At 37.4% G+C, this 133,842-nt stretch overlaps 5 protein-coding genes, 2 long non-coding RNA genes and 1 pseudogene across 8 annotated transcripts; 2 read left to right on the plus strand and 6 right to left on the minus strand.

The window, feature by feature from the left end:
- Nucleotides 1–24,223: 24,223 nt before the first annotated feature.
- Nucleotides 24,224–25,102, minus strand: LOC126721881 (uncharacterized). Its single transcript, XM_050424957.1, has one exon. The coding sequence runs from the start codon at nucleotides 25,100–25,102 to the stop codon at nucleotides 24,224–24,226; it is 879 nt and encodes a 292-aa protein (XP_050280914.1).
- Nucleotides 25,103–28,802: 3,700 nt separating this feature from the next.
- LOC126721771 (probable glutathione S-transferase) lies at nucleotides 28,803–37,520 on the minus strand. The gene is made up of 2 exons (XM_050424831.1): nucleotides 37,086–37,520; nucleotides 28,803–29,412 (listed from the first exon to the last, which is right to left on the minus strand). Exons 1-2 carry the CDS (start codon nucleotides 37,437–37,439, stop codon nucleotides 29,050–29,052), a joined length of 717 nt encoding a protein of 238 aa, XP_050280788.1. The 5' UTR covers nucleotides 37,440–37,520; the 3' UTR covers nucleotides 28,803–29,049.
- LOC126721774 (uncharacterized) lies at nucleotides 29,124–73,188 on the plus strand. 2 transcript variants are annotated; one of them, XR_007653911.1, is made up of 2 exons: nucleotides 29,124–29,265; nucleotides 73,081–73,188. It is a non-coding gene; the product is annotated as an uncharacterized LOC126721774 (long non-coding RNA). The 2 variants fall into 2 exon arrangements; XR_007653910.1 differs by lacking the exon at nucleotides 73,081–73,188 and adding an exon at nucleotides 53,399–53,506.
- On the minus strand, nucleotides 52,936–56,660 carry LOC126721772 (glutathione transferase GST 23-like). Its single transcript, XM_050424832.1, has 2 exons — nucleotides 56,106–56,660; nucleotides 52,936–53,545 (listed from the first exon to the last, which is right to left on the minus strand). Exons 1-2 carry the CDS (start codon nucleotides 56,457–56,459, stop codon nucleotides 53,183–53,185), a joined length of 717 nt encoding a protein of 238 aa, XP_050280789.1. The 5' UTR covers nucleotides 56,460–56,660; the 3' UTR covers nucleotides 52,936–53,182.
- Nucleotides 72,618–76,150, minus strand: LOC126721773 (glutathione transferase GST 23-like; annotated as a pseudogene).
- A 31,028-nt stretch (nucleotides 76,151–107,178) lies between these two features.
- Nucleotides 107,179–108,753, minus strand: LOC126721776 (F-box/kelch-repeat protein SKIP25-like). Its single transcript, XM_050424834.1, has one exon. The coding sequence runs from the start codon at nucleotides 108,680–108,682 to the stop codon at nucleotides 107,486–107,488; it is 1,197 nt and encodes a 398-aa protein (XP_050280791.1). The 5' UTR covers nucleotides 108,683–108,753; the 3' UTR covers nucleotides 107,179–107,485.
- A 7,543-nt stretch (nucleotides 108,754–116,296) lies between these two features.
- Nucleotides 116,297–120,480, plus strand: LOC126721780 (uncharacterized). The gene is made up of 4 exons (XM_050424838.1): nucleotides 116,297–116,612; nucleotides 116,696–116,822; nucleotides 116,943–117,015; nucleotides 119,958–120,480. Exons 1-4 carry the CDS (start codon nucleotides 116,585–116,587, stop codon nucleotides 120,225–120,227), a joined length of 498 nt encoding a protein of 165 aa, XP_050280795.1. The 5' UTR covers nucleotides 116,297–116,584; the 3' UTR covers nucleotides 120,228–120,480.
- An 892-nt stretch (nucleotides 120,481–121,372) lies between these two features.
- LOC126721781 (uncharacterized) lies at nucleotides 121,373–124,827 on the minus strand. Its single transcript, XR_007653915.1, has 3 exons — nucleotides 124,667–124,827; nucleotides 121,796–121,865; nucleotides 121,373–121,695 (listed from the first exon to the last, which is right to left on the minus strand). It is a non-coding gene; the product is annotated as an uncharacterized LOC126721781 (long non-coding RNA).
- Nucleotides 124,828–133,842: the final 9,015 nt, after the last annotated feature.

The raw sequence follows: 133,842 nt of genomic DNA on the forward strand, positions 1-133,842 counted from the left end.
AAGATATGACGACTTGCCTAAGAGAATTGCAACTCAATCATTTCCCACAGATGGCACCAAACTGATGAAGCAGGAATTTGCCTCGTCAGTATGATGGACGACTTGTAAAACCTATGTCACAAAAAGCACTTAATAAATACGGGCACTGGTTTGGGGCCTGCCAATGACCCTTCGATGCTTGTGTTAACTTATTCTCTCTTGAAAAAATGTAATTTCTATAGCAGTTGTGTGTTCATGTCCTTTTACCTATTTTTCCTGGCTTTATATAGCCTTGGGCTGAGTTAATACTAAGTAAACCATTATGTTGTAGCTAGGTAATCAATGCTTAATGATTGCAAATTAACTCCGACGTTTTCTGTTCATAACCGGTCCGTAATTCTGCATTATTGGATGATGGTAACGGTTTTGTGCTATTCATTGCTCAGTTATTGATTTCTACCTAGAGTTAATACACATACGCTCATCCATACCCTTACTCGTCACTATACTCTCACTCTGGGATCAACTACAAGCCAACTTGTGCCTTTCCCTAACACTATCATAGGGTGTGGAAGCTTTGATGCAAAAGGTTCCGGCATTGTTGGCCTTGGAGCAGGCGCGGTATCCCTTGTTCCCAACCCTTCTATTGAGGGAAAATTCTCCTACTGCTTTATTCCATTAACTTCCCAAGGGGGCGATACCATAAGCAAATTGAATTTCGGTAGTAATGCCAGGGTTTCATGTTCAAGAACTGTGTCTACTCTCTTATTGATCTCTGCAGGTACTGACTACTTCTACTACCTAAAACTTGAAGCAATAAGTGTTGGAAGCAAAAGAATCAACTCTAACAAATTCTTCTACGTCCGGAGACTCATCAAAGGGCAATATTATCATTGATTCAGGCACAACATTGACAATATTGCCATCAGAATTGTACCCCAATTTTGAATAAGCAGTAAAAGATGCAATTGATTTACCAACTACCGATGACTCGACTGGATTTCTAACTCTTTGCTTCCAGTCCTCATTAGATAATCTTAGTATTCCAAAAATCACAGTGCACTTTGACGGTGCAAATGTGGCTCTGAGTTCTAGCACCACCTTCGTCAGAGTAAATGAGAAAGTTGTGTGCTTGCCTTTCACTAACAAGACTCAATCTCCATTTTTGGTAACTTGGCCCAAGCCAACGTGTTGGTAGGCTATGACATTGTGAAGAAAACTGTGTCCTTCAAGCCAACGGATTGTACCAAGCTTTAAGATGGAAATTGAAATGCCTATATTTGGTTTTTTTTTTTTTTTTTTTTTCTCTTTATTATAATTTCATATGTTTTACATGTGTAAGAAGCATGGATTTGTGAATGAATTCACCATACATTAAAAGTTTATTTATCCCTTTTTCTTCGTCTCTTTAGTAGCAATTAGGTCTTTGTACCACAAAAATCATTATCAACTTCATGACATAAGATACACACAATAGTGAAATAAAAGAGAGAAAGAGAGCTACATCAACAACCAAAAAGAGAGAGAGAGAGAGAGAGAGAGAGAGAGAGAGAGAGAGAGAGAGAAAGAGAGAGAGAGAGAACATATATATCACGTATTGTTCACTTTGTGATGGGCAAGGATCGACCTATGTTCCACCCACATGAATTTGCTCAATCCCACATCAAGGAGAGACGCCTCCCACTCATGCCTTATAAGTGTAGTAGTGGTACACCCATCTTTAGGCCAAAGGCTTATAAGGCATGAGTGGGGGGCGTCTCTCCCCGATGTGGGATTGAGCAAATTCGTGTGGGTGGGATGTAGGTCGATCCTTACCCATCCCAAAGCAAACAATACCTGATTGGAGGCCAAGACGAAAGTCCTCCCACAAAAAGGCACCTTTTGGGGTTTAAGGGGAAACCCCTACCTTCCCCCTTCGTAGGTTCATGTGTGACCTGAAGGAATGCACTACCACAGCATGTGCTAGCAGTTTTTGAGACTTACTCTAGTACACATGTGTAGTAGTGGTACACTCTTCCTTAGGCCAAAGGCTTATAAAGCATGAGTGGGAGGCGTCTCTCCCCGATGTGGGATTGAGCAAATTCGTGTAAGTGGGACGTAAGTCAATCCTTACCCATCCCAAAGCGAATAATACTTGATTGGGGGCCGAAACGAAAGTCCTCCCACATAAATATATATATATATATATATATATCATCTTTGGAAATGGATTCTTCAAAAAAAACACTTGTCTTTCCAAGGGATGATTTTAAAAAGGTAACTCACTTATAACCCTATTTATATGCATGGGATAAATAAACATATTTTATATAATATATTTATATTTAAAAATATAAAATAGCTACTTATAAAATAAATATAAGTTTAATTTAAACAAATGAAAAAACGTTATTTAAATTGTTGTCCATTAAACTCTCAAATTAGTTTCTCCAACCATTATTTGTGTAATGATATAAGAAAAAAATATATATTAGCAGCATATGTTATTAATTTTCTGTTGTGCTAGAATTTAGTTAACGTTGATATAGATTTGGCCTAGATAGGAATGAAACCTAAGTTAAAGTCTAAGTCCAACATAAATGTAAATTCCATTTCTGTTATTTTATTTTTAAATTTTCTCAAATTCCCATTGCAATCACAACCACGTCATTACATTCTCAAAGTCAAACCAAAATTTGATACAAAAATTACGTCAATACATTTTCATTTTTTCTTTTTACTTTTCAGCTTTTACACTAATAAGTAATAACTCATTGGATACAAAAATTAAAAAATCTATATGAGACATGTGGTGTAAAATTAGACTTCAATTAAGAATCCAATTGAATTATATATATATATATATATATATAGAGAGAGAGAGAGAGAGAGATGGTAGCTCATGTAATGCATGAGAAAGTTTAACATATTAATATTATGACTTCAAATCACCCAAAAAAAAAAATATTATATGATTTTTTTTGTCTTCTATATTTTTTTTTATGATTATGAAATTTGATAATTATATATGTTACTTTTTAACAGAAATTTTTTGTGCATATGAACTATATATTCTAGTATTTTTAGACATTTATTATGATTTTTTTTCTTTTCATAAATGGAAAAATATATTCTAATATTTTTTTTTTTTTGAAAAAAATGATGTGCCAAAATTCTAATGAATGGTTTAAATATAGAAGAAAATGTAAATTAAAGATTAAAATAATGATGCGTAATATTGTAAGGCCTTAAAAACTTATGTGTTACAATATTATGAGATCAATAAAAATTGGACCAATTTGATTTTATAAATACTAAGCATTTATTATATATATATATATATATATATATTGTGGGCACCGGCCCAGAATAATAGGTTGGCTGGGCCCTAGGCCCATTCGAGGACCAGTCTGTCCGAGGAAACGTCGTGGCCCAAAATCCTTATTCAGGCCCACTGGGGCAAAGAGAACACGTCCGAGGAGTAATTCCTCCTCGGACGTTCCAAAATCCAGGTCGAAGGTGCGTCCCAGCTACTGTAGTCCTCCCTCCAAGCACGTAAAAAGAAAGGAAACCCAAAATATCTCAGCAAAGGCTGCCACCACCACATTAAATGCACCACAACTACTCTCCTGGCCGCATTAATGAAGAGAAGACTCTTGAACAGTGCTACCTTGGTCACTGCAACTCACAAAGAACTGATAAGGGTGTCTGATGGGACAGGTGCTCAAGTAGGGGTTTGGATGATCAACAAGTGTAAAGCCCAGATGATAGAAGAGGGTCTATATAATATGTAAAAGTCCCCCAAGAGAGGGGGATGGGAGATGGAGAGAAAGAGAGGAGAGAACACTGTAGAGAACTTTCATTTGCAAGAATCTGTGCCCATTAGTCAAGTTTGAGACCTGATCATTTGAGAAGGATCTCTCTTCACTGCTTCCTCGTTTTATTCTTGTCTCTGTACCCCCTGAGCCCATGCAACAAACCGTTCAAGTTAACTGAAACCAAGTTCTTTAGCCCACACTTTACAAAAAATTCATTGTGTGAGACCTTTTGGGCCAAGGCCTGACCAACAAGGATCGGTTCTACTAAAACCGTGTCTCTACAATTGGCGCCGTCTGTGGGGAGAACTAAAATATCAGTAAGCACAACGGTCAAGCATGGCAGAACTAGGTCCACACCAGGAAAATCCTCACCAGGCTAACCCTCAACAAACAGAACCCATTGAGTCCTAGCGGCAAAATAATCCTGCCAACCCAGGCAGTAGAAGAAATCGTGAGGGAAGCGTACATACTACCCAGACGAGCCACAGTCATACCCAGATAGGTAGTCACGTATCCCAAAGGCGAAACAGTCATCAGGCCATGCAGCGAGAGATAGATGACCTGAAAAGGAAGTTGCGACGTGCGCAGTGAAAGCGATCTCCCTCCAGCTGAGATGCGTCCTCTAACGAGGAGGATGTGAGTTATCGACGGAGATCGAGAACGCCCCCAAGTGAAACATTTTCTTGCGAGAAGGAGTCTCACCCTGTACGAAAGTATGAGAGCCCATCCAGCAGGGGTTTGGGAAATGATGCTATGAATAGGGCACTAGACCAGATTTCAAAATCACCCTTCATGTACAGAATTGAAGGGGCTAAGTTGCCTCGTCGCTTTAATCAACCAACGTTCGCCATCTACAACAGCCGAACAGACCCGGTGGAGCACATGAATCAGTTTAACCAAAAAATGGCTATCTACTCGCAAAATGAAGCCCTAATGTGCAAAGTCTTCCCATCCAGCTTGGGACCAATGGCAATGAGATGGTTCAACTGCCTGAAGACAAACTCCATAGGCTCATATAAGCAGCTCACTCAGGCTTTCTGCTCTCGCTTTATTACAAATAGCAGAGTCCCTCGACCCCTAAGTTCGTTGTTGTCCTTATCCATGCACGAGGGAGAGACCCTGAAGGCGTATTCGGATAGATATTGGGAGATGTATAACGAGTTGGATGAGAATCATGATGATGTCGCTATCAGCACATTCAAAAGCGGTCTCCCCACCGAGCATGGCTTAAGGAAATCTCTCACTGGTAAACCAGTTGCCAACGTTCATCAGTTGATGGATAGGATTGACAAGTACAAAAGGGTGGAAAAAGATCAGCTACAAGGAAAGGGAAAGGAGAAGATCATTCCCCCCAAAGTGAATGATTTCAGGTCGGAACGATATAACCATAACCAGCCGAGGAGAGATTTTTCGAGACAGGCTGGACAAAGTAACACGCAAACGGTGAATGCCGTGTTCAGAGAGCCATTACAACAAGTGCTGGAGAAAGTGAGGAACGAACCCTTCTTCAGATGGCCGGGAAAGATGGCTGGAGACCCTTCAAAACGTAACCAGAACCTGTACTGCCACTATCATCAGGACCATGGACATACTACTGAGGATTGCAGGAATCTATGGAATCACCTAGATCAGTTAGTCCGAAAAGGAAAGTTACGTCACCTTTTACACCCCTCAAGTGGTCATCCGGGCCAGGCAATGCAAGAGCCTCGAAAAGATGTATCCTTAAGACCCCCTACAGGAACGATTCATGTCATCCTCGCCGCTCCAGGAAGAACCGGGTCATTTCCTTCCAGGGTGCTATCCGTGGCTCGGCTCTCTGCCGAGGACGGGGGAAGAGAATTTAAAAGGCCTAAAAAGGGAAGCTCGTTAATATTAGGATTCTCGGACGAGGATAAGAGGGGAACTATCCAACCTCACGACAATGCCTTAGTGGTTACGCTGAGAATCGGAGGCTTCAATGTGAGAAGGGTGCTGGTAGACCTAGGTAGCGCAGTAGAGGTAATGTACCCTGACCTATACAAGGGGCTGAACCTGAGGTCGGAGGATTTGACGGCTTATGACTCTCCCCTTATCAGCTTCAAAGGGATGATTGTTTCGCCAAAAGGGCAGATCAGACTACCCATATAGACTGGGTCAGAGGTGGTGGAGGTGAACTTTATTGTGGTCGATGCCTACTCGCCCTACACAGCGATAGTAGCCAGGCCATGGATCCATGCCCTAGAAGCTGTATCCTCCACACTCCACCAAAAGGTAAAATACCCATCCATAGGCCAAGTAGAAGAGATCCGTGGAGATCAGGTCATGGCCAGGTAGTGCATGGTGGCCGCCATCTCACGTAGGTCCCATGTAGAGTCCTCGGCCTCTGAGAACTTATAGTAACCACCACCTCGGCAGGGCAAGTCAATGAGTCAGCCGAGGAGATAAGGTGTGAAGGTTTAGAGAAGTTTATAGTTGACAATGACCCGGAGAGATTTTTCCAGGTCGGCTTCGAGTTGCCTCCTCAAGAAAAAGAGGAACTAGTCGGATTTCTGAGAAGAAATGTCGATGTGTTTGCATGGGACGCTTACAACGCCCCAGGGGTTGACCCTAGCCTTATTTGTCACCACTTGAATGTTAACCCATCTTCCATTCCAAAGAAACAACCACCCCGACGTCCCTCAAAGGAACATGCCAGTGCCGTTAGAGATAAAGTGACAAAACTGAAAAAGGCAGGGGCTATTAAAGAGGTCTTTTACCCCGAATGGCTGGCAAATACGGTGGTGGTAAGAAAGAAAACGGGGAAGTGGCGAGTCTGCGTCGACTTCACAGACTTGAACAAGGCCTGCCCGAAAGACCCTTTCCCGTTACCTCGAATAGACCGACTGGTAGATGCGACTGTAGGCCACCCTCGAATGAGCTTCCTGGATGCCTTCCAGGGCTATCATCAGATACCTTTGCCATTGAGAAATCACTAAGCCTCGGGTTCTCGGCTACGAACAACGAGGCCGAGTACGAAGCCTTACTTCAAGGGATGACGATGGTTCAAAAATTGGGCGGAAGGGTAGTGGAAGCGTTCTCGGACTCCAAATTGGTCATTGGCCAAATGATGGGTAAGTTAGAAGCTAGAGATGCTAGAATGCAAGAGTATCTCGGACGAGTCAAACGCCTGCAGTCGGGTTTTGAATCCTTCAATCTGAAACACGTTTCCAGAAGTGGGAACAACCATGCAGATTCGCTAGCCACTCTTGCCACATCCTCGACACATGATCTACCGTGAATAATCCTTGTCGAGGATTTAGTCCAAGCAAGTTCAATTAGAAGAAACCCAGCTCAGGTCCATCAGGTTAGAAAGAGTCCCTGCTGGATGGATCCTATAATGAACTTCCTCAAAGACGATACACTACCAGAGGGAAAACTGGAAGCCGAGAAGATACGAAGGAATGCTCCTCGGTTTTGGTTGTCGGAAGACCACAAGCTATACCGGCGTTCCTATTCTGGGCCGTACCTATTGTGTATACACCCAGAGGGGTTTGAGTCCCTGCTTAAGGAGCTAAATGAGGGAATTTGTGGGAGTCACACAAGAGGAAGACCGCTGGCGCACAGGGCACCCGCCTAGGGATACTGGTGGCCGAATATGCAGAGAGATGCCCAAGAATATATGAAGAAGTGTGATCAATGCCAGAGATTCGCCCCAAATATCCACCAACCTGGAGGAATCCTTAACCCCCTCTCCAGCCCTTGGCCGTTTGCTCAATGGGGTCTTGATATCGTCGGTCCCTTCCCTAAAGCAGCAGGGAATAAGCGATACATAATAGTCGACACCGACTATTTCACCAAGTGGGTAGAGGCTGAACCTTTGGCCAACATCAGGGACGTGGATGCCAAGAAATTCATTTGGAAAAACATTATTACGCACTTCGGAACTCCTCACACCCTCATCTCGGACAACGGTCTTCAATTTGATAGTAAGAACTTCAGGGAATACTGCAACGAGTTTGGCATCACCAACAGATATTCCATTCCTGCCTACCCCCAAGGAAATGGGCAAGCCGAGGCCGTGAACAAAATCATAGTAAGTGGTCTGAAAAAGAGATTGGATGATGCAAAGGGGAGATGGGTGGAAGAGCTCCCGCATGTTTTATGGACCTATCGAACAACGCCGCGACGGTCGACGGGCGAAACTCTCTTTTCAATGACTTATGGGGCCGAAGCTGTACTCCCAATCAAGAACAGCTTCCCTACATTGAGGTCTAGCACTTTTACCCTAGAAAACAATGAAGAGTTACTAGGAAGAAGTCTAGATTTAGCTGAGGAAAGAAGGGAAAAAGCGATGATCCATATGGCCTACTATCAGCAGAAGCTAAAGCGGGGATATGACGCCAATGTAAAGCTGCGACCTCTAAGTCCTAGCAACCTCGTAATGAGGAAAATTCTCGACAGCGCTAAGAACCCTTCCTGGGGCAAGCTGGGACCCAACTGGGAGGGACCACATCGCATCACATCCATGGTCGGAGTAGGTGCCTATTACCTAGAAGACTTAGATGAAAAAACTGTACCTCGCCCGTGGAATGTAAATAATCTAAGAAGATATTATTATTAATGAAAGCAGCTCAGCCTATGTTTTGTTCCATTATCATCGCATTGGTCCATTTCCATCTCTACAAGTTTTAAACAGAACCCAAGTCCTGCATGGCTCCTCGGACCACAGGCTTAGGGGAAATTAATAACTTATGGCATCTGTCCAAGTTTTAAACAGAACCTAAGTCCTGCATGGCTCCTCGAACCACAGGCTTAGGGGAAATTAATAACTTATGACATCTACCCAAGTTTTAAACAGAACCTAAGTCCTGTATGGCTCCTCGGACCACAGGCCTAGGGGAAATTAATAACTTATGGCATCTCTCCAAGTTTTAAACAGAACCTAAGTCCTACATGGCTCCTCGGACCACAGGCTTAGGGGAAATTAATAACTTATGGCCTCCAAGTTTTAAACTAAACTTAAGTCCTGCATGGCTCCTCGGACCACAAGCTTAGGGGAAATTAATAACTTATGGATCTCTCCAAGTTTTAAACAGAACCTAAGTCCTACATGGCTTCTCAGACCACAGGCTTAGGGGAAATTAATAACTTATGACATCTCTCTAAGTTTTAAATAGAACCTAAGTCCTGCATGGCTCCTCGGACCACAGGCCTAGGGGAAATTAATAACTTATGGCATCTCTCCAAGTTTTAAACAGAACCTAAGTCCTGCATGGCTCCTCGGACCACAGGCTTAGGGGAAATTAATAACTTATGGCCTCTATCCAAGTTTTAAACAGAATCTAAGTCCTGCATGGCTCCTTGGACCACAGGCTTAGGGGAAATTAATAACTTATGGCATCTCTCCAAGTTTTAAACAGAACCTAAGTCCTGCATGGCTCCTCGAACCATAGGCTTAGGGGAAATTAGTAACTTATGACATCTCTCCAAGTTTTAAACAGAACTTAAATCCTGCATGGCTTCTCAGACCACAGGCTTAGGGGAAATTAGTAACTTATGACATCTACCCAAGTTTTAAACAGAACCTAAGTCCTGCATGGCTCCTCGGACCATAGGCTTAAGGGAAATTAATAACTTAGGGCATCTACCCAAGTTTTAAACAGAACCTAAGTCCTGCTGGTTCTTCGAACCACAGACTTAGGGGAAATTATTAACTTGAGGCACCTCTGCAAGTTTTAGACGGAAACTAATGACTTACAACTCTCGTGCGATTCCAAGAGGAACAATATTAGTAAACATCAGAAGAGAAAGGAAAGAAGAACATTTTATATTAATAAGCCAGGGTCAATACAAAGAGAGGTCTTTACAAAAGAACAAAAATAAGATAACTCTCATTCAAAAAAAAAAAAGTACAATAATTAAAAACCTAAAATCTAAGCGTCAGCAGGAGGATTCTCTTTCTGCTCTGGCTGAGGAGGAGGAACCTCGCAGATGGACTCCTTGGCAGGGCCCTTGGCTTTATCAAGCACAGGGATGGCATCAGGAACAGTCATGGCCTGCTTAGAAGCTTCAGGAGCGTCATCAGGATTCTCTCGGATCTCTGGCGGAAAGAAGACCTTCCTGGGCAACCTCAGCGCCGAGTCTGTAGGAATTCCTGCAGCATCAAGGGCATGAGCTCATGAGATGCTGCAATACTCCCTGCAAACCTCCGGAATCTCCTCAGAGAGCCTAGCTTCAGTCTCCTCAGCCCCAAGCTGATAAGATGCCTTCTTCTCAGCCTCGGCTGCTTCACGAGCTAGCTGAACCTCTTTTTTAGCCCGCCGGACCTCCTCATCAGCTTTTTGTAGCGCGGCCTTGAGATCCAGCACTGTTTGTTTTTCAGTGGCTAGGCTGGTCTCGGTCACGTACAATTGTTGGCGCTGGTCCTCCGCTTGGGTTTCAGCGTTCTATAAGCCGGCCTCAGCACTCCGGCACTTCTTCTCCACCTCTTTGAACTTCTCCGCAAGCTCAAAGTTCTCTTGCTTGAGGGACCCCACGGTTTTCTCCACCTCTGTCCGAGATTGGGCCTCAGCTTCAGCTAAGCTGCGGTTGCTGCAATAGAACTCCTCAGCCACAAACACCTACTGAGTGATCTGCCAACAAAACAAAAATTGTCTTAGAATGCAACAGTGTCTAATGATTTAACGAAAGGGTAGAAGGGTGACTTACCATTACAAGGTCCCTCTTAAGGGATAGAAAGAGCTCGAGCTGAGAGAACCACCTGTAGGCCTCCATATCCCGAAGGAGGAGTACTGGCTGCTCCAAAGCCTCAGCTATGTACCCTGCTTGGCCCCTGTTGTACTCTCGAACCGATGCAGTGTAAGGAATAGCAACCCCATCCAGCTCCAGCTTCGGGCCCTAAGTACGCGGTTGAGCACGCACCTCAGCTTGGTTCTCCTCCTCTCGGCTCTCCACGAAGGAGGCCCTTTTATTCTTTTGCCCCCGGGTGGTTTTTTGCTGCTTGCCCTGGCGGGGCACCACCTCGCCTTCCTCAAGGATTTTAGCCGGCCTTTTCTTTTTTAGGTCCGGGTTAACCTTGAGGCCCAGGTCAGAAGGAACCTGAGGAGCAACTGGAGGAAGGTCCTAGGTCTACGACTGAGTAGGCACCTTCAAAGATTGACCTTTCCCTTGGGAGGACATCAACTCTCGTAAGGTTTTTCCTTTCCCAACCATATTGTCTACCTCCTCGTCTGAAGAGTCGTCCGAGCAGGCTATAATAATCGGAGCGCCGACCACGAAGTTTCGATCCTGCTCTCCTTCAGGGTCCGAGAGCTCAATCAAGAGGGCTTTGTGAACCTCCTCTTCAAAATAGAACTCGTCTATCTCCTCCTCAAGAGAAAGACGAGATGATTCGGTCTCTCCTTCAACTGGCGCAGTAACTTCAAGGTTGTCTGGTAGAGGCAATTGCGCGGCTGGTGGAGGATCCCGAACACCAGGTAACACGATTGGCTTGAGATCTTCTCGGGCCAGAAACTTGGGCTTGGATACGTCAATCCTAGCCAACCTTGGACTACCAGCTCTTATGGCGTGGCCAATGGCTTGGAAGGAACGGGTTAGTGGTTGGTAGCCCAAAACCAAATGACACGCGTAGCTGCCCGTCCTCGGCAACGTAGATTTCTGACCTTAGAAGATAGTTCAAGGCCTGAACGTTCACGTGGCTTAGCTTGGGAGCAACCAGAGCTCTATCTGCAATACAACCGAGAAGGGAATTAAAGTTAAACCATAAAATTTATGACTTAAGCAAAAAAGAGAGTGAATCCGAAGAGCTAAACCCTCTCCCTAAAGGATTGGCCCTAAAGGTGCCACACCTGGAATTCCTGCCCGAGTTGGACAATGAAAACCATCGCTCCATTCTCCTGAGGCAATGAGGAAGTCATCCTTCATAGTCTTATTGGATATGGGGAGGCAGGAGATTTGCCTAACCACCTCGGATCGAGATTTAAGGTAATACCCTCCTTTCTCGACGTAGTGGCACTCATACATGTGAACCACATCATGCCAGGTCAGGCCTAGACCCATTCGCTCGTTCAAGACATCTATGCAGCCTAATACCCTGAACATGTTTGGAGCGCACTGGTGTGGTGTCAACCTATGGTGGAACAAGTAGTCCCGGGTAATCCTACGCATGGGAAGTGTCATTCCTCCTTGTATAAAGGCAATCATAGGAATGACCACTTCACCCACGTCTCTATCTAACAATACTCCTTCTGGGGGACAGTACCACAGAACCACCCCCTGTGGGATGTGGTATTTTACCCTAAAGGCCTCCATAGCAGCCAGGGTGTCTACTAGGTCTTTGAATCTACCCATCTAAGCTGAACTGGAGGGACGGAAATAAAAACCGAGGAGAAAAGTAAAATCCGAGGAGAAATTCGAAACAACGAAACGAAGGGAACTTACGGGTATCTTCACAAACGACCAGTGAGATGCTTGAAAATCTCTGCTAGGAAGGACGCTTCGTGGAAACGATTATGGAAATTTGAAGAACGGAAGTGCTCGTAGATTTCTGGGCACTGGAGTTCTCTGGAGTTCTCTGGACTTCTGATATGCAGGTAAAAAAAGAAAAGATGAGCCTCTCTAGAGCTTTATATAGCAAGAGAGAGAGAGAGAGAGAGAGAGAGAGAACCACTCCCGCTCAAAAATTCGAGGAAAAATGCTGGCTGTCAGATTCACGCCTCGCCGTTGGATGAAGGGGACATAAAGCTACCTGGAGTAAATGGCTGCGCCTCATAAATTGTAGCGCGTTAAAAGTAACTGCCCGCACGCACGAACCAAGATCTCATTAGTTCCATCCTTTGTAAATGTCAAAACCCCACTTTTCTCCTCGGAAGGAGATCAAAAACCGGAGTTTTGAGGGGCTATTGTGGGGACCGGCCCAGAATAATAGGTTGGCTGGGCCCTAGGCCCGTCCGAGGACCAGTCTGTCCGAGGAGACGTCGTAGCCCAGAATCCTTATTCAGGCCCACTAGGGCAAAGAGAACACGTCCGAGGAGTAATTCCTCCTCAGATGTTCCAAAATCCAGGTCGAAGGTGCGTCCCAGCTACTGTAGTCCTCCCTCCAAGCACGTAAAAAGAAAGGAAACCCAAAATATCTCAACAAAGGTTGTCACCACCACATTAAATGCACCACAGCTACTCTCCTGGCAGCATTAATGAAGAGAAGACCCCTAAACAGTGCTACCTTGGTCACTGCAACTCACAAAGAACTGATAAGGGTGTCTGATGGGACAGGTGCTCAAGTAGGGGTTTGGATGATCAACAAGTGTAAAGCCCAGATGATAGAAGAGGGTCTATATAATATGAAAAAGTCCCCCAAGAGAGGGGGACAGGAGACAGAGAGAAAGAGAGGAGAGAACACTGTAGAGAACTTTTATTTGCCTGAATCTGTGCCCATTAGTCAAGTTTGAAACCTGATCATTTGAGAAGGATCTCTCTTCACTGCTTCCTCCTTTCATTCCTGTCTCTGTACCCCCTGAGCCCATGCAACAAACCGTTCAAGCTAACTGAAACCAAGTTCTTTAGCCCACACTCTACAAAAAATTCATTGTGTGGGACCTTTTGGGCCAAGGCCTGACCAACAAGGATCGAGTCAACTAAAACCGTGTCCCTACATATATATATATATATATATATATATTTTTTTTTTTTTATATGAAATGATGTATTATGATATTTAAAGAAAATTATATGGGCCAAAATTCTAATAAATGGTTTAAATAGTTGAGATGTTCTAGCATTTGACATTTATTTTGATTGTGTTTTTGTTTATAATTTTTCATATTTCTCTCTCATTTTTATTTATTTTTTCTTTTATAGTTGAGATGTTGTAATTAGAGATTGTTTCAACCAACATATGAGTTTATTATAGAGGAAAGACTTTACAGAAATGCATAATATGCTTTAAATTGTTATATTAATAAAAATTAATAAAAAATTACACACATTTTATTTTATTAGTAAATAAAATATAAATAGTAATAATATACTAATTGAAGCCATATAACTTCACGAAAATTCTTGAGGAACATTAAAAGGCAAATATTTGCGTAGCCATAATAAATTACATTCCAATATAAAATTTTTTTTAAAAAAAACCAAATTGTCATAAAAAAAATATAACACAACTTCTTCTTTTTTCTATCTATTATCTAATTCCATAATTGGTGAACTTGTTATTTCATTTGATAATTGTTTAATTGTTAAAACAAATAAATAAATATTTAATAACTCATAATTTTTATTAAAAAATTACAAATTTTTTTTTAAATGCAGTAAGTTTTCATATCTATTATTTAAAAAAGTAATTAAAACAAAGTATAAGCAGCCAATTGACATTACAAAAATCATAACCCATTCATAACTTAGTTTTTTCTTAACCATTTTCGAACATGTAAAGACAATAAAATAATTTAATATAGGACTTCCCTTAAAAAAAAGTTTTAAAAAATCTAGTATAGACATTCTTTTAACCAACAATTCTTTAAAACTAGTGTTATGCATGTGTGATGCACGGCTTAATAGAAAAGTATATGTAAAGTAAACAATTTAATATACAAAATTTGATAATTCTTAAATAATAAATAGATAAAGTGTAAGTAATTATAATGGTTTATATAATGGATTTCATGGATTTAAAATTGCCTTTATGACTCATAAGCAAAATCTTAAATAAAATAATAAAAAAACACACACAGAAACGAAGAAGAGAAATACATACTTACAATAGTGTGGATAGTAGGTTTGATAAAGCATTCTACTATGGATTTCACAAATATCAAATTGCTTAATTAATAAGAAAAAACAAAACAAAACAAAAAGAGAGTTAGATTTCTAATCAACATAGAAATTATGAGAGAATGATAATTATTGATAATGGGGGACAGTACTAATTAGAATAATAAGTAGTGTTTCTACTTTCTATCAAAAATAAAAAACCAAAAAAAAGAAAGAAAAAAGAAAGAAGAAGCCGTAAAAAGAAGAAGAAGCAACCGTGGTAGGAATATATAAGAATACACTAAAAAAAATCTCTATATATATTAGAAATCCTAACTTAATTAGGATTCAAAAGTCTTCATCTAATAGATAATCTCCAAAAAAAAATTCATAATAATTTTATCTAATAGATAATCTCAAATAATAATAATAATCATAAAAAATTTTCAATTCACGTAAATGACACCTATAATCCTAACTTGATAATTTCAGAGGGAGCTAGTCGTGAATGTTTTTCTCCAATTGGTCTATCTCTATAGGAAAAAGACTTGATTATCAAAAAAAAAAAAAATCGGGTAATAAATTTATATTTTTTTATTATAAATAAATAAATGACTTTATGGGGTTACCAAGTAGACTTGGATGTGTATGTATATTCCAATGCATGCGTAACTTCCTCTATTCACGTAAAAAGGAAAAGAAAAAAAAAGTAACCATGTATGAAGAGTAAAAAATCACAATAAAGATTGGTTTTATCTCAATAATCAAATAGATATAGGTTATAACTCTCCAACTCATGCACATGTCTAACTCTTCCTAACTATGCACGTTGGTTTTTTATTTTTTTTATTTTTTTATTTTTTAATCTTATAACTTTAAAATTTGGTGAGATAGCATTAGCACGAAGATAAGACTAAAAAAATTATATCTACTTAAAAAAAAATATATATATATATATATATATAAATTTCTGCAATTTGGTGAAGCCACTTGGTATAATCAAGATTTCTAAACCCAAATTTTATTATATAGTTTATGATATGATATTATCCAAAATCTTATGCCATCAAATTAAATTTAGTGTATGATATTCCTCTCCCCTTCACCTATGAAGATATGTGCGTGCAGGGAAAAGTGTGCCTTTTTATTCAATCAATAAAATACCATATGTTAATATGTATCATTCTTCCTTCATAGCCACAAACTTTGATTTTTTCACACCAACGGTGATCCCATCTTTACTATGACTTGAAGGCTTTCTTGAACTCCAATTGGACTAATTCTTAGAAAAGAGATGAGTTCAAGTTATACCTGGTGTAACTTTTTAGAGTTACATTTTTTTTAAACTGTTGGATTTAAGTAGATTAATGGTTAAAAAAAGATCCTCATTATTACAAATATTCTTATTAGAATCTCATTAATTACTCTCATTTATTACATTCTAAACTTATCTCTAAATCCAAAAATATTTGACATTTAACTCTCTCTCTCTACGTTTCTCTCTCTCTCTCTCTCTGTCTATGTCTCCACCATTGCTTCTCCACCACTATTCCACTTCTACAGGTTGCCAATAGAACCAAAAAAAAAAAAAAACCATTCCCGTATAAGTCTCTTTCTAAAAGATAATTAAAGCTTTTAATAAAATATAACCAATAATAATTCCATATTAGCAGAAAGTAAAAATTTTTCTCAATGCATGTTTGTTTTTGCAAAAGGACCTTGCCCAATGTTGGTTTTGCTGTTTCTCTTCCAAGTCTATTAAGGACTATTCCAGACTTTCCAAGTTGGCGAGCACAATCTGCAGCAATAATAAATTCTTTCTCAACTCTTACAAACTCAAATCCTCACAAACATATGTACAAGTTAAATAGGCTAAAAGATTTTTAATTTTAGTGTGCACGCCAAAGACGGGTTTACTGGGTCAAACCGTGACTTGGGCTCACAACTTATTTGTATGGTGGGTCTGGGTATCCTACTTTGGGTTGTTCTAGGTTTAGGGACTCAATGGGACCACTATTCTCTCTTTTCCTACATTTTCTTTCTCTCAGGCTCTCTCTCTCTCTCTTTCTCCCTCTTTTCTCCTCTCAAAATTGCATCCCCTTTCCCTTTATTCGTTTCTCCTATTTATAACCCTTGTTAATGGGGTGATCATCATTATCTTCTCCTTAGTGCAAAGAGAGGTCCAATGTCGATAAACTTAAGTGGATTTTTAGGTACGAGTGACTTTGGAAACTTTCCCACTACAGCAAATGTGTTCGGCAGCAGAGTTTCCTAAGGTTCTGCCAAGCACTTAAATAGCGACGTGGCTGGTCATGTGTATAGAGTCCGGAAATGGCTTCCCGGGCAGCATGCTAGCGAGGCGTCTGTAGTCCGCTTTCCAAGTACCTGGACAACACCCAATTTAGACTAGTAGTTATTGTGAGTTTGGGTCGGGGCTTTTGTCTGTGGGAAGTTTGGATCCCCGGCCCATATCATTAGTTCATGGCCCAAGGCCCAAATGAACTTGGACGTTAGGTGCCGTACAATAGCCCCCCTTTGATTCGTCCTTGACTCCTGGGGATGAATCAAGAAGTCAAAGAGGTAGTGATTTGGCCGAGAAATCCAATTGGTGCATTTTGTGTAGTTCCAGCGGTCCATATATGCGCTTCTCAAAAGGCGCGTTACTTCAGACCTTCTGGTTCTACCGTCATTATTACATAGCGGTTCGCAAATCGAGGCGCGCATGTTGATTGCTCTGGGTATTTCTAAGGTTACTCCCTTTTACTTCATCATTGCTAATTAATGTTAATTATTGCTCAATAAGCAATGCTTTTCCTTAGCTATTATAAATAGTCCTTCATAATCCATTTTCTCACTTTTCATTCTCTGTTCTTCCGAAATTTCTCTTTGCCGAGCATTCTCCTACGTTCCAGTCCATTAACCTAGAATCCTCCTCTCCCTTAGAGCTAGAAGTAAGTCTTCGTCCCCTTTCCTTTGCTTTTATTTCCTTCCCTTGAGCTCTTTCTAATTTCTAGACTTAGGATGGGTTTTGCTTATCTTCTGAATGCTGGAGCACCCTTAGCCGCTTTTAGGCAAAAATTTAGCGTCCCTGATTATGTGGAGATGGTGTATTGCCATGAAAGTGAGATCGCCCTCCACAGAGGGGCAGGCATGGCCTTTTTCCCATTGATGTCAATCCTTGAGGGCGGGGTTAGGTTTCCCATAGACCCACTCTTACTTACCCTTAGATATTACCGATTGAGTCCCGACCAACTTCCCCCAAACTTTTACTGGGTAGTGAGTTGTGTGGGCAGGCTAAACCAAACATTTGGTTTGCAACTAGACCACTATGACATAAACCACATGTACAGCCTTTGTGGAAAGAAGAAATCAAATTACTACTTAAAGACTAGAGATACAAGGGTACGGTTGATTTCATGTTTGCCGGACTCTAATAGGAATTCCAACAGGGAATATATCCGGGTGCACGGCAATTGGTTTGCCGGTGACATCCCTCTCCCTTTGTCACGGCACGAAGTTGGTTCGTTCTAACCTTTAATTTTTATATCTCTTCCATTCGTCACTACTTTATTTACTCTAACTCTGACTCATTCTCTTTTGCTGCAGACGGTTTAGTGTTCACTTAGGATATAAGAATTGTTCATGTTCGGGACCTGAATTTTGTGCTAAGGTCCGAAATCTTTGTGCACTGGGACGGACAACTCCGTGCACCTCACCTCACCTCATTCTCGGCGTTGATTCGGTGTACTCCACTTGGCAACCTTTCAGCCAGGCCCTCATCATTGATAGTCTGCTCCTTTCTTTTATAGACGTTCGACACGCGAACTTCCTTCCTCCCAACTTCACTGTAGGCGAAGCCCGAGACCTCGGCTTGCGATACATCTGTTCAGATGAACTTGCACCTATAAGGGACGAATCAGCCGAAGCAGCCTCCAAATATCTCCAGGAATGCACTCACGAGGCCGTTCAACGTGAAGTTGTACCAGCCGAGCCCGAGAATCCAGTTCAAGTAGCCGCACAAGAAGCTGCAAAATCTAGTGACCCAGACACACTCCGTTCCCGAAGAAATGGTGACCAGAAGGACCCTGACTGTCAGCCGTTTCATTCCTGGGGCAAGCCAGGCCACTCAGCAGCAGCAGCCACCTCAAGGGCGCGTCCCGAGTCCTCCCACTCATCCTCCACCTCCTCCCCCTTCCAGGTGGCAACATAAGAGACAAAGGGTTACTGATCTATCCTTTACCGGCCCGGGAGAGGGTCAAGTCCAAAATTCCCACCAACCTTCTTGGGGCATCACTATTCGGGAATCCCTGGTCCAGGTGGGAATGAATGTGGCCTCATCCTTCAGACCGGCGCAGCTGTGGCAACCAACGTTCGAGCTAGATGGCACACCCTTCCCGGCTAGTGCAAGCATCCGGGCATGGGAGAAAGGTGAAGGGGGCCGTGTTGCTTAAAGCTTGGTCCACGGTCTCCTTTTACCCGAGGACATGAATGAGTTTGCTGATGGGACCGATGAGTCCATAGGGAGAAGACTCCAATGGCACACTACTGTGGTAAGCTTTCTTCCTTTGCACTCTTATTTTTTCTTTTGCGCACATTCTTATTTTTTTTTCCGTGTTCATTGTTCCTTCAAGTTACCGTGTGTGAATAATGTTGTCTTTAACAGGCTGCTCAGCTAGCCCATATCCTGAACGAGAGGGTGAAGGACCTTACCGAGGAGGTTGATCTGGAGAAAACTGGTAGGGAAGAGGTCGTAAAAATGGCTAAGGAGAAAACAAAAACTACTGAATTAGCCGAGAAGAGGGCAACCGCTGCGGAGAAATCCTGGGCCTCGGCAGAGAAGAGATCGGTGGAGCTGGTGACGCGGCAGAATGAGACGGAAGTGAAGCTAGCCGAAGCAGCAAGCCTAAACTCTATCCTGTCCGAAGAAGTTGCTGATTTATGGGCGGCCCTTGAAGCTTGTGAGAGTAAATGGTATGATGAAGGGTTCGCTGACGCAGAGAAGGGCGTGGAGTCGGTAGTGTTGCAAGCTCGACAACTATCCTTCCAAGAGGGCTAGATAGCTGCTCTACAGGCCTTAGGGGTGCCCGAGGACTCTCCTTTTAGGGACCCTAGCCAGATTCCCATTCCAGATTCTGCCACTGCCGCTGCCGCTCAGATCCTAGCCGGTCCAAACGATTAGGAGGAGACGGATAGTTTGAGGGAGCTAGTGGAGCAGATTGATGCCCACGCGGAGATGATCGAGACAGAAGCAACCAGCAACCCTCCTATTAACGGCCTTTTTGGTGAAGATGTTCATCCCCAGCCTCCTGTACCCGAGCACCACTCCTCCGAGATGACCTCCGAGACGTAACCTGTGGACCTTTCCTCTCGACTGCCGAACCAGTTCTACTTTACCTTTATTTTGCTTTTGTTTGACAGCTTTTTGTTTTAAGTTGGTTTGCCCATGTCACCGGGCTGTGGCAACAAAACGGTTATTTTCTGGTTTTTTTTTTTCTTTTTTCTTTTTTACTAAATAGCTATTTAATTTCTAGATTTGAACTTAATGTCACCGGGTTTTGGTGATGAAGTAATTGATTTAATATGCTTAGTTTTGATTTAGTTTTATTTGCTGATCAGTTTCCTCAATCGTTTTTGTGACTATGCATGTATATCTTAACCTTCTTGTGTATGCTTTAAAGTTTCCGAGCATGCATGTATCACTAATGTTTAGGGTTTGTTTCCAACTTGATATATAACATATTTTCGTAATACTTCTACCCTTAGAGAGTTTCAATTAAAGATTTCCCTCGTTCGGTGATAGGGATCGAACCGAGAAGTCAGATTATGCTCTTTGGAGATTCCACGTAAGGTCTCTACCTGCTCGGTGATAAGGATCGAACCGAGAAGCAGGCTTCTGTCCTTAGAATTCCACTTGCCCGGTGAAAGGGATCAAATCGAGAAGCAGGCTTCTGTCCTTAGAGAATTTTTACTAAGGTTTCCACCTGCTCGGTGATAGGGATCGAGCCGAGAAGCAAGCTTCTGTCCTTAGAAAATTTTTAGTAAGGTTTTCACCTGCTCAGTGATAGGGATCAAACTGAGAAGCAGGCTTCTATCCTTAGAGAATTTTTACTAAGGTTTCCACCTGCTCGGTGATAGGGATCGAACTGAGAAGCAGGCTTCTGTCCTTAGAGAATTTTTACTAAGGTTTCCACCTGCTCGATGATAGGGATCGAACTGAGAAGTAAGCTTCTGTCCTTAGAAAATTTTTTAACTGCTTGAATTCCTTTAGCTTCCCCCATGGCTATCAACCGAACATAGTGAATAAAAAGAATTGGCGTTAGAAGACGGGCCTACACGAACTGGTTACATTTTTATCACATGGGTTAGTACAACATACATTTTTCCATGCATGGACGGTCAATGATAAAACTTCTTAAGATTATAAGCATTCCAAGGTCGGGGCAATGGTATTTCGTTCATGTCTTCTAGATAATATGCTCCTACGCCCGCAATGGCTATAACTCTGTACGATCCTTCCCAAGTTTGGGCTAGCTTCCCGGCATTTGTATCTCGCATGCTCCCTACTGCTCTCCTCAGCACCAGGTCACTGGCGGTGAATTCTCTCACCTTTACATCTCGATTGTATCGCCGAGAAAGTTTTTGCTAATACTCTACCAGTCTTATAGTCCCTGTGTCCCGATATTTTTCAAGTAAATCTAGACGCTCTGTCAGCTGACCATCATTCTAGGGCCAGTTGAATCCTAAAATTCGCGCACTGCATAAATTAACCTCGGCTGGTATCACGACCTCCGCCCCGTATGTGAGAGAGAATGGGGTCTCTCTTGTGGATCTCCGAGGAGTTGTCCGGTATGCCCACAAAACATTGGGTAGTTCCTCGGCCCAGTTGCCCTTCGCACCTTCCAGTCTTTTCTTCAAGTCGTTCATGATTACCTTATTCACGGCCTCGGCCTGGCCGTTGCCTTGGGGATACGTTGGAGAAGAATACCTGTTCCTGATACCGAGGTTGCTGCAAAATTCGTGGAAAGCTCGGCTGTCAAATTGTAGCTCGTTGTCTGATATAAGGGAATCCAGGACCCCAAACCTAGTGATTATATTCTTCCATACAAATTTCCTCACATCTACGTCCTGGATATTGGCCAGAGCCTATGCCTCTACCCATTGCTCGGGGAAAAGGTCCGAGTATGTCCAGACCCCATTGCGCGAAGGGCCAAGGACTACCGATCGGGTTCAAATGCCCGACGGGCTGGTGTATCAGAGGGGCATGCTTCTGGCATTGCTCACACTTTCAAATGTATTCCGCGGTATCCTTCTGCATCTGGGGCCATCAAAATCCCTAGATCATTGCCCGATGTGCCAAATATCGTCCCCCTACATGGTTACCGCATATCCCCTCATGTAGCTCAGAAAGGAGTTCGCCTACTTTCTATGGGTGTAAGCACAAAAGATACAGTCCCCCAAATGACCTACAATAGAGCTTCTGGTCTTTGGACAACCAATATCGGGAGGCTACCTTGCGGATCTTGTTAGCCTCCTTCTCATTGTCCGGGATTCGATCATCGGCCAAGAAATCAACGATGGGATCCATCCAGCTCGGCGCAAGTGTTGTGACTATTATGACTTTGACCCTCGCAGCCCCCTCATCTCCCATCACCATAATGCTAGGCTCGGGGACGAGTTCCACTCTGATTAGTCAGGGAATGTCCTTGGCAATTAACGATGCCAGAGTGGCGAGAGAGTCAGCATGTTTGTTCTGTGCTCGAGACACCTAAATCACCTTCACTGTACAAAACTTACCAATGGCCTGATTCACCAATTCTAAGTACGCTTTCATCCGAGCATCTCGAGCCTCAAAACTTCCCTGCATCTGGTTGACTATGAGCCGTGAATCTGAATAAACCTCTACATTTTGGGCTTCTAACCTTGAGACTGCCCTCAATCTGGCAAGCAAAGCTTCATATTCTGGCCGTTGTTGGAGGCGTTAAACCCCAATCTGAACGAATGCTCCAAGAGAATACCCTCCGGGGTAATTATGACTATCCCGGCTCTAGCCCCTTTACCGTTGGAAGCCCCGTCCACATGTACCTTCCACGGGCGATGTTCCAACTGACAGACCATTTCCCCTTTAGGAGAGAATTCTGCCACAAAATCCGCTAATACTTGCCCTTTTACTGAACTTCTCGGCTTATACCTTACGTCAAATGCCCCGAGCCGTGTCCCCCATTTGGCTATTCGCCCCGTGAAATTAGATCTCTTCAATAATGACTGTAGGGGGTATTCGGTCAACAGATATACGGTATGAGCCTGAAAGTACTGAGACAATTTCCTAGTAGCATGTACTAGGGCCAGCACCAATTTCTCTAGAGGCAAATACCGAGTCTCGGCGTCGACTAGGGTCTTGCTGATATAATACACAGGTTGTTGGATTCCCCGATCTCTCAAAAGCACGGCACTTACAGCATGATCAGACACCGAGAGGTACATAAATAGCTCTTCTCTGGGCTCTAGTGCAGTCAGCATCGGCGCCCACATTAGGTACTCCTTGAGGTCGTGCAAAGCCTTTTCACTTTCATCATCCCACCGAAATCCCTTCCACTTCTTTAAAAGTTGATAAAATGGACGGCAGCGATCCGAAAATTTTGAGTTGAACCGATAAAGAGCAGCTAGCATCCCAGTCAACACCTGCACTTCTTTCGGATTACTCGGCGACCAAAGACGCTTCACGGCTTCTATCTGGTCAGGATTAACCTCTATCCCTCGGTTGGTGATTAAGTAACCCAAAAATTTGCTAGCCCCACTCCAAAGGCACACTTTTCCGCGTTAAGGTGTAATCTATGCTTCCGCAACACCTCAAACACCCCCTAAAGGTCCTCCACATGCCGAACTTCTTGTTTGCTCTTTACCACCAAGTCATCAATATATACTTCAACCGTATGCCCCATTTTATCCTAATACATCCTCGTCATCATCCGCTGGTATGTCGCTTCGGCATTCTTTAGCCCAAAGGGCATCATGGAGTAATGATAATTAGCATCAATGGATATGAACGATGTTTTCTCCTGGTCTTCAACGGCCAGGGCAATCTAATGGTACCCTTGATAAGCATCCAGGAAACTCATCCTCGGGTGCCCGTATATGGCGTCCACTAATTGATCAATCTTCAGCATGGAGTCCATGAAATCCACACAGACCCTCCATTTGTCGTTCTTCTTCCTGACGACCACGGTGTTTACCAGCCACTCCAGGAAAAAGGTTTCCTTTATTGCTCTGGCCTCCTTCAACTTTTCTACCTCCTGCCTTACCGCCTCAACATGGTCTTTGGCAGATCTTCTCGGCTTCTACTTTTTCGGGGGATACGTGGGGTCTACGTTGAGCTTGTGGACGATAAACCCGGGATCAACCCCGGGAACTTCATAGGGGTTCCAAGCGAAGACATCTATGTTTTGAGTTAGAAAAAGCAATACTTGGACCCTTTCCTCATTATTCATGCTCGCTTCAACTTGAAAATATTTATTAGTGTCCAGTAATATCTTTACCTGTACTAGCTCCTCGGCGCAGCCAGCCCCTTTTTCTCCTGGGAGCCCCTGTGATTGCTATAAAGGGGCGTTCCGAGATGCATCTTCCCGCTCAACCTGCTTCTGTTCGAATTGCCCGGTTCCCTTATCTCTTTCTAGTTGTCTGCCTGTTTCTCCCTAACCGACTTGACTCCCCCGCTTCCAATTAACTACGACTATAAGACACTATCTAGCCGCTTGCTGGTCTCCTCTTATCACGATGACACCTTGCTCGATTGGGAATTTGATCTTCATATGTAGGGTAGACGTAACGGCCACCATTGAATGGATCCACGGCCTCCCCAGAATGGCCGTATATGGGGAAAATGAATCTACTATTGTAAATATCACTGCCACCTCCTTTCCCCCCATAATCATGGGAAGTGAAATTTGCCTTTCAGGGATTACTACTTTGCCGTCGAACCCAACCAAGGGCGAGGTATGCTTCATCAAGTCCTCATTCTTCAGTCCGAGCCCCCTAAACAGGTCCAGATACATCACATCGGCCCCGTTCCCTTGGTATACCATTACCTTCTTTACTAAAAAGCCATTTATCCTGGCCGTGACCACTAATGCGTCATCATGTGGTTGGATCATCCCCTCCAAATCGTCATCGTCAAATGAGATAGGCTCCCGTGCAAACTTCATTTTCTTACCCGGCAACTGTAGGTCTGGATTATCCTCCACCGGTACTATTGTCAATACCCCTTTCCTCCTCTCGGAAATGGGCTTTCCCGGTGCGACGTGGATAACTTCAATCACCCCCACAAATGGTGGGAGGGGATTTCCCCTTTGCCGAGTGTCTTGCCTTGCAATTCTGTCCCCCGAGTCCAGCACGAAATCCTTTAAATGTCCGACCTTGACTAATTGCCCGAGGTGATCCTTCAGAACCCGGCACTGTTCGGTAGTGTGTCCTTTATCCCGGTGATAAGTGCAGTATAGATTCTGATTCCTCCTGGACGAGTCCCCTCCCATCTTATTCAGCCACCTAAAATACGACTCGTGTTTGATCCGGTCAATAATCTTGTGTACCGGTTCCTTAAATGTCACATTCACTTCTCCCATCTACGCAGTTGGTTCTTGAATCGTTAGACCCCCTCGAGTTTTGAACGGGAAACCAGTTTGCCGAGGACGGTTCATTATTGGTGCTTTACCTTTGTTCTGCAGCCGATCATCCTCTAATCGCTTATACTCCTTAATACATCTCTTAAGCTGCCGCATGCCTTCAGGAGGCTTCTTGGTCAATGACTCTCGTAACCTGGAATCCTCGGGCAACCCCATCTTGAATGTGCTGGCCGCGACCCTTTCGTTATCCCCACCTATCTCATTGTACAGTTCCCAATACCGACTGGCGTAACTACAGAAGGTCTCTCCCGCCCTCATTTTCATTGACAAAAGCGCATCTACCGGTTGAGGTACTCGGCTACAGGTCATAAACGAATGCTGAACTCCTAAATTAGCTTGGAAAAGCTACGTATGGATCCTTTCCGTAGCCTGTTAAACCACCTCAAAGCAATTGGTCCCAGACTTGAAGGAAATACCTTGCACATCAGCGCATCATTATGATTATGCAAAGACATCATCTGAATGTAATGACTTACTTGCTCTACCGGATCAGTTTTTCCATCGTAGCAATTGAACGATGGGCAGGTAAACCTATCCAACATTCCGGCCAGCTCGATTTCGTCCGAAAATGGGGACCGAACTGCCTTTCATAAAGCGCAACTCATAGCGTCCATGGCGGCATTTCGAGGCCGTCTCTCCTTTAGGGAGACTGAGTTCCTAATTTGGTTCTCCCAAGAACATGAGCGATCTCGGCGTTGCCCTGATTCCCAGGACAGGGCCCAGTTCTTATATCTTCGAGATCCCTATTAATGTGAACGGTCTCGGTATTGATAGGATTCTCGAGAATGTGAACAATTTCGCCGTAGCCAAGATCCAGACTGATTAGGTCCCTCCCCATGTCTATTTCCCCGGTTACCGACCTCCTGCTGCTAGTCATTTCTGTCTCCCCTCCAACGCCTACGCCTTACCTCCAGCTCCAAACCCCTGACTAGTCTGCCTAGTCGTTCAAGCTCTTCATCTTGCTCCTCCCTCTGCCTATGTCCCATAGCACCGGAAACTGTTCGTTGGGTTTAGTACGACCTTTCCCCCATGCCAGACATTTCTTCTTGTTGATCACGCTCTCTATCTTCTCGTTCCTTCTGTCTGCGCTCTTACCAGCTTGACCCCCGAGAAGAACCCATAGACCCGCTTTCTACATGACCCCTCGAATGCCTTTCAAACATTTTTCCGGAGCTCAAATCCCTCTAGAACCACAGTGTCGTAGGAGAGCCCCACGGTGGGCACCAATTATGCGCACCAAAGACAGGTTTAATGGGCCAAACCATGACTTGGGCTCATAACTTATTTGTATAGTGGGTCTGGGTATCCTACTTTGAGTTGTTATAGGTTTAGGGACTCAATGAGACCACTTTTTTCTCTTTTCCTACGTTTTCTTTCTCTCAGGCTCTCTCTCTCTTTCTTTCTCCTTCTTTTCTCCTCTCAAAATTGCATCCCCTTTCCCTTTATTCGTTTCTCCTATTTATAGCCCTTGTTAATGGGGTGATCATCATTATCTTCACCCTTAGTGCAAAGAAAGGTCCAATGTCGATAAACTTAAGTGGATTTTTAGGTACGAGTGGCTTTAGAAACGGTTCCCACTGCAGCAAATGTGTTCGGAAGCAGAGTTTCCTAAGGTTCTGCTGAGCACTTAAATAGCGACGTGACTAGTCATGTGTATAGAGTCTAGAAATGGCTTCCCGGGCAGTATGCTAGCGGGGCATCTACAGTCCACTTTCCAAGTACCCGAACAACACCCAATTTATACTAGTAGTTATTGTGAGTTTGGGTCGAGGCTTTTGTCAATGGAAAGTTTGGACCCCCGGCCCATATCATTAGTTCATGGCCCAAGGCCCAAATGAACTTGGACATTAGGTGCCTTACATTTAGCATTTTAAAAAACTCAAAAATAAGAGATGGGGGAAAGTTTAAAAAATATCTACGCTTTCATTGATGTGTGATTGTGAAGTTGTATGACAATTGTCCTCTGAATTTATTTCCACGAGTCCTTTACGAACCTCCATGTTTGAACTAGCATGTCTGAATGCAAGTGTCTTCAATTTAGGGCAATTGTTTATGCTAAATTTCTTCAATAATGGAAATTCCACATTACTGTCAATACAAAATTTTTTAAGAATTGGAAGATCTTTTAAGAAATGACTGAAGGAAAATTAGGTATGTTTTTAGTTTGGTTTCCACAACAAGTTTTTCCGTAATGCTCAACTCTAGCCAATCAATCATGGAAAGAACTGACAATTCATTGGAACTAAATCTAATGCATTGAGAAAAATTCTCACTTTTTGCTAATACGGAATTATTATTGGTTATATTTTATTAAAAGCTTTAATTTTCTTTTAGAAAGAGACTTATATGGGAATGGTTTTTTTTTTTTTTTTTTTTTCCTAGCAACATGTAGAGGTGGAACAATGGTGGAGAAGCAATGGTGGAAGAGAGAGAGAGAGAGAGAGAAACATAGAAAGAGAGAGTCGTCAAACGTTTTTGGATTTAGAGGTAGGTTTAGAATGTAATAAATGAGAGTAATTAATGAGATCCTAATAAGAATATTTGTAATAATGAGGGTCTTTCTCTAACCGTTAGATTTACTTAAATCCAACGGTTTAAAAAAGATGTAACTCTTTAAAGTTACATTAGGTATAACTTGAACCCATCTCCTTAGAAAAATATGTATGTCTAGTTTCCAAAACTTCTAAATTTATGAAGATCAGGCCACTGACCAAAAAGTTGTAAGCTCTGGAAGTGGAATAATGAACCCAAAGTTGTTTTTATGGATTTATCCCAATCAAACAGTTAGATCTCAATTCAAACTGTGGTCAAACTCCAAGTTAAACAAAGTCAAATTTGGTCAAAGCTGATAAAAAAAAAATCCTAAAAACATTGTTTTTGATATAGAAACATGAAGTTTTGTATTTTGGTGAAGTTTTGAGCAAATTTTACATTCGGTCAACTCTCGATCGACCGGAGGGCATATTGGTCATTTTGACTTAAACCAGAAATTCAAGGGGTTTGATACCCAAACGAGATAAATCATGTGGATCTAGACATTCCCACGACCTCCAATAAGTATCTTTGATTATGTTACAGTTGTAACTTTCTTGGTCAAAGCAACATGTTTTGGTTTTAATTCAATGAAACTTGTTTGGTAAGAGTATTTAAATATAGTTTTTTGTTTTGCAATCCATAAAATGATGGGTCTCACACTTATATTTATTGTTCAGCTAATATTTTCTAAATTTAGTTTTCATAAAATTGTATCCTATTTTTATAATTTAGAACATGATTTTGAAAACAGCTAAAAGAATGTTTTCAAGATACAAAAAATATTTTTAATAATATAGTTGTAAATAAATTGAAAATAATGGACCTCCCATAACTCATTTATCTTTTAAATTAAAGAGTTTATCTTTATCCCAAAAAGAATTCACACCCTTTAAATTTGAAACTTATCATTAAAAAAAAAAGTACACGATAAACTTTATTTCCTTATCATTATCCACCAAAAAAAAATTTAAAAAGTAATATACAAATTCTACACATTACTTTTTGTTTTTTTATTTTAAATCTCAAAAATAGAAATGGTCTCTCAAACAATTTTTTTTTTTTTTTAGTATTTTGAAAATTGTTCTTAAAAGCGAGAGCAAACGCGTCCATTATAATTCTCTCAGTGATATTATTTTGCAAAGCATTCAGTCATTTAGAGACTTACAGACTACTGAAAAAAAGAACCAAGCAACCCAAGCAATACTTAAGGATAAGCACTATGCTTATCAACTCTTATTCAAAGACTTCCTAATTGATAAGGATAAGCACCGTGCTTATCCAAAGACTCAAAACAAATATGAAATCTTTTCACATTGAACTTGGAGACAAGGCCTTGAAATTATAAATCACATTCATTTTGGTGCCTCTTTTGAAGTGTAAACTTCATGATGAGCTTGGTATTTGGTGATCAGTTTGTCTCGAGGGGGCCAGCTTTCTTTAATTATTGGAGCATCTGCGAAATTCTGGATCCATTCTAATAACAAGGGAAATTTTTCATGATCTATCAAGGTCGCACCACATACCTCCTCCCACACACTAAGCAAATTAGCAAGCCAACCAAAAGCAAGGTCTACAAGTCCAATTGTCTCTCCATTGAAGAATTTTTTTCCAGTAAGCTGTCTTTCTACAAATCCCAAGTTCTCCTGGGCTGTAACGATAGCTTCCTCTTGATCCTTCCCTTGCTTGATAAAAACATTCCATATTGATGGCAAAACCTACATTGGTACTCAATAAAATATATAGTCATACTAACAAGTATTTAGGATGGAACAGCAGTTTTAGCAAAACAACTATATCAGATTTATGGGTGATGAATTTTTATTTTTGTAGATTTAATTTGATAGGATTTAAACCCTATAATATCCACATCATAAATTTTGCTCATTAGGATCACAGTCCAATTTCTAGTATAGGCAGATTCATCTAGAAATTTAATAGACTATTTCGGTATCAATAAATAAAGGTGTACTGTTTTGAGATTATCGTTAAAAAAAAATGTGTATATCTATATATATTAAAATGATTTAGAAAGTTAGTTATTACATTTTTAACTGTCAAAATATCTCTAATTTAATTAATCTATTCTTATTTATTAAAAAGAGAAATAAGGTTAAAATGGTAAATCAACTAAAACTTTCCCACTACCCTCACACTTCCCACTTTTAGCCTCATTACTCCATGTTTCTAACCAAAAATAAGAAAAAAAGACTACCCACCCACAATTCCTATAAAAAAAAACTACCAATGGTTCCAATAAATAAAATTATTAAAAATAAATAAATAAAAAATTCCATAAAAAATAAAAAAAAATAAAAAAAAAAACTGCTCACATCACATAAAATTATTTCACCACAAACACTTAACACTCATCACACACCTAGGTTTTTTTGTAATTGAAAAATATATTAATCTCAAATTATAATTTATTAATTATTAATTTTTATCCACAAAAAAAAAAAAAAGAGCCTCTGAGCACATGCATGAGCGCGTGCTTAGAGGTTAGTGTGTGTGTTTATATATCTTCTTGTATATCTATATGTAAGCACACGATTTGCGCGGAACCGCAGTTGGGTTGGGTTCGCACGTAAAGGGGCCCATACAATATCATTTGTAGAGAGTGGGATCAAAAGGCTAAGTCATGTTTACTCGGCTATGGTTTTGTTAAGTTGTTCATGCATGATTTAGAGGTGTTCACCCCTTTTGGTCCTTTTTTCTGGAAGGATCCCCTTCTTTAGGTTGCATATTTTCCTTTTATATTGGCCTGCCTTCAATTTCCTTCGTCCACGTGTAGGGTCAACATTTCCAAGACTGATACTTGTCCCATCAGTCCCAGACTTAAGTCGTTGAGAGTTGTTGATAAAGTTAATGGGTAAGGCTCCGCTAGGCGCAGAGATATGCATGGGGAAGGTGGCAGAGGAAGCTTTTCTTAGATATTTTGGATTTCCCTTCAAGCACGTCCTTTTACCTTTCTGCCCTTATTCTTGAGTCAGCCGAGGACTACACTGTCCTCGGCTGCTTCTCCGGGCCAATTTGGGCCACACTATTCTTGAACTCTGGCCATGACCCTTTTTCGGCTTAGACCTTTGGGCCCTTCATCAGCGAATGGGCCTGGCCCGTCAATTGTTGGTCCCCACAATAGCCCCTCAAAACCCTGCTGTCCAACTCCTCGGTTGGAAAGGTGGGTTTTGATAATACCGAGACTTTATTGCGGCTCATTAAGTTCGGCCCTTGATCAACGTCGGCGACTTTTCACCTCCCCAAGGAATGCGCCGGTCTATGAGATATTTCCCTTGACTTACGCGTGATGCGTTTATTCCGTTTGGTTAGTCGTAGTGCGCTTTTAATGTCTTCCTTTTACGAGGCCTCTTAAATCTAGCGGTTACGGATAGCTTGGAGAAACGAAATGGTTTTGCATTTACTAGCAGATTTCTTAGAGGATCGGAGCGTGTCACGTACCCTCGTCTTTTTCCCTTATATAAAGAGAGAAGACAAGAAGGTGATTCTCTCATATGCGAATCCCTTAGACTCTTCTCAGAATCCACTTCTTCCATCTGGTTATTCCTCATTCGATAACACGTCCCCCATAGTGATCAACCATGAGTGAATCCCTCCTTTCCCAGAAACACCATACCTTAACGAAACTTGAGATGGCTCGGTCGGGGCAAGGGTGGTGGAGACTCAAGGTTTGTCTCCCCATTCTTTTAGCCAAAATCCGAAGCAGGGGCTCGTCACATCCTATTTCCGATGTGACTGAGTCAAAAACCTCCCTTGTCATCTCCATCTGCTCTCTCATGAGCATACCTAATATGGCTCCCCTTCTCCCTCTTTTGCTCCTTTTACTTTCTTTTCATTGCTTCCCTCTTCTTCTCCTCCTTCCCGCTCATGTCCTCCATCTTCTTTTTCCCTTGCATTCTTCAGTGACAAGAGCTTGCTGAAGTGCTTCCATGTCTTCTAATTCTTCTTCCTTCTCCTTCATTATTTTTGTATAAGGATCTTCTCCTGATATGAACAGTACTGAGGCATAGATTTCAGAAAGACTTTGAAGGCGAATTCAGAAGACACCTGATGGTTTACTTACTTGTGTTACAGATGTTGTTACTGTTTTAGCAGTTCATTTTTTGTATTGGCTCATTTAAGCCCTTCCTTGTATGTTGTAACAATTTTTCATATTAATAAAAGTGATTGTTACTCTATTTCGTATGTCTTGTTTATATACTTTAACAAATGTGAATGCGCTGCTCGGCATAATAGTATAGCATTTCAATTAATAATAAATAAGGCCAAAGTAATCGTTGATAAAAAGATGCCACGATGACTTTAACAAAATTATTATTCAACGTAGCAATCCGACCAGTGTGGAATGAGACTTATCTTAAAATTAGCCGTGATGGGTATTAAATGCTCCGATTAGATGTAAGAAGTAGCTATCCGAGGACGTGTTTCCCACCGGATGAATGGCCTCTTTAGATTGACGATCATTAGGTTGTTCAGCCATCTCCATGATACGCGAGCCTTAACCTTTTCCAGTATTTAAGCCGAGAAGTTTCTTCATTTGGGCAGTTGATTTCCCAAGCAGCCTGAGTCCGAGGACTTTGCAAAACCTGGGTTTTGTTCAGGACTTATGCGTTTTATCTTATGTACTTGATTTTTCCTTTTAGTTTGAGTCCGAGGACCATGCAAGCCTTAGGTTCTGTCCGAGACCAACGTCCGCATTAGTACTTGGTTTTCCCTTTTAGCTTGAGTCCGGGGACCATGCAAGCCTTAGGTTCTGTCCGAGACCAATGTTTGCATTAGTACTTGGTTTTTCCCTTTTAGCTTGAGTCCGAGGATCATGCAAGCCTTAGGTTCTGTCCGAGACTTTGAGTTCAAATTTTCCCTTCCTTTGAGCATTTCCCGAGGTGCCTAACAGTGGTTGTCCTCGGCCATGGTCATTGCTCGGCGTCGGCCAAAGTACCTGGGCCCTTACACAAAGCGGGCCCGGGGCCACGAATCCACCTAGCCCCTGAATTAAGAGATATTTCTGCAACTTCTAGCCACGTGGTACTCTTTGATGTCACGATGACCGAAGTGCGCCTTTACGAGGCTCTTTAATCTTGTGGTTGCAGTTGATGTTGGAAGTTGAGCCAGGACTGTTTTGTCTGTAGCGTTTTTCGGGACGCTACATGAGTTGACTGCCATCACCTTGTCTTTTCCAATAAATGGGAAGGATAGAAAGTTGCTTTATATACGCACAAATCCTTCAGATTTCCTCCCACATCACAGCTTCCATATCCGGAGTTCTCCCTTCTTGGCATAACATGTTGAAAGTGAGGGTTGGGAAGAAAGAAATGTCTCCGCCGCAGAAGCGCCGTGTCTTCATGAGGCTTATAACAGTAAGGTATGGGCAAAGGAAGCACAAGTTCAGGAGAGTTTTCCATCTCCACCGAGGGAGAACGGCGTCTCTCCCTCTTTTAGCCAAAATCCGAAGCAGGCTCTGTTCATGCCAACACTTTGGTATGGCAGAAGAAGGGTTTTCCTCCATCAGCGCCTCTGCTTTGCGGCAGGTGTATATTTAGAGAAAGCCCCATCACCTTCAACTCCCTGCACCTTTTCTTCAACGGTGTCAGGTTCAAGTTGGGTCTTTTTGGCTGCCTGAGTTATGGGCAGGTAAGGTTGCGGGGGAAGAATAAGGTCTCGGAGCTGTAGCCAACCTTTCCTCCGACATACCTCCTCGGCTTTCTCCAGCTTTCTTGTATTTTTCTTTTCCTTTCTTGTATTTTTCTTTTTCTTGCTTATGTAGTAAGCTCTGACGTAGGCTGATTCCAGCTTTTCGTTTGTACACTGTACTATTTCTTCATCATAATAAAAATGGAAATTGATTTACATGTTTTAAGCGTTGATCTAGTGGGCCACACAACTTTGTGAACGAATGTGCCCTATGCATGTGTTGCTTTGAGAATATTTGTGATAGAACTACTTTGAAGCATAATCTAATCGAATCTCATCTGTCAGCACTATCAAGCATCATACCGATAATTCGTAATGAATCAAGCTTAAGAAACTAACCGGGATATCAGTTGGACATTCTGTGATAAGCGCGTGAATGTCGTCCAAGGCTGATGATTTATAACTAATCCATCCGAGCAATCGACTGGGAGTTAGGGAGCTCCAATGGCGCTTTTGTGTAGTTGGTTTCCCCCTACGATTCTTTTTAAGTAGTTGGTTTCCCCAGAGGCTTGGGTCCGAGGACCATGCAAGGCCTTGGTTCTGTCCAAAACTTGTCTGATCCTTTTTAAGTAGTTGGTTTCCCCAGAGGCTTGGGTCCGAGGACCATGCAAGGCCTTGGTTCTGTCCAAAACTTGTCTGATCCTTTTTAAGTAGTTGGTTTCCCCAGAGGCTTGGGTCCGAGGACCATGCAAGGCCTTGGTTCTGTCCAAAACTTGTATGATTCTTTTTAAGTAGTTGGTTTCCCCAGAGGCTTGGGTCCGAGGACCATGCAAGGCCTTGGTTCTGTCCAAAACTTGTCTGATCCTTTTTAAGTAGTTGGTTTCCCCAGAGGCTTGGGTCCGAGGACCATGCAAGGCCTTGGTTCTGTCCAAAACTTGTCTGATCCTTTTTAAGTAGTTGGTTTCCCCAGAGACTTGGGTCCGAGGACCATGCAAGGCCTTGGTTCTGTCCAAAACTTGTATGATTCTTTTTAAGTAGTTGGTTTCCCCAGAGGCTTGGGTCCGAGGACCATGCAAGGCCTTGGTTCTGTCCAAAACTTGTCTGATCCTTTTTAAGTAGTTGGTTTCCCCAGAGGCTTGGGTCCGAGGACCATGCAAGGCCTTGGTTCTGTCCAAAACTTGTCTGATCCTTTTTAAGTAGTTGGTTTCCCCAGAGGCTTGGGTCCGAGGACCATGCAAGGCCTTGGTTCTGTCCAAAACTTGTATGATTCTTTTTAAGTAGTTGGTTTCCCCAGAGGCTTGGGTCCGAGGACCATGCAAGGCCTTGGTTCTGTCCAAAACTTGTATGATCCTTTTTAAGTAGTTGGTTTCCCCAGAGGCTTGGGTCCGAGGACCAATCAAGGCCTTGGTTCTGTCCAAAACTTGTATGATCCTTCTTCCGAAGGTTTTGCTCCTCGAATAAGGTGGAGGAAATCGACCTGATGTTTGAAGCCCCTAGGCTTGCCCATGTCGTTGACACCGTGGAACGTAGCCCCTAGTAAGAGCCTATGTTGGAATAGCAACAATGTGTCGTCAGTGATACAGGCATCCTCATAGTCCCTTGTTCGACAGAAACTCAACCTTGCCACCGCTCGAGCTAACACGCAAGCCTCCCCACAGACGGCACCAATTGTAAGCACACGATTTGCGCGGAACCGCAGTTGGGTTGGGTTCGCACGTAAAGGGGCCCATACAATATCATTTGTAGAGAGTGGGATCAAAAGGCTAAGTCATGTTTACTCGGCTATGGTTTTGTTAAGTTGTTCATGCATGATTTAGAGGTGTTCACCCCTTTTGGTCCTTTTTTCTGGAAGGATCCCCTTCTTTAGGTTGCATATTTTCCTTTTATATTGGTCTGCCTTCAATTTCCTTCGTCCACGTGTAGGGTCAACATTTCCAAGACTGATACTTGTCCCATCAGTCCCAGACTTAAGTCGTTGAGAGTTGTTGATAAAGTTAATGGGTAAGGCTCCGCTAGGCGCAGAGATATGCACGGGGAAGGTGGCAGAGGAAGCTTTTCTTAGATATTTTGGATTTCCCTTCAAGCACGTCCTTTTACCTTTCTGCCATTATTCTTGAGTCAGCCGAGGACTACACTGTCCTCGGCTGCTTCTCCGGGCCAATTTGGGCCACACTATTCTTGAACTCTGGCCATGACCCTTTTTCGGCTTAGACCTTTGGGCCCTTCATCAGCGAATGGGCCTGGCCCGTCGATTGTTGGTCCCCACACTATATATTAAGAAGATTCACAAAGTTAGTTATGGCTTTATAAAATGTCAAAAATACCCATGTCTAATTAGATAATCTTTATTATTAAAAAATAAAAATAGGTTTAAAATTGTAATTCAACAAAATTCAAAAAAAAAAAAAAAAAAACTACCAGATAAATTTTTTTTCGAAAAAATTAACACACTCTCTATTTGAATATATTTCATGCACGTTTGATACATTTTTTCCTTAAAAACTAACACAAATTAAACCCAGCAGTCTACTTCTTTTCAGATCCAAAATTTTACTTTCTTAAAAATTCATTTCGTGTAACCCCACTAACAATAAATAAATTCAAATTGAAAAATTATATTAAACTCAAAATGATTAAAAAAAAAAAAAAATCCTCATCACCCGTGTAGCGTGTGTGACGTATATATTATTTGCATGTGCATGACTTTAATGGTTTTGTAAAAGCCCATGTAGATTTTTATGGACAGTTACAAATACAAGTTTCTACATAATCCATTTCATAAAACAAAAGGACAAAAAAAGAAAAGTCTAAAGCCCAATTACAGCCCAACAACATATTTATATGACTAGAGAAATTTTTTTTTTCCAAATACGCTTTACATGACCACTTTTTTTTTTTAAGCTGTGATCGTTGACTTTTTTTCCATAAATAGTGCCCATATATACAGTTCATGGGGCTCGCAAACTTCACTTTGTGAAGAGGGGGTGGGAGGAAGTAGTGGATTAAGGATCGACCTGAGTCCAGTATCTTGTGCACTCCACCCAATATGTTGGCCATGTATTTAAAAATTATCCCATGACAACATCTCATCGGTTCGGTGTACATGAAGCACTGAATCATTTAAACAATTGGACTGTGGATAATAAAACCAAATAGGCTGCGTTCTTCTTTTCCCTTGTGTTTTTTTTAGAAAACAGCTTGTGTTTTTTAAATTCTCACAACTTCCATCCATCCTTATTGTTTCAATTTCTCACAACTTCCAAAACTCTTTTTTCCCACTTTTCCTATTTTCATACACGCTTCTAACTAATTATAAGCTCTCTCTACTTTAAACCAACACAAAATTGCTATGTTTTTGTACCGGCGAAGCTACTGGTACGACAACTACTAGTCATACCAATTCATATGATGCGAAATGGACTTCCTTAAATTCAAGCCTAAATGTTTTAATGTTTTATTCAATGACAATAAATTTTATTAATTGAGCTTATTGGAGCATGATGGCCATATATATTCAATACATGAACAAAAAATCTAATTATCAGAAAAACCACTAAATTAACTGAGTCAAATTTTTCAACAAAATATATTTGCTATTATTTAATGCAATATATATATATATATATATATATAATTTTTCTAATAAAATTACTTTCTTACCTTTAAACTGTGACTACTAAGAAATAACAACATAAATAACTGATTAATTGAGTCTTAAATGGAGGATCAGTGGTTACTTTACCTTATCATCTCCAAATTTGGCCCAAAAGCGTGCCGTGGCTCGTTCAGAAGGATCTTCAGGCAGTAATGGAGTCTGCTTCCATGTCTCATCGATGTATTCAAGAATTACAAGTGACTCCAGTAATGGTTTTCCATTGTGAACAAGCACTGGTACCTTCTTGTAGATAGGATTATACTGAAGAAGTAAAGAGCTCTTGTTGGAGAGATCTTCAAATATGGTATCATATTGAATGCCCTTCAAGTCTAGTGCCCAAACGACCCTTAAAGCAAAGCGACTTGACCAAGTTCTGAAGAGCTTCAGTTCTGCCATTATTATGAGTTGATTTGCTGTTACCATAGCTGATGAGGCCATCATAAAGGCATTTTCCTGTGGAATTTGGATAACATCCCTATAATTTACTCTATTTGTAATTGAACCATTAAAAAATGGCAGAATCTCGCCAGTGCTCTAAAGTTTTGCCGTAATATATTAAGGGCGCTGATCAATAAGGTAAGGGACTGTTTGGTTTGAGCAAAAAAGATGGTGTATTTTGTATTTGGTTTCAGTTTTTTATGTGACACATTACTAAAATAGGTACTTGTTTGGATTTGTATTTATATCCAGTTTTCATTTTTTATTTTTAGTATCCAAAAAAATAGAATTTGAATACAAAAACTAAATACAACTTTTTAGTGTTTTTATTTTCTTGAAAATGAATATAGTAGTATTTTCATAAAAATAAATAAATAAATTTGTGGGTTCCACTATCACTGACTTGTCAAATCAAAGAACTCTCTCTCTCTCTCTCTCTCTCTCTCTCTCTCTCTCTCTCATAAAAAAGTGAGAGAATAAAAAAAAATAAAAAAAAGTGAAGGAGAAGATAAAGTAGAAAATGATACCAAACAAAAAAAATAGATGGAAACAAAAAATGAGTACAAGATTTTAGTATAGAAAATGAGTACAGAAAATCAAAATGGAAAATGAATACAACCTCAACACAAACCAAACAGACCCTAAAAGAACAGTTGGACATGCATTTAGTTTCAATTGTATCCTTACTTTATTTAGAGCAAAAACATTTTTTTAAGATTTTGGTAAAATCCGGTCAACAATCGTGAGATTTTAACTAATACCAATTAGGTTCAAGATATTTAAAAACTAATAAACTTAGTTCCTATTCATAAGGGGAGGAAAATGAGTAAAAATTTAGGAATCAAGTTGGTCAATTTTGAAAATTTTTAAATCTAGCAAATCTCATGAGGGTTGTTAATTGTGTGTGTATATATATAAGTGAATAATGCTTTTTTACTATTATATAAAAAATTATGTTACAATTACGGAAGTGAAAAATTCTTTTTTTCCCTCTCTTATTACTCTTGTATTATACAAAACTCATTTTATGCTTACTATTGTCTTCAAGTATGCTTGTAGCTTGTAACATTATATAGTAATACATGAGAAAATAACTTATATTAAATCATGTTACAAATATAATTTATATATAAGAAATATGAACAATAATATATTTCACCAATGTCCCCCCCACTCTACCCAAGATTTAAATAAAAAATTATATTACAACTACGTAAGTGAATAATAATATATATAAGGAATTTCAACAATAATATATTTTTTACTATATATATATATATATATATCGGTCCTCTTATAAAAAAAATAATAATAAAAATTTGACTCTACCACTACGAATCCAAAATAAATTGCAACTACATGGTAGTTAATATATGCATATATGCAATTTCATCTTTGATTGGATGGAAAAGCACATGATTTAATTAAATGGCAAGAGGAGAAATAGATTCTAGATGGTTTAATACATATATTGTAAGGTAGATAATGGGGAGGCGGAGAGGGAGGTGGGTTTTGAACCACAAATAATGAGCGTTATAAAATACGTTGGATTATCACTTGAATTTTAATATTTTCTCAATTTATTGGTATTTCATCAAGTAGAAAATTCTAGTTAATGTAAAATTTGTTGTCTGGACAATGCGGGGGAATGGGGGAAGGGGAACAAAACAAACATTTAAAAAAATATTTTAAGCAAAAAAGTTTTCTATTTGTTTTAGACAAAGGACAAAGTTTAGTTACAAAATTAGTTGTAGTTTTATACTACAACTTTACTCAATATTTTTTTATTGGAGGTGAACTTTGACAAATCCACTATTGGATTACATCTTTTCTTATATCCTCCATGCTTGCAAAATTTCAGGAAAATTAAAGATTGATAATTATATTATCAATAAATTATTTAAATTGCAAGTTTTTGTTATTAAATTATGCAATATAAGCTTATAGATCATATAGTAAATAATATCTGATTGACACAAAATTTGTTATAACTATTAAAAACATAAATAACATGTAATTCAACGATTAAATTTTAAAAAAATATGTAGTAATATTTATTTTATTGAGTTAGTTTGTAACCTTAAATTACAAAAAATTTTATAGCTAAATTTTGTCTTTAGGCAAACAGACATTCTCTATCCTTAAAACCAAGCTGCTATAATTAAAATTTTTTTTCCCGTTTTGGCATGTTGAACTATTCTTTCAGGTGAAGGTTTAATATGTTCGAGTATTTTTCTTAATTTGTCTGTGTGTCGTCCCCTTCAATGAATTGAAAGTTCCACATCAACAAAATAGGGTATAACAAATTAAAAATACAGAATGCAAATTTCCAAAGTACAAGGATGGTTTGGAAATAAAATTAAAATTTGATGAAATATTTACATGAGGTCCCATCGTTTTACGTAAGCTCTGATGTCATGTCATGTACATATAAGTCTTCGAATTGGAAATTACTCCATAACCATTAATTTTGATTTGGAATCTTGTGATTGATGGTTTTGGTCAGTCAAGGTTACTTTTCATTTTTATATTCTTCTTTAAGGACAAAGGTCAAGGCGGCTTTTTTATCTTTCTTATCATTGTTATAATGGTTAGGATGTTATATCAACGGTTTGTTTAAATACCATTTATTTTTGTTAAAATTAAAAATTGAAAACTAAAAATATTATAATAAAATAATTTTAAATGTGTAAATAGTACTATAGAACTTATTTTTAATATTTTTAAATGTGTAAACAGTATATAAATAGTGATAAATAGTTCATAAACAGTAAATTTGTCTCTAAATCTAATCCCTGGAAACAATCCAACAACAAGAAGTTACTCAAAAAATGGGATTGGAATTTCTTGGACACAAGTCTTGTTCTCCTGTCATTAGCTCCTTTAATTTTATCTTCTAAGGTAACTGGTCCAACTGTTGGCTGATTCTTTTAGTTAGTCAGATATAAATCCAGTAGCTAGTCGCCTTTCTTTCTTCTTTACTTTTGCTTTCTTCTTACTTGATGGGTTGGGTTGTCTCAATCCTTCTTCAGGCTGGTACTAATTAAAACTTGCGCCAGCCAATTTAAATAGCTTAAAAGGCTCCTGAGTGAAGATTTTTCTTCCTATAGCCCATTTCATTTAGTTAAAGGGTCTACGACTTGGATAGAGAAAAGCCATGCCTTCTAAACTTGATTTGTTTGGTAAGAGAGTTTTGGACATTTGGACCCAAATTCAAGAGTTAAGTGATTATCTGCTTACAAGTCCATTCGGTGTAGTGTGGGCTTTTCATTAAAAAAGGATGCTCATGGGCATCAATTTAACCAAAAAGGTCATAAGTCATGTACGAGGATGAAAAGACATTGGTTAATAGTCAAGAGTCTGCATAGGTGAATAAGACTAAAGCCCAAAAAGTCATGAGTCATGTATGAGAATGAAGAGATCCTGAGAACCAAGTTCAATGGAAAAACAATCATATGGTGACTATAAGTGACTATAAGAAATGCATTGTCTAATTCAAACCATTTATCTTGTCACTCATCCATATGATGTAAGTGCATTTATCTTGTAATATTTAAGAGGATGAGTATCTTGAAAAAATCTTAATCAAATATATAACTCTTAAAAAAGGGGTAGATGAAGTAGCTCTCTATGAGATTTGGACTCATTACCAACTATATGTTCATGAAAATCAGGATTAATTAGCACAAAGGTCATTTCTTGCAAAATAGTAATAAGTCATGTCAACACCTTGATTATATTATAAGTGAGACCCCTACTGGTTATAAAGTTGAGTTTACAAATTTATCAAGAAGTGTAACATAGCAAACTTGATGATCCATATATAATGATATTGGCCCGGGTGCCCACAACAATTGTTCCTTATTAAATATATATATATATATATATATATATATAATATAGTTCATCTTCATCACCTTATCATTTTATGCGGGATAGCTGCGCAAGCATCCTGAGATATCTTCTTGCAATTAATTATAGTAATAATGAGTATGTAGGGCCAAATTGAGCACAAGCTGGAGCCGGTTGTGCAGTTGCGCTTAATGTGACCTTATCCATAATTGCCAGAGATTCCAAATGCAAATACGTACGTACAACAAAGCACATGTAGGAAAGTCCACAGAATTCAATGCATATACAGTAGCTAAGCTAATTACTAAACTGTTCGAGACCTTGTGTGGTGATCCCACGTAAATAGGGGCGTAGCCAAAAATAAATACTTGGGGGGCCGGATTGTAACTGAGATATACTAAATATAATTCTTAAGTCTATTGGATATAAAATTATCAACTTTCATATATCATTATATACTTGAACATGTTGGGAATTCAACCGAAATTCCAAACCTGTGAGAAACAAAAAAATAGAGAAAACAAAACGCCAAAAGAAAAACAATCACACGCACAAGACAATATTTACGTGATTCAGCAATTTGCCTACGTCCACAGAGTTGCAGAGATTTCACTATTATCAAAGAAAATCACAATAAACTATATTGCTTTAATTTATTTGTCATTAATTATACTGCTTTAATTTGTTATATTGTTTAGCCCTTTGTACATATTACATTAAAAGAGCCGAATATTATACATTCCATGTGCAGCACAATAATTAAAGTAGTGTAATGTACTGCACATTACATTGCTTTAATTATTGTTTACCCGGCTCCATGAGCCCATCTACCCCCTCCCCACCCCACTCAACAGATAACAGACAAGCACAACATGCGCCCCAATCACAATAGCCAGCTGCAATCAGAAAATTTCGCAATGCCAATCACAAATCACAACACACGTTACACTAAATGACAATCAATATTTCACCAACACCAACACACTGACCAACAAAAAGGGATAAGATAAAGCCAAATTTAAAAAGACTAAAACAGGAAAAAAGCAAAAGCCAGCCAATAAGAGACTCACAGTTCAAAAGAGAGAGAGACTTATTGAGATCAGATAGGCTATTAAAGAATAAAGAGAGAGACTCGTTCATAAATTTCATTTCATTTTTTCATTCAGTGAGATAAAGAGAGAGAGTCAGAGAGAAAAACCTTGAGGGAGGGCCGGACTACCGGAGGGAGCAACGAGCACCGCTGCACTGGAGCAAAGGCAGAGCGATCTGTGATCTTTGTTAACCGATCTACGATCTGCGAAAATTTCATTTCATTTTTTCATTTCAGTGAGATAAAGAGAGAGAGACTGAGAGAGAGTCAGAGAGAAAAAGAGAGAAATACCTTGAGGGAGGGCCAGAGGGAGCACCGAGCACCGAGCACTAAAGCAGAGGCAGAGCGATCTGCAATCTCCAATCTACGATCTGCGATCTGCAACGAGGGGTGAGCGATGACGAAGACGACGAGCAAGCTGCGGCGACGTGACCATGGGTTACTGGGTTTGGTTTGCTGGGGTTTGGTTTTGGTTTGTGTATTGGGGATTTTTTTTTTTTTTTTTTGATAAACACCTCTGTGTTTGGTTTGCTAGAGTTTGTTCTACTTTTGCTCTGTATAGACGGTGTTGGGGTTTGATTTCTCTGCCAGCGACGTGATGGGTTTCATTTCTGATTCTCTATATTGATTTTTTTTTTTGGGTTGAGAATCCGTGGGCTTGCCGTGAGCGAGCTACCTCTGTAATCTATTGGGCTTGCCATGGGCTTGGCTCTGTTACAATTTTTTTTTTTTTTTTTTCAAATTTTAGTTCAAATTTTTTTTTGGGCTTTTTTTTTTTTTTTTTTTTTTTTTTTTGCTTAAAAGTAGAACAGATAATTTTTATTTTTATTTTTATTTTTTTAATTTGAGGGTGTTCCTAATTTTTGATTGAGGGCTGGGAGAATGGGTGAGAAATGGGTAGGGGGGGCCGGCTGTCTAATGTTGGGGGGGGCCCATTTATTTTTTCTTCATAGTCTAATGGGAAATTTTTTTTTTTTGCAGGGGCCACGGCCCCCCCAAGCCACTATGTGGCTCCGCCCCTGCACGTAAAGGACCATTGATAACATAAATGAGTTGCTTGGACTTATCCATGTTCATTGTCTTCAATAGCTGCTGTCAGTGTCACAAAAATGTAGAACAATAGAAAGAATTAGAATTTTTAAAAGGGAAGATATTCTTCCACGCACTGTGTTTGTTATTATATATATAGACTCAAAACGAGAGTTAAACCGACGTTTTTAGTTATAGAAAGTGCGTCGTGTGAAAGAAATTACCCTCTTTTAAAAAGGATAATATATATTTGGTTAAAAACCTTTAAAACTAAAATTATGACTAAAATTATATATTGATGATAGTTTCTTCAATTATCACATAATAAAATGAGTAAGGTGGTTCTAAATATGTTTGAAAACAGAATCTTTTTTTTTCCTTTTTAAAATGATTATATTAAAGCTTACAAGTTATATATCATCAAGTTTTAGTAGTAAGCTTAATACTCCTAAAAGAATCAATGATAATATTAAGAGGGCAAAGTGTGATTTTAAAGAACAAAATTGCTAAAATTGGTGACTATATATATATTAATTTAAAAAAATTGGGGGGGGGGGGGGTGGCATTGCCCCCCAAGTCCAAGTTTCCCTCCATCGCTGACGATAATGCAGGAATTACCAAGGATGGACTTAGGGTCCATTTGGTTGAAGAGGTGGAAATGTAGGAGGATAGAAAAGATTTTAATTTCTCTCATTTTTGTTTAGTTGGGAGTGAAAAAGTTGAGGGATGAAAAAAAGTAAGTTTATATAAATTTACTCATACTCTTATTAAAATTGATGCCCAATTAAAAAAAAAAAAAATTGACAAACAAGCCAAAAAAAAAGTATAATCACCCAAATTTATTTAAAAAAATAAATATCATATCCAAAAAAAAAAAAAAATCACGACTAAGCTTGAAAAACACCTTCATTTTCCCATCAACTCCTTTCAACCAAAACCCTTCAAAAAAAATTTCCTCCTTATTTTCTCACATTTTTTCCCATCCTCCCTAAAATTCATGGTACTGAACCATCCTTAGTATCCATGACTTCGAGGGATTTAAGAAACCAATGATCTGCATACAAGATGACCAATAATTGATGTATGACTCATTGCCTTGACTAGCGTTCTTGGCACCAAATGAGTCAATAAAAGGATGATATATATATATATATATATATATATAGAGAGAGAGAGAGAGAGAGAGAGAGAGAGTTACACCTAATATAACTCCAAATAATGTTACACTACTCAATATTTTTTAATTGGATACAAATACTAACAAATTCGCTATTAGATTACATTATTTTTGTATATTCTTTATGCTTGCAAAATTTTAAGGTGATTAAAACTAATACTCATATCATCAATCAATTGTTTAAATTTAAATTTTTGTAGTTTAAAATAATGTATAAAATATGAGTTTATAGATCAAATAATAAATATCATCCGATTGATATGAAAATTTGTATGCATGTTAAGAACATATAGAACATGTAATTCAACGGTTAGATTTTCAAAATATTAATTCAATAACAAGTTATTGGGTGGTGTAATATTATTTAGAGTTACACCAAATGTAAGTTGAACCCAAGTAGAGCTCTAATTTTGCATTTAGCCTTTTTTTTTTACCTCTTTTATTAATTTTTTTTTATACTGTTACCTAAATGTTTACATTAACTTATTTTACTATTATCTCATTATTGTCTCATTAATTGACTACATTTTTCTCTATTCGTCATGTCTTTTAGCATACCCATTGTTTTAGTATTTTTTTTTTTTTTTTAATAATTAAGGACTAATAGTAATAACTAATCAGTAAGACCCTGAAGAGAGATAGAGAGACACAAAAATGTTGTGGATTGTTCAATAAAATGCACTGTTTCACTATATATATCCAACACAAAAGACCTAAGATTGACAAAACATTTGAAAGTGATAGAAAGAGGAATTTAAGGAGTCACCACCTCTGTTATATTGGCCTCCTACTACTATCAAGATGCCGAAACCCCTACAAATAATTTTTTTTTTTTTTTAAATTAGGGGCTTAAATATGATTTAGATTTGGATAATTTTGTTAGATAGTTTTTGTTTTAGGTATATAAGTAGAAAGAATATTTTGTGCACAATGTAAAGCCATATTCTACCATAATTTAATTTTAAATCATCTATAGGATACATGCATACACATTTGTCTACATCATGTTTTAATATCACACTATCGATGAGTAGAAGATGGTGAGAGAGTTGGACATACTTTCATTTCATGGTATAAAATATGCAAACACAATACAAATTAGTTGATTTTCATGGTCCCGTTACTCTTTTGAATTTATCTTTGGTTACATCATGATTTTAAAAAAAAATTAATTTTACCTTGAAAAGGTTACAAATATACAGTAAAACTATTAAACTAATTTTTAATTTCTCAAAATATATATGTTTCTTTACTCTAATTTAGTTTATTTTTACTTTATAATATATGTATAACATTATTTAAAACCATCTTAAATAAAATATCAAAAAATTATATGTGCATTGCATGGACGACTTACTAGTTTGTTAAAAGTCAAGAGTTTTGTAGTTTAATTAGCATCTCTCTCAAAAAAAATTTAGCACCTCTCTATGTACAAAGTGCTTGTAATCTAGAGGGAATATGGCTCGAGTTGCGGATTTAATAGTACGTTGTAGTTATTTACAAAAATTATATATAAAAATATATATAAAAAAAAAATATATATATATATATATATATATATGTATGTATGTATATCATTTGTATTGTTTCTCTCCTCTACACAACCCTTGTGGCATTCTAATCGTACATAATTCAACGCTTCCAATTCCCAAAATTAGGCGAAGTTTTAAGGATAGAATAAGCTTGAACTCCACTAACTCAGCAGGAATCTGTGACTAAACACTTCAAACGTAGTCCTTGCTTTATATATCTTTATTGCGGAGATATAGTGGCTGCTACATCTTACTTTGTCCACCTCACAACGAAAATCGTCATTACACTTAATTTTAAATGTTATACTTTAGTTCTTATATTTTCAAAATTGTTTTAAAAATGTACTTATCATTACTGGAAAATGTTAACATAGCAAATAGAATTTATGGTTTGTCATCAAAGTGGTCTCGATTTTGTGAAATATTAGGTTAACGATCAAACATGCAATTTAAAGTTTTTAATGATTAAAATTTATTACGAAGGCTAGGTGGCATATAATCTACAAATAAATAAACAAAGACCACCAATTAGACATACAAATTACCAAAGGATCAAGTCACCAAGGAGTAAAGGTTGTTCTTGGAGTCTGGTAATGTTTTGACCTCAATATAATTCAAGTTCTTAAGAAGTGCCGTGCAAGGCAGCTCACGTACCGTATGCCCCATTTTATCCTGAAACATCCTCGTCATCATCCGCTGGTATGTCGCTCCGGCATTCTTTAGCCCAAAGGGCATCACAGGTAATGATAATTAGCATCGAGGGATATGAATGTCGTTTTCTCCTGGTCTTCAGCGGCCAGGGCAATCTGATGGTACCCTTGATAAGCATCCAGGAAACTCATCCTCGGGTGCCCGTATGTGGCGTCCACTAATTGATCAATCTTCGACATGGGGAACGAATCCTTTGGACATGCTCGGTTCAAGTCCGTGAAATCCACACAGACCCTCCATTTGCCGTTCTTCTTCCTGACGACCACGGTGTTTGCCAGCCACTCCGGGAAAAAGGTTTCCTTTATTGCTCCGGCCTCCTTCAACTCTTCTACCTCCTGCCTTATCGCCTCAACATGGTCTTTGGCGGATCTTCTCGGCTTTTGCTTCTTCGAGGGATACGTGGGGTCTACGTTGAGCTTGTGGACGATAAACCCGGGATCAACCCTGGGAACTTCATAAGGGTTCCAAGCGAAGACATCTATGTTTTGAGTCAGAAAAAGCAATACTTAGACTTTTTCCTCATTATTCATGCTCGCTCCAACCTGAAAATATTTATTAATGTCCAGTAATATCTTTACCTTTACTAGCTCCTCAGCGCAGCCAGCCCCCTTTTCTCCAGGGGGCCCTTGTGATTACTATAAAGGGGCATTCCAGGATGCATCTTCCCGCTCAACCTACTCCTGTTCGGATTGCCCGATTCCCTTGTCTCTTTCTAGTTGTTTGCCTACTTCTCCTTAACCGACTTGACTCCCCCGCTTCCAATTAACTACGGCTATAAGACACTATCTAGCCGCTTGCTAGTCTCCTCTTATCACGGTGACACACTGCTCGGTTGGGAATTTGATCTTCACATGTAGAGTAGACGGAATGGCCGCCATTGAATGGATCCACGGCCTCCCCAAAATGGCCGTATATGGGGAAAATGAATCTACTATTGTAAATGTCATTGCCACCTCTTTTCCCCCCATAATCACGAGAAGTGAAATTTTCCCTTCAGGGATTACTACTTTGCCGTCGAACCCAACCAAGGGTGAGGTATGCTTCATCAGGTCCTCATTCTTCAGTCCAAGCCCCCTGAACAGGTCCGGATACATCATGTCGGCCTTACTTCCTTGATCTACCATTACCCTCTTTACTAAAAAGCCATTTATCCTGGCTGTGACCACTAATGCGTCATCATGTGGTTGGATCGTCCCCTCCAAATCATCATCGTCGAATGAGATAGGCTCCCGTGCAAACTTCATTTTCTTACCCGGCAACTGTAGGTCCGGATTATCCTCTATCGGTACTATTGTCAATATCCCTTTCCTCCTCCCCGAAATGGGCTTTCCCGGTGCGACGTGGATAACTTCAATCACCCCCACAGGTGGTGGGAGGGTGTTTCCCCTTTGCCGAGTGTCTTGCCCTGCAATTCTATCCCCCGAGTCCAGCACGAAATCCTTTAAATGCCCGGCCTTGACTAATTGCCCGAGATGATCCTTTAGAACCCGGCACTGTTAGGTAGTGTGTCCTTTATCCTGGTAATAAGTGCAGTACAGATTCTGATTAATCCTGAACGGGTCCCCTCCCATCTTGTTCAGCCACCTAAAATACAGCTCGTGTTTGATCCGATCAATAATCTTGTGTACCGGTTCCTTAAACGTCACATTGACTTCTCCCATCTACGCAGTTGGTTCTTGAATCGTTAGACCCCCTCGAGTTTTGAATGGGAAACCAATTTGCTGGGGACAGTCCATTATTGGTGCTTTACCTTTGCTCAGCAGCCAATCATCCTCTAATCGTTTATACTCCTCAATACGTCTTATTGGTGCTTTACCCGGCAACTATAGGTCCGGATTATCCTCTACCGGTACTATTGTCAATATCCCTTTCCTCCTCCCCGAAATGGGCTTTCCCGATGCGACGTGGATAACTTCAATCACCCCCACAGGTGGTGGGAGGGTGTTTCCCCTTTGCCGAGTGTCTTGCCCTGCAATTCTATCCCCCGAGTCCAGCATGAAATCCTTTAAATGCCCGGCCTTGACTAATTGCCCGAGATGATCCTTCAGAACCCGGCACTGTTAGGTAGTGTGTCCTTTATCCTGGTAATAAGTGCAGTACAGATTCTGATTCCTCCTGAACGAGTCCCCTCCCATCTTGTTCAGCCACCTAAAATACAGCTCGTGTTTGATCCGATCAATAATCTTGTGTACCGGTTCCTTAAACGTCACATTCACTTCTCCCATCTACGCAGTTGGTTCTTGAATCGTTAGACCCCTTCGAGTTTTGAATGGAAAACCAATTTGCCGGGGACGGTTCATTATTGGTGCTTTACCTTTGCTCTGCAGCCAATCATCCTCTAATCGTTTATACTCCTCAATACGTCTCATGAGCTACTGCATGCCTTTGGGAGGCTTCTTGGTCAACGACTCTCGTAACCCGAAATCCTCAGGCAACCCCATCCTGAATGTGCTGGCCGCGACCCTTTCGTTATTCCCACCTATCTCATTGTACAGCTCCCAATACCGACTAGTGTAACTAAGGGAGGGTCTCTCCCGCCCTCATTTTCATTGACAGAAGCGCATCTACCGGCTGAGATACTCAGCTGCAAGTCACAAACCTAATGCTGAACTCCTAAATTAGCTCAAAAAAGCTACGTATGGATCCTTTCCGTAGCCCGTTAAACCACCTTAAAGCAGTTGGTCCCAGACTCGAAGGAAATACCTTGCACATCAGCGCATCGTTATGAGTATGCAAAGACATCATCTGAATGTAATGACTTACGTGCTCTATCGGATAAGTTTTTCCATCGTAGCAATTGAACGGTGGGGGGGTAAACCTGTCCGGCATTCCGGCCAGCTTGATTTCGTTCGAAAATGAGGACCGAGCTGCCTTTCGTAAAGCACGACTCATAGCGTCCATGGCGGCATTTCGAGGCCGTCTCTCCTTCGAGGAGACTGAGTTCCTAATTTGGTTCTCCTGAGAACGTGAGTGATCTTGGCGTTGCCCCGATTCCCGGGACGGGGACCGGTTCTTATATCTTCGAGATCCCCGCGAATGTGAACGGTCTCGGTATTAATGGGATTCCCGGGAATGTGAACGACTTCGCCATAGCCAAGATCCAGACTGATTAGATCCCTCCCTATGTCTATTTCCCCGGTTACCGACCTCCTACTGCTGGTCATTTTTGTCTCCCCTCCAATCCCTACCCCTTACCTCCAACTCCAAACCCCTAACTAGTCTGCGCAGTCGTTTAAGCTCTTCATCTTGCTCCTCCCTCTGCCTACGTCTCGTAGCATCGAAAATTGTTCGTTGGGTATGGTATGACCCTTCTCCCGTGCCGGACATTTCTTCTTGTTGGTCACGCTCTTTATCTTCTCGTTCCTTCTATCTACGCTCTTGCCAGCTTGACCCCCGAGAAGACCCCACAGACCCGCTTTCTGCATGACCCCCCGAATGCCTTTCAGACATTTTTCCCGAGCTCAAATCCCTCTAGAACCACAGCGTCATACGAGAGCCCCACGGTGGGCGCCAATTGTGCGTGCCAAAGACGGGTTTACTAGGCCAAACTGTGAATTGGGCTCACAACTTATTTGTATGGTGGGTCTAGGTATCCTACTTTGGGTTGTTCTAGGTTTAGGGACTCAATGAGACCACTTTTTTCTCTTTTCCTATGTTTTCTTTCTCTCAGGCTCTCTCTCTCTCTCTTTCTCCCTCTTTTCTCCTCTTAAAATTGCATCCCCTTTCCCTTTATTCGTTTCTCCTATTTATAGCCATTGTTAATGGGGTGATCATCATTATCTTCTCCCTTAGTGCAAAGAGAGGTCCAATGTCAATAAACTTAGGTGGATTTTTAGGTACGAGTGGCTTTGGAAACGGTTCCCATTGTAGCAAATGTGTTCAGCAGCAGAGTTTCCTAAGGTTCTGTCGAGCACTTAAATAGCGACGTGACCGGTCATGTGTATAGTGTCCGGAAATTGCTTCCCGGGCAACATGCTAGCGAGGCGTCTGCAGTCCGCTTTCCAAGTACCCGGACAACACCCAATTTATACTAGTAGTTATTATGAGTTTGGGCCGGGGCTTTTGTCGGTGGAAAGTTTGGACCCCCGGCCCATATCATTAGTTCATGGCCCAAGGCCCAAATGAACTTGGACGTTAGGTGCCGTACATTTGGCATTTTAAAAAAACTCAAAAATAAGAAAAGGGGGAAAGTTTAAAAAATATCTACACTTTCATTGATGTGTGATTGTTAAGTTGTATGATGATTGTCCTCTAAATTTATTTCCACGAGTCCTTTACGAACCTCCATGTTTGAACTAGCATGTCTGAATGCAAATGTCTTCAATTTAGGGCAATTGTTTATGCTAAATTTCTTCAATAATGGAAATTCCACATTACTGTCAATACAGAATTTTTTAAGAATTGGAAGATCTTTTAAGAAATGACTGAAGGAAAGTTAGGTATGTTTTTAGTTTGGTTTCCACAACAAGTTTTTCCGTAATGCTCAACTCTAGCCAATCAATCATGGAAAGAACTGACAATTCATTGGAACTAAATCTAATGCATTGAGAAAAATTCTCACTTTTTGCTAATACGGAATTATTATTGGTTATATTTTATTAAAAGCTTTAATTTTCTTTTAGAAAGAGACTTATATGGGAATGGTTTTTTTTTTTTTTTTTTTTTTTTTTTTTTTTTTTTTTTTTATAGTGTTCGGCTTGGTTTTTTTTTTTTTTTTTTCCTGGCAACATGTAGAGGTGGAACAATGGTGGAGAAGCAATGGTGGAAGAGAGAGAGAGAGAGAGTCGTCAAACGTTTTTGGATTTAGAGATAAGTTTAGAATGTAATAAATAAGGGTAATTAATGAGATCCTAATAAGAATATTTGTAATAATGAGGGTCTTTTTTTAACCGTTAGATTTACTTAAATCCAACGGTTTAAAAAAGATGTAACTCTTTAGAGTTACATTAAGTGTAACTTGAACCCATCTCCTTAGAAAAATATGTATGTCCAGTTTCCAAAACTTCTAAATTTATGAAGATCAGGCCACTGACCAAAAAGTTGTAAGCTCTGGAAGTGGACTAATGAACCCAAAGTTGTTTTTATGGATTTATCCCAATCAAACAGTTAGATCTCAGTTCAAACTGTGGTCAAACTCTAAGCTAAACTAGGTCAAATTTGGTCAAAGTTGATAAATAAAAAAATCGTAAAAACATTTTTTTTTGATATAGAAACACGAAGTTTTGTATTTTGGTGAAGTTTTGAGCAAATTTTACATTCGGTCAACTCTCGGTCGACCAGAGGGCATATTGATCATTTTGACTTAAACCAGAAATTCAAGGGGTTTGATACCCAAACGAGATAAATCATGTGGATCTAGACATTCCCACGGCCTCCGGTAAGTATCTTTGATTATGTTTCAGTTGTAACTTTCTTGGCCAAAGCAACATGTTTTGGTTTTAGTTCAATGAAACTTGTTTGGTAAGAGTATTTAAATATAGTTTTTTGTTTTGTAATCCATAAAATGGTGGGTTTCACACTTAAATTTATTGTTTAACTAATATTTTCTAAATTTAGTTTTCATAAAATTGTATCCTATTTTTATAATTTAGAACATGATTTTAAAAACAGCTAAAAGAATGTTTTTAAGATACAAAAAATATTTTTAATAGCATAGTTGTAAATAAATTGAAAATAATGGACCTCCCATAACTCTTTTATCTTTTAAATTAAAGAGTTTATCTTTATCCCAAAAAGAATTCACATCCTTTAAATTTGAAACTTATCATTAAAAAAAAAAAAAAAAGTACGCGATAAACTCTATTTCCTTATCATTATTCACCAAAAAAAAATTAAAAAGTAATGTACAAATTCTACACATTATTTTTTGTAATTTTTTTTTTAAATCTCAAAAATAGAAATGGGCTCCCAAACTTCTTTTTTTTTTTTTTTTTTTTTGTATTTTGAAAATTATTCTTAAAAGTGAGAGCAAACACGTAAAATATTAAAATTTTTATCTAAAAACTAGTTTCAAGTTCAATTTTTTTGAAAATTGTTTTTATATTGTTTTGAAAACCAAAACAAAAATCCTCCTACCAAATTGGCCCTTGAGCTCTCAAAACACTAACGTCCATTATAATTCTCTCAGTGATATTATTTTGCAAAGCATTCAGTCATTTAGAGACTTACAGACTACTGAAAAAAAGAACCAAGCAACCCAAGCAATACTTAAGGATAAGCACTATGCTTATCAACTCTTATTCAAAGACTTCCTAATTGATAAGGATAAGCACTGTGCTTATCCAAAGACTCAAAACAAATATGAAATCTTTTCACATTGAACTTCGAGACAAGGCCTTGAAATTATAAATCACATTCATTTTGGTGCCTCTTTTGAAGTGTAAACTTCATGATGAGCTTGGTATTTGGTGATCAGTTTGTCTCGAGGGGGCCAGCTTTCTTTAATTATTGGAGCATCTGCGAAATTCTGGATCCATTCTAATAACAAGGGAAATTTTTCATGATCTATCAAGGTCGCACCACATACCTCCTCCAACACACTTAGCAAATTAGCAAGCCAACCAAAAGCAAGGTCTACCAGTCCAATTGTCTCTCCATTGAAGAATTTTTTTCCAGTAAGCTGTCTTTCTACAAATCCCAAGTTCTCCTGGGCTGTAACGATAGCTTCCTCTTGATCCTTCCCTTGCTTGATAAAAACATTCCATATTGATGGCAAAACCTACATTGGTACTCAATAAAATATATAGTCATACTAACAAGTATTTAGGATGGAACAGCAGTTTTGCATGAACATAACATAAAAATTAGTTCCAAAATTTTAGCAAAACAACTATATCAGATTTATGGGTGATGAATTTTTATTTTTGTAGATTTAATTTGATAGGATTTAAACCCTATAATATCCGCATCATAAATTTTGCTCATTAGGATCACAGTCCAATTTCTAGTATAGGCAGATTTGTCTAGAAATTTAATAGACTATTTCGGTATCAATAAATAAAGGTGTACTATTTTGAGATTATCGTTAAAAAAAAATGTGTATATCTGTATATATTAAAATGATTTAGAAAGTTAGTTATTACATTTTTAACTGTCAAAAATATCCCTAATTTAATTAATCTATTCTTATTTATTAAAAAGAGAAATAAGATTAAAATGGTAAATCAACTAAAACTTTCCCACTACCCTCACACTTCCCACTTCTAGCCTCATTACCCCATGTTTCTAACCAAAAATAAGAAAAAAAAGACTACCCACCCACAATTCCTATAAAAAAAACTACCAATGGTACCAATAAATAAAATTATTAAAAATATATAAATAAAAAATTCCATAAAAATAAAAAATAAAAAAACTACTCACATCACATAAAATTATTTCACCACAAATGCTTAACACTCATCACATACCTAGGTTTTTTTGTGATTGAAAAATATATTAATCTCAAATTATAATTTATTAATTATTAACTTTTATTCCAAAAAAAAAATAGAAGAGCCTCTGAGCACACGCGTAAGCACGTGCTCAGAGGTTAGTGTGTGTGTGTATATATATCTTCTTCTATATCTATATGTTAAGAAGTTTCACAAAGTTAGTGATGGCTTTATAAAATGTCAAAAATACCCCTAGTCTAATTAGATAATCTTTATTATTAAAAAATAAAAATATGTTTAAAATTGTAATTCAACAAAATTCTAAAAGAAAAAAAAAAAAACTACCAAATAAACTTTTTTTTCGAAAAAATTAACACACTCTCTATTTGAATATATCCCATGCACGTTTGATACATTTTTTTCCTAAAAACTAGCACACATTAAACCCAGCACTTACTTCTTTTCAGATCCAAAATTTTACTTCTTAAAAATTCATTCCATGTAACCTCACTAACAATAAATAAATTCAAATTGAAAAATTATATTAAACTCAAAATGATAAAAAAAAAAAAAAAAAAATCCTCATCACTCGTGTAGCGTGTGTGACGAGACTAGTATATATTATTTGCATGTGCATGACTTTAATGGTTTTGTAAAAGCCCATGTAGATTTTTATGGACATTTACAAATACAAGTTTCTACATAATCCATTTCATAAAACAAAAAGACAAAAAAAGAAAAGTCTAAAGCCCAATTACAGCCCAACAACATATTTATAGGACTAGAGAACTTTCTTTTTTTTTTCCGAACTTAGTGTGTGTTTGGGAAGTGCGTTTTGCGCTTCCCATGACCACTTTTTTTTTTAAGCTATGGTTGTTGATTTTTCTCTCGTAAGTAGTGCACGTGTATACTGTTCACGGAACTCACAAATTTCACTTTTCAATAACTTTTTCATTTTCATTAAAAATGAAACTTACGTTACTATTTACATATTTAAAAATTATTATTTAAAATTTATTTTACTACAGCATTTTCAATTTTCAATTTTCAGATCTATCCAAACGGACCCTTAAACTTATAAGTTGGAAGCGATAATAATAATAATAATAAAAAATAAATTTAATGAGGACTACTAGAAGTGAAGAGGGGGTGGGAGGAAGCAGTGGATTAAGGGTCGACCTGTGTCCAGTATCTTGTGCACTCCACCCAATATGTTGGCCATGTATTTAAAAATTATCCCATGACAACATCTCATCGGTTCGGTGTACAAGAAGCACTAAATCGTTTAAACAATTGGACTGTGGATAATAAAACCAAATAGGCTGCGTTCTTCTTTTCCCTTGTGTTTTTTTTAGAAAACAGCCTGTGTTTTTTAAATTCTCACAACTTCCATCCATCCAAATTGTTTCAATTTCTCACAACTTCCAAAACTCTTTTTTCCCACTTTTCCTATTTTCATACACGCTTCTAACTAATTATAAGCTCTCTCTACTTTAAACCAACACAAAATTGCTATGCTTTTGCACCGGCTAAGTTACTGGTACGACAACTACTAGTCATACCAATTCATATGATGCGAAATTGACTTCCTTAAATTCAAGCCAAAATGTTTTAATGTTTTATTCAATGACAATAAATTTTATTAATTGAACTTATTGTAGCATGATGACCATATATATTCAATACATGAACAAAAAATCTAATTATCAGGAAAACCACTAAATTAACTGAGTCAAATTTTTCAACAAAATATATTTGCTATTATTTAATGCAATATATATATATATATATATATAATTTTTCTAATAAAATTACTTTCTTACCTTTAAACTGTGACTACTAAGAAATAACAACATAAATAACTGATTAATTGAGTCTTAAATGGAGGATCAGTGGTTACTTTACCTTATCATCTCCAAATTTGGCCCAAAAGCGTGCCGTGGCTCGTTCAGAAGGATCTTCAGGCAGTAATGGAGTCTGCTTCCATGTCTCATCGATGTATTCAAGAATTACAAGTGACTCCAGTAATGGTTTTCCATTGTGAACAAGCACTGGTACCTTCTTGTAGATAGGATTATACTGAAGAAGTAAAGAGCTCTTGTTGGAGAGATCTTCAAATATGGTATCATATTGAATGCCCTTCAAGTCTAGTGCCCAAACGACCCTTAAAGCAAAGCGACTTGACCAAGTTCTGAAGAGCTTCAGTTCTGCCATTATTATGAGTTGATTTGCTGTTACCATAGCTGATGAGGCCATCATAAAGGCATTTTCCTGTGGAATTTGGATAACATCCCTATAATTTACTCTATTTGTAATTGAACCATTAAAAAATGGCAGAATCTCGCCAGTGCTCTAAAGTTTTGCCGTAATATATTAAGGGCGCAGATCAATAAGGTAAGGGACTGTTTGGTTTGAGCAAAAAAGATGGTGTATTTTGTATTTGGTTTCAGTTTTTTATGTGACACATTACTAAAATAGGTACTTGTTTGGATTTGTATTTATATCCAGTTTTCATTTTTTATTTTTAGTATCCAAAAAAATAGGATTTGAATACAAAAACTAAATACAACTTTTTAGTGTTTTTATTTTCTTGAAAATGAATATAGTAGTATTTTCGTAAAAATAAATAAATAAATTTGTGGGTTCCACTATCACTAACTTGTCAAATCAAAGAACTCTCTCTCTCTCTCTCTCATAAAAAAGTGAGAGAGAATAAAAAAAAATAAAAAAAAGTGAAGGAGAAGATAAAGTAGAAAATGATACCAAATAAAAAAAATAGATGGAAACAAAAAATGAGTACAAGATTTTAGTATAGAAAATGAGTACAGAAAATCAAAATGGAAAATGAATACAACCTCAACACAAACCAAACAGACCCTAAAAGAACAGTTGGACATGCATTTAGTTTCAATTGTATCCTTACTTTATTTAGAGCAAAAACATTTTTTTAAGATTTTGGTAAAATCCGGTCAACAATCGTGAGATTTTAACTAATACCAATTAGGTTCAAGATATTTAAAAACTAATAAACTTAGTTCCTATTCATAAGGGGAGGAAAATGAGTAAAAATTTAGGAATCAAGTTGGTCAATTTTGAAAATTTTTAAATCTAGCAAATCTCATGAGGGTTGTTAATTGTGTGTGTATATATATAAGTGAATAATGCTTTTTTACTATTATATAAAAAATTATGTTACAATTACGGAAGTGAAAAATTCTTTTTTTCCCTCTCTTATTACTCTTGTATTATACAAAACTCATTTTATGCTTACTATTGTCTTCAAGTATGCTTGTAGCTTGTAACATTATATAGTAATACATGAGAAAATAACTTATATTAAATCATGTTACAAATATAATTTATATATAAGAAATATGAACAATAATATATTTCACCAATGTCCCCCCCACTCCACCCAAGATTTAAATAAAAAATTATATTACAACTACGTAAGTGAATAATAATATATATAAGGAATTTCAACAATAATATATTTTTTACTATATATATATATATATATATATATCGGTCCTCTTATAAAAAAATAATAATAAAAATTTGACTCTACCACTACGAATCCAAAATAAATTGCAACTACATGGTAGTTAATATATGCATATATGCAATTTCATCTTTGATTGGATGGAAAAGCACATGATTTAATTAAATGGCAAGAGGAGAAATAGATTCTAGATGGTTTAATACATATATTGTAAGGTAGATAATGGGGAGGCGGAGAGGGAGGTGGGTTTTGAACCACAAATAATGAGCATTATAAAATACATTGGATTATCACTTGAATTTTAATATTTTCTCAATTTATTGGTATTTCATCAAGTAGAAAATTCTAGTTAATGTAAAACTTGTTGTCTGGACAATGCGGGGGAATGGGGGAAGGGGAACAAAACAAACATTTAAAAAAATATTTTAAGAAAAAAAGTTTTCTATTTGTTTTAGACAAAGGACAAAGTTTAGTTACAAAATTAGTTGTAGTTTTATACTACAACTTTACTCACTATTTTTTTATTGGAGGTGAACTTTGACAAATCCACTATTGGATTACATCTTTTCTTATATCCTCCATGCTTGCAAAATTTCAGGAAAATTAAAGATTGATAATTATATTATCAATAAATTATTTAAATTGCAAATTTTTGTTATTAAATTATGCAATATAAGCTTATAGATCATATAGTAAATAATATCTGATTGACACAAAATTTGTTATAACTATTAAAAACATAAAGAACATGTAATTCAACGATTAAATTTAAAAAAAAAATATGTAGTAATATTTATTTTATTGAGTTAGTTTGTAACCTTAAATTACAAAAAATTTTATAGCTAAATTTTGTCTTTAGGCAAACAGACATTCTCTATCCTTAAAACCAAGCTGCTATAATTAAAATTTTTTTTCCCGTTTTGGCATGTTGAACTATTCTTTCAGGTGAAGGTTTAATATGTTCGAGTATTTTTCTTAATTTGTCTGTGTGTCGTCCCCTTCAATGAATTGAAAGTTCCACATCAACAAAATAGGGTATAACAAATTAAAAATACAGAATGCAAATTTCCAAAGTACAAGGATGGTTTGGAAATAAAATTAAAATTTGATGAAATATTTACTTGAGGTCCCATCGTTTTACGTAAGCTCTGATGTCATGTCATGTACATATAAGTCTTCGAATTGGAAATTACTCCATAACCATTAATTTTGATTTGGAATCTTGTGATTGATGGTTTTGGTCAGTCAAGGTTACTTTTCATTTTTATATTCTTCTTTAAGGACAAAGGTCAAGGCGGCTTTTTTATCTTTCTTATCATTGTTATAATTGTTAGGATGTTATATCAACGGTTTGTTTAGATACCATTTATTTTTGTTAAAATTAAAAATTAAAAACTAAAAGTATTATAATAAAATAATTTTAAATGTGTAAATAGTATCGTAAAATTTATTTTTAATATTTTTAAATGTGTAAACAGTATATAAATAGTGATAAATAGTCCATAAACAGTAAATTTGCCTCTAAATCTAATCCCTGAAAACAATCCAACAACAAGAAGTTACTCAAAAAATGGGATTGGAATTTCTTGGACACAAGTCTTGTTCTCCTGTCATTAGCTCCTTTAATTTTATCTTCTAAGGTAACTGGTCCAACTGTTGGCTGATTCTTTTAGTTAGTCAGATATAAATCCAGTAGCTAGTCGCCTTTCTTTCTTCTTTACTTTTGCTTTCTTCTTACTTGATGGGTTGGGTTGTCTCAATCCTTCTTCAGGCTGGTACTAATTAAAACTTGCGCCAGCCAATTTAAATAGCTTAAAAGGCTCCTGAGTGAAGATTTTTCTTCCTATAGCCCATTTCATTTAGTTAAAGGGTCTACGACTTGGATAGAGAAAAGCCATGCCTTCTAAACTTGATTTGTTTGGTAAGAGAGTTTTGGACATTTGGACCCAAATTCAAGAGTTAAGTGATTATCTGCTTACAAGTCCATTCGGTGTAGTGTGGGCTTTTCATTAAAAAAGGATGCTCATGGGCATCAATTTAACCAAAAAGGTCATAAGTCATGTACGAGGATGAAAAGACATTGGTTAATAGTCAAGAGTCTGCATAGGTGAATAAGACTAAAGCCCAAAAAGTCATGAGTCATGTATGAGAATGAAGAGATCCTGAGAACCAAGTTCAATGGAAAAACAATCATATGGTGACTATAAGTGACTATAAGAAATGCATTGTCTAATTCAAACCATTTATCTTGTCACTCATCCATATGATGTAAGTGCATTTATCTTGTAATATTTAAGAGGATGAGTATCTTGAAAAAATCTTAATCAAATATATAACTCTTAAAAAAGGGGTAGATGAAGTAGCTCTCTATGAGATTTGGACTCATTACCAACTATATGTTCATGAAAATCAGGATTAATTAGCACAAAGGTCATTTCTTGCAAAATAGTAATAAGTCATGTCAACACCTTGATTATATTATAAGTGAGACCCCTACTGGTTATAAAGTTGAGTTTACAAATTTATCAAGAAGTGTAACATAGCAAACTTGATGATCCATATATAATGATATTGGCCCGGGTGCCCACAACAATTGTTCCTTATTAAATATATATATATATATATATAATATAGTTCATCTTCATCACCTTATCATTTTATGCGGGATAGCTGCGCAAGCATCCTGAGATATCTTCTTGCAATTAATTATAGTAATAATGAGTATGTAGGGCCAAATTGAGCACAAGCTGGAGCCGGTTGTGCAGTTGCGCTTAATGTGACCTTAATCCATAATTGCCAGAGATTCCAAATGCAAATACGTACGTACAACAAAGCACATGTAGGAAAGTCCACAGAATTCAATGCATATACAGTAGCTAAGCTAATTACTAAACTGTTCGAGACCTTGTGTGGTGATCCCACGTAAATAGGGGCGTAGCCAGAAATAAATACTTGTGGGGGCCGGATTGTAACAGAGATATACTAAATATAATTCTTAAGTCTATTGGATACAAAATTATCAACTTTCATATATCATTATATACTTGAACATGTTGGGAATTCAACTGAAATTCCAAACCTGTGAGAAACAAAAAAATAGAGAAAACAAAACGCCAAAAGAAAAACAATCACACGCACAAGACAATATTTACGTGGTTCAGCAATTTGCTTACGTCCACAGAGTTGCAGAGATTTCACTATTATCAAAGAAAATCACAATAAACTATATTGCTTTAATTTATTTGTCATTAATTATACTGCTTTAATTTATTTGTCATTAATTATACTGCTTTAATTTGTTATATTGTTTAGCCCTTTGTACATATTACATTAAAAGAGCCGAATATTATACATTCCATGTGCAGCACAATAATTAAAGTAGTGTAATGTACTGCACATTACATTGCTTTAATTATTGTTTACCCGGCTCCATGAGCCCATCTACCCCCTCCCCACCCCACTCAACAGACAACAGACAAGCACAACATGCGCCCCAATCACAATAGCCAGCTGCAATCAGAAAATTTCGCAATGCCAATCACAAATCACAACACACGTTACACTAAATGACAATCAATATTTCACCAACACCAACACACTGACCAACAAAAAGGGATAAGATAAAGCCAAATTTAAAAAGACTAAAACAGGAAAAAAGCAAAAGCCAGCCAATAAGAGACTCACAGTTCAAAAGAGAGAGAGACTTATTGAGATCAGATAGGCTATTAAAGAATAAAGAGAGAGACTCGTTCATAAATTTCATTTCATTTTTTCATTCAGTGAGATAAAGAGAGAGAGACTGAGAGAGAGTCAGAGAGAAAAACCTTGAGGGAGGGCCGGACTACCGGAGGGAGCAACGAGCACCGCTGCACCGGAGTAAAGGCAGAGCGATCTGTGATCTTTGTTAACCGATCTACAATCTGCGAAAATTTCATTTCATTTTTTCATTTTAGTGAGATAAAGAGAGAGAGACTGAGAGAGAGTCAGAGAGAAAAAGAGAGAAATACCTTGAGGGAGGGCCGAAGGGAGCACCGAGCACCGAGCACTAAAGCAGAGGCAGAGCGATCTGCAATCTCCAATCTACGATCTGCGATCTGCAATGAGGGGTGAGCGATGACGAAGACGACGAGCAAGCTGCAGCGACATGACCATGGGTTACTAGGTTTGGTTTGCTGGGGTTTGGTTTTGATTTGTGTATTGGGGATTTTTTTTTTTTTTTTTTTAGATAAACACCTCTGTGTTTTGTTTGCTGGAGTTTGTTCTACTTTTGCTTTGTATAGACGGTGTTGGGGTTTGATTTCTCTGCCAGCGACATGATGGGTTTGATTTCTCTGCCAGCGACGTGATGGGTTTCATTTCTGATTCTCTATATTGATTTTTTTTTTTTTGGTTGAGAATCCGTGGGCTTGCCGTGAGCGAGCTACCTCTGTAATCTATTGGGCTTGCCATGGGCTTGGCTCTGTTACAAATTTTTTTTTTTTTTTTTCAAATTTTAGTTCAAATTTTTTTTTGGGCTTTTTTTTTTTTTTTGCTTAAAAGTAGAACAGATAATTTTTATTTTTATTTTTATTTTTTTAATTTGAGGGTGTTCCTAATTTTTGATTGAGGGCTGGGAGAATGGGTGAGAAATGGGTAGGGGGGGGCCGGCTGTCTAATGTTGGGGGGGCCCATTTATTTTTTCTTCATAGTCTAATGGGAAATTTTTTTTTTTTTTTGCAGGGGCCACGGACCCCCAAGCCACTATGTGGCTCCGCCCCTGCACGTAAAGGACCATTGATAACATAAATGAGTTGCTTGGACTTATCCATGTTCGTTGTCTTCAATAGCTGCTGTCAGTGTCACAAAAATGTAGAACAATAGAAAGAATTAGAATTTTTAAAAGGGAAGATATTCTTCCACGCACTGTGTTTGTTATTATATATATAGACTCAAAACGAGAGTTAAACCGACGTTTTTAGTTATAGAAAGTGCGTCGTGTGAAAGAAATTACCCTCTTTTAAAAAGGATAATATATATTTGGTTAAAAACCTTTAAAACTAAAATTATGACTAAAATTATATATTGATGATAGTTTCTTCAATTATCACATAATAAAATGAGTAAGGTGGTTCTAAATATGTTTGAAAACAGAATCTTTTTTTTTCTTTTTAAAATGATTATATTAAAGCTTACAAGTTATATATCATCAAGTTTTAGTAGTAAGCTTAATACTCCTAAAAGAATCAATGATAATATTAAGAGGGCAAAGTGTGATTTTATAGAACAAAATTGCTAAAATTAGTGACTATATATATATTAATTTAAAAAAATGGGGGGGGGGGGGTGGCATTGCCCCCCAAGTCCAAGTTTCCCTCCATCCCTGACGATAATGCAGGAATTACCAAGGATGGACTTAAGGTCCATTTGGTTGAAGAGGTGGAAATGTAGGAGGATAGAAAAGATTTTAATTTCTCTCATTTTTGTTTAGTTGGGAGTGAAAAAGTTGAGGGATGAAAAAAAGTAAGTTTATATAAATTTACTCATACTCTTATTAAAATTGATGCCCAATTAAAAAAAAAAATGACAAACAAGCCAAAAAAAAAGTATAATCACCCAAATTTATTTAAAAAAATAAATATCATATCCAAAAAAAAAAAAAAATCACGTCTAAGCTTGAAAAACACCCTCATTTTCCCATCAACTCCTTTCAACCAAAACCCTTCAAAAAAAATTTCCTCCTTATTTTCTCACATTTTTTCCCATCCTCCCTAAAATTCATGGTACCGGACCATCCTTAGTATCCATGACTTCGAGGGATTTAAGAAACCAATGATCTGCATACAAGATGACCAATAATTGATGTATGACTCATTGCCTTGACTAGCGTTCTTGGCACCAAATGAGTCAATAAAAGGATGATATATATATATATATATATATATATATAGAGAGAGAGAGAGAGAGAGAGAGAGAGAGAGAGTTACACCTAATATAACTCCAAATAATGTTACACTACTCACTATTTTTTAATTGGATACAAATACTAACAAATTCGCTATTAGATTACATTATTTTTGTATATTCTTTATGCTTGCAAAATTTTAAGGTGATTAAAACTAATACTCATATCATCAATCAATTGTTAAAATTTAAATTTTTGTAGTTTAAAATAATGTATATGTACGGCACCGAGCTCCCAAAGCCCATACCGGCCTTGGGCCCAGACCCATCTAGGCCCCGGGCCCAAGCCCATACCAGCCTTGGGCGCAGGCCCAGTAGGAAGTTCCAGTTACCCTATGCCCATCTTAAAACTGCCTTAGGGCCAAAAACAAGTTTTGGTTATTAAGTTCCCGGGGTTGACCGGTTAATATTTCCCGGTAGAACGCATGAGCCAATACCCGGGAAGGTCATGATATGCACGGGAACGTGAGTTGCCGAACACAATTGGTGAAAATGGAGCCAAGTTCCAAGATCATAAATGCTGCACCGCCCTTTCACCTAAACAACCACTTTAACCAGATAATACTGGACCTTCAATAGCACTAACGATGAATATAATCATGGTCTCCCCACTAACCTTGGCTATAAATAGAGGAAAGTTGGGAGAAGAAGGGGTTCAGAAAAATTGAGAGAAAATAGTGAAGGAGAGAGCATTTCAATAGAGTGTTGCTTTGAGTCTCTCTGCCGAGAACGACCCATTGTAGGAAATCCTTTAACCCACTACAAATAAATTGTGAGCCCAAGGGATCTAAGGCCCAGAATTCTTGTACTTGGTTCTTACAGTATAAAATATGAGTTTATAGATCAAATAATAAATATCATCCGATTGATATGAAAATTTGTATGCATGTTAAGAACATATAGAACATGTAATTCAACGGTTAGATTTTCAAAATATTAATTCAATAACAAGTTATTGGGTGGTGTAATATTATTTAGAGTTACACCAAATGTAAGTTGAACCCAAGTAGAGCTCTAATTTTGCATTTAGCCTTTTTTTTTTTACCTCTTTTATTAATTTTTTTTTTATACTGTTACCTAAATGTTTACATTAACTTATTTTACTATTATCTCATTATTGTCTCATTAATTGACTACATTTTTCTCTATTCGTCATGTCTTTTAGCATACCCATTGTTTTAGTATTTTTTTTTTTTTTTAATAATTAAGGACTAATAGTAATAACTAATCAGTAAGACCCTGAAGAGAGATAGAGAGACACAAAAATGTTGTGGATTGTTCAATAAAATGCACTGTTTCACTATATATATCCAACACAAAAGACCTAAGATTGACAAAACATTTGAAAGTGATAGAAAGAGGAATTTAAGGAGTCACCACCTCTGTTATATTGGCCTCCTACTACTATCAAGATGCCGAAACCCCTACAAATAAATTTTTTTTTTTTTTTTAAATTAGGGGCTTAAATATGATTTAGATTTGGATAATTTTGTTAGATAGTTTTTGTTTTAGGTATATAAGTAGAAAGAATATTTTGTGCACAATGTAAAGCCATATTCTACCATAATTTAATTTTAAATCATCTATAGGATACATGCATACACATTTGTCTACATCATGTTTTAATATCACACTATCGATGAGTAGAAGATGGTGAGAGAGTTGGACATACTTTCATTTCATGGTATAAAATATGCAAACACAATACAAATTAGTTGATTTTCATGGTCCCGTTACTCTTTTGAATTTATCTTTGGTTACATCATGATTTTAAAAAAAAATTAATTTTACCTTGAAAAGGTTACAAATATACAGTAAAACTATTAAACTAATTTTTAATTTCTCAAAATATATATGTTTCTTTACTCTAATTTAGTTTATTTTTACTTTATAATATATGTATAACATTATTTAAAACCATCTTACATAAAATATCAAAAAATTATATGTGCACTGCATGGACGACTTACTAGTTTGTTAAAAGTCAAGAGTTTTGTAGTTTAATTAGCATCTCTCTCAAAAAAATATTAGCACCTCTCTATGTACAAAGTGCTTGTAATCTAGAGGGAATATGGCTCGAGTTGCGGATTTAATAGTACGTTGTAGTTATTTACAAAAATTATATATAAAAATATATATAAAATATATATATATATATATATATATGTATGTATGTATATCATTTGTATTGTTTCTCTCCTCTACACAACCCTTGTGGCATTCTAATCGTACATAATTCAACGCTTCCAATTCCCAAAATTAGGCGAAGTTTTAAGGATAGAATAAGCTTGAACTCCACTAACTCAGCAGGAATCTGTGACTAAACACTTCAAACGTAGTCCTTGCTTTATATATCTTTATTGCGGAGATATAGTGGCTGCTACATCTTACTTCGTCCACCTCACAACGAAAATCGTCATTACACTTAATTTTAAATGTTATACTTTAGTTCTTATATTTTCAAAATTGTTTTAAAAATGTACTTATCATTACTGGAAAATGTTAACATAGCAAATAGAATTTATGGTTTGTCATCAAAGTGGTCTCGATTTTGTGAAATATTAGGTTAACGATCAAACATGCAATTTAAAGTTTTTAATGATTAAAATTTATTACGAAGGCTAGGTGGCATATAATCTACAAATAAATAAACAAAGACCACCAATTAGACATACAAATTACCAAAGGATCAAGTCACCAAGGAGTAAAGGTTGTTCTTGGAGTCTGGTAATGTTTTGACCTCAATATAATTCAAGTTCTTAAGAAGTGCCGTGCAAGGCAGCTCACGTACCGTATGCCCCATTTTATCCTGAAACATCCTCGTCATCATCCGCTGGTATGTCGCTCCGGCATTCTTTAGCCCAAAGGGCATCACGGGTAATGATAATTAGCATCGAGGGATATGAATGTTGTTTTCTCCTGGTCTTCAGCGGCCAGGGCAATCTGATGGTACCCTTGATAAGCATCTAGGAAACTCATCCTCGGGTGCCCGTATGTGGCGTCCACTAATTGATCAATCTTCGGCATGGGGAACGAATCCTTTGGACATGCTCGGTTCAAGTCTGTGAAATCCACACAGACCCTCCATTTGCCGTTCTTCTTCCTGACGACCACGGTGTTTGCCAGCCACTCCGGGAAAAAGGTTTCCTTTATTGCTCCGGCCTCCTTCAACTCTTCTACCTCCTACCTTATCGCCTCAACATGGTCTTTGGTGGATCTTCTCGACTTTTGCTTCTTCGAGGGATACGTGGGGTCTACGTTGAGCTTGTGGACGATAAACCCGGGATCAACCCTGGGAACTTCATAAGGGTTCCAAGCGAAGACATCTATGTTTTGAGTCAGAAAAAGCAATACTTAGACTTTTTCCTCATTATTCATGCTCGCTCCAACCTGAAAATATTTATTAATGTCCAGTAATATCTTTACCTTTACTAGCTCCTCAGCGCAGCCAGCCCCCTTTTCTCCAGGGGGCCCTTGTGATTACTATAAAGGGGCGTTCCAGGATGCATCTTCCCGCTCAACCTACTCCTGTTCGGATTGCCTGATTCCCTTGTCTCTTTCTAGTTGTCTGCCTACTTCTCCTTAACCGACTTGACTCCCCCGCTTCCAATTAACTACGACTATAAGACACTATCTAGCCGCTTGCTAGTCTCCTTTTATCACGGTGACACACTGCTCGGTTGGGAATTTGATCTTCACATGTAGAGTAGACGGAATGGCCGCCATTGAATGGATCCACGGCCTCCCCAAAATGGCCGTATATGGGGAAAATGAATCTACTATTGTAAATGTCATTGCCACCTCTTTTCCCCCCATAATCACGAGAAGTGAAATTTTCCCTTCAGGGATTACTACTTTGCCGTCGAACCCAACCAAGGGTGAGGTATGCTTCATCAAGTCCTCATTCTTCAGTCCAAGCCCCCTGAACAGGTCCGGATACATCATGTCGGCCCTACTTCCTTGATCTACCATTACCCTCTTTACTAAAAAGCCATTTATCCTGGCTGTGATCACTAATGCGTCATCATGTGGTTGGATCGTCCCCTCCAAATCATCATCGTCGAATGAGATAGGCTCCCGTGCAAACTTCATTTTCTTACCCGGCAACTGTAGGTCCGGATTATCCTCTACCGGTACTATTGTCAATATCCCTTTCCTCCTCCCCGAAATGGGCTTTCCCGGTGCGACGTGGATAACTTCAATCACCCCCACAGGTGGTGGGAGGGTGTTTCCCCTTTGCCGAGTGTCTTGCCCTGTAATTCTATCCCCCGAGTCCAGCACAAAATCCTTTAAATGCCCGGCCTTGACTAATTGCCCGAGATGATCCTTTAGAACCCGGCACTGTTAGGTAGTGTGTTCTTTATCCTGGTAATAAGTGTAGTACAGATTCTGATTCCTCCTGAACGGGTCCCCTCCCATCTTGTTCAGCCACCTAAAATACAGCTCCTGTTTGATCCGATCAATAATCTTGTGTACCGGTTCCTTAAACGTCACATTCACTTCTCCCATCTACGCAGTTGGTTCTTGAATCGTTAGACCCCCTCGAGTTTTGAATGGGAAACCAATTTGCTGGGGACGGTCCATTATTGGTGCTTTACCTTTGCTCAGCAGCCAATCATCCTCTAATCGTTTATACTCCTCAATACGTCTTATTGGTGCTTTACCCGGCAACTATAGGTCTGGATTATCCTCTACCGGTACTATTGTCAATATCCCTTTCCTCCTCCCCGAAATGGGCTTTCCCGATGCGACGTGGATAACTTCAATCACCCCCACAGGTGGTGGGAGGGTGTTTCCCCTTTGCCGAGTGTCTTGCCCTGCAATTCTATCCCCCGAGTCCAGCATGAAATCCTTTAAATGCCCGACCTTGACTAATTGCCCGAGATGATCCTTCAGAACCCGACACTGTTAGGTAATGTGTCCTTTATCCTGGTAATAAGTGCAGTACAGATTTTGATTCCTCCTGAACGGGTCCCCTCCCATCTTGTTCAGCCACCTAAAATACAGCTCGTGTTTGATCCGATCAATAATCTTGTGTACCGGTTCCTTAAACGTCACATTCACTTCTCCCATCTACGCAGTTGGTTCTTGAATCGTTAGACCCTTTCGAGTTTTGAATGGGAAACCAATTTGCCGAGGACGGTTCATTATTGGTGCTTTACCTTTGCTCTGCAGCCAATCATCCTCTAATCGTTTATACTCCTCAATACGTCTCATGAGCTACTGCATGCCTTTGGGAGGCTTCTTGGTCAACGACTCTCGTAACCCGAAATCCTCAGGCAACCCCATCCTGAATGTGCTGGCCGCGACCCTTTCGTTATTCCCACCTATCTCATTGTACAGCTCCCAATACCGACTAGTGTAACTAAGGGAGGGTCTCTCCTGCCCTCATTTTCATTGACAGAGGCGCATCTACCGGCTGAGATACTCAGCTGCAAGTCACAAACCTAATGCTGAACTCCTAAATTAGCTCAAAAAAGCTACGTATGGATCCTTTCCGTAGCCCGTTAAACCACCTTAAAGTAGTTGGTCCCAGACTCGAAGGAAATACCTTGCACATCAGCGCATCGTTATGAGTATTCAAAGACATCATCTGAATGTAATGACTTACGTGCTCTATCAGATAAGTTTTTCCATCGTAGCAATTGAACGGTGGGGGGGTAAACCTGTCCAGCATTCCGGCCAGCTTGATTTCGTCCGAAAATGAGGACCGAGCTGCCTTTCGTAAAGCACGACTCATAGCGTCCATGGCGGCATTTCGAGGCCGTCTCTCCTTCGAGGAGACTGAGTTCCTAATTTGGTTCTCCTGAGAACGTGAGTGATCTTGGCGTTGCCCCGATTCCCGGGACAGGGACCGGTTCTTATATCTTCGAGATCCCCGCGAATGTGAACGGTCTCGGTATTAATGGGATTCCCGGGAATGTGAACGACTTCGCCATAGCCAAGATCCAGACTGATTAGATCCCTCCCTATGTCTATTTCCCCGGTTACCGACCTCCTACTGCTGGTCATTTTTGTCTCCCCTCCAATCCCTACCCCTTACCTCCAACTCCAAACCCCTAACTAGTCTACGCAGTCGTTCAAGCTCTTCATCTTGCTCCTCCCTCTGCCTACGTCCCGTAGCACCGAAAATTGTTCGTTGGGTATGGTACGACCCTTCTCCCGTGCCGGACATTTCTTCTTGTTGGTCACGCTCTTTATCTTCTCGTTCCTTCTATCTACGCTCTCGCCAGCTTGACCCCCGAGAAGACCCCACAGACCCACTTTCTGCATGACCCCCCGAATGACTTTCAGACATTTTTCCCGAGCTCAAATCCCTCTAGAACCACAGCGTCATAGGAGAGCCCCACGGTGGGCGCCAATTGTGCGTGCCAAAGACGGGTTTACTGGGCCAAACTGTGAATTGGGCTCACAACTTATTTGTATGGTGGGTCTAGGTATCCTACTTTGGGTTGTTCTAGGTTTAGGGACTCAATGAGACCACTTTTTTCTCTTTTCCTATGTTTTCTTTCTCTCGGGCTCTCTCTCTCTCTCTTTCTCCCTCTTTTCTCCTCTCAAAATTGCATCCCCTTTCCCTTTATTCGTTTCTCCTATTTATAGCCATTGTTAATGGGGTGATCATCATTATCTTCTCCCTTAGTGCAAAGAGAGGTCCAATGTCAATAAACTTAGGTGGATTTTTAGGTACGAGTGGCTTTGGAAACGGTTCCCACTGCAGCAAATGTGTTCAGCAACAGAGTTTCCTAAGGTTCTGTCGAGCACTTAAATAGCGACGTGACCGGTCATGTGTATAGTGTCCGGAAATTGCTTCCCGGGCAACATGCTAGCGGGGCGTCTGCAGTCCGCTTTCCAAGTACCCGGACAACACCCAATTTATACTAGTAGTTATTATGAGTTTGGACCGGGGCTTTTGTCGGTGGAAAGATTGGACCCCCGGCCCATATCATTAGTTCATGGCCCAAGGCCCAAATGAACTTGGACGTTAGGTGCCGTACATTTGGCATTTTAAAAAAACTCAAAAATAAGAAAAGGGGGAAAGTTTAAAAAATATCTACACTTTCATTGATGTGTGATTGTTAAGTTGTATGATGATTGTCCTCTGAATTTATTTCCACGAGTCCTTTACGAACCTCCATGTTTGAACTAGCATGTCTGAATGCAAATGTCTTCAATTTAGGGCAATTGTTTATGCTAAATTTCTTCAATAATGGAAATTCCACATTACTGTCAATACAGAATTTTTTAAGAATTGGAAGATCTTTTAAGAAATGACTGAAGGAAAGTTAGGTATGTTTTTAGTTTGGTTTCCACAACAAGTTTTTCCGTAATGCTCAACTCTAGCCAATCAATCATGGAAAGAACTGACAATTCATTGGAACTAAATCTAATGCATTGAGAAAAATTCTCACTTTTTGCTAATACGGAATTATTATTGGTTATATTTTATTAAAAGCTTTAATTTTCTTTTAGAAAGAGACTTATATGGGAATGGTTTTTTTTTTTTTTTTTTTTTTTTTTTTTTTATAGTGTTTGGCTTGGTTTTTTTTTTTTTTTTTTTTCCTGGCAACATGTAGAGGTGGAACAATGGTGGAGAAGCAATGGTGGAAGAGAGAGAGAGAGAGAGAGAGAGAGAGAGAGAGAGAGTCGTCAAACGTTTTTGGATTTAGAGATAAGTTTAGAATGTAATAAATAAGGGTAATTAATAAGATCCTAATAAGAATATTTGTAATAATGAGGGTCTTTTTTTAACTGTTAGATTTACTTAAATCCAACGGTTTAAAAAAGATGCAACTTTTTAGAGTTACATTAAGTATAACTTGAACCCATCTCCTTAGAAAAATATGTATGTCCAGTTTCCAAAACTTCTAAATTTATGAAGATCAGGCCACTGACCAAAAAGTTGTAAGCTCTGGAAGTGGACTAATGAACCCAAAGTTGTTTTTATGGATTTATCCCAATCAAACAGTTAGATCTCAGTTCAAACTGTGGTCAAACTTTAAGCTAAACTAGGTCAAATTTGGTCAAAGTTGATAAATAAAAAAATCCTAAAAACATTTTTTTTTGATATAGAAACATGAAGTTTTGTATTTTGGTGAAGTTTTGAGCAAATTTTACATTCGGTCAACTCTCGGTCGACCAGAGGGCATATTGGTCATTTTGACTTAAACCAGAAATTCAAGGGGTTTGATACCCAAACGAGATAAATCATGTGGATCTAGACATTCCCACGGCCTCCGGTAAGTATCTTTGATTATGTTTCAGTTGTAACTTTCTTGGCCAAAGCAACATGTTTTGGTTTTAGTTCAATGAAACTTGTTTGGTAAGAGTATTTAAATATAGTTTTTTGTTTTGTAATCCATAAAATGGTGGGTTTCACACTTAAATTTATTGTTTAACTAATATTTTCTAAATTTAGTTTTCATAAAATTGTATCCTATTTTTGTAATTTAGAACATGATTTTAAAAACAGCTAAAAGAATGTTTTTAAGATACAAAAAATATTTTTAATAGCATAGTTGTAAATAAATTGAAAATAATGGACCTCCCATAACTCTTTTATCTTTTAAATTAAAGAGTTTATCTTTATCCCAAAAAGAATTCACATCCTTTAAATTTGAAACTTATCATTAAAAAAAAAAAAAGTACGCGATAAACTCTATTTCCTTATCATTATTCACCAAAAAAAAAATAAAAAGTAATGTACAAATTCTACACATTATTTTTTGTAATTTTTTTTTTAAATCTCAAAAATAGAAATGGGCTCCCAAACTTTTTTTTTTTTTTTTTTTTTTTTTTTTTTTTTTGTATTTTGAAAATTATTCTTAAAAGTGAGAGCAAACACGTAAAATATTAAAATTTTTATCTAAAAACTAGTTTCAAGTTCAATTTTTTTGAAAATTGTTTTTATATTGTTTTGAAAACCAAAACAAAAATCCTCCTACCAAATTGGCCCTTGAGCTCTCAAAACACTAACGTCCATTATAATTCTCTCAGTGATATTATTTTGCAAAGCATTCAGTCATTTAGAGACTTACAGACTACTGAAAAAAAGAACCAAGCAACCCAAGCAATACTTAAGGATAAGCACTATGCTTATCAACTCTTATTCAAAGACTTCCTAATTGATAAGGATAAGCACTGTGCTTATCCAAAGACTCAAAACAAATATGAAATCTTTTCACATTGAACTTCGAGACAAGGCCTTGAAATTATAAATCACATTCATTTTGGTGCCTCTTTTGAAGTGTAAACTTCATGATGAGCTTGGTATTTGGTGATCAGTTTGTCTCGAGGGGGCCAGCTTTCTTTAATTATTGGAGCATCTGCGAAATTCTGGATCCATTCTAATAACAAGGGAAATTTTTCATGATCTATCAAGGTCGCACCACATACCTCCTCCAACACACTTAGCAAATTAGCAAGCCAACCAAAAGCAAGGTCTACCAGTCCAATTGTCTCTCCATTGAAGAATTTTTTTCCAGTAAGCTGTCTTTCTACAAATCCCAAGTTCTCCTGGGCTGTAACGATAGCTTCCTCTTGATCCTTCCCTTGCTTGATAAAAACATTCCATATTGATGGCAAAACCTACATTGGTACTGATCAATAAAATATATAGTCATACTAACAAGTATTTAGGATGGAACAGCAGTTTTGCATGAACATAACATAAAAATTAGTTCCAAAATTTTAGCAAAACAACTATATCAGATTTATGGGTGATGAATTTTTATTTTTGTAGATCTAATTTGATAGGATTTAAACCCTATAATATCCGCATCATAAATTTTGCTCATTAGGATCACAGTCCAATTTCTAGTATAGGCAGATTTGTCTAGAAATTTAATAGACTATTTCGGTATCAATAAATAAAGGTGTACTATTTTGAGATTATCGTTAAAAAAAAATGTGTATATCTGTATATATTAAAATGATTTAGAAAGTTAGTTATTACATTTTTAACTGTCAAAAATATCCCTAATTTAATTAATCTATTCTTATTTATTAAAAAGAGAAATAAGATTAAAATGGTAAATCAACTAAAACTTTCCCACTACCCTCACACTTCCCACTTCTAGCCTCATTACCCCATGTTTCTAACCAAAAATAAGAAAAAAAAGACTACCCACCCACAATTCCTATAAAAAAAAACTACCAATGGTGCCAATAAATAAAATTATTAAAAATATATAAATAAAAAATAAAAAAACTACTCACATCACATAAAATTATTTCACCACAAATGCTTAACACTCATCACATGCCTAGGTTTTTTTGTGATTGAAAAATATATTAATCTCAAATTATAATTTATTAATTATTAACTTTTATTCCAAAAAAAAATAGAAGAGCCTCTGAGCACACGCGTAAGCACGTGCTCAGAGGTTAGTGTGTGTGTATATATATCTTCTTCTATATCTATATGTTAAGAAGTTTCACAAAGTTAGTGATGGCTTTATAAAATGTCAAAAATACCCCTAGTCTAATTAGATAATCTTTATTATTAAAAAATAAAAATATGTTTAAAATTGTAATTCAACAAAATTCTAAAAGAAAAAAAAAAAAAAAAAAACTACCAAATAAACTTTTTTTTCGAAAAAATTAACACACTCTCTATTTGAATATATCCCATGCACGTTTGATACATTTTTTTCCTAAAAACTAGCACACATTAAACCCAGCACTTACTTCTTTTCAGATCCAAAATTTTACTTTCTTAAAAATTCATTCCATGTAACGTCACTAACAATAAATAAATTCAAATTGAAAAATTATATTAAACTCAAAATGATAAAAAAAAAAAAAAAAATCCTCATCACTCATGTAGCGTGTGTGACGAGACTAGTATATATTATTTGCATGTGCATGACTTTAATGGTTTTGTAAAAGCCCATGTAGATTTTTATGGACATTTACAAATACAAGTTTCTACATAATCCATTTCATAAAACAAAAAGACAAAAAAAGAAAAGTCTAAAGCCCAATTACAGCCCAACAACATATTTATAGGACTAGAGAACTTTCTTTTTTTTTAGAATTTTTTTTTTCCGAACTTAGTGTGTGTTTGGGAAGGGCGTTTTGCGCTTCCCATTACCACTTTTTTTTTTAAGCTATGGTTATTGATTTTTCTCTTGTAAATAGTGCACGTGTATACTGTTCACGGAACTCACAAATTTCACTTTTCAATAACTTTTTCATTTTCATTAAAAATGAAACTTACGTTACTATTTACATATTTAAAAATTATTATTTAAAATTTATTTTACTACAGCGTTTTCAATTTTCAATTTTCAGATCTATCCAAACGGACCCTGTTGGGAGGAAGTAGTGGATTAAGGGTCGACCTGTGTCCAGTATCTTGTGCACTCCACCCAATATGTTGGCCATGTATTTAAAAATTATCCCATGACAACATCTCATCGGTTCGGTGTACAAGAAGCACTAAATCGTTTAAACAATTGGACTGTGGATAATAAAACCAAATAGGCTGCGTTCTTCTTTTCCCTTGTGTTTTTTTTAGAAAACAGCCTGTGTTTTTTAAATTCTCACAACTTCCATCCATCCAAATTGTTTCAATTTCTCACAACTTCCAAAACTCTTTTTTCCCACTTTTCCTATTTTCATACACGCTTCTAACTAATTATAAGCTCTCTCTACTTTAAACCAACACAAAATTGCTATGCTTTTGCACCGGCTAAGTTACTGGTACGACAACTACTAGTCATACCAATTCATATGATGCGAAATTGACTTCCTTAAATTCAAGCCAAAATGTTTTAATGTTTTATTCAATGACAATAAATTTTATTAATTGAGCTTATTGTAGCATGATGACCATATATATTCAATACATGAACAAAAAATCTAATTATCATGAAAACCACTAAATTAACTCAGTCAAATTTTTCAACAAAATATATTTGCTATCATTTAATGCAATATATATATATATATATATAACTTTTCTAATAAAATTACTTTCTTACCTTCAAACTGTGACTACTAAGAAATAACAACATAAATAACTGATTACTTGAGTCTTAAATGGAGGATCAGTGGTTACTTTACCTTATCATCTCCAAATTTGGCCCAAAAGCGTGCCGTGGCTCGTTCAGAAGGATCTTCAGGCAGCAATGGAGTCTGCTTCCATGTCTCATCGATGTATTCAAGAATTACAAGTGACTCCAGTAATGGTTTTCCATTGTGAACAAGCACTGGTACCTTCTTGTAGATAGATTATACTGAAGAAGTAAAGAGCTCTTGTTGGAGAGATCTTCAAATATGGTATCATATTGAATGCCCTTCAAGTCTAGTGCCCAAACGACCCTTAAAGCAAAGGGACTTGACCAAGTTCTGAAGAGCTTCAGTTCTGCCATTATTATGAGTTGATTTGCTGTTACCATAGCTGATGAGGCCATTGTAAAGGCATTTTCCTGTGGAATTTGGATAACATCCCTATAATTTACTCTATTTGTAATTGAACCATTAAAAAATGGCAGAATCTCGCCAGTGCTCTAAAGTTTTGCCGTAATATATTAAGGGCGCAGATCAATAAGGTAAGGGACTGTTTGGTTTGAGCAAAAAAGATGGTGTATTTTGTATTTGGTTTCAGTTTTTTATGTGACACATTACTAAAATACGTACTTGTTTGGATTTGTATTTGTATTCAGTTTTCATTTTTTATTTTTAGTATCCAAAAAAATAGGATTTGAATACAAAAACTAAATACAATTTTTTAGTGTTTTTATTTTCTTGAAAATGAATATAGTAGTATTTTCATAAAAAAATTAAATTAAATATGTGGGTTCCACTCTCTCTCTCTCTCTCTCTCTCTCTCTCTCTCTCTCTCTCTCTCTCTCTCTCTCTCTCTCTCTCTCTCTCTCTCTCTCTCTGTGTTGGTGGTGGTTGTCATAAAAAAATAAAATAAGTGAAGGGGAAGATAAAGTAGAAAATGATACCAAACCAAAAAAAAAAAAAAAAGATGGAAACAAAAAATGAGTACAGAAAATCAAAATGGAAAATGAATACAACCTCAACACAAACCAAACAGACCCTAAAAGAACAGTTGGGCATGCATTTAGTTTCAATCGTATCCTTACTTTATTTAGAGCAAAAACATTTTTTTTAAGATTTTGGTAAAATCCGGTCAACAATCGTGAGATTTTAACTAATACCAATCAGGTTCAAGATATTTAAAAACTAACAAACTTAATTCCTATTCATAAAAGGAGGAAAATGAGTAATAATTCAGGAATCAAGTTGGTCAATTTTGAAAAGTCTTAAATCTAGCTAGCATTAACCCAAATCTCATGAGGGTTGTTAATTGTGTGTGTGTGTATAAGTGAATAATGCTTTTTTACAACTATGTAAAAAATTATGTTACAATTATGGAAGTGAATAATTCCTTTTTCCCCTCTCTTATTACTCTTGTATTATACAAGACTCATTTTATGCTTACTATTGTCTTCAAGTATGCTTGTAGCTTGTAACATTATATAGTTATACATGAGTGTAGGGTCACAATTTTGGAGCCCAAGCCCAAATTGTATAGAGTCTTGGTCTAATGAGCCCAATACAATGAATTTGTAGAGAATTGGTTGGAAACTTGGACCTTAGCGAATCAAACGATCGACCAACAGGTCTAGATGATAAAGAAAGAAAGATGACATAGATTTACTAGGAAGAGACGTCCTCGGATTTTATTCGAGGAGACTCATTCTTCATATATATTGTTCGTCCTCCCCCTTTTTTCCAGTCCTTCCCCCCTATTTTATACTATCTTCTTCCCATTTCCACCGTCCACATGTAGATTTAGGTTGATAGTGATGATATTTGTCTTATCAGCCCCTCCCCAAAGTCGTTGGGAGTGGTTGTTAAGGCTAAAAAGCAGGGTTCAGTTTAGTTGCAGAGCACTTAATGCAATAGTGCAGCTTTCTCTTAGATATTTCCAGGCCTTCATTTGTCCTTTTCTTTTTTAATACTTATCCTCTTTTGTGGAATGGTCCGGAGTGTCACTCTTAACGACAGACCATCCCTTTTGTCCTCGACCTTGCCTGGCCGAGGAGGAGTTCTTCTTTGGGCTGGACCCCTGGCCCAACACATATATTGGTATGGGCTCCCTGATTTGTCACCCCCACATTAACCTCTCGGGATTCTTCTTTTCTTCTCCCTAGGAGGAAAGGAGGATCTCGATGTGATAAAAGCCCCTTCACTCCCATTTTACACCATTTTTGACTGCAAGACATTTTTTTAGTTTACCCAAGTCACATTTCTGACGTTTCGGTACACGAGGCGTGCCTTCATTAAGGTCTTTACGAAGTGACGTAGATCCAACGGTTAAAGACTTCTTTGGAAATTGAGTAGAATTTATTTCACTCGTAACTCTCTTTTTGAAACTCGGGCGAATTAATTTCCACCAGATTTCACCTTCTATATAAGACACCTTTGGGGGAATCATTCTTCCTCATTTATAGATTCTTGAGTTTTGCATGAATCTCAAGTTCTTAATCCTTTAAGCATTCCCAGGGACCCCACCAAGATGGTGATCAAAATCTAGGGAATGAGGTAGCTAAGGATAAAGGTGAGGGCAAGGAAACCAAGCCCTCCTCGAAAATCAAGGATGCCGCCAAGATTCAGGATAACGCAGTTAAGGCAAGGGAAGCAGAGGCCAAAAACATTCCTTCCTCTCAACCGAGCAAGAAAGAAATCCCTCCTCTTTCAGTGAAGACTCGAAGTAGGTATAGATCGCATTAGATTTTTGGTGTGACAAAGTTTGAGTCCCACCTGTTTCTCAGCTTTGATAGCAGAACATCCTTTAGCTAGGAGAAGAGGGGTCCATCAAGTGTTCCCACCTCTTCTTCTTTCTCATCGCTAGTACCATCCATAATGGCTCGATTGTTGCTAGAACAAGATTGTGGATCTAGCATCTCCGCTACTTCTTCTTTCTCATCGCCGGTACCATCCATATTGGCTCGGTTGCTACTAGAACAAGATTGTGGACCTACCATTCCTATGAGCTTTTTTTATTTATTTATTTATTTATTTATTTATTTTTTTATAGTTAGCTTTTGAAACAGGCTTACCTAAGCCATTTTGTATATGATGTACTTTCCCTTTATTTAATAAAAAGAGAACTGCATTTTTATTTTATGAGTCTTTCCTTTTTTGCAATAATCGTTTCATGAATATATGTGTTGGTATTTTTCCTTCAAATAGGGCTTAGAATTGATGCTGTTGATGGTAATGACAAGTTGTCACCCTGACTTTATCAAAACTGACAGTGGCACCTAACCGCTAACTTTAAATAAGTTAACTATGTAGGACTAATCAGGAAAATAACCGTGTGCTCTGTACTGCGAACAGTGCAACCATCAAAGAATGTGGAATTTAAAGTAAGTGATCCAAGGGGACCATCGTGTACTAAGGTTTTGTTCAACATTTATGATGATGTTATAGTGTTAATTTCCCCCATGCATCTGGTCTGAGAACTCAGACATGCGTTGGGTTCTATTTAAGCACTTTATAGAGATGTCATAATGTTAATTTTCCCCAAACATCTGGTCTGAGGACTCAGACATGCGTTGAGTTCTGTTTAAGTACTTTACAGAGATGTCATAGTGTTAATTTCCCCTTAACATCTGGTCCGAGGACTCAGGCATGCATTGGGTTCTGTTTAAGCATTTTACAGAGATGTCATAGTGTTAATTTCCCCCTAGCATCTGGTCTGAGGACTCAGACATGTGTTGGGTTCTATTTAAGCACTTTATAGAGATGTATTAGTGTTAATTTTCTCCAAGCAACTGGTCCAAGAACTCAAGCATGCATTGGGTTCTGTTTAAGCACTTTACAGAGATATCATAGTGTTAATTTCCCCCTAGCATCTGGTTTGAGGACTCAGGCATGCGTTGGGTTCTATTTAGGCACTTTACAGAGATGTCATAGTGTTAATTTCCCTTTAACATCTGGTCCGAGGACTCAGGCATGTGTTGGGTTCTGTTTAAGCATTTTATAGAGATGTCATAGCTAGCCATACTTCGAATCATCTTTTGATTTGTAGTGCTATCAACATGCGCCATTTTGGGCAAAGGATTCCATGCAGCGAGACCGTGCCAATTAATTTTCCATCTACGTGCTATGCTTCTGTCATTTCAACTGGTGAAGGTTCAGCGATACCGGCCATCTGGTTCGTGAGAACCTACCCCATGACGGGGGCACAAAATATTTATTTGAAATTAAAAGCCCTCAATATAGTTCCATACAGAGCAATCTTCTACATGGCATGGGCCACGGCCAAAATGGTCTCCTCCACCAATGGTCGATATATCGCGGTGTTGCCTTGGTAGGTTGAGCGTTCAACTCGCTTAGAACTAGGTCCCCACAGATGGCGCCAATTGTAGGGTCATAATTTTGGAGCCCAAGCCCAAATTGTATGGAGTTTTGGTCTAATGAACCCAATACAATGAATTTGTAAAGAATGGGTTGGAAACTTGGACCTTAGCGAATCAGACGATTGACCAACAGGTCTGGATGATAAAGAAAGAAAGATGACATAGATTTACTTGGAAGAGACGTCCTCAGATTTTATCTAAGGAGACTCATTCTTCATATATATTGTTCTTCCTCCCCCTTTTTTTAGTCCTTCCCCCTATTTTATACTATTTTCTTCCCATTTCCACCGTCCATGTGTAGATTTAGGTTGATCGTGATGATACTTGTCCTATCAGCCCCTTCCCAAAGTCGTTGGGAGTAGTTGTAAAGGCTAAAAAGCAGGGTTTAATTTAGTTGCAGAGCATTTAATGCAATAGTAGCAGATTTTTCTTAGATATTTTCAGGCCTTCCTTTGTCCCTTACTTTTTTAATACATATCCTCTTCTGTGGAATGGTCCGGAGTGTCACTCTCAATGACAGACCGTCCCCTTTGTCCTCGGCCTTGCCTAGCAGAGGAGGAGTTCTTCTTTAGGCTGGGCCCTTGGCCCAACACATACATTGATGTGGGCTCCCTGGTTTGTCACCCCCACAATGAGAAAATAACTTATATTAAATCATGTTACAAATATAATTTATATATAAGAAATATGAACAATAATATATTTCACCAATGTCTCCCCCCCCCCCCGGATTATAAAAAATTATATTACAACTACGTAACCAATAATATATTTTTTACTGTATTATATATATATATATATATATATAAATTGGTATATATATATATATATATATAAAAATTGGTCCTCTTATAAATAAAAATAAAAATTTGACTCTACTACTACGAATCCAAAATAAATTGCAACTACATAGTAGTTAATATATGCATATATGCAATTTCTTCTATGATTGGATGGAAAAGCACATGAATTAATTAAATGGCAAGAGGAGAAATAGATTCTAGATGGTTTAATACATATATTGAAAGGTAGATAATGGGGAGGCGAAGAGGGAGGTGGGTTTTGAATCACAAATAATGAGCATTATAAAATATGCTATTATCGATGGATTATCAATTGAATTTTAATATTTTCTCTATTTACTAGTATTTTATCAAGTAGAAAATTCTAGTAAATGTAAAATTTCTTGTCTGGACAATGCGAGGGAGAGGGAGAGGGGGACGGGGAACAAAACAAACATTCTAAAAAATGTTTTAAGCAAAAAAGTTTTCCACTTGTTTTAGACAAAGGACAAAGTTTAGTTACAAAATTAGTTGTAATTTTATGTTACAACTTTATTCAATATCTTTTTATTGGACGTGAACTTTGACAAATCCACCATTGGGTTACATCTTTTCTTATATCCTCCATGCTTACATAATTTCGAGAAAATTAAAGATCGATAACCATATCATCAATAAATTATTTAAATTACAAGTTTTTGTTATTAAATTATGCAATATAAGCTTATAAATCATTAGTAAATAATATCCGATTAATACAAAATTTAATATAAGTATTAAGAACATAAAGAACATGTAATTCAACGGTTAAATTTTTAAAATATATAATAATATTTATTTTATTGAGTGAGTTTGTAGGCTTAAATTACAAAAAAAATTGTAACTAAATTTTGTCTTTAGACAAATAGAAATTTTGTCCTTAAAACCAAAGCTGCTATAATTAAATTTTTTTCCCGTTTTGGCATGTTTAACTATTCTTTATGGTGAAGGTTTAATATGTTCGAGTATTTTTCTTAATTTTTTTGTGTGTCGTCCCCTTCAATGAATTGAAAGTTCCACATCAACAAAATAGGGTGTAACAAATTAGCAATATAGAATGCAAATTTCCAAAGTACAAGGATGGTTTGGAAATAAAATTAAAATTTGATGAAATATTTACAGAGGTCCCATCCATTTACGTAAGCTCTGATGTCATGTCATGTACATATATGTCTTGGAATTGGAAATTATTCCATAACCAGTGATTTATTAATTTTGATTTGGAATCTTGTGATTGATGGTTTTGGTCAGTCAAGGTGACTTTTCTTTTTTATATTCTTCTCTAAGGACATAGGTCAAGGCGGCTTTTTTTATCTTTCTTTTCATTGTTATAATTGTTTGGATATTATATAAGTATTAATAGAAGAGAGAGATTAACCCACATAAAACAAATAGGATACAGATAATTTGGAGGTGCACTATGTGTTTTTTTAGGTGAATATTTGTCCCTTACGTTACCGTTACTAAAGGGTTATCGTAAATTTATTTTCAAGATATAATTAAGATGTTAGGTGTGGTTCAGAAAATTCATGGTCCAGGTCCGCTCTATATCAAGGTCCAGGGCCTGATCTGAGGAGACCTATTGTCAATGATGAGTTTAATGCACGGATAGGATAAGTGAAAAGACTGCCTATACTGTAGTAGAGAACTCTGTGCCTGACAAGCCCCTATTCTTGACCAAGCAATTCAACCTTTACGTCTACTCCCAACCACTTGAGGTATGGGCTGATAGGACAAGTCCTCTGCCCCGAAGGTAAAGCTTACACGTGAACTCTAAAGAGAGGAAGGAATACGAGTATAAAAGGAAACGAAAGCCAAGAGAAAGAGGGAGAGGGGAAGAAAAGGAGAAGAATGGGAAGAACTTGATGCTCCTCGGACTAAGTCCGAGGAGTCCAACCCCTCAGGCTACGACGCTGTAGGGCTTGGATGTTCAGGCCGAACCCTTTTTTACATGAGTCCCCCTAAAATCAGGATCGGACCATCGCCCCGTGATCAAAGGCAAGCCTTTTAAGCCCATTCTCTACAAATCATATTGTGAGGGATCTTTCATGTGCGAGCCCAACGTCTTTCGGGGGCCGTTAAATAATTGTGTCCCTACAATTGGCGCCGTCTGTGGGAAGGCTTGCGCATTGGCCCAGGTGGCGGTGGAGTCAACTCTTTAGCAAGTAGAGGTTCGCGGGGTTTCCTCCATCTCCGGCGACATGCAGGTGTTGCTCCGACATAAATTTCTCCTGGGGGCTACGCCCTGCAGTGCCAACAGCGCGCGCAACTCTAGGGGCTTCCGGCCTCAAGCCAACTCTTCCCGCCATGGTCTAGGGGCTGACTTTCGAAAAACAAATAAATACAAAAGAAAAACTACAAGTTTTGGACAAAACCAAGGCCTTGCATGGTCCTCGGACTCAAGCCTATGGGGAAACCAAGTACACGAAGAAAAAACTACAAGTTTTGGACATAACCAAGGCCTTGTATGGTCCTCGGACTCAAGCCTATGGGGAAACCAAGTACACGAAGAAAAAACTACAAGTTTTGGACAGAACCAAGGTCTTGCATGGTCCTCGGACTCAAGCCTATGGGGAAACCAAGTACACGAAGAAAAAACTACAAGTTTTGGACAGAACCAAGGCCTTGCATGGTCCTCGGACTCAAGCCTATGGGGAAACCAAGTACACGAAGAAAAAACTACAAATTTTGGACAGAACCAAGGCCTTGCATGGTCTTCGGACTCAAGCCTATGGGGAAATCAAGTACACAAAGAACTACAAGTTTTGGATAGAACCAAGGCCTTGCATGGTCCTCGGACTCAAGCCTATGGGGAAACCAACTACTTAAAAGAAAAACTACATTACATGGACCTTAGAATCTATCCACGGGGAACTCTCCATTAACAATTGGGTTAATTCCTAAACTGTATGGATTCTCAAGTCTGCCGTCGGATCCTCAGTACCAGAGGGATTGATGCAATATAGAGCAATATGTTACCAAAAACACAATCGGAGTCCCTTACTTCTCGGTTACCCCCTCGGATGAATTATTTAGAATTTATCGTTCTCGGACGGCCTCCTCGCACTTATTACAGAATATTCAGCTGTTATCTCGGTTAGTTTCCTAAGTTTAATTTACTGTGAATTATCGTTATTTATGCCTGGTAATGTCGGTAAATTAAAATTAGTTGGACTATGTTTCAAGGTTTCCTGCTCTAAGTATCATTGAAGAAAAACACCCATGGAGCACACCTATTCACAAAGTAGTGTTGCAAAAAAGAAAAATATTCAAAACAAGTAAATAAATTTCCCTTTTATTAAAACAAAGAAATAGTACAGCGTACAATGAAAAGCTGGAATCAGCCTATATTAAAGTTAACTACATAATCGAAAAGAAAGATACAAGAGAATAAGATGAAGCCGAGGAGGTAGTACAGAGGAGAGGTTGGCTGCTTCTTCAAGACTTTGCTTAAGGAAAACCATTCCTCAATACTTTTACATGCCCATAACTCAGGCAGCAAAAGAACCCGACGTGGGGCCTGCACCATTGAAGAAAATGTGCAGAGAGCGCCCAGCTTCAGGCTAGCGCAGCTGAAGAAAAGGTGTAGGGAGCCCAACTTGAGACCCACACCGTTGAAGAGAAGGTGCCGGGAATCGGAAGTTGAGGAGCCTACACCAAAATTTGCCTGCGACAAGGCAGACGGCGCTGATGGCGAAAAATCTTTCTTCTGACACACCAAAAATCTGGTGTGACTAGAACCTGCTTCGGATTTTGACTAAAAGATGGGAGGGTACCGTTCCCACCATGTCCAAGCGGGAAGACACCTTAAATCTGTGCCTCCCCTGCCCAGGCCACATCACTTTACGTCTTGGAAGAGTCCGGTGCCTCTGTGGCGGGTGAAGTTCCTCCACCTCCGCCCAAACCTCAAACATATGGCTCTAAAGGAAGACGACACTGGAGGTAGGAATTGGTTATGGACAAAGGGTTATGATTCTGAAGAGAGCAGAAAGATTTATATGCCAGGAGAGCAATCACTTGTCCTACTTATATAGAGGGTAAGGAGGTGTCATGTAATTTAATTTGAGCAGATTCCCAAGACGCGCTGCAGACAAGGCAGCTCTGGCTCAATTTCCCACACCATCCATAACCGTAGGATCTCAAAATCCTCGGGAAGGCGCGCTTCGATTGCTGAAACTTCAGAGTACTCGCGAACGAAGGGATGACTCTTGACTTGGCACGTCTCCCATGTGAATGTAAAAACACAAGTATGAGTGGAGTGCAGAATTTGAACGAGCCGTGATGTGGGCCCAAAGTCACTAAAACCCTCCTCCCCAACTAAAAGTCAGGCAGCAGGATTTTGAGGGGCTATTGTGGGCCAGAAAATTCATGGCCCAGGCCCGCTCTATATCAAGGCCCAGGGCCCGATCTGAGGAGACCTATTGTCAAGGATGAGTTTAATGCACGGATAGGATAAGTGAAAAGACTGCCCATACTGTAGTAGAGAACTCTGTGCCTGACAAGCCCCTATTCTTGACCAAGCAATTCAACCTTTACGTCTACTCCCAACCACTTGAGGTATGGGCTGATAGGACAAGTCCTCTGCCTCGAAGGTAAAACTTATACGTGGACCCTAAAGAGAGGAAGGAATACGAGTATAAAAGGAAACGAAAGCCAAGAGAAAGAGGGAGAGGGGAAGAAAAGGAGAAGAATGGGAAGAACTTGATGCTCCTCGGACTAAGTCCGAGGAGTCCAACCCTTCAGGCTACGATGCTGTAGGGCTTGGATGTTCAGGCCGAACCCTTTTTTACATGAGTCCCCCTAAAATCAGGACCGGACCATCGCCCCGTGATCAAAGGCAAGCCTTTTAAGTCCATTCTCTACAAATCATATTGTGAGGGATCTTTCATGTGCGAGCCCAACGTCTTTCGGGGGCCATTAAATAATCGTGTCCCTACATTAGGTTTTATTGATAACAATTCTAAAGAATGGATGATCACATGATTTCTTGTATTTCCTCTAACTTACTATTTTGTGGAGTTATATTTCATTAAAACACACGTATGGAAAGTTAAAATATTTCATAAAACCGTTTATAAAGCTTGAAATCTCTTCAAACTCTCTGAACAGTCAACAAAAAATTCTGTAGAAAAATCCCGTTTCATGATTTTCGATCGGTCAAAAGTTACTTTCAATCGATCGAGTGCTTTTTTCGATCGATTAAACAGGAATCGAGCAGCGATTGAGACATCTAGAGACTCCAAAATTTTTTCTTTACCATTTTGATCGATCGAGCCAAAATTTCAACCGATCGAAAATGTTATATTTCAAAGTTTTACTTAGAAATTTCAGAACTTGAATTTTCACTTTAACAACTTTATGAAACAATATTTTTTAAATTCAAACATCATTATTATTACATCATATCCTTATATATACCTATATATACAACAATAATTATTCCTAGGAAGCTAAATTTTTTCATCATCTTTTTTATTGGCCAGAAAGGTGGGTAAATGTGATATAGAGAGGATGACTAGTTGAGTTCCAATCCAACCACTATCCGTGGACATTAGGCAATTTTTTGGCCCATATATAAACCATTTGAAATTAAGAGTTTATCATTCTGGTTTTATTTTTATTTTATTTACTTCCGTTTCAATTTGTTTGTCCTCTATTTCATTTTGGAATGTCCTAAAATATTGTCATATTTCTAAAATTAAAAACTATTAATTTATTGATGTTCCTATTATACTCCTACTTTATTTCCAAAACCATTTTTGATAAATTTATTTAAAGGTAGCATACATTTTTATACAGTAAACAAAACAATAAATGATATTTTCTTAAAAATATAATTTTTGAAACAGGACAAACAAATTGAGACAGAGAGAGTACTTCCGTTTCAATTTGTTTGTCCTCTATTTCATTTTGGAATATCCTAAAATATTGTCATATTTCTAAAATTAAAAACTATTAATTTATTAATGTTCCTATTATGCTCCTACTTTATTTCCAAAACCATTTTTGATAAATTTATTTAAAGGTTGCATACATTTTTATACCGTAAACAAAACAATAAATGATATTTTCTTGAAAATATAATTTTTGAAACAAGACAAACAAATTGAGACAGAGAGAGTATTTTTTTTTTTTTTTTTTTAAACTTTTAAATTAGTAATAACTAGTTAGTAATTATGTAATGTTTGAAAAAAAAATTTAACTAAAGATGATCTTCTCTCTTTGATATTTTTATTTCTCTACAAAATATAGAATTTGATAATTATGTGAGATCTAAGATTTGATCATTTTAGAATTACCTCAATGGTAGAAGTAGTGTAGTCTTTTGTTCTGCACCATTTTGATGACTACATAGGATCTAAGATTTAAATCATTTGATTATTGTTAAAGACGTTTTTGTGACAAAGATTGAATAGATATAATGAGCCCAAAACTCTCTTTTGGGTTCATTTAAATTTGATTAAATAGAGAAATTCATGCCCAAAATTTAAATATTCAATAGATAAAGATTAGTGGTGCATCACAAGAAAGAAATCAAAGTATAAAATAACAAAGAGAAGGAAAATATGCATAACATATTAAATCTGGAACTTTTTTGCACATACAGCAAGAAGAGGAATTGGAGAGAGGTGGTGAGGGAGAGAGAGAGAGAGAAGACTCTTTGATACCACTATTTTCACCTCTAGGAATCAAAATTGTGTTACTCATTCATGGTTGTATAGGATTTTGTTTTGAAGTTGGAATTATAATGGTAAAACATAGCTTGCCTTGTTTGATATGAATGAAGGGCTTTTATACTAATGCTTCGTTTGGATTGAGGAGGAGGGAGGAATTAGCCAACTTTACTCTACTCTCCCTCTCCCTCTCCCTCCCCTCAATCAAAACAAACCTTAAGTTTTGAATGTTTTTAGTAATTGATTTTGATCAATATACAAGGCTTTAAACCCTTGAGCTATTAGGCAAAAGGTAATTTTCAGTTAGCCTTTGTTTAGGTAAAGCAGTGATTTGTCTTTTAGCATAATTTGGGAAAATCTTTGTCCCAAGGCCATTGCATGGTTACTCTTTCAACTAATTTAGAGCATTGTTAAGCTAGTCTTAGGGTTTGTTTGGGATCCGCTTATTTTGCTGAAACTAAACATTTTTTGCTGAAACTAAACATTTTTGGCTGAAAGTACTGTAAATAAAGGTAAAAGTTAGCTAAAATAGTACTATGAGACCCATAAATAGTACCAAAAAGTACAATGGAGCCCATGAATAGTAGCAAAAATAAGTTAAATGGTAAAATAAGCTGGATTTTTAATTTGGAGTCAAACGCACACTTAGTGGTGTACAATAGCCAAGGGTGCTAGCTAAGCACTAGGGGCTAAAATGGGTTGGTCAACATGTTCAGCCACATATAATAAGAGTTAAAAGCCTCCAATTGAGTGAAAATTTTGGGTACCAAACCCTTTCCATAAGCCTTGAATGTTGCAAGTATCCTCAACGCATTATGCAACACGCATGATTTGGCTTCATGCAAAACACCTAAAACAAGACTATTCATAGATATGAGTTCCAGTTAGCTTAACTGGTAAAGTCTCTGATGGTTGTAGAAGAGATTTGGGGTTCAATTCCCGCCTATACCAAAACTGATTGGTGTCTTGGTTTGATAATAAAGAGTCATTATTAGGAGTGGACGCCATAGGTTGAAACTCTCTCTAAAAAAAAAAAAAAAGTCTATTCATACCCTCCAAACCATATTCCTTCAAATTCCCTTATGTTACATGGGTTTGGATCATGTTTAAAGTAATAAAGTAAATTAGAATATATAAATACGACTCACAAGGAAGTTGGGCTTGGCCGAATCGGACTTGTAGAAAATTTGTCGCGAAAATGGATTTCATTAATAATTTTAGAATTATCTTGGCTGCGGAATTAATGTGGTGTTTTGTATTTGTACCATTTTGATAATTATGTGGGATCTAAGATTTGATCATTTTAGAATCACCTGAGCTGTAAAACTAGTGCAGCCTTCTGTTTTGTACCATTCAATGCTAGGGAGACTTACTAGAAAAGATCAATTAAGGTATTGTGTGTATGTGTGGGTAGCCCATAAGGATAAAAACCTTAGGCTTTGTTTGGTTTGGGGGATTGAAAAGTGGGGGCTAGAAGAGGAATGGGAAGGGGCTTGCTTTTGTTTACTTCCACTACACAAGGTTTCTTCAATTGGTTCTTACTGAAATCAAGAAAGGGAAATGATAGAGAACGGAGTTAGGGAGACAATGAAATGAAATCTAATCCCTGGAAACAATCCAACAACAAGAAGTTACTCAAAAAAAGGGATTGGAATTTCTTGGACACAGGTCTTGCTCTCCTGTCATTATAGCTCCTTTAATTTTATCTTCTAAGGTAACTGGTCCAACTGTTGGCTGATTCTTTTAGTTAGTCAGATATAAATCCAGTAGCTAGTTGCCTTTCTTTCTTCTTTACTTTTTCTCTTGTTTTGCTTTCTTGTTACTTGATGGGTTGGGTTGTCTCAATCCTTCTTCAGGCTGGTACTAATTAAAACTTGCGCCAGCCAATTTGAATAGCTTAAAAGGCTCCTGAGTGAAGATTTTTCTTCCTATAGCCCATTTCATTTAGTTAAATTGTCTACGACTTTGATAGAGAAAATCCATGCCTTCTAAAACTTGATTTGTTTGGTAAGGTAGTTTTGGACATTTGGACCCAAATTCAAGAGTTAAGTGATTATTTGCTTATAAGTCCATTCGGTGTAGTGTGGGCTTTTCATTTAAAAAGGATGCTCATGGGCATCAATTTAACCAAAAAGGTCATGAGTCATGTACGAGGATGAAAAGACCTTGGTTAATAGTTAGAGTCTGCATAGGTGAATAAGACTAAAGCCCAAAAAGTCATGAGTCATGTATGAGAATGAAGAGATCTTGAGAACCAAGTTCAATGGAAAAACAATCATATGGTGACTATAAGTGACTATAAGAAATGCATTGTCTAATTCAAACCATTTATCTTGTCACTCGTCCATATGATATAAGTGCATTTATCATGAAATATTTAGGAGGATGAGTATCTTGAAAAAATCTTAATAAAAAATATAACTCTTAAAAAAGGGGGTAGATGAAGTAGCTCTCTATGAGATTTGGACTCATTACCAACTATATGTTCATGAAAATCAGGATTAATTAGCACAAAGGTCATTTCTTGCAAAATACTGATAAGTCATGTCAACACCTTGATTATATTATAAGTAAGACCCCTGCTGATTATAAAGTTGAGTTTACAAATTTATTAAGAAGTGTAACAGAGCAAACTTGATGATCCATATATAATGATATTGGCCCGGGTGAATATATATATATATATATATATATAATATAGTTCATCTTCATCACCTTATCATTTTATGCAGGATAGCTGCGCAAGCATCCTTCTATATATCTTCTTGCAATTAATTATAGTAATAATGAGTATGTAGGGCCAAATTGAGCACAAGCTGGAGCCGGTTGTGCAGTTGTGCTCAATGTGACCTTATCCATAATTGCCAGAGATTCCAAATGCAAATACGTACGTACAACAGAGCACATGTAGGAAAGTCCACAGAATTCAATGCATATACAGTAGCTAAGCTAATTACTAAACTGTTCGAGACCTTGCGTGGTGATCCCACGTAAAGGACCATTGATAACATAAATGAGTTGCTTGGACTTATCCATGTTCGTTGTCTTCAATAGCTGCTGTCAGTGTCACAAAATGTAGAACAATAGAAAGAATTAGAATTTTTAAAAGGGAAGATATTCTTCCACGCACTGTGTTTGTTATTATATATATAGACTCAAAACGAGAGTTAAACCGACGTTTTTAGTTATAGAAAGTGCGCCTTGTGAAAGAAATTACCCTCTTTTAAAAAGGATAATATATATTTGGTTAAAAACCTTTAAAACTAAAATTATGGCTAAAATTATATATTGAGGATAGTTTCTTCAATTATCACATAATAAAATGAGTAAGGTGGTTCTAAATATGTTTGAAAACACTCTTCTTCTTTTTTTTTCTTTTTTTTTTCTTTTTAAAATGATTATATTAAAGCTTACTATATATCATCAAGTTTTAGAAAAAAAAAATTGATTATAAAGGGAACTAGTTATATATTTTAGGATAATAATTGGTCCACACACGCTATTATTACACACAATTTTTCGTGACTTTGAAGATTCATCACTCAGTATCTTATACTCGTTGCAAAGGTCATAGGAGATGCTTTCTGATAAAAAGTTAAGACAGAAAACAGAGAAGATTTTGGCTTTTGCGAAAGCTTTTAATTGTGTGAGAATAATAAATACGTAAAGGTGGGCAGCGTTGGAGTGGTTTGCCAGTTGAGTTTGTGGCTCATATGAAAGGTGGGCGCTACTCCTTTTACACATGAGATGTTAGCCAGAAGAAGAAGTTGCGTCCAACTCTAAAAAGACACTTTTTTGGTTTCTTGTAAGCCTTCATGTGACCTTTTCTGTATATCCCTTGGTTTATACTTTTTTTTTTTTTTTTTTTTTGAGAAACCTTGGTTTATACTTGATACTCTGTAAACGTATATGTATCGTTCTCTCATTTCAAGGTTGTTAGAATTCAAGCACATACACCCTCAACAATGGTGGAACTCATGGAAACCAGAAAAATGAGAGAGAGAGTGAAAGTTTGTATGTGAAAGAATCTGTATATTAAAATAAAGGGAACTCTGTTCCTTATATACAATGAGAGTTAACGGATGAAGCTAACTAACTATTCACAGCCTAACTAATCTACTAATACAGAGCTAACACGTGTCCATTACCATCTAACTAATTACATCAAAGTTGAACTACTTGTAGCTCTGAACTATCTATACAAAACGACTTGTAGCTTCTCTGTTTTCTTTTTCTATCTGCTGCTACTGCAATCTGCCTGAAGCCTCAAATGTCATGCTTTAATACTCCCCCTCAAGATGAACTATATATGTTAATGAAGTTCATCTTGGAAAGAAGATATAGGAACTGTCTCTGTGCTAGAGGCTTCGTAAATAGGTCTGCCAACTGATGCCTTGTAGGAACATGAAAAGTCTTAATCACTCCGTCTTGAATCTTTTCTCTAACGAAATGACAATCAACTTCTATATGCTTGGTCCTCTCGTGATAAACTGGATTGGCAGCAATATAAAGGGCTGCTTTACTATCACAATAAAGTGCAGCAGGTTGTTTATGATGAACACCAAAAGTAGCAAGCAATGAAAGCAACCAAACAATTTCACTTGTAACAGTAGCCATTGCTCTGTATTCTGATTCAGCAGAAGACCTGGAAACGACTTGTTGCTTCTTACACTTCCAAGATATCAAGGATTCATCCAAAAATATACAAAAACCAGATATAGACCTTCTGGTATCCACACATGCTGCCCAATCAGCATCACAGTAACACTTCAATTGCAGCTTTGAATCAGCAGAGAGAAAGAGACCTTGTCCTGGTGTCTTTTTCAAATATTTAAGGATCTTGTAAGCAGCTTGTAGATGTGGCATTTTAGGGGCACTCATGTATTGACTCAACTTGTGAACTGAGTAGCTGATGTCTGGCCTTGTCAAGGTCAGATATAACAATTTCCCAATTAGTCTTCTATACATTGAAGGATCAGGTACTGCATCTCCAACTCCACTGCTCAGTTTGACAGATGGATCCATAGGAACATTTGAAGGCTTAGAAGCTAATAAGCCCGTATCTGATAAAAGATCAAGAGTAAATTTCCTTTGACATAAGGACAAACCCTTAGATGTTCTGGCAACTTCAAGACCTAAGAAATACTTGAGAGTACCTAAGTCTTTAAGTTTAAAATTGTTATCCAGAAACTTCTTGAAGGCATTAACAGCATCCACATCATTACTAGCTATCAAAATATCATCAACATAGATCAAGAGGATGATGATACAGCCCTTATCAACTCTGGTAAACACTGAATAATCTGACTTGGATTGAACAAAACCATGGTTGATGATGGTGGAAGAAAGCTTAGCAAACCATTGTCTACTAGCTTGTTTAAGACCATACAAAGACTTCTGAAGCTTGCATACCTCCCCCTTGCTGCCAAATCCAGGAGGAGGAACCATGTAAACCTCCTCAAGCAAATCCCCATGGAGGAAAGCATTATTAACATCTAATTGAGAAAGATGCCAACCCTGAACAGCAGCCAAAGCAAGCAATGTCCTGACAGTAACAAACTTCACAACAGGACTGAATGTCTCAGAAAAATCAATGCCCGCAGTCTGAGTGTAGCCTTTAGCCACTAACCTAGCTTTATACCTCTCAACAGACCCATCTGCCTTAAGTTTAATTTTGTAGACCCATTTACAACCAATAGGAACTTTACTAGGAGGCAAAGCAGTCATTATCCAAGTATTATTGGCTTGCAAAGCTTCTATCTCAGCTTGCATAGCAGCCTGCCATCTAGGATCCAAAAGGGCTTGAGCATATGACTCAGGTTCTTTATGAATGGTCAAGGCAATAGAAAAAGCCCTATGTGGTGTGGACAATTTATCATAAGAGAGAGTAGAGGATAAAGGATATAGAATACCTGAACTTGGAGCAATGGAGTCAGATGAGGGAAGGAGGGAAGCAGAGGCCAAGATTGAAGTGGAGACAAGATTGCAATGATAGTCCTGAAGGTAAGTGGGGGGCTTATGGACCCGAGAGGAATGCCTAAGGGGAAGAGCAGGTTCAACAGGAGGTGTAGGATCAGAAGGTATGGAAACATCAGAAATAGAATGTGGAGAAGAGACAAGATCAGGGAATTCATCAGGTGGCACAGCAGTATCACAAATGTCAAGTGAAGGAGAAAATTCAGCAGAAATATGAGGAGGTGGAAATGAAATAGAATGAGATGATGATGACTGATCAGAAACACAAGGAATGGAAGGAAACATAGAATCATTGACTGGTGAATGAGGTGGGACAGATTTGGAAAACCATGATTTGAATGGAAAAACTGTCTCCTTGAAAATGACATCTCTAGAAACAAAACAAGTTTTGGTGGCCAAATCATATAGCTTGTAACCTTTAATACCATGTGGATAACCAAGAAAAATGCACACCTTTGCTCTAGGATCAAATTTTGATCTGTTTCTGCATAAAGAAGAAGCATAACAAAGACAACCAAACACCCTTAGATGTGTATAAGTAGGTGGATGACCTAAGAGTTTCTCATAAGGTGTGACATTATTTAACAAGGGACTTGGAATCCTATTAATGAGGTATGTGGCAGTAAGAACACAATCACCCCAAAATTTCAAAGGCAAATTAGCTTGAAACCTCAAAGCCCTAGCCACATTAAGAAGGTGCTGATGTTTTCTTTCAACAGTAGAATTTTGTTGAGGTGTTTCTACACAAGACAATTGATGTATAATTCCTTTGGAACTATAAAAAGATTGTAAAGCAAACTCAGGACCATTATCAGACCTGATTGCTTTAATTTGAGTATGAAACTGAGTAAACACAAAATTGTAAAAAGATGGAAGTAAAGATGATGCATCAGATTTCTGTGATAACAAGAACACCCAGGTGCACCTACTATAGTCATCCACAATGGTAAGAAAGTACTTTGAGCCATTTAAAGAAGGAGTAGAGTAAGGACCCCAGATATCAACATGAACCAATTCAAAACAAGAAGAAGAAGTATGAATGGAAGTAGGAAAAGGTAATCTTCTTTGCTTTGCAAGAGGACATATATTGCAATCAAAAGTACTTTTATTACTGCAAGAAATTACATCAGGTACAAAAGAATGCAACAAAGCTAGTCTTTGTGCAGAGGGGTGGCCTAACCTACAATGCCAAAGACTAGAATCATTCATGACAGAAGCAGCATTACAAGTTTGGACAGAAACACCTGAGCTAAGAGGAGAGAACTTGGAAATGATATCTAGGACAGATTGTGGAAGAATGGCAGAAGATGTAGGTTGTAGAGTATATAGACCTCCTTGCTTTTTACCCAACCCAATCATCCTCCAAAGCTGCAAGTCCTGAATTAAACAGAAATGTGAAAGGAAGATGCAACAGCAAGATGGAGACTGGGTTAGTTTACTAATGGAGACAAGGTTAAAAGAAAAGGTAGGAATGCAAAGCACATTTTCTAGAATTAGATTAGAAGACAAGTGAACTGTGCCAATGTGAGTGACTTTGGCAACAGCTCCATTAGGTAACTGAACTGAAATCTGAACTGCAGATGTGATAGATGTGAAAAATTGAAGTGAGTGAACCATATGATCAGTGGCTCCACTATCTAAAATCCAGTCATTGGATGTAATACATGAAGTGTTGGCATGAGAAGAAAAGACTGAATATTGTAAAGAATGGAAAGGTAACTTTGGAAATTGAGGAGAAGACCAAGTACCTGACATCTCATGCCCTTGAAGATCCTTGGATGGTTGGGTAATGATTGTAGCAACCTGATGAATTGCAGAAGAAGACTCATGTGGTGTTTGTGTACCAAAGTGAGCTTGGGTATTCAACAAACCGAGAAACTGTTGATATTCTGCTCTAGTAAGGCTGACACTCTCCTCAGAAACATCAGTAACAGCAACTGTGTTGACAAAGGAATTTCCACCTTGTTGACCTTTGTTCTTAGACTTATAGCCAGGTGGATAACCATGTAGTTTGTAGCACTTGTCAACTACATGGCCCAAAAGCCCACAATGGGTACACTGAGGTCTGCCTGACTTTCCTTTGTTGAATCCTTTAGTGAAAGGAGTATTGGTTTTGACTGCCAAGGCTGAGGATTCACTGGTTATCTTCTTTCCAAACTTCCTTTGTTTCTCATCTTGAAGCAAAAGAGAGAAAACCTTACTTAAAGAAGGAACAGGATCCATAAGCAAAATCTGTCCTCTCACTGAAGTATAAGTGTCGTTAAGACCCATTAGGAAAGACAACACACACTCTTCTGCTTGATGTCCACATGAACAAGTCCTGTATTCAGAAAATTCTTGCCACAAACTCTTGAACTTGGTATAATAACCATTGATAGTCAAATCTTCTTGAGTCAAAGAACAAATCTCTCTCTTTAACTCAAAAATACGAGGACCATTCCCTTGTGCAAACCTATGTTGCAAATCCAACCAGACCTCCCTTGCGGTCTTGAAATAAACCACACTAGGTTGCAAATCCTTCGAAACAGAATTAAACAACCAAGCAAGAACAGTACTATTACACTTACACCAAGCAAAATAATAAGGGTGATCAACAGACTCAGGTTTGGGTATGGAACCATCAATGAAACCCAATTTTGTTTTAGCATCCAAGGCAATGAGAACAGCTCTACTCCAGGTACTATAATTCTCTTCAGTGAGATGTTGAACAACAAGAGAAACACCTGGATTATCACTATTAGACAAGAAATAGGGACTTGAAGAGTTTTCCCATGGATGAATAGTTGGAACAGAGGTGCTTGATGTGCTATCACCCATATCTACCAACTCAAATTTTGACTAAACAATCAAGATTGAGTATTCTACAATCAAGATTCACAAACACTGAACCAGGATAACAAAGACAAGCAATTGCAGTAATCCCAAGATTTCTTCAAGAATCAACAATGAATCCCATTGATCAATCAATATCTAAACAGAAATCAACTGCAGAAACCCTAAGATTTTACCATAAAATAGGATTCGAAGGAAATCCCAAATCCAATCTCACAATCCCTAGGCTTTGAACTCAATTGCTAGAAATTGCAAATGAAATTCAAGAACGAAATAGGGAAGAGACAAAAGCATTGCAAGAATCAAGAATCAAGAGGAAAAAAAAAATTCTACTTGATCCGAACTAAGCACTGAAAGTAAAGAAACAAGTAAAGGATTGAACTAGCGAATTTAGAGAGTTTCAAAAAATACCAGATGAAGCTCTCAACCAGTTCAGCTCTGATACCATGTTAGAATTCAAGCACATACACCCTCAACAATGGTGGAACTCATGGAAACCAGAAAAATGAGAGAGAGAGTGAAAGTTTGTATGTGAAAGAATCTGTATATTAAAATAAAGGGAACTCTGTTCCTTATATACAATGAGAGTTAACGGATGAAGCTAACTAACTATTCACAGCCTAACTAATCTACTAATACAGAGCTAACACGTGTCCATTACCATCTAACTAATTACATCAAAGTTGAACTACTTGTAGCTCTGAACTATCTATACAAAACGACTTGTAGCTTCTCTGTTTTCTTTTTCTATCTGCTGCTACTGCAATCTGCCTGAAGCCTCAAATGTCATGCTTTAATAAAGGTCACATTATTTTACTATTTTTGAAAATTGTTGTCTATTTCATCAACATTATTTGAACGGTAAAAATCTCGAAATTATATATAAATTTACGGTTTCATCAATATTTTTCTTTTTTCACTTTCTTTCTTTGATTAATAATGTTTTTTCAGTAAATACTTTTCCTTCTTTCCTTCATTATAGTTCTTTTTCTATTTTTTAACTTGTTGTGCATAGTTAATTTGGATTTGCAAACTAATCACACGACAAGATTATCTTATATTATTGTGAAAACTTTGAGGTTCATTAGTTGGCTTGTGTGGTGTACGGGAGATTTGAATGCAGACCTCTAATGCTCTCCCCAAAACACAAACCAACTTCTAATACTAATTACTGAGCATTGATTTTTTTATTTATTTTTGTTAAATTACATATTATTAGTTGGTCCTGAATCTTGGACCTTGGCTTCTAAATTGTTTAGGAAATTCCAACTTAAGACACAATAATGCAGGAATTACCAATGATGGACTTAGGGTCTGTTTGGTTGGAGGGGTGAAAAAATAGAAGGATAGAAAATTGTGAAAGAATAAAAAAGTAGAATGATAGAAAATATTTTAATTTCTTTCCTTTGAAAAATACAATCACCCAAATTTATTAAAAAAATAAATATCTGTAAGGACTCAATTTGTAACGACCCCAAGTTGGTGTGTTGAGTTCGAACGTTAAAGGCTCAAACAATAAATTTGTAGAGAGTGGGCTGAAAGGTTAGGCCTTGGTCACCGGACGGTGGTTAGTCATGGTTTTCATAGTAATTTGCACGAGGGTGAACGTGGCGTATCTAACAAGACTTTCTTCCAACACGACCTGAGTGGCTCCGGTCCTTAGACCTCGTCCGAGGAGCTTCATGTCCTTATTATTCTCCCTTTTTTAGGGCTCTAGGGCTCAATGGTCCGGGAGACGATATGTTCCCCCCCCCCCTTTCTTGGCTGCTTCCCCCTTCTTTTATACTAGCTTTTCCCCTCTCTTATGCGTCCACGTGTAGGTTTCGCTTTTTAGGGCTGGTACTTGTCTTTTCAGCCCATACCCAAAGTGGTTGGGCGTGGTTGTAAAAACTGAAGAGCATGGACCTGTCAGGCGCAGAGTACTTAATTGCAGTATTGACAGCCTTTTACTTGGGCCGCTTCTACACTGTGCTCGCCCTTTCTTTTAGGAGCGCTCTATGATGTCGAGGACAAAATCGTTCTCGGCTATATCCCTAGGCCATTTGAATTTTCATTGTATGACCTCGGCAATGCCTCTCCTCGGCTCGGGCCTTAGGTCCTAAGGTAATGTGAGCCGGGGTCATAAATTTTCTGGCCCCACAATAGTCCCTCAAAATCCTGCTGTCCGACCCCTTGGTCGGAGATGAGGGTTTTGGTGATGTCGGGCCTATATCATGGCCTGCCCAGCTTTGTCCTTCATCAATGTCGGTGTCTCTTCATTTGCTTGGGAAATGCTCCTAGTTATGAGACATTCCTTTAGTTTTACTCACGTCGCGCTCCTGCTGTTTCAGTGCACGAGGCGCGTCTTTAATAAGTTCCCTTTACAAGGCAACGCAAATCCAACAGTTGTAGACGGCGTTGGGAGTCGAGTGGAAATTATCTCGTTTGTAGCTTTTCTTGGAAATCTGTACAGATTAAATGCCACCAGACTTACCCTCCATATAAGAAGCAAGGTAGGAGGTCATTTCCTTTACGTACAGACCCCTCAATCTTTTCAAATCCCTAAACCTCCAGTTGTGCTCAAAGTCCTCACTACTAGTGTGATTAAGCCTTAGGGAGTGATATGGTTGAGGCGAAGGTGGGGGTGAAGGGACCACACCCTCTAAAGAAGCACTAGGTCTCTCCGAGACTCAAGATGGCCCGGTCAGGGTAAGGGAGACAGAGACTCAAGACATTTCTCCCCCTTGATAAGGCGGGAAAGAAGCCTTTTCTTCCTCCAGCCAAAATCCGAAGCAGGTGTTGGTCGCATCAGATTTTTAGTGCGACAGCACTGGGGTTTCTCATCGTCGGTACCATCCGCTTTCTCTCGAACGCTGCTAATATGGCACTTGCCTGATGGGAGTCAGAGCTGGTACGGGGACTAGGCATCCCCGCTTCCTCCTCTCTTCCTTCGCTGGTGCCCCCTTTTGCCTCCGCTTCTTCTTCTCTTCCATCACTGGGGCCATCCTGGTGCTTCTGCTTCTTCTTCCCTTCCATCAATGGGGCCATCCTGATATGCTTAGTCGCTACTAGAGTAGAATTTTGAAGGATTTATCGTTCCCTTGTATCTTTTTCTTATTGCTTTTCTTTTTGCTTCTGTAGTTAACTTCTGGTATAGGCTTGCTTAAGTCCCTCATTGTACGCTGTACTATTTCTTTGTCTTAATAAAAGATGACTTTATTCTATTCTACGTATTCTTTCTTTTCTGCAATAGGTATTTTGTGAATGGATGTGTTGGTTTTTTTTTTTTTTTTTTGAACGATACTTAGGACCGAAACCCTTGTTAACAAAAAGCTATTATTTTGAACTTATTGAGACTAACAGGCACAATAATGCCGACCTGAAGTAGGTTAAACATATAAGACTAACCGAGATAACAGCTGAATGCTCTATATTGCGTATGAGGTGATCATCCGAGGATGGGTAACCCAAAATGAGCTATCCGAGAGGGTCACCAAGTACTAGGGTGCTTTGCCACGTTCCTGACAACATTCATAGCCTTAACCATTTTTGGCATTTGGTCCGAGGACCGAGGTATGACTATACCGGACCTAAACACTCGTTTGCATTAGTTTCCTTAGAGCTAGGGATCCGAGGACAGGGTGGGATCTCCATTCTGTCTAGGACTTAATCCATTTTCTAATGACTAATCTCTCCATAGGTCTGAGTTCAAGGACCATGCAATACCTTGGTTTAGTCCAAAACTTAGATTTTCTTTAAGTAGTTGGTTTCCCCATAAGTTTGAGTTCAAGGACCATACAATACCTTGGTTCTGTCCAAAACTTAGATTTTCTTTAAGTAGTTGGTTTCCCCATAGGTTTGAGTTCGAGGACCATACAATACCTTGGTTCTGTCCAAAACTTAGATTTTCTTTAAGTAGTTGGTTTCCCCATAGGTTTGAGTCCGAGAACCATGCAAGACCTTGGTTCTGTCCAAAACTTAGATTTTCTTTAAGTAATTGGTTTCCCCATACGTTTGAGTCTGAGGACCATCAAATATCTTGGTTCTGTCCAAAACTTAGATTTTCTTTAAGTAATTGGTTTCCCCATAGGTTTGAGTCCGAGGACCATGCAATACCTTGGTTCTGTCCAAAACTTAGATTTTCTTTAAGTAATTGGTTTCCCCATAGGTTTGAGTCCGAGGACCATGCAATACCTTGGTTCTATCCAAAACTTAGATTTTCTTTAAGTAGTTGGTTTCCCCATAGGTTTGAGTCCGAGGACCATGCAATACCTTGGTTCTGTCCAAAACTTCGATTTTTTTTAAGTAGTTGGTTTCCCCATAGGTTTGAGTCCGAGGACCATGCAATACCTTAGTTCTGTCCAAAACTTAGATTTTCTTTAAGTAGTTGGTTTCCCCATAGGTTTGAGTCCGAGGACCATGCAAGACCTTGGTTCTGCCCAAAACTTAAATTTTCTTTAAGTAGTTGGTTTCCCCATAGGTTTGAGTCCGAGGACCATGCAAGACCTTGGTTCTGTCAAAAACTTAGATTTTCTTTAAGTTTCGAGGATTAGCCCCTCGACCAAGGTGTGGGACGTTACCTTGATGTTGGAAGCCCCTAGAATTGCCCGTGCCACTGGCACTGCGAAGTGTAGCCCCTAGTGGAACTTTATATTGGGGCAAGAACAGCATGCTGCTGGAAATGATGGAGGTGCTTTCGTAGACCCTTGTTTGACAGGGGCTTGATTCTACCACCGCCTGTGCCAACGCACAAGCCTCCCCACAGACGGCGCCAATTGTAAGGACTCAATTTGTAACGACCCCTACTTGGTGTGTTGGGTTCGAACATTAAAGGTCCAAACAATAAATTTGTAGAGAGTGGGCTGAAAGGCTAGGCCTTGGTCACCGGATGGTGGTTAGTCGTGGTTTTCATAGTAATTTGCATGAGGGTGAACCTGGCGTATCTAACAAGACTTTCTTCCAACACGACCTGAGTGGCTTCGGTCCTTAGACCTCGTCCGAGGAGTTTCATGTCCTTATTATTCTCCCTTTTTTAGGGCTCTAGGGCTTAATGGTTCGGGAGACGATATGTTCCCTCCCCCCTTTTCTTGGCTGCTTCCCCCTTCTTTTATAATAGCTTTTCCCCTCTCTTATGCGTCCATGTGTAAGTTTCGCTTTTTAGGACTGGTACTTGTCTTTTTAGCCCATATCCAAAGTGGTTGGGGGTGGTTGTAAAAGCTGAAGAGTATGGACCTGTCAGGCGCAGAGTACTTAATTGTAGTATTGACAGCCTTTTACTTGGGCCGCTTCTACACTGTGCTCGCCCTTTCTTTTAGGAGCGCTTTGGGATGCCGAGGACAAAATCGTCATCGACTATATCCCTAGGCCATTTGGACTTTCATTGTATATCCTCGGCAATGCCTCTTCTTGGCTCGGGCCTTGGGCCCTAGGGTAATGTGGGCTGAGGTCATAAATTCTCTGGCCCCACAATATCATATCCAGGAAAAAAAAAAATCACATCTAAGCCCAAAAAAAAAAAAAGGAATAAAAATTTCAAAAAATAAAAAGAGGCAACCTGCAACGTCCAATGGAAAGAAAAAGAAGAAAAAATGAAAACAAAAAGTTTTCACTTGTTATAATTGGAATTGAAACAAAAAAAAAAAAAAAAAAAAAAAAAAAAAAAAAAAAAAAAAAAAACATAGAAGCACATGTGCAAGTTGCACATGCGCATTTTTGTCATTTAGCCATTAGAGTTTTCTCAACCAAATTTTATCTCTATTTTGGAATGAAAATTCTTTTGTGGACTTAAGAAAAAACACCCTCATTTTTCCCTCTTACTCATTTCAACTGAAAGGGTTTAACAATTCATTTTAGAAAAGTTTTAACATCATTTTTATGGAAAATAAAAAAAACTGTAAAAATATTAATTTTTTTTTTCATAAAATTTTTTTTTAGAGAAATGCTATGTCTACAACATTTCTACAACATTTTTACAACAAATCCTAAGTGGCAAGTTGTTACTGGTTGTTTTTGTTGGGGCAAAAAAGTAATCTTAGTGTTAGTTTTAAATTTGAACCAATAACAACTAACCACCCATGATTTGTTGTAAAAATGTTGTAAACATGTTGTAGACGTAGCATCTCTCTTTTTTTTAACTAGATTCTTAGTCAGTGCTTTAAGGATACTCATTAGTATTACCCTTCCACCAAACACCTTCCAAAAAAAATTTCCTTTTTTTATTTTTATTTTTATTTATTTCATCCTCCCTAAAATTCATTGTACCGAACACATTCCTTAGTATCCATGACTTCGAGGGATTTAAGAAACCAATGATCTGCATTCAAGATGACCAATAATTGATGTATGACTCATTGCCTTGACTGGCGTTCTTGGCACCAAATGAGTCAATAAAGGGATGATAAAGGCTTGACCACGTGACATCTGACTTTTTAATGACATCAATTAATATATATATATATATTTATAGGGGTTGGATTAGGTTCAAATTATACCTGCAGTAACTCTAAGTAACGTTACACTACTCAATATTTTTTAATTGAATACGAATATTAACAAATTTATCGTTAGATTACATTATCTTTGTATATTCTTTATGCTTGCAAAATTTTAAGGTGATCAAAAATTAATATCCATATCATCAATCAATTGTTAAAATTTAAATTTTTGTAGTTTAAAATAATGTATAAAATATGAGTTTATAGATCAAATGGTAAATAGCATCCGATTGATATGAAAATTTGCATGCATGTTAAGAACATATAGAACATGTAATTCAATGGTTAGATTTTCAAAATATTAATTCAATAATAAGTTATTCGGTAGTGTAACATTGCTTAGAGTTACATCAAATGTAACTTAAACCCAACTATATATATATATATATATATATATGCATCCAAGTAGCGTTCTAATTTTGCATTTAGCCTTTTTTTACCTCTTTCATTAAGGTTTTTTTTTTTTTTTTTTAACTGTGACCTAAAAGTTTATATTAACTTATTTTACTATTATCCCATTAATTGACTACATTTTTCTCTGTTCTTCATGTGTTTTAGCATACCATCATTTTTGTATTTAAAAAAAAGCAAAAAAATAAAAATAAAATAAGGACTAATAGTAATAACTAACCATTAAGACCTTGAAGAGAGATAGAGAAACACAGAAATGTTGTGGATTGTTAAATAAAATGCACTGTTTCACTATATATATATCTAACACAAAAGATATAAGACTGACAAAACATTTGAAAGTGATAGAAAGAGGAATCTAAGGAGACACCACCTCTGTTATACAGGCCTCCTACTACTATCAAGATGTCGAAATCCCTATCGGTAATTTTTTTTTTCTTTTAAAATTAGAGGCTTAAATATGATTTAGGTTTGGATAATTTTGTTGAATAGTTTTTGTTTTAAGTATATATGTAAAGGGAATATTTGGTACACAGTGTAAAGCCATATTTTACCATAATTTAATTTTAAATCATTTATAAGATATATGCATATACACTTGTTCACATCATATCTTAATATCACACTATCGATGAGTAAAAGATGATGAGAGAGTTGGACATACTTTCATTTCATGGTATAAAATATGTGAACACAGTACAAATTAGTTGATTTTCATGGTCTCGTTACTCTTTTGCGTTTATCTTTGGTTACATGATTTTAAAAAAAAAATTTAAAAAAATTACCTTGAAAAGGATACAAATATATAGTGAAACTATTAAACTAATTTTTAATTTCTTAAAATGTATATGTTTCTTTACTCTAATTTAGTTTACTTTTACTTTATAATATATGTATAACATTATTCAAAACCGTCTTGCATAAAATATCAAAAAATTATATGTGCATCGCATGGGCAACTTACTAATTTGTTAAAAGTCAAGAGTTTTGTAGTTTAATTAGCATCTCTCTCAAAAAAAAATTTAGCACCTCTCTGTATACAAAGTGCTTGCAGTCTAGAGGGAATATGACTCGAGTTGCGGATTTAACAGTATGTTGTAACTATATATATATATATATATATATCATTTGTATTGTTTCTCTCCTCTACACAACCCTTGTGGCATTCTAATCGTACATAATTCAACGCTTCCAATTCCCAAAATTAGGCGAAGTTTTAAGGATATAATAAGCTTGAACTCCACTAACTCAGTAGGAATCTGTGACTAAACACTTCAAACGTAGTCCTTGCTTTATATATCTTTAGAGCATTCTCATCAGGTGTGTTAAATGTGTTAAATGCTATAATATTTGGCATTTGGCACGCCAAACCCGAAAATATGAGCTTCATCAGGTGTTTTATATGTGTCATTTTTTTGAAACATGCTACAATATGCTCTCAAATTTGAGAGCACACTGTTTACCTTTACCATAATTTATATTACTTTTTTATTCTCACTGGGCCCACTTCCACTATCTCCTCTTTCTTCCCACTATCTCCTCATTCCTTCACCGAATTGTATCTACTCTCTCTCTCTACTCCATGTCATTGCCTCCCTCTCCAACAAAACTCAAGCCGGAGCATCAAGCCACGCCACGCCACACGAACCCGACCTACACTCTCAGATCACCGTCCACCAACACAGCCACACAAACTCAACCCACCACATCCACAACAACCCATGGCCTGATCACCACGCCATGCCACGCCACGCCGCCGAGCTTGTCATGCCATCCACCACGTCTTCGAAACCTCCCACCATCGAATTTCTCTCAATCGACCTGCAGTGGTGGGTTTTGCTTTTGGATTTGTTTGATTTGGGATGTGGGTTTGTTTGATTTGGTTGTATTTTTTGCCGGGCCGATCTCTCTGGTTGTGTTTTATGTGGGTTTTGCTTTTGGGTTGTTTGATTTGCCGTGTCAATCTCTCTGGTTGTGTGTGTGTGTGTGGATTTGTGCCAGTGGTGGCTGGTCGGTGTTATTGCGGCAGTGGTTGTTGGTGGCTGTTGTAATCTAGTGGTGGATGTGCCAGTGTTGTTGTTGATGGTGATGACAGAAAGGAGATAAAATATTATTTTAATGTGTAGTAAATATTATTTTAATATATAGAATTAAAGAATAGAATATCTAATAAATGGTATATTGTAAAATGATGTGCTAAAATGATAAAGTAGATTTTTGGTATGTCAAAATGATATTTTTTTTAGAGAACTGATAAGAATGCTCTTATTGCAGAGATATAGTGGCTGCTACATCTTACTTTCTCCACCTCACAACGAAAATCATCTTTACACTTAATTTTAAATGTGATACTTTAGTTCTTATATTTTCAAAATTGTTTTAAAAATGTACTTATCATTATTGGAAAATGTTAACATAGCAAATAGAATTTATGGTTTGTCATCAAAGTGGTCTCGATTTTGTGAAATATTATGTTAACGATCAAACATGCAATTTAAAGTTTTTAATGATTAAAATTTATTAAAGGGAATATAATCTACAAATAAATAAATAAAGGGAAATGCTAGCGAGTGCATGGCACTTGTTAAGAATTCAATTAAAGAAAATTTTGACATTATTTTTATGGGAAATGAAAAAAACTGTCAAAACATTAACTGTTTTTTTTCTTTTCCCATAAAAACTTTCTTTAACTAAATTCTTAATCAGTGCCTTTAGGGCACTCGTTAGCATAACCCATAAATAAATAAACAAAGACCACCAATTAGACATACAAATTACCAAAGGATCAAGTCACCAAGGAGTAAAGGTTGTTCTTGGAGTCTGGTAATGTTTTGACCTCAATATAATTCAAGTTCTATAGAAGTGCCGTGCAAGGCAGCTCACGTACCGTTCGGGGGAGCCATGCCCCAGCACAGGGGCTTAGGTCAACACTTGTATAATAGCCAGTAATTAATTGGAAGCGAGCAAGATGGTGATGAATATTTGGTCTAAACCTTTGACCAGCGACTTACATCGAAAGTAACAAGGCTTTAGGCTTAAGCCATGTATTTTAGGTAGGCCCAATCTTCTTCAAAAAAGTGACCAACAAGGTCCAAATCCTTTAGAATGAAAGATGCCGATTAACTAAAATCTAAAAGGACTAATCTAGCTGTAGGTAGTGCCTGCTGTCTGCTGATTGAATTAAGTTGGACAGGGTTTACTTCTTTGATAAGCTGTGTGGGGTTAGGATTGTGGCAAGTCAAAAAATCGGCAAAGCTGGGATGATTCCTTTTACAAGAGACAAATATACTGCCAACTCTTTTCGGGTTGTAAAGTTAATTAAAGCAGTAAATTAACATGAAAAGGAAGTTTACTAAACATACCCAATCAAGGGAAAAAAAAACGTTTGCTTACATGCCATGTTAAATTATCAATTGACTAATAAACTTACATAATTTTAATATTCTCGACTCAAATTTACTTTTAAGTGAGGCTCACTACGTGACATTTTAAAATAAGAGACAGAGTGGAGGAGATAGTAATCAAAATCATGATCTCTACTCCAAAACCATGTTAAATTACTATTATCTTAAAAGTTTAAGTTATTGAAAAATGAAAAATTTAATCATTTAATCACATAATTTTAATATGCCAAAATTCTGATTTGTACATAAACACTTAATTACCAAGTTATTCTTCATATAGGATACAGTTTTGTTGCATCAAAACATGTTTCTTATTATGTGTACTTTGTCCATAACGAAAATTGAAGCCTACATATTTTCAAAATATTGGTTATTTGGCTAGAAAACTGCTAAGGCATCCTTCAATTAATTAACAGAAACCATAACACATTTCAAATCAGAAGACTAATTCAAATTGTGATTATATTGTGCATTAAGTATCAGTTATCACTTAAAAGCCACAAACCATATTTACCACTGCAGATGGATCAAGAAAATAATCAAGGGGAAAAAGTTGGAACTGTTTGACCAAATACCAAGAATTCTGAATTTGTATTAAAGCAGATAATAGTCAAGTACAGTACAGGAACAAAGGACATATTCTTCATATTGGATATGGTGGTGTGGCATTAAAACATATTTCTTATTATGTGTAATTTGTCCAGAAAGAAAGTTGAAGCCTGCAAATTTTCAAAACATTGGTTGCTACATTTGCAGGCTTCATCAAGGACTAATTCTACATGTTGATTATATTGTGCATTAATTTCCAGATATCACTTATAAGCTAATTCCAATCATGACTAGTAACCATTTACCACTGCAAATGGATCAAGACAATTCTGAGACTGTCTGACTCATCCTTGGCAATATATGCACAGCAACCACTTGCAAATCTGGGGGTGGTTCCACCACCCAGAGTCTCACAGGCCTCACAACAACATCTACCACAACAACCCTTTCCCCTTTTGCACAAACCACACAAACTCTTCCTCTCCCGGCATCCATTTGTTCAGCCCCTTTCAGCTGCACCAACTCAATTAGCTTTTCCCAGCAATCCTTCTTAGCATCATACTTGCTTAAAGCTCCCTTTGCTTCATCCACCACATACATAACCATCTCATCCATAGTTGCTACTGGTCCATTCCACCCAGCAAGCATTCCTTCTGGCATGTCCTCCCACTGGTCACTCTCAACATCATAAATAGCCCCTTCTTTCACGGCATTACCTTTTACATTTACCATGCAAAGCTTCCCTTTATAACCAACCGCCTCAACACTTTCCCTACTGAACCTACCATCTTTAAGCCCCGCCTTCTTTTCCCACTTCCAATCTAAACTGTTCTTCAAGTCCCACCTTTCCGTAGACCTTGCTACATCTCCGCTATAATTCGAACCAACTCCACTTGCCACATAAACGGAACCGGCTACAGAACCAGTCGCGCACCAACGCCGTGGGATGGAGAAAGGAGGGCCATAGAACCAGTTATTGTGTATTGGATTGAAGACTAATGGACGAGAAAGTGCAGGCATGAATTGGTGTGTTGTGGCTGCAATAAGGACAAGGTGACCGGAGACAGTTACCGTCTGAATAGGTAGCTTGCGTGACAAGAAAGACGGGTGGCGGTGAAGGATGTGGAGAGGAGGGTCAGGTGGAAGACTAGGGAGTGGTTGCCATGTTGATGATATGGGGTCTAAAGACAAGAACTTGATTGAATTGGTGTTACTGTCATACATATGATTTCTCACAGTTTGATGAGAAGGTGATGGAGAGAGAAGAGCATAGAGGGAGAAGAAAGGAGGGAAGGAAGGAGAGTAGATAAGGCGGCGCCATGAATGACTAACCTTGTAAAGGAGGGAAGGATGTACAGAAGAGAGGCAAAGTTCTGCAAGGTGATTAGGCAAGCCTGGCAGTAGAGTATTGCTAGGGATGTTGTCTGATGATTCTTCGCTGGTTTTATGGTTGGTGTGTTTAGAGTTGGATTCCATGGCAGCAAAAGAGTGGAGAGAACTATTTCTATTAGGCATGGCTCTTGCCAGTTATGCCTTTGACCTTTTATCATTCCGTGTGGTTCACTTTTGCAGGTTTGCTTGTTATTAGTGCAAACCATTATGCAGAAAGTTGGCATTATCTTGCTTGGCTAAAAATTGCGAAAGTGACAACAGAGTACCCGTGTTTGATATTTTTTTTCTTATATAAGAAATCTACAGAATAAAAGATAAGAAAAGTAAACAAAACAATGTAATTAGCATTACTTCCAGTTAACTCAATTGATAAAATCTCTAATAGTTAAATAAGAAATTAAAATTGATTGATGTTATAGTCTGATGATAAAGAGTTATCATCAAGAATAGATGTCATATATTGAAATTTTAAATAAAAAAAAGAAGGGTAAACTACATAATTGGTCTTTATCCTTTACATCATATTTTAATTTGGTCCCTAATCTTTCAATTGTGTCAATTTAGTCCCTAACCTTTTAGAATCATGTCAATTTGGTCCTTGCCGTCGTTATGTTTTGGATGGAAATATCTGACAAGTCTAACAGTATAATTAAAAAATAGTTTTTCTATCCCATCAATTGCCAACAATACAGTGTCCCTCAAAAAAAAAAAAAAAAAAAGACCCCCTCATGTGTTTGTATTTAGAGGCCGGGCGATTGACTTTATATACTAAAACTCAGTTTGTCAGTTATAGCCACTGTATAATGACTGCACAGTATATATTAATGGACTTGGTCAGATGTATTGGTAATACAAGCAAATCATTCCTTTCACTCCGTATTTCTTGATTTCTTCTTATTTGCTCACAGTAGTTAGTCACATTACTTTCTGGAACTTTCACAACTATTTGATCACTTCTATGTGATCCACTACTGCCACTCCTTTCAAGCTCTCATCAATAATGATACCTGCAACTTCATATTGGATGAGAGAGTTAGGGATTAATGGCGTGAGAGTGAGGGAGAGAGGGTCTAACGAGATAGAGTGAGAGTTAGGGATTTAATTTTTTCCCCTAATCTAACTCACGTGAGAAGAATTTTGTTATTAATTTTTTTTAAGTATGACGTGGCTGTATTATTGACCGTTGATGTGATAGAAAAATTATTTTTTAATTATATCATTAGATATGTCAGATATTTTCATCCGAGACATAACGGCAAGGATAAGAGAGTTAGGGATTAATGGCCTAAGAGTGGGGGAGAGAGGGTCTAACGAGATAGAGTGAGAGTTAAGGATTTAATTTTTTCCCCTAATCTAACTCATGTGAGAAGAATTTTATTATTAATTTTTTTTTAAGTATGACGTGGCTATATTGTTGGCCGTTGATGTGATAGAAAAATTATTTTTTAATTATATCATTAGATACGTCAGATATTTCCAAGACATAACGGCAATGACCAAATTGACATGATTCCAAAATTTTAGGGACTAAATTGACACAATTGATAGGTTAAGGACCAAATTGAAATATAGTATAAAGGATATGGACCAATTATGTAATTTATCTTAAAAAAAAACAATGTAATTGGCCCAATGTTTCCATTTAGTTTGCTTTTCAAAATATATGCCTATAGGGCAATAATTAACATAGCTTAATTTCTCAACTTAACATAATCGATGTGTGGATAGAAGAACTTCCACGGGACTTGGAGAATATTGTTTAGTTTGTTTTTCCAGCAATAAAGTTTCTTTTACCTTTTCCTAAAAAAAAACACATACGGATTGTCCAACCCATACTCATGCCCGACACAAAAAATCGCCCAAACTAGAGGAATTTGAGTAGAAGATAATTTGATTCAAGCACTAGGTTAGTCAATGGCAACTTCACACAAGCAAAACTTGATCATCTTGAGACATGACCTCCTTTTTGCCTAGTGACGTCATTTGTCACTCTGACATTCTTTGCTTTTTTTCAATCTTCATTATTTGAGATTATTAGTTCTAATAAAATTTTCGTCAGATCTAGTGAGATTTTTGCTAGATCTACAAAGATGTATACTGAATATGGTGAGTTCTCCATCAAAACCAATAGAGGTCCCAAGATCTTTGCCACAATGCCAACATCAACAAGATGATCGGTGGGTTTGACTAATCTAACAACCCAGAATTCTCATGCCTTGTTAGTTAACAACCCACATACAAATCATTGGCTTAGACAATACCACCCCAAAAAGAAAGATTTTTTTTTTTTTTTATCAAAGAATACAATATGCCCATTTCGTTAATTGTTCTTTTTATCATTATTGTTATTTTTTATTTTATGTGCATGAAGATAATTGTACTTTGATTTATAAAATAGAATCATTAATTTTTTGAATATTTTTTCTTGTTTATGTCTATATCTTTGTATTCTTTGAATAGTGTTCGCACCTATTCAAAGAATAAAGACAATTATAAGAACAATTTCGGACAAATCCAATATAATAAAATCAATTACTAGATCCTCTCAAGTTTATATACAGTATTTAATATGAAACAAAATTAGAAAAATAACAAAAATCTCAACTCTCTAGTATTATTCTAAATATTAATTGACCACAAAAACCAAAACTTAGTGAAGCCAATACCACAGTAATATTTCTACTCCAGATAGGCATCTACAACTCTCAATAATCACAACAACTAAAATCCATCCTAGAACAAAACTAATATTTTCCTACCTTGTATGTGTCTCACGAACACCCCCCCTCCCCCCCCCCCCCCCCCCCCCCAAAAAAAAAAAAAAAAGTAATATTTCATTGCTCTCAATTGCACTGTTGCACTTGCACATGCCACACTTTTTATCCCTCTTCTTTTCTGACTACTCTCACCAACAAGGCACACTCCCTACGCAGTACCAAAGCAAGCTTTTGGCTTTATTTTTATATATATATATATATATATATATATGGCGTATGCTAGTGCGTCACGACCCAAATCCGTAATAAGCATTTTAAATACAATATTAAATCTACCATCTCAACAATAGAAATTAAATTAAATTAAATTAAATCCGCTAGTTTATAACAACTATCCTCTCATAATGGAACAAATCATAAGTCATAACTCTTTTTGTTTTTATAGATTTTTTTTATAGGATTTTTTTAGATGATTTGTAGTTTCGCACCTGGAATAATCACAGAGCACAACTTAAAACACCAAAAAGTCAAAAACTTCAAATAAACAAAAAAAAAATATATATATATATATATATATATATCATTTTAATATACTAAACTTTAATTAGCCCAAAATCACATCAAACCTAATTAAAACATGAAAAATTAAACTTCCATTTCCAAGTGTATCCTAAAATAATCTCAAAATATCGAGTTTAGAATTCCAAGAAAAAGATAATAGATTGGTCTAATATAAAGCAAACTTTCACAGTTCACTCAAGTTGCTTTAAGAGTCACCCGCTAGTTTCTTTAAGAGGATTATAGCAGTAGACTGGAAGGAGGTAAGTTCAACTGCTTAGTGCGAGACAATATCACATGGCATTCTTTTTTATCTTATTTTTATACAGGATAGAATTTCTATCACATGGCATTTTTTTTTTTTTTTAGAGGAATCACATGGCATTCTTAAGAGCATATATAAGTATATTTTTTCGACAGCATAAATAAGTATATTTAATTATGAAAGTTGCATCATATAAATATATTTTGAATAGGAAAATCAGAAATTTAGACATAAATAATAAAAATAAAAAGTTAATAAATTTACTAAGAACATTGGTATAGAAAATATTTTTTACAACTTTTCATATTTTCTATAAAAATGGTATTAAAAATTTCTTAAATAGTGGGAAAAGCCTAATATAGGGTAGGCTAAGCTAAACACTGATCGCTCTTGTCTTGGTAACCCTCGGGTGGCCAGAGGTGGAGGTCTTGTGTGAGATGAGTTGGGTGGATGGCTTAGTGGATACTCTAGAAAAATTGGAATAATCCCCAACTTCTTAGCGGAGATATGGGAATTAAGAGATGGTCTTATTATGTGCCAAAACCTCCAGTTAATAGCTCTAGAAATAAATCTTCAAAAAAAAAAAAAAAAAAAAAAAAGCTCTAGAAATAAAGGTAGATGCTAAAGCTATTGTGGATCTTCTGGCTAATTCTAGTTATCCTAATAACGACGTCTCTTCCATGGTGGATAATTACAGGCTATTGGTTTCCCAGCTTCCCCAAATACATGTTAGGCATTACTAATTTACTATTGCAAAACTAATAGATATGCTGATAGTTTGGCGTGGTTGGGAGTCCATCAAAACTTTGATTCTTTGTTATATGACAATCTGCTTGTAGACTTACTTATTAGATTGTTGTCATTCGGAATTGAATGACGTGTTATATGAATTGAATGACGTGTTCTATAACAGGCTTTGTCCTAAAACTAGTTTGGTTCTCTAGTTTTTAATGCACCTCCTTTTTACTAAATAAAAAATAAATAAAAAAATAGCAGTCATTCACCACCATAAATGGTACTTTTTCCAAAGGTAAAGGCCCTATGTTGACATATGTTGTAGAAAATTTATTTCAAAACAGTATACTCCTTTAAGAATTCCATAAATTTTAGTTCATATAAGCAATCATAAAATGGATGTTTTATCATGAAACCATTGTTCTTCTACATAGCTTATTTTTTAGAGATACATTTTGCTGGTCTAATATGAATGTCCATCTCTTGCCATCACAAATGTCTGCCAGCAGCAAATTTATAAACCAAGTCCATGAGTCATTGGTTTCAGCTTCTAGAGGAAGCTATTCTTCATTAGGGTCTCTAGCAATTATAACAAACAGTTGGCCCCTCATCTTGGTTTTTAGATGGCAAGCATTGAGACCAACTATTAGCTTACAACTTGCCAGGAATCCCTACTCACACCCAGACCAGTAGATATACAACCTCTCAAATAGGGCAACCCGGTCTATAAGTCCATCTCAGCTGCCAAGTCTCTTTCAATAAAGGTGTGTCTTCATTAGAACTGTACTACTAGGACTGGATCTCCTCAGTTTTGCACAATATTTGCACAGCTGATTGTATTGCTCTATGTAAGACCCATCAACAAACTCCTGAGCCCTTTTCCTAGCCCTACTGGCCTTCCCTACACTGATATTTAGCACATACTTCTCATGCACAACATCTTGAATATCCTTTAGCTTAATATCAAGTTGCCTCCTCACTTTTTTCATCAACTTCCTTGTAAGGAAATTAGCTGAACACCTTGGGTTTTTGTAGCTCTTGGTGCATGTGTGCTCTAAGTTCAGGGTCTTCAACTGGTAACTTATCTCCCTTGACATCTTTGCTAAGTAAGCTGTAAACTTGCAAGGAGGTTGGCATCTTGCTCTAACCCTTAGTTTATCATTTTTCACAAACTTCACCCCCTATCCACCATTCATTCATACTCAATAATAGCCTCCTTGAACTGTTATGTGAAATAAATAACATGTCCTTCTCAAGAACTAGGTGTTCAAGATTGGAATCTGGTCTAAACATTGGGAAAACTGGTCTAAACACTGGGAACTTTTTCCTCTTGGTGACATTGTCAACATTGGACCCATATCCATGATTGATAGTACCATCACTCTCATCGTCACTATCACCATCACCACCACCATCACCCTCACTATCAGATGATGACTCAATTAGACTTAACAGCTCCTCACTTGTGTAGTCTGAGTTCACTACACCAGCACTCATATGATCTAACATTTGCACCACTACATCACTATCACTGACACTACTATCTTCACTTAGATATCTCTGGTTGGGGTTCATATGTCTAGCTCCTTCCATATCATTAAAAGTAGTATTCTCATTACTGTCAGTGGTGACAACCCCATCCTCTTGTGGTTCCTTAACAACCAGTTCCTTCCTTTGTCTCCTAAACCCAAGTACTTCAACTTATGAGTCACTTTGGTTATCATGGACATTAATGGGAGCAGTAGTGCCTTCACTATCATGATTTCTATCAGCAACATCCCTACCACCCTCATCACCACCATGATAGAACTCCCCACCCCTACCACCATCCCTACCCCCATCCATACTAGCATCCATACCACCGTCATACAGTTGATGATGACTATCCCAATCATCATCACCATCATAGAACTCCTCCTCATCATTAGAACCACTACTACAGAGAAAACACTGACCATTATAAATGTACCCCTTAGGGTCACTAATATCCAAAGGCTCTACATACTCATACTTTACAACAAGATCCAAAGTCACACCACTACCCCCACTACCCCCATTAATATGGCCATGTACTAGATGCTCTACATATACATGAATCTGTCCATGACCCCTCACCAAATCAGTCATGAACATTGCATCATGATCATCATTAATCGAGTGGAATATCCTACCCTCCTCATTATCCCCAAGCATTTTGTACCATAGTCTACTCACAGATGTATACCCAAAATCTTTACAAATGACCTCAATTTCTACCTTAAACCACTTATCAGGATCACAATCATCTACTACCCCCACATCACCCCCCACACACTCTTTAGGATTTTCATTAAAATACCCATCATGATGCACATACAAAGTAAAGAACTTGTCCATTCTGCATGCATGAAACATATAGTCAACATTATTTAATCCAATAAAGACAAAACTCAACAAAACAGTCAAACATGCACTGACACTCTTACATTCAAAACATCAAACATGGTATTCAAAACATTATTTAATTCAAGCTTAATGATAATAGGGAACACATGAACAACCTTGATCCCTTAAAGGCCAAACAGAAAACACTAACCAAACAGACAACATTATCGAAATAAAAGCATAAACAATTATTTAAATAGTGGTCCCTAACCCATGAGAGAGACAAAATATGGTATGTGTTAAAAGTGTGAGAGAGAGAGAGAGAGAGAGAGAGAGAGAGAGAGAGAGAATAAGTTACCTTTTCAATCTTCAAATTTAGACCCATTGCTACACACTTGAAACTTCACCCACTAATTCTCATGACGTTCTCCCTCTTCCAATCACATTAACGTTCCCCCTTCAAATCGTAAGATTCGATGTGATTTTTGTGTGAATCAGTATCTCTGTTCACCGATTTAGGTTTTCTATTAACGACGGGTTTGATTTGGGGATTTTAGGGTTCAAGGATGAGAAGGAAGATAACAAGATTATTTGGGGATTTTAGGGTTCAGCTTAAATTTGGAGGTTTTAGGTTTGGGTAATCAATGAAGTACATAGTTGATGAGTGAGGTCATGTGGGGTCACGTGTGGGGTTGAGTGGCGGGAAGCTAACGTGGAATGGTTAGGTGTGGGTCACATGTAGGTCATATGAGCTTAAGGGTACACGTAGGATTAGTTTAATATTATTTAAATGGGTGGGCTTAACACATAAGCGCTTTGTCTGCTAAATAGGAGATTTTTGTTAGTGGGTTGACAGTGATGACTAAAATAGAATTGATTTTCTTTTTTTAGGGACTAGATTAGTAGGAAAATTAAAATAGAGATGAAAATGAGAATCAGCCAAAATATAAGGACCAAAAGTATATTTTCACCTAGATCTTTTCGTAACAAATGATCAAGTCACAAGCGAGGAACTTGTTGAGGATCTGAGTTTATTTTGTAAAAGCTTTTTGTCCACAACAACATCTACACAAACGCATTGCCCTATACTTTAAGGTAAAAACTAGAGCCTATCCAGTTTAGTCAACAACAACGTAGCCTATGCTTCTACGCCACCTGGGTTTAATAAGCCACGAGGGTGTCGCGTGTTCATTGGCGAATCCCACTGGCCTTATCAGCTTATGAAGAAAGCGAGTGATAGCTGAATAGCTGATTTGTCTCTCCTTAATTTCATCGTCATCATTGAGTGGCAGAGCAGAGACAGACATAAATCTAATCTAATCTCCATAGCACAAACGTTGTTGTACTTTGTATATCTCTCTGTTACAGTTCAACCCACCATCTCCAATGGGACAAGTCCTAGGCCGATTACAAGGTGAACACCTTTCAGTTTTCTCTTTCAAATTACAGCAGTGCCAATCTAAAAGCTTTTGTTTGATATTAATAAATCTTGTGCAGGTAAACAGTGGAGGCAAAAGCAAGTTAGGAAAATATCGGACAAAGTGTTTGATCGTATTAAAAGTCAGTCTGGAACTGTTAGTTTGACATTTGAAGATTTGTACATAGCTATTCTTCTTGTTTACAAGTAAGAACTCAAAAAATCTTCTTTGCCCAATATTATATTATGTATTTAATTACTATTCAGATTAGTCTAATTCTTACTAAGAATGATTTTTTTATTATTTTAATTTTGGCCATGTTGCAGTGATATCAATAAGAACTTACCGGGGCCGCATTTTGATCCACCCTCCAAAGAACGAGTCAAGGAGATGATTACGGTACTCCTAATTCATTGATTAATTATATATTTTTTTCAATGATAATGGTGAAACTATATATGAGCTTGTGTGGTGAAGTGAATTTGATCAAACTAATGCATATGTGTTATGTGAAGTTGACTGTTTTCGATAATTATTGTTGATCCATTTTGATCTGTATTTATTTGGCAAGGGTCGAGAGGCTGATTTATTGGGGATGAATTTCGATCATTAGTGAAAGAAATTGATGGAAATCAATATAATCATGATAAATCCTTCTCTTAAGACAACAAACTTATAGCTCAAATGGTATGTCTTGGTGTTTCTAATGGAACAGTTTAGGATTCAAATCCCCTACCCCAACTATTGAATTGTTAAAGGCGAGAATGTTTGCAATGCAACCCAATGAGAAGATGTGAGGGAATGACATTATATTCGTTCCATTCCAATTTATGATTATGTAAAATATGATCATGGCAAGGGGCTCATAGCCTGGTGGCATGTCTAGCCATTCCCATGGGGAGAGTCTATGTTCAATCTGGCATGTCCTCCATTGCTTAATGTAGCAAAAATGAAATATAACACACTTAAGAATATGCTGGCGATTCAACTACTTAAATGTTTAGGTGGGTTTCAATGGTCACTTACTCTACTTAGAGGAGCCAATATTCAATTCAGCATTTCATCATCTGCTAAAGTCTCTAGGTTAGCTAATATTTGTGATTTAGAAATGAACCTTGTCAGCCTCGAACACAAGTTATTTTTCAGCATATCATTTCCTGTCTCCCATCAAAATATTGGCTTGGCAGCTGGCTACTTAGATTGTTTTCTTTGTGCCTAAGGAGATTAGTAAATTTTTTAACCTGTTAACCATTTCAATGAAGTTGATTTTATGATTTTCCTTTAATTTTGCATTTCAGTAGTTACTTACTTGTAAATCCCCTTGATACTGGTAATCTTATTCTTAAGTAAATTCAGAGTAGATATAGTTTTTTGAGAGAAAAAGGGAAAGGAGTGCATCCTTGGCATTGGCACCTGTGAAACCCTCTAAACTGGAACTACGTGTAGCAAACTCACTGTATAAGACAGTACTTTGTTGAAAGGCTGCAAAACCAGGCTGATGCTGCTTTCTATCTTCAAAGGCTAAACAATACCTCGTCTTTGTGTAGGGATGACATGACATGGTCTCTGGTTGCATTGGATGTGCATGTGTTGATCTTAATCCATCCCTCAAAATGCTATCAGTTTATAAACTTAGTCCCTTGCTCATAGGATTTTTAACCAATTACGAATGAGATTCCTTTGTTCCTTTCTCCATACAGTTGAGAGGAACATGTGAGTAATTCAACAGTTAGATTGTTACTGCCCATTGTCTTCTATGTTGCATTTGAATACATGAGTTTATTTTTGTTTTATAATCTGAAGAAATTCCTTGATGAAATTTGGTTTTTTATCAATACTTTTGCATGATCTTTGTTGGAGACTAGAGTTTTCTAATTTCTGTGAAATCCTTATATTTTAATGTAATACATGAAAATCATGTAGGATTTTATGTAGAGAGAGTTTATCCAATTCAATCAATATTAGCAATAGCTTTGTGGAAATTAGACTGTGCAATCATCATGGAAAATTGTCGTAATCTGTTTAGTGAAAGCTGTATTTCTATGCTGTATTAAGCATGGGAGGTATTCTTTTTGTCATTGCTTCTATTTACAACCTGTTTAAGGTGTCTGTTTCAAAATAGTTGACCTCTAGAGCTTGAGGGCCTTGACTACATGTACCCAGCTCTGATGACTTTAGTACCAAATTATAGCTATGTATTGCAGAGAATGAATATGTGAATTTGTATTATTCATTTTAGTCAAGAGTAAATATGGTTTGCAACATGAGCCAATGCCTGTTCTTCCTTCTCTAGACCTTGATGCAAGTAAGAACGATCCTATTAAGGTAAGGGGCTGGGGATATGTAACGTGAAATCTTTTAAATTTCACATTATTAGATAAATGTTTATGGAGGTTTGGGATAAAACATTAGCATTTTAAGGGACAAGTTAGTTTTGTGAAATATGGGAAGGATTGGGACTATGATATTAGTTTGTGGAAGAGCATTAGGTGTGTGGCAATCTTTTTCTTTGTTTTTTTGTTTTAATATCAGGGTTGGTTTTAGTATGATATTTGGTGTGATGATGTTGCATTGAAGGATAGGTTTCGGACTTGTTCTTGATAGTGGTGACAAGGAATGTTCATTTGCATCATAGTTTGTATTTGGTGGGAGTTTAAGTCGGTTGACTTTTTCCTTGGAGTTATTGTACTCTAATGTTCCATTAGGTGAAAGGCAAGATAGAACTTGTTGGAGACTTTCTACGCATGAAAGGTTTGAGGTCTGCTCTTTCTATGAGGTTCTTAGAGGTCTCAACCCCCTTCCCCCGTTAGGCACAACCTATGATTGTAGTGTTTGCATGTTGGATAGGAAGACTTATTGTCTGTTTGGATTGAGGGGAGAAGGAGGGGGAGTGGAGGGGAGTAGAGTAAAGTTAGCTGAAAATAAACTAATTTTGGGTTAAATTTACTACTCTACTCTCCCTCCCTCCCCCTCAATCCAAACGGACCATTAGTCATTATAAGAGAGAATAGGGATAGTTCCTTCCCATATGTGGTCTATTTCGCAATAGAGCAATGATCGTACTTTCAACAATGTAGAGTTGAATGGGAACTCAGGCTGAATATATTTATTTTTTTTATTTTTTATTTTTATATATTCTCTCTCTATTTGAGTAGCTGCAAGGTTCAGGAAGTATATATTATATTTCTCTTTTGGATTTTATAGCTCTTTTCAATTTTCAATTGCAACTTGCTGAAGTATGCCCTAAAATCATGTTGTATATTAGTTCTTCTATTTTTATATAAGAATCTGTCCTACTAAAGTAAAAAGATAATGTCTTTTTTTTTCCTCAATATCTGCAGGACTGCGATTTGAACCTTGATGGGGAAATTGATCATGAAGAATTTGTGAAGTTTATCCAGCAGCTTACAGCTGAGACACTAATTGCTGTTAGTCAGGGACTGATTGTCAGTCTGGTTGTGGCACCAACAGTTGCAATGGCGACAAAGAGGGCTACTGAGGGTGTCCCAGGAGTTGGGAAGGTGGTGCAAAGGCTACCCAATTCTGTTTATGCATCCCTTGTGACTATTGCAGTTGTTTTCATTCAACAGTCAATTCAGGAGTCCGACTAGAGGCTGCCTTCCTTTTAAACTGAATTTATGCATCCTGTACACATCATGACTCGGATTTATTTTCATACTATTTGTAGATTTGGTTATTGTAACGAATTATGTTTTAAGGGTTGTAACTTTGCTAGATCTGTTTATATGCAGTTCTGTTTATATGCAGTTGAGATGATTGACTCCTATTGCAAGCCTCACTGTAAAACGCAAAATATTGCTTGAGCTTTACTGAAATTGGAAGCACAGGGTCTTTCTGAGTCAACCACCCTATATTTGATTAATTGGGTTTTTATGTATTATTTGCTAGCACATATGGCTTATGAGATATGGAACAGAATTTTGTAAGGAATCGAACAGAATTTTCCATTCTATTCCGTCCAAAATCTCCCAAACAGGGAATTGATGGATTTCTCTACTCTTCTTGTATTTTCTTTTCTCCCCCATTTTCCAATCCCAAACAGCCAAACTTCCTGCAAGAGTGAAATCGTTCTAGTCCAATTTTTAGCGGGTAAGATTGCCATCTTATTTCTTTTCTGAAACAAGCAGATAAGAGTTACCCTTTTTTTTTAAATGTCAACGACCTACAGAACTTTGCCATCACCTGCCGTCCAGACTCAAGCACCAACAATAGATGCATCCTTTTGGATGGATTATTTTTGTCTTAACCCAGTATGTGACAACTCAAAAGATTATCCATGTTTACTTTTAGTCAACCTACTTAATAATCATGACTTGTTTAAACAATCTAATGAATCACATAGATGGTTTTATAAACAGCAACATAATGGATTGAAGACACTTTCACTCCGGTTTGGAGAAAAACTTTAATTTCTTCTGTTTTTATCATTTGTAAATTCAGTTCTCGGAATCTAAAGCCTTGAAATCTAGTCACTCCTTTGTATAAGGCTGTCCCAATAATTAAAGCTACTATTTTCTTTTTCTTAAGGTTGTGCAGGATTGAGTTTGGATTACATAGGAGGGAAATGGGAGGTAAGGAGGGCAAGAAAGAAAACAAAAGGGCTTTTGAGAATAAATGGGATTGGATTTTTATAGCAGAAATTCTGTAAATTGCAAATGGAGATCCAATACTTTTAAGCAAGACCACAAAAATTAAATCCAAAAAAAAGGAATTATTGCTTCAATGCATTCACAAATGAACTCAAAAAAGAAATATTCATTACGGAGAAAGGTCCATGGCAATAAGAAAATTCAATGATTAAAAAGTGTGACAATGAATGCTCAGGCCCCAGACAGTTTAGTTAATGCAGTAAAGATATAGCTCTATAGAAATCTAATGACCATTCTAACTTCTATTATTACACCACTAAAAGGGGTTGATCTCAGTTGAATGCCTTGTCATATAAATGCAGAGCTTTTCCTGCCATAAAGGTTTGGGTCTAGCAAAGCCATGGTACAGCCAAGTTGCTTCAAGGAGAATTCAGCTTTTCAAGCTTAGCTTTGGCCAAATCAAGTTGTTCTACCCAGCATTCAGCAAATAAGAGAAAAATATATATATCTTAGCCGTTTAGCACCAAGAAAAAATATATATTACCAAGTCAATAGTAACGATTTCATACTCTGTTCAGATGCTGTAGCTTTCTGGATAGTCGTTTGGAAAAATATGTTCCCATTTTTCTGATAGACAGCCTACAGTATACAAGGACAAAATGTTATCTCAAAACTAGGAAGCTTCTTGCCACCGAAAGAAAGGAAAGGAGAAAGTTTAAATTTTTCTTTAGATTAGTGAACAACATGTTGAGAAACATCTACAAGTCAAAGCAATTATATAAAAAAGAACTGACTGTTCAAAAGGAGAACATACATCACTTGCAGGGTTTTCAAACAATTTCTAACACTGAATTTAATTTTGAGCCAAATACATAATTTTCATCAATTAAAAAACTAGATTGTAGGTTATTCTAAAGTTTCTCAGACTCTACATAATACCAAAATCAAAATGCCATTATGGTCCATCATGGAGATTTATTCTGTTTCATAACTCTCAACTCCGCCATTTAAAAAATTACTGCTAGGCCACAACTAGCACTTCTTGGTGTCTCCTATGGAGACATTCAGGGTTCAAGTCACTCTCTCCCAACTATCGAATTATCAATCAATAAATAAAATTACTGCAAGAATTATATAAAAATTGTCACATAGACACATACTATTATTTTAAGGAAAACTAGCTATCATGCAATAGTCCCACACTCCTGCTTTTTCATAGTTAATGAAAATAAAATTGTGCTGACTTCAGATTAAGTACTCATTATATAAATGGTAGTAAATTAGTTTTATCAATCCTTTCAATGATGATGTTGATGATAACACAAGTTGAACCAGCCAACCTAAAAGGAAGCAGAAGGTAAACACACATATCCAAAGCATGTAGATTAAACTTAGAAACCTTCTTTGGAACCAAGATCAAGCTAAAAACAAGGGACATAAAGTCTGCATAACTTGATTTCTTCAATCTTTCAAATACTGGAGGTTCTACATTTTTTGCTTATTTTTTTGGGTCTGTTGTGACAAGTAAGATTATCATAAAGGTGCTAAAACAGGTGCAACCTAAGCACACATAGAGTATACATAAGGCTTTCCTAAAACAGCAAAAAGAAAGGAAAAAAACAAATAGATAATGTTATATTAAATAATTAAATTCACAACTTTTTAACTTATAATTTTGGGACAATCGGTAATTTATCATAGATTAAACCAGGAGGTCCTAGGTTCAAACCCTCGTCTACACCTTACCCATGCATTTTATGCCCACACGTGAAGGAGGATTGTTATATTAAATGATTCATTTCACCGTGAAGAAGTGTTAGATTAAATGATTCAATTCATCATTTCCTAACAGCTTAAGCATTTGGAACAGTTGGTAATTTATTATTAAAATTTAAGAACCATCATGAAACTTTAGGAAAGAAACCAATCCTATAAAGGAAAGATGGTTTGAGATGCACTCAATTAAGCCTTGAGAATCCATTTTAAATCTCTACCAAGGATTCCCCTTTTCCCTTCAAAAAACTATTACTCCTCAGTCCTCAGCTACCATATATTTCATATCAAGCTAGAAAGTACAGCTTCCCAGCTAAACTATGCCCTCCCACAGCTATTCTTCCACTTCAGCAGGCAAGCATCTTAACGACATATCTAAGTGTAAACCACCAAACTCCAGAAGGGTTAAAAATAAGTAACTAATCTAAGACACAGAATACTGAGTTGGAATACAGTATCAACTAGGATGACCTCCCAATATTAAACATGCTAAACAAAACTAAAAGAGTCAATGTAAACTAAAATCCCACCTATTAATGCCTTATAGTTCTAGATTTAGATATGGAACACAGATCTTGGTTTCTTGAGCTTTAATCTGATCAATTTGCAGGAAGTGGATTGGCAGGTAGCAAATCGGAGTAAATGTTGGGAAATCTACTAGAGGCAGCATAGTGGCTGTGTGTCAGCCCTAATGGACCACTATAGAACTGCTAAAAACCCAGTACAGATGCAATGTGGCTGCAACAAATCCCTTTTTCCTTCCTTTCCTGCTGAAAGTGCATGATAGAGAAAACTCAGGCTGTTCACAACTGCTGTGACCACTATTTTTTCCATGGTTTTTGTTTAATATTTATGCACTAATTATGCAATACCATCTCCCCCCCCCCCAAAAAACTTCTCTTAAGTACAATATATCCTAAGAATGGATCATTCAAACTAGTAGCTGTATTGGACACATGAACTTCCATTATTTTATCGTTTCTTTTCTTCTAATATTCTAAAATTTGACCACATTCTCACAAAAAAAGTTCAATCTAATTCACCATCCACATCTTAATTACAGACCAATTTTTTTCTATTTTTTTGAAATATAGTGTTAGACCACAAAAAAAAGATTGCATATAGATATAGCTTTGTCATATTCATGCCAAGAGCCTTGTCACTCAAATGGAACTTCCTATTGTTTCCAATATAGATGTCCAAGGTTTAAATCCCCCCTCCCCGTTTGTAACTATTTAAAAAAAAAAAAAAAAAAAAAAAAAAAAGACTACGTCATATTCATTTTAGCAACCTAGCCTAGCTTCAGACCCTCCATTGGCTATTTCTTGGAGCCTTTGATTTTGCTTGCTTTGTTTTCAAAAAAAACCTCTCACTATTTAGTCTCAAAGTTTCAATGCATTTACCACAACTTACATTTATTATTGGAAAATTTCACCTGCAACGCTCATGAAACGCATCAAACTGTGAATTCCAAAGAATATTGAAAAGGTTTATTGTGATTGACTCTGTGGGTAATTTTCACAAGCACTTGGCAAACATACTCTATGGGTAATTTTCACAAGCACTTGGCAAAACAAGGGCAAGTTAAATTCTGAGATGAAACATAGAATCAAAAGTGGTATAGTATTATAGTAAAGAGTAAAAGAAAGAGGGGTTGATAAGGTTACCCTGGATGAAGAAAGATGATTGAGTTCGGCAATAGCAACCTCGTGGCTTCTTAGCTCTTTGATGAGTCCCAGTACTACAGGAGTCGCCTCTGCCATTTTTTGTTTTTTCCACTAATTATCCCACACCGATACGGTACAAGCTTATTATTATATATTTATATTCATATGCAGTTGCAAGAATTACTTAAATTGCCGAGCCCGGTAACGTAGGTTTGTCAGCATTAAAGTGGTTGAATTTATGTGTGGCTTTTTAGGGTAGTTATGTGTTGAAGGGCCTTAGCCCATGGTTTAATGGGCTAACCACATCCTACATGGGTGGGTAGCAATTACAAACAAAACAAGTGTGTTTCAACTTTCAATATAGATTATCAATACATCTTGAAGGCCCTCTTGGTCCATGGGCTTAATAAGCCAACCTCATCCTACATGGGTGGGTAGCAATTACAAACAATTGAATATAGAATAGATTGCTCACATATCAACACACACCATCCTAGCATGCCTAGCTTGGGACCCCATAGAAACCACCACTTTTTTATTTTAATTTTTTAGATTGATTTTATGTACTTTTGAAATTGCACAATTTTAATTTTTTAACAACGAAGCAAAGGGGTAATGGGTCTTCACTCTTCACTCATTATCAATGATTTTAAACTGACAATTTTAACGGGTAATTACAAACAATTGAATATTGAATAGATTATCAACACATCCCAAAGGCCCATGTTCCATGGTTTAATGGGGCAACCTTGCCCTACATTTTATTTTTATTTTTTATTTTTAGAAAAAGGACAATGTGTATTATTAAGAGAGTTTGTTCAAATTAATCTATAATACAGAATTAATATCTAGTAGTACATCTTCCATCTAGATTGATAAGGGAGGGGAAAGTGCCACTCTTCATGTATGAATGAGCAATCTCATTACAATGCCAACGTACACAAGATAAATTAAAAGTTGAAAAATGTGATGCAAGGAAGTGGATATCATAGACAATGCATCCATATTGAGCCAAGGAACTGCTACTACTCTGCAGGACTTGGAATCACCTTCTGGGACAATGTTGTCAAACCCCAATTCTAAAGCTAGTTCAAGGGCCGGTGTTGCCACTAATGTCTCCACCTCTATGACTATGGGAGGTAGAGGAACCAATTGCGACAAATAAGCCATATCTAAACCATCAGTGTTTTGTCTAACAACACCCAATCCTATACAGTTGTCATTCTCAAACATGGCTCCGTCAAAATTAACCTTGTAGCATGAAGTCTTAGGCTTTGTCCAAGAGGTTGGATGGATTATTAAAACATATTGGGAAAAAATTCATTGTAAAGCCTATTGTTTAAGGTTGTAACAAATTAAACCCATTAGTTTTAAAAGTAACAAGTAGAAAACTTAAGATTTTAAAAGGTACAAATTAAACACTAATGTTTCAAAAATAACAAATAAAATCCTATTGTTTAAAAAATTAACAAATTAAACCTCGATCCATTTAAGTGGAATGATATTTTATCTGGAATTTAATATAACTTAAGAGGTTATTATTAAAACTATTAAGTTTAATTTATTACTTTTAAAAGGTTGAATGCTTTAATTTGTTATAACTCTGAATTATAGGGTTTAGACTTTAAAGTGCACTTTTACTCCTATTAAAGCCCTAAACAAGGGGATGAAGAGAGTTTTTTTATTTAACAAAAAAAATAAAAAAGAAGAATTTTTTTTTTTATATATATATTTATTATAAGTATCCTTTCCATTCCATTCCCCGTATTCCCTTTCCATTACTTAATTCGATAAGCTAACTTTAAGCTTTTTTTTTTTTTTTTTTTTTGAGAAGATAACTTTTAAGTAACTTAAAATTTTTCCCCCTCTTCTTTAAGGGCCTGTTTGGTTGGAAGAGTGGAAAAGTGGGAAGATAAAAAAAAATTAATTTCTCTTTTTTTTTTGTTTGGTTGGGAGTGAAAAAGTGGAGGGATGGAAAAAATGAGTTTATATAAATTTACTTATACACCCATGTTAAAAAATGATGGCCAATTAATACAAAAAAGTAACCAAAAAAAAAAAAAAAACCAATCACCCAATTTATTAAAAAAAAAAAATCATGTCCATTAAAAAAAAAATCATGTCTATTTAAAAAAAAAAAAACAAAAAAACAAAACAAAACAAAACAACTATCACAACCACAGCCCAGAAAGGAAAAAAAAAAAATCAACGTCCAAGAAAGAAAAACAAAAAAGCAACGTTCGGGAAAGAAAAGAAAAAAAAGAAAAAGAAAAAGGAAAGAGGCAACGTGCCTAGCGCGCGCGCGCACACACACACACAAAAAAGAATTGAACATGGGCATTTTTGTCCATTAAGCAACCATATTTTCTCTCTTCAGTTTTCTCTCCATTTTGGGGAGAAAACTTTTTGGTGGGCCTGGGGAGAAAACTTTTTGGTGGGCCTAGGGACAAAACACCTGGACTCTCTCTCTCTCTCTCTCTCTCTCTCTCTCTCTCTCTCTCTCTCTATATATATATATATATATATATATTCCTTCTTTGGGTGGATGTTTAATTCTTTAGATTGATGAATTTTTATATTTAATTCTATATTAGGTTGATATGATTTGATTATATTTTAATTTTTTTATCTTTTTAATTTTATTTTCTTTGTTTGTTACAAGTTATCATATGAAATTACAAAATGATTTAATGTTATTCTATTACATAGCATGACTTTGATAATTTAGTATTTGCAATTATACACTTTCTTTTGAATATTCTTCTACTCATCTTCTTTTATATAATTTTGTTATTTGTCTCACATTCTATTCCAAAAAATGTGATCTCTCTCTCTCTCTCTCCATTATTAATTCTTTCTTGCAAATTTATTTTAGATTGATGATTTTTTTTTTTTTTTTTTTGGTGTCTCTACTTTTAGATGATACACTTTGGTTGTGTGTTTTTTGAGTTATTCATCACATGTACTCTATCTCTCTTATAATTTTGGTTTAAGTTAATTTTTAGATATTGTAGAAGTGAGATGATTATGTATTTGAATGTCTATATAAATTATTTGAGTAATATCAATTATAAATTTGTAATGAGGTTTAGTTATCATGATAATCTTCTTAGGAGAATGAAAAATTCAAATAATTAATATTGGAACTTAAAAATTTTAGTTGTAGAAAAAGAAACCATAACACACTATACAAAAGTTTGAATAATATCGATCACTTGAAAAAAGAATAGTATTTTTTTTCTTTTATCTCAAATATATATATATATATATATATACACTTTATTTGATTGGCTTGCACAAAAGCCAAAATATTTCATTGTCCTTGAAGGATATATTGCTGAAAATCTAGAACTGTTTCATGATACTCCGAATTTTGCGGAAGATTTTGATTATTGTATTTGTCTGGCCTGCACAATAGCCAATGCTCCAATATTTACTACTGTTAGAAGCTGGTTTCCCACGAATATGATGCTTTTAAAGGTTTTGAAAGCTCTTCCACTAGATCTTTTGTTACTATTAGATGCTGGAGCACTCTGCCAAAATGGGAAAGAAATAACTGGATGAATGTTAAACCCTTAAAGCATCTCATTCTCATTAATGGTTACACTCACCAAGGGCCATGGTTTGAGGGAAATTCTCAATTATCCTTTAAAGATCCTTTTGATCTTGCAAATTGTTTGAGAAATTATTTTAATAATCAAATTCGTGAAGTTGCTCAAAATCTATGGAAAAACTATCATTTCATAGGAAGCACAGATAAAATTGCTATTTTTGGTCCCAAACCCTATCAATCAAATGCACCTAAATTTTTCAAAAAAAAAAATAATAATAAAATGATATATTTGTAGAGATGGAGAGATGAAAAATAATTTTAGAAATAATATTTCCAATACGTTTTATATATCTATATATATCTAAAAGCTAAAGCATAGAGTTTAATATTGCCACGCTCCTATTGAGCCACATTAGCGCCACATCATCAACTTATTTTCAATATTTTCTCTCTGATTTTTAATTATTTTTCTCCTTATTAATTTGCCACTTTACCATTACACATTTTCCAATATTTACTTACTTTTACATTTTTATCTCTCAACTACTCTATACCTTAACCTTACAATTTCTCCATCCATTTGTCTTTCTTTTATTTTGACTCTTCTTCTCTCCATTTTTTTACTATAAAAAATTGTTATTTTCTCTTCCATTCAATCCATATTTTGCTCACACAAAAAGGTGAATACTCTCTCTCTCTCTCTCTCTCTCTCTCTCTCTCTCTCTATATATATATATATATATATATATAATCGGTGAAACTAAAAGAAACTCATATTAAAATTCCAAATTAAAGTTCTAATTTTGCGCCATGTGTCCTAAATTATTTATTCTTAAAGAGTTTTATTTCTTAATTTTAAAATCAAATGTAAGACCATATCATAAATATTCATCAAAGTGAGTTATTAAGTACAAAAACCAAATAGCTTAGAATAAATGAATTGTTAAAAAAAAAATGGACAATTTACATTTTATACCTAATAATATCTTTACAATATAAATATATATATATATATATATATATATTGTAAGGTCACATTTTTCAGCCCAAGCCCAAAATGTATGGGATCTTGGACCTGTGAGCCATGTACAATAAATTTGTAAAGAGTGGGTCGAAGAGCCAAGCTTTAGTGCATGTATAACAATTAATATGGTGTTTTTCACAATCAAGCTGAGATGAACTAAGTTTATCAAGGAAGATTGGTCCTCAGCACAATCCGAGGAGCCTTCTCCAGTTTGTGTTGAGTGGTAGGGGTTTTAGGGTCCCCCCGTTGCTTCCCATTCCATCCTATTTATATCCCCTTTCCCTCCCATAGATTTTTAGATTCATAGCGCTGCTACTTGTCCTATTTGCCCATCCCCAAAGTTGTTGGGAGTGGTTGTAAAGGCAGGGAGGCATGACTATGTTAGGTACGAGGCACTGAATGCAATAATGACAGCTTTCTCTTAGATATTTCCATTCTTCTCATTGTCCTTTTCTGTCTTAGTACTTACCCTATTCCATGGAATGACCCGGAGTGTCACTCCCAATAGTAGGCTGCTCCCTTTGTCTTCGGCTACATCCATGGCCGAGGAGGGCTCTTCCCATGGCCAAAGAGAGGTTCTTCCTTGGACTGGGCCCTTGGCCCAATGTAGATATTGACATGGGCTTCTTGATCTTTTACCCCTCACAATAGCCCCTCGAGATTCTTCTTTTCTTCCCCATGGGAGGAAAGGAGAATCTTGATACAATGATTGTCCTCTCGCGCCCGTTTTGCACTATGCCTAGTTGTGAGACATTCTTTTAGTTTATCTAAGTCGCGTTCCTGCTGTTTCAGTACACGAGGCGCGCTTTTATTAAGGTCTTTTTACGAGGTGACGTAAATCCAACGGTTGAAGACTGTTTTGGAAATTGAGTGAGATTTATCTCGCTTGTAATTCTTTCTTGGAGATTTGGGCGAATTGATTGCCACCAGGTTTGCCTCCTATATAAGGCGCATGGGAGGGGGATCGTTCTTCTTCATTCACAGATCCTTGAGTCTTGCGGGAGTGTCAGGCATTTAACTCTTCAAATATTCCCAAGGGCCCCACCAAGGTGGTGATTGAGATTTAGGGAATGAAATGGTCAAGGATAAGGGCGAGGGTGAAAGTACCAAGCCCTCCTCAGAAGCCATAGGTGCCACCAAGTTTTAGAATGACACAGTTAAGGCAAGGGAAGCAGAGGCCAGAGATATTTCTCCCCTTTGACCGGACAAAAAAGAAGTCGTTCTTCCTTTAGCCAAAATCCAAAGCAGGCGTAGGTCGCATCAGATTTTTGGTGCAACAAAATTTGGATTTCATCCAGCGCCGTGTGTCACGCATGTGCGGATTTGGACTTCTCATTGTCGGTACCATCCATACTTGCTCGATTGTTGCTAGATCAATACTTGCTCGATTGCTGCTAGAGCAAGATTGTGGATTTGGTGTCTCTGCTTCTTCTTCTTTCCCATCGCCGGTACCATCTATACTTGCTTGATTGCTACTGGAGCAAGATTGTGGATATGGCGTCTCTGCTTCTTCTTCTCTCCCATCGCCGGTACCGTCCATATTTGCTCGATTGCTGCTAGAACAAGATTGTGGATTTATTGTTCCCATGGACTACTTTTTATAGTTAGCTTTTGAAACAAACTTGTCTAAGCCCTTTTATGTACACTGTACTTCTTCTATATCTAATAAAAAGATGACTTTATTTCATTTTGCGTACCTTTCCTTTTCTGCAATAACTGTTTTATGAATGGGTGTGTTGGTATCTTTTCTTTCGAATAGTACTTAGAATTGATGCCGTTGAAGGTAAAGAGTTGTCACCCTGAATTTATCAAAACTGACGGGCACACCAATGCTAACTTTAAATATGTTAACTATACATGAATAATCAGGAAAATAACCGCGTGCTCTATATTGCGAACAGCGCAACCGCCAAAGGACATGTAATTTAAAGTGAACAGTCCGAGGGGGTCACCGGGTACAAAGGTACTTTTCAACATTTACGATGATGTTTATAGTGTTAGCTACCCTTAAGTGTCTGGTCCGAGGACTGAGGCATGATTGAATTTAGTTTAAACACTTAGAAAGTTGTCAATGTGTGTTAGCTTCTACAAAGCAGGAGGTCCGAGGACCATGCAAGACCTTGGTTTTGTCTAGTACTTAGGTTCTTCTCTGAGGTAACTAGTTTCCCCATAGGTTTGAGTCCGAGGACCATGCAAGACCTTGGTTCTGTCTAGTACTTAGGTTCTTCTCAGAAGTAACTAGTTTCCCCACAGGTTTGAGTCTGAGGACCATACAAGACCTTGTTTCTGTCTAGTACTTAGGTTCTTCTCTGAAGTAACTAGTTTCCCCATAGGTTTAAGTCCGAGGACCCTGCAAGACCTTGGTTCTGTCTAGTACTTAGGTTATTTTCTGAAGTAACTAGTTTCCCCATAAGTTTAAGTCCGAGGACCATGCAAGACCTTGGTTCTGTCTAATACTTAGGTTCTTCTCTGAAGCGACTAGTTGCGCTACAGGTTTGAGTCCGAGGACCATGCAAGACCTTAGTTCTGTCTAGTACTTAGGTCCTTCACTGAAGTAACTAGTTTCCTCATAGGTTTGAGTCCGAGGACCATGCAAGACCTTGGTTCTGTCTAGTACTTAGGTACTTCTCTAAAGTAACTAGTTTCCCCATAGGTTTGAGTCCGAAGACCATACATGACCTTAGTTCTGTCTAGTACTTAGGTTCTTCTCTGAAGTAACTAGTTTCTCCATAGGTTTGAGTCTGAGGACCATGCAAGACCTTGGTTCTGTCTAGTACTTAGGTTCTTCTCTGAAGCGACTAGTTGCGCTACAGGTTTGAGTCCGAGGACCATGCAAGACTTTAGTTCTGTCTAGTACTTAGGTCCTTCTCTGAAGTAACTAGTTTCCCCATAAATTTGAGTCCGAGGACCATGCAAGACCTTGGTTCTGTCTAGTACTTAGGTCCCTCTCTGAAGTAATTAGTTTCCCCATAGGTTTGAGTTCAAGGACCATACAAGACCTTGGTTCTGTCTAGTACTTAGGTTCTTCTCTGAAGTAACTAGTTTCCCCATAGGTTTGAGTCCAAGGACCATACAAGACCTTGGTTCTGTCTAGTACTTAGGTTCTTCTCTGAAATAACTAGTTTCCCCATAGGTTTGAGTCCGAGGACCATGCAAGACCTTGGTTCTGTCTAGTACTTAGGTCCCTCTCTGAAGTAACTAGTTTCCCCATAGGTTTGAGTCCGAGGACCATGCAAGACCTTGGTTCTGTCTAGTACTTAGGTCCTTCTCTGAAGTAACTAGTTTCCACAGAGGTTTGAGTCCGAGAACCATGCAAGACCTTGGTTCTGTCTAGTACTTAGTCATTTAGAAAGTTGTCAGTGTGCGTTAATTTCCCCAGAGCAGGAGGTCCGAGGACCCGACATAGCTAAGGTTCTGTTTAACTGCTTCAAAAGATTCTGATGCGTGTTAATTTCCCTAAAGTAAGAGGTCCGAGGACCCATCATAGTTAAGGTTCTGTTTAACCGCTTCACAAGATTCTGGTGCATGTTAATTTTCCCAAAGCAGGAGGTCCGAGGACCCATCATAGCTAAGGTTCTGTTTAACCGCTTCACAAGATTCTGGTGCATGTTAATTTCCCCAAAGCAAAAGGTCCGAAAACCAGTCATAGCTAAGGTTCTGTTTAACCGCTTCACAAGATTCTGGTGTATGTTAATTTCCCCAAAGTAGAAGGTCTGAGGACCCGACATAGCTAAGATTCTGTTTAATCGCTTCACAAGATTCTGGTGCGTGTTAATTTCCCCAAAGCAGGAGGTCCGAGGACCCGTCATAGCTAAGGTTCTGTTTAACTGCTTCACAAGATTCTGGTATGTGTTAATTTCCCCAAAGTAAGAGATCCGAGGACCCGTCATAGCTAAGGTTCTATTTAACCGCTTCACAAGATTCTGGTGCGTATTAATTTCCCCAAAGCAGGAGGTCCGAGGACCCATCATAGCTAAGGTTTTGTTTAATCACTTCACAAGATTCTGGTGCGTGTTAATTTCCCCAAAGCAGGAGGTTTGAGGACCCGACATAGCTAAGGTTCTGTTTAACCGCTTCACACAAGATTTTGGTGCGTGTTAATTTCCCCAAAGTAGGAGGTCCGAGGACCCGTCATAGTTAAGGTTCTGTTTAACCGCTTCACAAGATTCTGGTGCGTGTCAATTTCCCTAAAGCAGAAGGTCTGAAGAATCGTCATAGCTAAGGTTCTGTTTAACCGCCTCACAAAATTCTGGTGCGTGTTAATTTCCCCAAAGCTGGAGGTCCAAGGACCCGACATAGCTAAGGTTCTGTTTAACCGCTTCACAAGATTCTGGTGCATGTTAATTTCCCCAAAGCAGGAAGTCCGAGGACCCGTCATAGCTAAAGTTCTATTTAACCACTTCACAAGATTCTAGTGCGTGTTAATTTTCCTAAAGCAGGAGGTCTGAGGACCCGTCATAGCTAAGGTTCTGTTCAACCGCTTCACAAGATTCTAATGCGTGTTAATTTCCCCAAAGCAGGAGGTCCGAGGACTCGTCATAGCTAAGGTTCTGTTTAACCATTTCACAAGATTCTGTTTTGGCCCTCGACTTCTTTCTC

The sequence above is a fragment of the Quercus robur genome, chromosome 4, assembly GCF_932294415.1.
Source record: "Quercus robur chromosome 4, dhQueRobu3.1, whole genome shotgun sequence".
In the NCBI taxonomy this organism is placed as follows: Eukaryota; Viridiplantae; Streptophyta; class Magnoliopsida; order Fagales; family Fagaceae; genus Quercus; species Quercus robur.

Coding starts and splice junctions, on each gene's coding strand:
- LOC126721881 (XM_050424957.1), bottom strand. CDS start 25,102: ATGGGAGAAGTGAATGTGACATTTAAGGAACCGGTACACAAGATTATT.
- LOC126721771 (XM_050424831.1), bottom strand. CDS start 37,439: ATGATGGCCTCATCAGCTATGGTAACAGCAAATCAACTCATAATAATG. Junction 29,413..37,085: donor CCAAATTTGGAGATGATAAG/GTAAAGTAACCA, acceptor GTACCAATGTAG/GTTTTGCCATCAATATGGAA.
- LOC126721772 (XM_050424832.1), bottom strand. CDS start 56,459: ATGATGGCCTCATCAGCTATGGTAACAGCAAATCAACTCATAATAATG. Junction 53,546..56,105: donor CCAAATTTGGAGATGATAAG/GTAAAGTAACCA, acceptor GTACCAATGTAG/GTTTTGCCATCAATATGGAA.
- LOC126721776 (XM_050424834.1), bottom strand. CDS start 108,682: ATGCCTAATAGAAATAGTTCTCTCCACTCTTTTGCTGCCATGGAATCC.
- LOC126721780 (XM_050424838.1), top strand. CDS start 116,585: ATGGGACAAGTCCTAGGCCGATTACAAG. Junction 116,823..116,942: donor GCTATTCTTCTTGTTTACAA/GTAAGAACTCAA, acceptor GCCATGTTGCAG/TGATATCAATAAGAACTTAC. Junction 117,016..119,957: donor GAGTCAAGGAGATGATTACG/GTACTCCTAATT, acceptor CAATATCTGCAG/GACTGCGATTTGAACCTTGA.